The sequence below is a fragment of the Haemorhous mexicanus genome, chromosome 18, assembly GCF_027477595.1.
Source record: "Haemorhous mexicanus isolate bHaeMex1 chromosome 18, bHaeMex1.pri, whole genome shotgun sequence".
Taxonomy (NCBI): Eukaryota; Metazoa; Chordata; class Aves; order Passeriformes; family Fringillidae; genus Haemorhous; species Haemorhous mexicanus.
The window spans coordinates 2,568,726-2,690,621 of record NC_082358.1 but is presented as its reverse complement, the minus strand read 5'-3'; the positions used below and the strand labels follow the sequence as shown (position 1 = coordinate 2,690,621).

Sequence of the window (121,896 nt, the reverse complement as noted above, 5' to 3'; positions counted from 1 at the left end):
AGCTGCTAGCTGCAGCTCGGAGCAGGCCCGAGAGAAGAGAGGAGATGAGAGGGTAATAACGTAAAAAGGCAAGAGTTAAGAGCATAGAAAAGTAAGAGCGCAAGAGTAAAAGCAAGAGAACAAGAGCAAAAGCAAGAGCATAAGAGTAAAAGCAAGAGCATAAGAGCAAAAGCAAGAGCATAAGAGAGCGAAGTTGCCGTTACAATACAATATATCATCTTCTGTGTTGAATATTCTGATTCTCACTAACCAATCTAGTACAGCATACAAATCTTATAGCATTTACATACAGCCTATAAGAATCACTACATTACCATATTGTGCTACATTTTAAACTCTAAAAACTACTCTTCAGACCCCTGCTGCCAAGCTGGCAGGGTCTGCTCTAACCCTTGGACCTGCCTGCTTGCAGAGGGTCTTGTATCATCCAAAAGGGATTACCTTCAGCCGGCCACACCATTGTTTTCCTGTTGTTCAGTAACTAAGAGATGTCAAAGCTTGCTTTCATTTCAATCTCGCTTGTAGTTTCTATATTCTCAAAATCTTTTGCCAAGCAATCATATTTGTAAAGCTTTCTTGTTTCATCTTCCCCAACACACTTCCCTGTTTGTGGCCATCCACTGCCGTGCTCAGCAGGCAGCCAGTTGTGTTTGCACGTGAGCTGCCACAGGAAGACACCCGTAAGTGGACAGTTGAATAGCAGAGGATGGGCCAATTCTTTTTCTTTCCGAGTGCAAGAAAGACAGAAAAGCACAAGGAAACATGGCAGTGTTTTGGTGGAGTCTCTTTGTGCTGTGAAATTCTGTAGCTGTTGGTGTTTCTGTGCTACTGCTAATCCCTTCCTTGAAAAAATCATTCCAGGAAGGAGCAACATCATCTGGCCCATACCAAATGTTGCCACCAGGTGCTCCAGGTGCTCCTACCAAGAGGCCCTGTAGGATGGAGCACAGCCCCCAGTGCACATCAGCTTTGGCTGCCCTCTGGCAGAGAAGCCCTCTGGAGGCACAGGTCTCTGGGGCAGGAGATGGGCACCAGCGCTGCCAGCGCTTGGGGGGACTTTGCTTCGGCGGGGACTCTGCCACACGGGCTGATGTCAGTGCTCCCCGGGCCCCAGGGCTCAGAGCAGCATTGGTGCCCTGGCCCACACGTTCCTTGTCTCTGTCCCACGGCCACGCTTAGCGTGGCCACCATGCGGGATGTGTCCTGAGGAGGCCGTGCCAGCTTCTGTGGAAGGCCCCGTGCCCTTCCCGCTGCGGCTGCGTCAGCAGCCACGGGGGAGCGTGAGCCCGCAGAGCAGGGCAGCGTTTGCTCATGGTTTGAGCCGTTCCTAAAGATCCTGTCGGGCTCTCTGAGACACTTGGGGAAAGGCATTCCTTCCAACCTGGGCCACTTTGGGGGGGGCTGGAAGCAGCCCCAGGGCAGGTGGCAGGGTGTCCAAGGGCCCTTTGTGACACGGTGCCGCATGGTCACCATGGAATGGAATGGGACTACGTGTCCAAGGGCCTTTTGTGACATGCAGGGACCTAGGTGTTGGCAGCGACGTGGCCACACCATTGTGCTCGGTGCAGGCGACGGGACAGGACGGAACAGAGCACAGTGCACTCGTTCCTTACTGACCCGGAGCTTTCCCGAGGCGTTACTCCTACAGGTGACCTCGTGGCAAGACCACAGGACTTGGTGACCTCTGGCCTTCCCAAGGCTTCTCTTCTGCAGGTGCTCTTTAGGGCAGACTGTGGCATTCACTGACCACGCTCCTTGACGAGGAGTCTCCTGTCCTTGTGGCTGGAGCCCTCGAGACCAGAGTGCAGGACTTGCTGTTCTGTAACCTAGCCAGGACTTCACTCTTGCAGGTGCTTTCAAGGCACAACTGCAGCACTTGCTGATTCAGACTTTTCCGAGCCATCTTCTCCTGCAAGCAGCCATGAACCCAGGCAGTGACACAGAGCAGAGACCTGCGAGCGTGCCCAAGCTGGCCTGGGGGAAGGAGGAGAAAGAAGGCCCTGGAACTGCTCCAGCACAGCAGCCTGAAGAGGTGGAGCAGTTCCAGCTAGTGCAGAAGGGTGAGTGGCAGAGCTGGGCCGCAGGGCTGGTGCCCGCAGCTAGCTTGGCCCCAACCCCTCCCATCCCATCCCATCCCATCCCATCCCATCCCATCCCATCCCATCCCATCCCATCCCATCCCATCCCATCCCATCCCATCCCATCCCATCCCATCCCATCCCATCCCATCCCATCCCATCCCATCCCCTGTGGACAAGCCCATGGAGAGGACGGAGCAGGGGTCGGGGCAGACACCCCGCAGCCGTGCTCCAAGCCCTGGGGCATCGCGGGGCTGTCCCTGCCTGGGGAGCACAGGGCTGGCCTTGTGTTCTCCGGCCTCTCCTGCAGCCACTCAGCTCGGGCTGTGCTCGCTCTTTGCCAGGGGCAGCCGTGGAGCGCGCACAAGAGCAGGAAGGCACCCGTGGCCTCTTCCGCAGGACAGCGCAGGTACCTGCAGCCATGCCCAGTCGGGCCTGTTGTCACTGCTGGGCCTGTTGTCACTGCTCAGCCCAGCACCGTGCTCGGAGCACTCCACGCAACATCCCTTGCTTCTTGCCCGTTCTGCTACAGATGGTTGGCAAATTCATGAAGAGGATTCGGGAGGAAGAGGCCAGCGTCATGGGCAGCGTGATCAGAGCGTACCCTCCCATCCTCAAAACCAAGACCAGTGCTGCCCTGCTGGATATGCTTGTGGAGGAGGGTCCTTCCAGTCCAAAACAAGTAAGCAGCCTGTGGCCTGGCTTCCATCCTCCCAGCAATTGCTTGGCCTCCCAGGCCATGCCTGCTGCTCACTGTAAGCCTTGAGGCCATGGCGGTTTGATGGCAAGGGAAGTACTTTTCTGGGGCAGCTGGGCACGTTACTCCCTCTGGCAGCTTTCCAAATCTCCCCTGCCTTCTCCAGGTACCCGCCATGGTGAGGTACATCCACCAGTGGCTCGTGGCCAATGAGTTTCCTCAGTACAACCTGTACAGGCCCCTTCTGGATCTGGCAGAGGCACAGCCCGCTGATGTGGTGATGGCTCTTCTGCGTGTGGCCCCATCATGTGACAGGTACAGGGCCCACGTGCTCACAAGGCTCAGGGCTCAGCAGCCCATCACCCTGTACAGCCTGTCCCACGTGTCTGACAGACAGAGAATTCCAGGGCCCTCTGGCTCCTCCCTTTGCCAGCCCTGGCATGTCAGCCCCCAGCATGCTGCCATGCTCCCTCCCTGCTCCTCAGGGGCCAGTCCCCACTGGGCTGAGCTGCCTGTGTGCTGAGGGGCAGTGGGCAGAGGCAGGGCTGGCAGCTACTTCAGGTCCCTGCTGCGGCCCAGGCCACAGCGCTGTGTCCCAGACCGCCCTGAGACAGAGCTCTGACCCCACAGAGCTGCTACCACCATGTGGAAGGCCATCATGTGCGCGTGCAGGACTGCAGAGCCGGCCATGCTTGCACTCCTTGACGTGCTGGGCAACTGGCCGGAGCACAGCATGTGCACCTCCGATGGGGACCACACGGCTGTCCTTGCCCTGGCTGTAAGTTTCTGCAAGTGGCCTTTGCTCAACCCAAGCTTACCTCTCCATCAGGTCTCCATCCTCCCTCCCCCATGGCATCTCCCTGCCTCAGGCACTGGGCTGAAACCTGGCCTAGGGGCAGCTTCAGAGCCACCAGGCCCGGTGCTCCCCCTGCGTCTCCGCTGGCCTCTCCTTCCCATGCTGGGGCCCTGCCACACGGACACCTCAGCACTGAGCTTGGGCTGCTCTGTCCTTTGCAGGCAACTGTGGTGATGTGGAAGATCCTCCAGATGCCCTGTGTCCCACACGTAGTGAGCGTGCATTTCCCCCGCCTCTTTGTGCATCTGCTCTTCCAAGTGCTCTTCAGCACCTTGGATATGCCAGAGGCGGCCGACACCTTCTGGAAGGGATGCCAGCAGCAACACGGCCTCGCCACCGACCCCAACAGGTGCTCCATGGCAGTCCTCCTGTCCCTTCCACGTGCCCAGGGCAGGTGCCAGTGCCCTCAGCATCACCTGGGCTTTGCTCTGCACACAGCTTTGTGGAGCAGACCCTGAAGGACCTGCTCTGCCGACTGCACTACGAGGACGTGGTGGTGGCAATGGAAGACAAGCGTGGCTGGGACACGCTGCTCTGTGCTGACACCCAGCACTGTGCTGTGGGCGTGCTGGCCAGGTGAGACCCCCTGCTCCCCAGCTGCCCCCGGCATTTGTGCCCTGTGCCCGGGGTGCCCCCCACAGTCCCCGTGGTCGTGGGCCAGAGGGCCTTGTCACCAAGGGATGGCCAAGGAAGACTGCAAAAGGCTGGGAGAGGAGTGTGCCCAAGAGCAGCCACCTCCCAAAGGGCCTGGCTCTCCCTTGCAGGGTGGTGGAGAGAGGCCAGACCTCTGTGAGTCAGTCCTGGGAGATTACCCCTGCTGGCTCAGGGTTTTGCTTCCAATTTCCCCCTGTCAGAGAAATGCACCACGCATCCGAAACCTTGTGTTCTGCGATTGCGTTCTACCTGCTCGGGCTGCTCAGCAAAGACATGCCATCCCGGGATCTGGCTGCCATGGCGTTCCTTGTGGAGGTGAGCCTGAGGGCCAGCGCTGCCTCGCTCAGCTGCCTCCCAGCTCTCTGCCCTCTCGTGGCCGCAGCTGCCCGGGACGGTGCCCGCGCCCTGTGCTGCTGCCTGGGTCCGGCCCTGTGTGGTTCCGGGCTCCTGCCGGCTGGCTCCCCCGTCACCGGCCTTGTGCCTTCCAGATCCTGGGGTGCCTGAACTTGAGTGAATGCCGTGACAGCGTCCTGGAGGTCATGTCCAAGAACCTGCAGAGCGAGTGCAGGGAGATGCGTCGCCTGGCACTCAGAGGACTCCTGGTGCTCGGCACCAGTGTCTCGGTGAGAAGAGGGCAGTGGCTGAAGCCATGCTGCCAGCGTGGGGCTGGGGAAGGCAGTCGCCTGGGCTCGGCTGGCCTCTGGGCGCTGAGGCAGCTGCTCCCAGCTCTCCTGCCTCCCGCTCCAGCTGCCCGAGTGCTCTGGCACTGGCCTTTGGCCTCTGGGCCCTGTGGCAGCAGGGTGGCGTTTCACACACTCGTCTTCCTCGCAGGCCTGCATAAGAATGTGGAGCCTGCACGAAAGGCTGGTGGAGCTCCTGCAGGAAAATGACAGCGACATGCTTAGGATGACCATGGTTCTCCTCAGCGGTTTGTTCCTGTGCAATGGCGCCCCGCTAGCCAGCCCCCTCACCCTGCAGCTGGCTGAGGAGCTCCCGCTGCTCTTTGACAACGTAAGGCTCTGTGCCTCCAGCCACGGCCACCGGCTGCTGCCCGCACACTTTGTGCCCTGCGCATTTTCAGGCCTGGGCCCGGCTGGGCGTGAAGCTCCCCATGCTCAGGTCCTTCTTTCTTCCTTTCATACAGGATGATAGCCAGGTGCAGTTGTGCTCCATGTTCATGTTCCGAGAGCTGCTGTATTTTTTACCGGAAGGGGAAAGAAAGGCCGTGAAGTCGCACGTGCGCAAGAGCCTGCTCCCACTCTTTTTCCACTGCCATGACGAGAACCAGCGTGTGGCAGAGGTGAGGACTCAGCAGCTGCTGCTGGTCCCCTGGCAGGGGGCCGGGCTGCCTCCTGCTCTGGCGCCTGGCAGGCTGCAGCCTCCTCCTGGCCTTGGTACAGGGACCTGTGCGGCTCCTGTGCCCTGGGCTGTGGTGCCATCTCTGGGTCTCTGCTGCTCTCCAGGCCTCCGGGGAAACGCTGCATTCTTCAGCCACATTCCTGCACAGGAAGGATCTCCAAGACATGCTGCAGCTGGATCAGACCTGGAGGTTCGGCGAGAGCCTGGTAAGGACGGCCTGCAAGCCCCAGCCTCAGGCTAGAGAAGCCCCCTGACCGCGCTGCTCAGCGAGTGCGGCTGGCAGCCGCGCCCCTGCCCAGCACTGCGTCCAGGGCCGCCAGCCTGCGCCCCACACGCCGCTGCCTTCCCTGGGCCACGCGGGCTCTGCTCCAGGCTCCCGTGGCCCCGAGATGGGTGCCGATGGAGCCGGGCCCAGCTGGGCTGTGCGGCGGGGCGGCACAGAGGCTCCCCGGGCAGCTGGCCGGCGGACAGGGCTCTGTGGACCGGGGAGGCCAGTGCTGGCCGCACGGAGCGCCCTGCCAAGGGGCTGAGCCTGCACCAAGCGCACCCTCCTGGCGCTCTCTCCAGCTGGCAGAAGGCGGGAGCCGAGCGGCCGAGCACGTGCGCCACGCCCTGCAGTACCTGGAGAGCCCACAGGAGTCCCTGCGACAGGCGGCCTTCAGGTTCATCGGTGAGGCACCATCCTGGGCTGCCCTTCCCAGCCCCGCCCTGCCGCAGCTCGGCCCCTGACCCGGCCCCGGCCCCGGCCCCGGCCCCACCCCGACAGCGCCGTCCATGCCCTGCACCTTGGAGGCCCGCCTGCCCTCGGCGCTGCTGCCACCCTCTCGCAGCCCTGCGCTTGGGCGGCAGCATGCAGCAAGGGCCCGGCCCGAGCCCTGCCGGGGCCAGGAGGGTGTGTGGCCCCAGGGCTGGCAGCGCTGCTGGCAGGGAGCTGTGCCACTGCCACCGTGACAGGCTCTGTGTTCCCAGGGATGGCCGGGCGGCACCTCAGGGCTCACAAGCGAGAGCTCCGGCACATCCGTCAGGGTGAGTGAAGGCAGACGGCTGCCAGCCCCGGCTGGGCTGCCGGGGGCAGCTGCAACCCCTGCCCCACTGCCGAGGGCTCTGCTCCCTGTGCGGAGCAGGGTTGGCGCGGCCGGAGCACACGCACCAATTTCAGACCCACGTTGGGCAATAGTGTCCGGTAGCTTCGGGCTGATCCCCTTGCTCCCTGCTCCCTCCTGGCCATGGCCAGAGCCGGTTGGCATGGCCCTGGCACGGGGGTCTCCTCGGGTCCCCACCGATCCGGGATCTGACCGTGGCTCTGTTCCTCTCCCTCACAGCCCTTGAAGACAAGGCAGAGGACATCAGCCCTTCCTGCAGAAGCCTGGCTCTTGAAACAGCCTTTGTCCTCCAGGCTGTGGAGAGAGCTCCGCGCTCCATCTTGCAGAGGCTGCAAGATCGGTTTCGGAGGGCACGCAAGGAACGGCCTTGTCTCTGGGGCCACGGCTGGCTGTGCTGCTGCAGCTCTGAGGAGAGCTGATTTGAGAAACTCTCTGTCTGCTAAAGGGCACCTAAGCCAGGGGGGATTTTTCTTTTCTTTAAGATTGGTTTTTTTCTTCTTTTTAGTTGTTCTTTAGGAAATAAATATAGAATGTGTTCTAATACCCAGACTCCCAGGAGCTTTCTTTGGTGCCCAGCATCCACAGGGCACCGGAGAAGAGGGGAAAACGGGTCCTCATGCCAAGCAAGCTGCCCAGGCGTGCTGTGGGGAAGGGGAGATGGCCAGAAGCCCCTTGGCCTTTGGTGGTTCTGCTGAAGCCTTTGTGCTGGCGACAGAGCGGCTGGGCAGGGGCCGGAGCTGTGGGGATCCCTGCCGGACTGGTGCCTGGAGATGGCCACAAGCCCTCCTGCCCAGCCAGGAAGGGCCATCTGTGTCCTCCTGTCCGTCTGATGCTGCCTGCATTGCTGAGGGCTCCGAGGTGCCTCTCGATCCGGCTCCTCTGCAGCTCCCTCGGGGCTGCGCCGCTGCCGGGCAGCTTGGCCGGGCTGGGGGAGACCCTGAGGGGACAACGGGGCAGTGGGAGGCCGTTAAGGGATGAGGTGCTGCAGGGGCCCTGACGGGATAAGGCGCTGGGAAGGCACGAGGGCCCTGTGGGAGGAAGTGGGGGGCAGGAGGCGCCAGGGGGACACTAGTGGGTAGGAACACAGGCTGGTGGGAAGCCCTGAGGAATTGGGTGTCAGAGGCCATAAGTAGCTCCCAGGCTGCCACCTTGTTCCTGACAGCCGGCTGCTCTCTGGCACTTCCCCAGAGAGGCTCCCACGCCTGGGGCAGAAGATCTGGAGGCCGGGCCTCAGCAGGAGGGTGGGGATACCCCCGAGGTGCCCAGGCTGGGCTGGCTGGAGACAAGGAGGGCAAGGGGGCCCCGCTGGGGCACGGTCACTGGGTGCCGCCAGGGCAGCGGGCAGAGCAGGGCTGGCGGCCAGCCGGGGCCCCCGCAGCTGCCCAGGCCACGGTGCTGAGGATGAGGCCCTGCTGACGCAGAGCTCTGGGCCCGCAGGGCTGCTGCCTCCATGGCGAGGGCGGCGATGTCTCCTCGAGCAGGGCTGCTGAGTCGCTGCTGCCAAAGTGGCTCTGGACACTACAGAAACAGCACCAGAGCCTGCACAGGAACAGCAGCAGCCCCATCACCGGCACCTTCTCAAGGAGGCGTATGCGCCAGCTGCCATTGCCAGAAGAGGTGATACTGTGGGCATCATTGCATGTGATTTAGCAAAAGGGTTCAGCACACTTGGCCACAATGGCTTTCTCTTGCCTGGCCAGCCTCACAGCAGTGCTTGCCAGCTGCAGCTGCAGCCTGTGCCCCTGACTGACCTCAGTGGCCAAGCTTGAGCACTGGCAGGCACCCCCAGGCTGCAGCACTGGTGCCATTGGGACAGGCAGCACAAGCCCTGGGCTGCAGCTGCCATCCCTCTCCTCCGTGCAGGCACCTTAAAAACACGTGCATGAGCTTCCAGCCTAAATTGTGGACTGGCTTGCAACAAAGAAAGCAGTAGCAGGCCCTGAAAAAAGGCAGGCACGTGTGGCCAGCATTCAGGCTTGGAGGGAAGCACTTTGGTGTCTGCTGAGGACATGGCTCGCTTCACAAGCTCTGCATTTGCTGCTAGAAGATCCTGCTTTGCCCTTGCCTGAGGCCATTTCCTACCCATGCCTGGGCTTCCATTGTTCCTGGATCAAGTCTGGTGAACCTGTGGGCAACAAGTCTGTCCGTGTGCATCTGACAGAAGAAAAGAGCAGGACACGGCTGCTTCCAGCACTTGTCTTGGCCGCTCCTTCAGTGCGCTGGCACCCTCATCAGAGACACAGAACAGCTTCTCCTCCCAGAGTTATCCCTATCCTCTGCACTTCCCCAGGTGTCTGCCTTGATGTTCACCAGGCACTTCTGTAGGCGAGACTGGGGGTAGCACGGTCGGGACAGATGGAGACGAGAGATTTCTGAAGCTAAGTTGTGGAACTTGCGGTTTATTGCAAAGGGCGTGGGTACAGGGCCCTGCTGGGAGCTGCTAGCTGCAGCTCGGAGCAGGCCCGAGAGAAGAGAGGAGATGAGAGGGTAATAACGTAAAAAGGCAAGAGTTAAGAGCATAGAAAAGTAAGAGCGCAAGAGTAAAAGCAAGAGAACAAGAGCAAAAGCAAGAGCATAAGAGTAAAAGCAAGAGCATAAGAGCAAAAGCAAGAGCATAAGAGAGCGAAGTTCCCGTTACAATACAATATATCATCTTCTGTGTTGAATATTCTGATTCTCACTAACCAATCTAGTACAGCATACAAATCTTATAGCATTTACATACAGCCTATAAGAATCACTACATTACCATATTGTGCTACATTTTAAACTCTAAAAACTACTCTTCAGACCCCTGCTGCCAAGCTGGCAGGGTCTGCTCTAACCCTTGGACTTGCCTGCTTGCAGAGGGTCTTGTATCATCCAAAAGGGATTACCTTCAGCCGGCCACACCATTGTTTTCCTGTTGTTCAGTAACTAAGAGATGTCAAAGCTTGCTTTCATTTCAATCTCGCTTATAGTTTCTATATTCTCAAAATCTTTTGCCAAGCAATCATATTTGTAAAGCTTTCTTGTTTCATCTTCCCCAACACACTTCCCTGTTTGTGGCCATCCACTGCCGTGCTCAGCAGGCAGCCAGTTGTGTTTGCACGTGAGCTGCCACAGGAAGACACCCGTAAGTGGACAGTTGAATAGCAGAGGATGGGCCAATTCTTTTTCTTTCCGAGTGCAAGAAAGACAGAAAAGCACAAGGAAACATGGCAGTGTTTTGGTGGAGTCTCTTTGTGCTGTGAAATTCTGTAGCTGTTGGTGTTTCTGTGCTACTGCTAATCCCTTCCTTGAAAAAATCATTCCAGGAAGGAGCAACATCATCTGGCCCATACCAAATGTTGCCACCAGGTGCTCCAGGTGCTCCTACCAAGAGGCCCTGTAGGATGGAGCACAGCCCCCAGTGCACGTCAGCTTTGGCTGCCCTCTGGCAGAGAAGCCCTCTGGAGGCACAGGTCTCTGGGGCAGGAGATGGGCACCAGCGCTGCCAGCGCTTGGGGGGACTTTGCTTCGACAGGGACTCTGCCACACGGGCTGATGTCAGTGCTCCCCGGGCCCCAGGGCTCAGAGCAGCATTGGTGCCCTGGCCCACACGTTCCTTGTCTCTGTCACACGGCCACGCTTAGCGTGGCCACCATGCGGGATGTGTCCTGAGGAGGCCGTGCCAGCTTCTGTGGAAGGCCCCGTGCCCTTCCCGCTGCGGCTGCGTCAGCAGCCACGGGGGAGCGTGAGCCCGCAGAGCAGGGCAGCGTTTGCTCATGGTTTGAGCCGTTCCTAAAGATCCTGTCGGGCTCTCTGAGACACTTGGGGAAAGGCATTCCTTCCAACCTGGGCCACTTTGGGGGGGGCTGGCAGCAGCCCCAGGGCAGGTGGCAGGGTGTCCAAGGGCCCTTTGTGACACGGTGCCGCATGGTCACCATGGAATGGAATGGGACTACGTGTCCAAGGGCCTTTTGTGACATGCAGGGACCTAGGTGTTGGCAGCGACGTGGCCACACCATTGTGCTCGGTGCACGCGACGGGACAGGACGGAACAGAGCACAGTGCACTCGTTCCTTACTGACCCGGAGCTTTCCCGAGGCGTTACTCCTACAGGTGACCTCGTGGCGAGACCACAGGACTTGGTGACCTCTGGCCTTCCCAAGGCTTCTCTTCTGCAGGTGCTCTTTAAGGCAGACTGTGGCATTCACTGACCACGCTCCTTGACGAGGAGTCTCCTGTCCTTGTGGCTGGAGCCCTCGAGACCAGAGTGCAGGATTTGCTGTTCTGTAACCTAGCCAGGACTTCACTCTTGCAGGTGCTTTCAAGGCACAACTGCAGCACTTCCTGATTCAGACTTTTCCGAGCCATCTTCTCCTGCAAGCAGCCATGAACCCAGGCAGTGACACAGAGCAGAGATCTGCGAGCGTGCCCAAGCTGGCCTGGGGGAAGGAGGAGAAAGAAGGCCCTGGAACTGCTCCAGCACAGCAGCCTGAAGAGGTGGAGCAGTTCCAGCTAGTGCAGAAGGGTGAGTGGCAGAGCTGGGCTGCAGGGCTGGTGCCCGCAGCTAGCTTGGCCCCAACCCCTCCCATCCCATCCCATCCCATCCCATCCCATCCCATCCCATCCCATCCCATCCCATCCCATCCCATCCCATCCCATCCCATCCCATCCCATCCCATCCCATCCCATCCCATCCCATCCCATCCCATCCCATCCCATCCCATCCCTTCCCATCCCCTGTGGACAAGCCCATGGAGAGGACGGAGCAGGGGTCGGGGCAGACACCCCGCAGCCGTGCTCCAAGCCCTGGGGCATCGCGGGGCTGTCCCTGCCTGGGGAGCACAGGGCTGGCCTTGTGTTCTCCGGCCTCTCCTGCAGCCACTCAGCTCGGGCTGTCCTCGCTCTTTGCCAGGGGCAGCCGTGGAGCGCGCACAAGAGCAGGAAGGCACCCGTGGCCTCTTCCGCAGGACAGCGCAGGTACCTGCAGCCATGCCCAGTCGGGCCTGTTGTCACTGCTGGGCCTGTTGTCACTGCTCAGCCCAGCACCGTGCTCGGAGCACTCCACGCAACATCCCTTGCTTCTTGCCCGTTCTGCTACAGATGGTTGGCAAATTCATGAAGAGGATTCGGGAGGAAGAGGCCAGTGTCATGGGCAGTGTGATCAGAGCGTACCCTCCCGTCCTCAAAACCAAGACCAGTGCTGCCCTGCTGGATATGCTTGTGGAGGAGGGTCCTTCCAGTCCAAAACAAGTAAGCAGCCTGTGGCCTGGCTTCCATCCTCCCAGCAATTGCTTGGCCTCCCAGGCCATGCCTGCTGCTCACTGTAAGCCTTGAGGCCATGGCGGTTTGATGGCAAGGGAAGTACTTTTCTGGGGCAGCTGGGCACGTTACTCCCTCTGGCAGCTTTCCAAATCTCCCCTGCCTTCTCCAGGTACCCGCCATGGTGAGGTACATCCACCAGTGGCTCGTGGCCAATGAGTTTCCTCAGTACAACCTGTACAGACCCCTTCTGGATCTGGCAGAGGCACAGCCCGCTGATGTGGTGATGGCTCTTCTGCGTGTGGCCCCATCATGTGACAGGTACAGGGCCCACGTGCTCACAAGGCTCAGGGCTCAGCAGCCCATCACCCTGTACAGCCTGTCCCACGTGTCTGACAGACAGAGAATTCCAGGGCCCTCTGCCTCCTCCCTTTGCCAGCCCTGGCATGTCAGCCCCCAGCATGCTGCCATGCTCCCTCCCTGCTCCTCAGGGGCCAGTCCCCACTGGGCTGAGCTGCCTGTGTGCTGAGGGGCAGTGGGCAGAGGCAGGGCTGGCAGCTACTTCAGGTCCCTGCTGCGGCCCAGGCCACAGCGCTGTGTCCCAGACCGCCCTGAGACAGAGCTCTGACCCCACAGAGCTGCTACCACCATGTGGAAGGCCATCATGTGCGCGTGCAGGACTGCAGAGCCGGCCATGCTTGCACTCCTTGACGTGCTGGGCAACTGGCCGGAGCACAGCATGTGCACCTCCGATGGGGACCACACGGCTGTCCTTGCCCTGGCTGTGAGTTTCTGCAAGTGGCCTTTGCTCACCCCAAGCTTACCTCTCCATCAGGTCTCCATCCTCCCTCCCCCATGGCATCTCCCTGCCTCAGGCACTGGGCTGAAACCTGGCCTAGGGGCAGCTTCAGAGCCACCAGGCCCGGTGCTCCCCCTGCGTCTCCGCTGGCCTCTCCTTCCCATGCTGGGGCCCTGCCACACGGACACCTCAGCACTGAGCTTGGGCTGCTCTGTCCTTTGCAGGCAACTGTGGTGATGTGGAAGATCCTCCAGATGCCCTGTGTCCCACACGTAGTGAGCGTGCATTTCCCCCGCCTCTTTGTGCATCTGCTCTTCCAAGTGCTCTTCAGCACCTTGGATATGCCAGAGGCGGCCGACACCTTCTGGAAGGGATGCCAGCAGCAACACGGCCTCGCCACCGACCCCAACAGGTGCTCCATGGCAGTCCTCCTGTCCCTTCCACGTGCCCAGGGCAGGTGCCAGTGCCCTCAGCATCACCTGGGCTTTGCTCTGCACACAGCTTTGTGGAGCAGACCCTGAAGGACCTGCTCTGCCGACTGCACTACGAGGATGTGGTGGTGGCAATGGAAGACAAGCGTGGCTGGGACACGCTGCTCTGTGCTGACACCCAGCACTGTGCTGTGGGCGTGCTGGCCAGGTGAGACCCCCTGCTCCCCAGCTGCCCCCGGCATTTGTGCCCTGTGCCCGGGGTGCCCCCCACAGTCCCCGTGGTCGTGGGCCAGAGGGCCTTGTCACCAAGGGATGGCCAAGGAAGACTGCAAAAGGCTGGGAGAGGAGTGTGCCCAAGAGCAGCCACCTCCCAAAGGGCCTGGCTCTCCCTTGCAGGGTGGTGGAGAGAGGCCAGACCTCTGTGAGTCAGTCCTGGGAGATTACCCCTGCTGGCTCAGGGTTTTGCTTCCAATTTCCCCCTGTCAGAGAAATGCACCACGCATCCGAAACCTTGTGTTCTGCGATTGCGTTCTACCTGCTCGGGCTGCTCAGCAAAGACATGCCATCCCGGGATCTGGCTGCCATGGCGTTCCTTGTGGAGGTGAGCCTGAGGGCCAGCGCTGCCTCGCTCAGCTGCCTCCCAGCTCTCTGCCCTCTCGTGGCCGCAGCTGCCCGGGACGGTGCCCGCGCCCTGTGCTGCTGCCTGGGTCCGGCCCTGTGTGGTTCCGGGCTCCTGCCGGCTGGCTCCCCCGTCACCGGCCTTGTGCCTTCCAGATCCTGGGGTGCCTGAACTTGAGTGAATGCCGTGACAGCGTCCTGGAGGTCATGTCCAAGAACCTGCAGAGCGAGTGCAGGGAGATGCGTCGCCTGGCACTCAGAGGCCTCCTGGTGCTCGGCACCAGTGTCTCGGTGAGAAGAGGGCAGTGGCTGAAGCCATGCTGCCAGCGTGGGGCTGGGGAAGGCAGTCGCCTGGGCTCGGCTGGCCTCTGGGCGCTGAGGCAGCTGCTCCCAGCTCTCCTGCCTCCCGCTCCAGCTGCCCGAGTGCTCTGGCACAGGCCTTTGGCCTCTGGGCCCTGTGGCAGCAGGGTGGCGTTTCACACACTCGTCTTCCTCGCAGGCCTGCATAAGAATGTGGAGCCTGCACGAAAGGCTGGTGGAGCTCCTGCAGGAAAATGACAGCGACATGCTTAGGATGACCATGGTTCTCCTCAGCGGTTTGTTCCTGTGCAATGGCGCCCCGCTAGCCAGCCCCCTCGCCCTGCAGCTGGCTGAGGAGCTCCCGCTGCTCTTTGACAACGTAAGGCTCTGTGCCTCCAGCCACGGCCACCGGCTGCTGCCCGCACACTTTGTGCCCTGCGCATTTTCAGGCCTGGGCCCGGCTGGGCGTGAAGCTCCCCATGCTCAGGTCCTTCTTTCTTCCTTTCATACAGGATGATAGCCAGGTGCAGTTGTGCTCCATGTTCATGTTCCGAGAGCTGCTGTATTTTTTACCGGAAGGGGAAAGAAAGGCCATGAAGTCGCACGTGTGCAAGAGCCTGCTCCCACTCTTTTTCCACTGCCATGACGAGAACCAGCGTGTGGCAGAGGTGAGGACTCAGCAGCTGCTGCTGGTCCCCTGGCAGGGGGCCGGGCTGCCTCCTGCTCTGGCGCCTGGCAGGCTGCAGCCTCCTCCTGGCCTTGGTACAGGGACCTGTGCGGCTCCTGTGCCCTGGGCTGTGGTGCCATCTCTGGGTCTCTGCTGCTCTCCAGGCCTCCGGGGAAACGCTGCATTCTTCAGCCACATTCCTGCACAGGAAGGATCTCCAAGACATGCTGCAGCTGGATCAGACCTGGAGGTTTGGCGAGAGCCTGGTAAGGACGACCTGCAAGCCCCAGCCTCAGGCTGGAGAAGCCCCCTGACCGCGTTGCTCAGCGAGTGCGGCTGGCAGCCGCGCCCCTGCCCAGCACTGCGTCCAGGGCCGCCAGCCTGCGCCCCACACGCCGCTGCCTTCCCTGGGCCGCGCGGGCTCTGCTCCAGGCTCCCGTGGCCCCGAGATGGGTGCCGATGGAGCCGGGCCCAGCTGGGCTGTGCGGCGGGGCGGCACAGAGGCTCCCCGGGCTGCTGGCCGGCGGACAGGGCTCTGTGGACGGGGGAGGCCAGTGCTGGCCGCACGGAGCCCAAGAGGCTGAGCCTGCACCAAGCGCACCCTCCTGGCGCTCTCTCCAGCTGGCAGAAGGCGGGAGCCGAGCGGCCGAGCACGTGCGCCACGCCCTGCAGTACCTGGAGAGCCCACAGGAGTCCCTGCGACAGGCGGCCATCAGGTTCATCGGTGAGGCACCATCCTGGGCTGCCCTTCCCAGGCCCGCCCTGCCGCAGCTCGGCCCCTGCCCCGGCCCCGGCCCCGGCCCCGGCCCCACCCCGACAGCGCCGTCCATGCCCTGCACCTTGGAGCCCCGCCTGCCCTCGGCGCTGCTGCCGCCCTCTCGCAGCCCTGCGCTTGGGCGGCAGCATGCAGCAAGGGCCCGGCCCGAGCCCTGCCGGGGCCAGGAGGGTGTGTGGCCCCAGGGCTGGCAGCGCTGCTGGCAGGGAGCTGTGCCGCTGCCGCCGTGACAGGCTCTGTGTTCCCAGGGATGGCCGGGCGGCACCTCAGGGCTCACAAGCGAGAGCTCCGGCACATCCGTCAGGGTGAGTGAAGGCAGAGGGCTGCCAGCCCCGGCTGGGCTGCCGGGGGCAGCTGCAACTCCTGCCCCACTGCCGAGGGCTCTGCTCCCTGTGCGGAGCAGGGCTGGCGCGGCCGGAGCACACGCACCCATTTCAGACCCACGTTGGGCAATAGTGTCCGGTAGCTTCGGGCTGATCCCCTTGCTCCCTGCTCCCTCCTGGCCATGGCCAGAGCCGGTTGGCATGGCCCTGGCACGGGGGTCTCCTCGGGTCCCCGCCGATCCGGGATCTGACAGTGGCTCTGTTCCTCTCCCTCACAGCCCTTGAAGACAAGGCAGAGGACATCAGCCCTTCCTGCAGAAGCCTGGCTCTCGAAACAGCCTTTGTCCTCCGGGCTGTGGAGAGAGCTCCGCGCTCCATCTTGCAGAGGCTGCAAGATCGGTTTCGGAGGGCACGCAAGGAACGGCCTTGTCTCTGGGGCCACGGCTGGCTGTGCTGCTGGCGCTCTGAGGAGAGCTGATTTGAGAGACTCTGTCTGCTAAAGGGCACCTAAGCCAGGGGGGATTTTTCTTTTCTTTAAAATTGGATTTTTCCTTCTTTTTAGTTGTTCTTTAGGATATAAATATAGAATGTGTTCTAATACACAGACTCCCAGGAGCTTTCTTTGGTGCCCAGCATCCACAGGGCACCGGAGAAGAGGGGAAAACGGGTCCTCATGCCAAGCAAGCTGCCCAGGCGTGCTGTGGGGAAGGGGAGATGGCCCCAAGCCCCTTGGCCTTTGGTGGTTCTGCTGAAGCCTTTGTGCTGGCGACAGAGCGGCTGGGCAGGGGCCGGAGCTGTGGGGATCCCTGCCGGACTGGTGCCTGGAGATGACCACAAGCCCTCCTGCCCAGCCAGGAAGGGCCATCTGTGTCCTCCTGTCCGTCTGTTGCTGCCTGCATTGCTGAGGGCTCCAAGGTGCCTCTCGATCCGGCTCCTCTGCAGCTCCCTCGGGGCTGCGCCGCTGCCGGGCAGCTTGGCCGGGCTGGGGGAGACCCTGAGGGGACAACGGGGCAGTGGGAGGCCGTTAAGGGATGAGGTGCTGCAGGGGCCCTGACGGGATAAGGCGCTGGGAAGGCACGAGGGCCCTGTGGGAGGAAGTGGGGGGCAGGAGGCGCCAGGGGGACACTAGTGGGTAGGAACACAGGCTGGTGGGAAGCCCTGAGGAATTGGGTGTCAGAGGCCATAAGTAGCTCCCAGGCTGCCACCTTGTTCCTGACAGCCGGCTGCTCTCTGGCGCTTCCCCAGAGAGGCTCCCACGCCTGGGGCAGAAGCCCTGGAGGCCGGGCCTCAGCAGGAGGGTGGGGACACCCCTGAGGTGCCCAGGCTGGGCTGGCTGGAGACAAGGAGGGCAAGGGGGCCCCGCTGGGGCACGGTCACTGGGTGCCGCCAGGGCAGCGGGCAGAGCAGGGCTGGCGGCCAGCCGGGGCCCCCGTGGCTGCCCAGGCCACGGTGCTGAGGATGAGGCCCTGCTGACGCAGAGCTCTGGGCCCGCAGGGCTGCTGCCTCCATGGCGAGGGCGGCGATGTCTCCTCGAGCAGGGCTGCTGAGTCGCTGCTGCCAAAGTGGCTCTGGACACTACAGAAACAGCACCAGAGCGTGCACAGGAACAGCAGCAGCCCCATCACCGGCACCTTCTCAAGGAGGCGTATGCGCCAGCTGCCATTGCCAGAAGAGGTGATACTGTGGGCATCATTGCATGTGATTTAGCAAAAGGGTTCAGCACACTTGGCCACAATGGCTTTCTCTTGCCTGGCCAGCCTCACAGCAGTGCTTGCCAGCTGCAGCTGCAGCCTGTGCCCCTGACTGACCTCAGTGGCCGTGCTTGAGGGCAGACTCGCCTTCCACTGGCAGGCACCCCCAGGCAGCAGCACTGGTGCCATTGGGACAGGCAGCACAAGCCCTGGGCTGCAGCTGCCATCCCTCTCCTCCGTGCAGGCACCTTAAAAACACGTGCATGAGCTTCCAGCCTAAATTGTGGACTGGCTTGCAACAAAGAAAGCAGCAGCAGGCCCTGAAGAAAGGCAGGCACGTGTGGCCAGCATTCAGGCTTGGAGGGAAGCACTTTGGTGTCTGCTGAGGACATGGCTCGCTTCACAAGCTCAGCATTTGCTGCTAGAAGATCCTGCTTTGCCCTTGCCTGAGGCCATTTCCTACCCATGCCTGGGCTTCCATTGTTCCGGGATCAAGTCTGGTGAACCTGTGGGCAACAAGTCTGTCCGTGTGCATCTGACAGAAGAAAAGAGCAGGACACAGCTGCTTCCAGCACTTGTCTTGGCCGCTCCTTCAGTGCGCTGGCACCCTCATCAGAGACACAGAACAGCTTCTCCTCCCAGAGTTATCCCTATCCTCTGCACTTCCCCAGGTGTCTGCCTTGATGTTCACCAGGCACTTCCCTGTTTGTGGCCATCCACTGCCACGCTCAGCAGGCAGCCAGTTGTGTTTGCACGTGAGCTGCCACAGGAAGACACCCATAAGTGGACAGTTGAATAGCAGAGGATGGGCCAATTCTTTTTCTTTCCGAGTGCAAGAAAGACAGAAAAGCACAAGGAAACATGGCAGTGTTTTGGTGGAGTCTCTTTGTGCTGTGAAATTCTGTAGCTGTTGGTGTTTCTGTGCTACTGCTAATCCCTTCCTTGAAAAAATCATTCCAGGAAGGAGCAACATCATCTGGCCCATACCAAATGTTGCCACCAGGTGCTCCAGGTGCTCCTACCAAGACGACCTGTAGGATGGAGCACAGCCCCCAGTGCACGTCAGCTTTGGCTGCCCTCTGGCAGAGAAGCCCTCTGGAGGCACAGGTCTCTGGGGCAGGAGATGGGCACCAGCGCTGCCAGCGCTTGGGGGGACTTTGCTTCGGCGGGGACTCTGCCACACGGGCTGATGTCAGTGCTCCCCGGGCCCCAGGGCTCAGAGCAGCATTGGTGCCCTGGCCCACATGTTCCTTGTCTGTGTCACAGGGGCATACTTAGCTCCAGTGTCACTCAGTCCTGCTCAGACTTTTTCTTTGCCTTTCAGAGTCACTTTGAATGGGCATGTGGGACAATGATATGTAATACGTTGTGTCCAAAATTTCTGCAGGACCCCTGTGGAACCAAACCCCCGCCCCTCTGTTCGGCTATCAGGGGAACAGATATGGGTGCTGTCAGGAAAAGTATTATTATAAATACATATTATAATACTGGCTTTTTGCAAATATTTAGATGGATTCTGTATGTATATTAGAGTAGCTTTGCTATAAAAATATAGGCTTTTTTTTTTGTTTTTAACAAAGCCTAGACACAGTATTAAAATAGCTGATATAAAAATAAATAGCTGTGTTAAACTGCCTGCTTGGTTGGGATAATATTCAATGAAAATCTGATGGAGCCCCCTGCTGCTGACATGCCAGTTATCAGCACCCACTGTCTGTAGAAAACATGGACCAAAGCCCAAACAGGAGGTGATAACAAGGACAGACTAAAACAACAGCCACGAAATGCACACGCTCTGAAAAGGTGGACCTGAGGAGCAGCCATGCTAAACAATTCTTGGAACATGTAAACTAGTTTGGGGAAAAGTTTAAAGAGGCATAATTGTTTCTGACTATGCAGTAGGCTGATGCAATAGAAAGGGTATGTAAAGGACATCTCTGAAATGGCAGGTGTGCTCTTGGCTAAATGCCAAGCACACACCACCAAAACTTTGCTTTATTATCTTTGTCTCTTATTGTCCTTTATTCAACTTCTAAATTTTTACAGGAGAGTGAACCTTGTTTTTCACAATGGGGATAAACAGGGGCTTGGGGTGCTCAAATGCCTCAAGAAAGCACCAAAAAAACCCAAGCACCACATTCCCCTCATGCCTGGGCTGGCAGCCCAGCAGCTCAAGTAGAAGAGTCCTCCATGAGCTCAGGGGAGCAGCAGCCCTCGTGCTGAGGCACAGCCTGTGGAGAAAGAGGTGAGTGGCCCTAATGTGTGCTTTGGAAATCACCAAATGGTTCCTAAATCCCGTTGGAAGTCTCTGTACTAGACCTGGTGGTGGCTGAGGGATGTACGTGGGAAGGGTTTGCCAGCCTTGAGCTGGACTTGTTGACCATCTGAGCTCTGTTCTGTCTGGGAGCCTGTTCCTTTCCCCTTGCCCAAGGGCAGAGTGTTGATGAGGGCTGGAGTTGGAGGCTGTGTCTGCCCCGAGAGCCGGAACCGTGGCGCTGCAGGTGCTCCTGCCAGCGTGGGCTTGTCTGAGCTGGGCCTTGTGCCTCTTTCAGGTGTCCCTGCTGCAGTCACAGCTGGCCCAAGACCGACAGCACCGGCAGAACTACACTGAGAGCTGTGCAAGGACCAGGCAGGAGCTGTCAGACCTTCACCAGGAGCTGTCCTGCTCCTTTGCAGCTCTACTCAAGGAGCCCAAAGCTGCTCTTGTGGAAGCAGAGACTTGAAGCTGCATCGCTCTCTGAACCTGAACTTGGCAGTGACATCCTTGGGCCATCTGTCTCTGGAGAGACAGGCCTTAGAGAAGGCAGGTGCAGCTCTTCTCTTCCACGCAGGATTTGTGCCCTGCTCAGAAGCCCATTCGTGTCAACTGGGGCACAAAATCCTCCCTAGGACACAGATGAACACTATCGAAGATGAGGGCAAAAAGTACCTGCCAAAGCTTCTGCAAGCAGACTCATTTGGTTCTTGAAGGTCTGTTCCTAGCAAGGAATCTTTGATGTAAGCAGCAAGACTTTTCTTCTGCCTACAAGACTGAGTGATATAATGCCAAACAGAAAGCAGAGAGAAAAATGCATTTGTGGTTGTGTCTCAGTGTTCTTAATCTATTTGATGAGCCTTAAAACCTGCAGCTCTTGGCATTTCTCTGTAGAAATTTGAAAAGCCCATGAAACACCATTCTTCCTCCACATGTGTCTGTTCTCAATGCAAAGCTTTACTTTCCATGAATATTTGTAAGCACCAAGAAACTTTTTAGGCTTTTTGTTTCATGTGCCCTTTGTCAGGGAAGACAGAAGAATTCCTGTGACTCAGGAACTAAGCACATCCCTAAAGAACCTGCAGTTTGAGAATGCTGAGCCTTAGCACTGACTTATGAGCCAGGTCCCTGCCCAGCTGCCCAGGAGGGCTCTGGGGACCCAGGGGAGGCAGGGCCTGTGCCAGGAGCAGCAGGGAGCTGGGGTGGGGGGAGAGCCAGGGAGGGCCTCTCCAACAGCCCCTGGAGTGCTGGGGTTTGGACCCTGGCAGCCATCACAAAGGCCATGGAATGCTGGGGGTATGACCCTGGCAACTGTCACAAAGGCCATGGAATGCTGGGGATTGGATCCTGGCAACAATCAGCAGCTCCTGGCTATTGGGGTTTGGACCCTGGAGCTGTCAACAGCTCGTGCTCTTTGGGGCTTGGACCTTGCAAAGGCCAACGGCACTCGTGTGCTATTGACCCTGCAAAGGCCAAGAACCTTTGGATATTGAGGTGTAGACCCTGCAAAGGCCAAGGGCCTTTGGATATTGGGGTGTACACCCTGCAAAGGCCAAGGGCCTTTGGATATTGGGGTTTAGACCCTGCAAAGGCCAAGGGCCTTTGGTCACTGGGGTTTAGACCCTGCTAAGGCCAAGGGCTTTTGGTCACTGCTGCTTCCTCACTGCTGGTGCCAAGGGGCGGATGGAGACCCGGAGGGTGAGTGTCAAGGCCGCTGCTCTCCTTGTGCCAAGCCCTGCAGGGGCCTGGGTGGGCCTGGGCTGTGCCTCAGGGAACAGTTCCCTTTGGGATTAGCAAGGGATTAACAGTTGGCTGTTCCAGAGCTGGCAGCAGCTGTGGTGCTTGCCCTGGGGACAGGCCTGGGAGGGAATAGGGGGCTCCTGGATATCCCAGAGCACAGCCACATCTCCTCCTCTGTCCTTGTCCCACTGGAGGCCATGGGCACAAACAAGGCGGCAGCTTTTCATTGCCTTCCCCTCACCCAAATTACAGAACAGCGTCAGCGCTTCCCAGAGTCAAGAATGAGTTTCTCCCAGACATCTCCAAAATGATCCCCAGTGGCTCAGAGGAGGTCACAAGGATCATAGGAAGATGCTCCAAGGGCTGGAGCACCTGTGCCAAGGGAAAAGGATGCAAGAGTTGGGGTTGTCCAGGCTGGAGAAGGTTCCAGGGTGACCTTAGCGCCCCTTCCAATGCATGAAAGGGCTGCAAGAGAACTGGAGAGGGACTTAAGCCAGGGACCTGCAGGGACAGGACAAGCCTTCCCACCAAGACAGGACAGGGATGGATGGGATGTTGGCAGGGAATTCTGCCCTCTGAGGGTGCTGAGGCCCTGGCACCCAGGCTTGAGGTTGCCCAGAGAAGTTGTGGCTGCCCCTGGATCCCTGGGGGTGTTCACGGCCAGGATGGATTGGGCTCTGGGCAGCTCCCCTTCTGGTGTTCTTAGAAGTGATGAGACACCTTCCAGCATGTTTCTTTGTGCTGCTGTCAAACTGCTGGGCTGAAAATATTGCCACGGAGGGGAGGAAGAGCTCAGCTGGAAGTGCTGTGCTCTGGGACAGGCTGGGAAGCACTTAGAGGCAACTGCCTCAGGGGCAGCCATGCAGTCTGAGTGTGCTCTTCCCTGTGCACTTGCAGGGAGCTCGAGGGCTTTCTCACCAGGGACGTTCCTCCAGACCCCCTGAGGTGAGTAAACTGTGCTGAGCTGGCTGGCATTTTGAAACTGGCTCTCCATGAATGGACACTGGTTCTTGTGGGATCAGAAGAGGCATTTCAGTGCTACTTTGGAATAGGAACACAATACCTGACTAACAGCTGGATGTGGGCTTTCAGGTGCTGGCAGACAACGGTGACAGCATGGCCAATTCCATCATTTCCACCCACAATCCTGGGAACATCCTCTCCACTCTGACATCCACTGATGAGCAGCATCCCTTTGAATTGGCTCGGGAAGCTACAGAGAATTGTGGGCGCATGTGGCAACAGTTTGACCAAATAGAGGAGAGAACCCAGAGGATCAGAAGCCAATACCAAATCATAGACTCTCTGCTAGAAGAAATCAGTAGGTGAGCATTTCCTCCTCCTCCTCCTGCATTCCAGAGGCAATCTGCTTCCAGGCCTGGGAGGTCAGAGGTGTCCTGGAGAAGAAATCACCTGCCTACCATGTGTAGGCCTCAGTGTGGCTCTCGAGCATTGTCCTGTCTGGGTTTTTCATGCTCTACTGTGCCTCCCACGGCTGTCTAGGAGATGCAGAGCCATGCTGGAATAGAAGACTCCTTCTCGCTGTGCTGCTTCCCTGAATTCTGTTCTTTGCGTGCCCCTGCCCAGCCACTGCTTCTTACTGAAGGAAGGCATAATCCTGCCTTCCTTTCCCTTTGCCTCTGCAGGATTTCCTTGGGAGGGAAAGACCAAGGTCTTCCTTAGCCCACTGCCCCCAGCTCCATCCTGGAGTGCTGAAAATGGCACTGCTGACTCTTCAGGCCTCTTGTTTCTTCTGACTGAGCCTTGTCTCTGCAGTGACTGTGCAAACCTTGAGAAGTCCAGGGAAATTCTGCTGCAATGCACCGGAATCCCAGAGCCAGGAGCCTTTTGTCTGCATCAGAAGAGCACCAAGCAGCAGAAGGAAGCATCAGCCCAGGCAGAAAAGACAGAGCAGCAGGACATGATGGAGGTTGGTTTTGGAAAGGAGACTGGTTTTCCCTTGAAAACTCATCTTGCCCCTTCTTGTACAGTGGAGGACTTGGCTGCGCTCGAGGGAAAAGAGCCATCATTGCAGAGGCAGCTGGAAGTCAAGAGGCAGACATTGGAGGAATTGCAGCTTCAGAGGGATCTGCTGGAGCAAGAGAGGGATGATGTTAGCACGGCTCTGAACACCTTATTGCTGGGCAGCACCTGTGGGAGTGGCAGTTGTGGCAGCCAGATCAGCCCAGATGCTCTTTCTGGCAGTAGAGGACAGGCACACTGCTGTGCACACCTGGCTCAAGATGGCACACGCATTTCTTAGGCAGGGATATGCATGTTCATCAGCAAAGTGTTGCATGCTTCTGCAAAATGTATGGCTTTGGGCAGCCACAGAGCCTCTAAAACAGGGAACGGAGCTGGGGAAACTTTGAGCCCAGGGCACAGGTGCTCCTTGTCCTCTGGCTGCCTGCGAGGTGGCACTGGCTGGCTTTGCACAGGGCACTTGAGGAAGGGCTCGAGCTGTACCTTGTCCCACTTGCAGGATTCTCTGGAGCAAGAGTCATCCAGCTGGTCTCTGGAGTATCTGAGCCAGGAATCCTCTGACCAAGGGCATGAAGTGGCCCAGGTGTGGCAAGAGGAGGAGCTGCTGGGCCAGAAGGCTGACCTTGAGGGCCGACTGGCAGCCACCGAGTGGCTCCGACAAGACCTTGCCAGGCAGCTGGCAGAGACCAGGTAAAAGCAGGGAGCTCAGCCTTTTCAGATGTTTTTACATGCTGTGGACCGAATATGGAAGTGTCTCAAGAAAAAAACAAAAAAACCACAAAATGAAGGTTATTCTTCTGACACCTAAAGCCAGCAAAGTTCTCGTGAGCCTTGGGCTCCTGTTTGTGCCACCGAGCACGCTCCTGTGGGATGTCAAAAGCAATCCACCCAGCCCTGAACTGAGTAGTAGTTCAACCATGCAGATGAGTGAAACCTCAGGTTTCTCTTGGGTTTGGTTCCTTGTTCTGGGCATTGAACATCCCTCATTCCTTTCCAAGTAGCTTGACATGATCCTGATCTTCAGATCAGGAAGCTTCATCTTCAGCATTCCAGGATCTTACCTTGGCACTTTGGGCGTAGCACACTGCCATTCAGGGTGAAGCCAAAGGCTCCTGCTGAAAATCTTGAGGCATTTCTACTTCCAAGAACACTCTTGAGAAGTGTGGGACAGGACATAGAGCGGGTTAGAGAGCAGCAGGGAAAGCTCTTTGGAATTCTCAACAGCCTCTGGGCACTCTTGATGATTGTTGATGGGCAGCCAGCTGCCAAAGCCTCCAAGGTGCCTTTGGATGGTCCCTCTCACTCTGTAAGGAAGGACAAGTCCCTTGGGCTACTGCCTGCTTAGAGGGCAACACTAAAATAAAGGTGGCAAGTCTACCCCATGACCTTGCAAGAGTTGAAAGTGCAGTCTCTGCATTCAGGTAGTTGTTGTTCAGGCAAAGGCTGTTGTGATTTTTTACAAGTGCTGCCCTGACCATGAGATTTTACTGTATTTGCAAAGTAGTTCTGAAGCCTCTTAAATACAGAGTGTCTGGAGGATGATGTACCTTTATGTCCATTATCAAGAGCATTAAAAAGTCAGGAGTCAGCCAGGACAAGAATCTGTTCTCTCCCCCTGCAGAGCAGCTTGGAAGTGCTGATGAGAGAAAGGCTGTGAGCAAGGCTGGGCTTTTGCTATTTGCTCCACCCTGTTTGGGCACAGCTACCCAGTGTCATAGGTCAGGAACAGCAACTGAAGGTTTGGCTGTTGAGGCCAGCTTGGGCTGGGCAGTCCGTGCTATGCCAGGCCATAAGGAAGGCCTGGGCAGTCCCTCAGAGGGCCCTGCTGTGCTCTTGAAATGGCCCAGATGTGCCTTCTCTGGATGAGTTTCAAGGTGACCCATTTTCCATACTCAGGTGTGGGGATCTTGAGCCACGTTGTCCTGGAATACCGGGCTGTGGGCGTCTGGAGCAAGCAACTCATGTATGTCCACATTTGTAACTTGTAGGTCAGCAAAGGAGAGACTGCAATCCAAGCTGTTTGCTGCTCAGCAGCAGATATCACAGCTGCAGATGACCAGGAAGCAAGTGGAGGCAGAGCTGCAAGATGAGCTGCAGGAGGCTCGCAGTGAAGTCCAGGCAGTGCAGAGGAGGCATGAGGAAGAGCTACAAGGCCTCAAAGAGGAAATGAATCTCCTCCTCGAGCAGAGGGAGGCTCTACAAAAGCAGGTGAGTAAAACTGCAGTGACACTACAGTCATGCAGCCAGGGGTCTGTGGCCTTTTTGCTTTTCCATGGCAGAGCAGCAGCTGCTGGGGTGAGCCCTGGGGCTGTCTCCTGCTCTGGGAGCTCCATGGCAGCTGCTCTGGGGGACACTCAATCCTCTGCTGAATGTCAGCTGCTGCTCAGGACAGCTGGGCCAGTCCTCTGCGCTGTTGGCCACCAACCACCAGCATGGATTCCTGCTGGCCTCTTCTTGCTAGCCTTGGCTTGGCAGGTGCTTTTTCAGGTGCCCTTGGTGGTGGGCCACTGAGAGACTGAAACAAGTTGTCCATGTGCTTTGTGAATCTGGTGCTCTCAGGACAGGGAGAAATGGAAATTGTCCTTTACCTTTGCTCACAGCCTTGCTGTGGCTGAGAGTGAGAAGCTGTGGCTCTAGCCTCTGACTGCTTTGTCCTCTTTGACTGGAGGTGGGAGAGTTGACATCTCAGCTGGAAGCCTCCCGAGAATGCCAGGAAATGACTGTGCAGAGAGCCCAGCAAGATGGGAGGGAGGCCCAGGAAGACTCCAGGCAGAAGCTGTTGGAGATTGAGCACATCCAGAAGCTGCTGGAGGAGGCAGAACATCAGAACAAGCAGCTGCAGGAGCATCTGCAGAACTTGGAGACGGAATGGAGTAAATGGGAAGAAGTGGCTCAGCAGAATTCAGAACTGCAGGCGTCAGTGAATGCCCTAGAGAAGGAAAAAGCCAGGTAAATGAAAGCCTGTAAGACTCTGCATTGTGGTGAATGGATTCCCTCTTTGCCTTCTTTCATCTGGCAGGGACTCTGGCAGCATTTCCTGAATGGCAGATTCTGAACTCTCCATGCAATCACATCTGATTTTCTGGATGTTGTGTTTCATTTTCTTTTCTTTTAAGCCTTCAGACAGAGTTCTTCTGAAGACAAAGATTTTTAGGGGGGCTCTTTCCCTCTAGGGTATATTGTGTGGTTAGGTGGGTGTGTTGTCACTGACAGAGCTGTGCTGTAAGGAGCTGGATACATCCATCAGCTCCACCTTGGGTCCTGTAACTTGAAGCCTTTGGGATCTGGATCAGCCTGGCATCTGATGCTATTTCTGGGCAGAACCATCTTAAGACCCTGATTACTGATCTAGGCCAGATTGCCCTCGGAGGCAGCCCAGAAACAAGAATGTCTCTGTTGCATCCTTCCTCATCAAATGTCCCCAGCTGCCTGCAGGGGGTCAAGCAGGGTCCCTGCCACCTTGCACAGTCACAGGCATTTCTGACTGTGCCAAGAATGCAAGAAACAGCACCAAGGTATGGGGGGCTCCTGCAGCTGATCAAGTCCTGCCAGGCTTCAGTGCCACAGGATTCTTCCTCCAAGAAGACAAAGGAAAGGCAGGGCACTCCTGCTTGCCTGGAGCCTTTTGCATCTTCCATCAGGTTGTGCTCCAAGCCTCGGTTGCCACTTTAGCCATTGTTTCTCTAGGTGAAATTAGGAGGGGTGCTGGTAAATCTTAGGGATCTTGCCAGAGATCCCCTGGCTGTAGGGTGCTGCTCATCCTACCTGGATGTGTAAGGTGGGGGAAGCAAATGTCTCCTCCATGTTGACCAAACCTCCCTGTTTGGAGCCTGGTTAGTCAGAAGGAAATTGTTCCTCTCCCCTAATGTCTTCATGACAAGACTTTGTTATGTTTGAATTCACATTTCCATCTCAAAAAGAAGGTAGGGCATGTAGGCAGGAACTCACTGTTCCTTCAGGGACAAAGCAGAGTAGGCACATGCTGGGCTGGGACTGCATGAGGAACAAACAGCCAAGTTGCTCAGACAAACCTCATCAGACAGAGCAGTTTTCCCCTGAGCTGATGCAAGTCCTAAGAGTTGATAAAATGTGATATCAGTTAGTAATGAGTTGCTTGCTTCCCTTCTAGCCTGATTCTGTCTCTGGAGGAGAAGAATGTGTGCCTCAGATCGCTGGAAGAGCAGAACCTGGCACTGAACAATCAGGTGTCTCAGTGTCAATCTGCCCTTCAGCTGGCCGAACAGCTCTCTTCCAACCGTGCTGGACAACTGCGGGAGCTCAACACGCAGGTAAGCTGTGCAGTGGCATCCTCTTCTCCAGGGACACACAACAGCACCTTTGGCTTGGAGGCTCCAACCTCCTTCCCCTCCCAGCAGCATCCACAGCTGCCGTGTTCTGCCCGGGGCTGCTGCTGCACCCTGAGGCCGAGGCTGGATCTGGTGTCTGCTGCAGAAGTTTTCCCCCATCCTCTCCCGGGTCCCAGCAGGAAGTCTGGGAAGAGAAGCAGCAGCAGACTCCTCTGGGGCTTCTCTGTCCCTCTGTTAGCAGTGCTGTCCCAGACAGAGTGTGGGCCTGTGCCGGGCACTGAGCAATGTGGGGACACAGAGGTGGCTGTGGCAGGCTGGGCAGGGCACTTCCAGCACAGCCAGTTGAGCCGCTGTTCAGAGCTGCCGCCCAAGGATGCCCAGTGCCTCCCTTACTTGTTTTCTCTACATTTCTCTCCATTGGAATCCTTGCTTCTGTGCCTTCTGGTTTTGACATGTTTTTTGCCTGAAATCTTTTCTCCTTTGTTGCTCTCCCTGCGGCCCACTCTGCTCCCTCAGGAGCAGCCCTGTCCCTGAGGCTGTGTGCATCCATCTTCCAGATCCTGGCCCTGCAGGACGCAGTGCTGCAGATGGAGGCTTCCCAGGCAACTCGACAGAAGAAGCTGCTGAAGGAGCTGGAAGGGTCTCGAGCAGGAGAACGCTCTTTGAGGGACTCTGTGCACGTCCTGGAGGCTGAGGTGTCTGACCTGCGTGTGAAGCTCCAGAGCTCTGAGGACAAAGCTCTTGCCTTGGCCACACAATGTAAGGCTGTGGAGCTGGAGCTGAGGAAAACAGAGGCTCAGAGAGACAACCTCAGAGCCTGCAACCTGGAGCTGCAGAAGAAGTTGGAGGAATGTGAGCAAGGTACAGCTTCTCCTCTGCCACTCACTGCCCCATGCTGTCTCACCAGCTGAGGAGCTGTAGCTGGATGCCTCAGCTCCATTCCCCCAAAATCCAGGCCCTGCCAGAGCCTCCAGGCTATTGGTCTCTCTGGAGCAGGCCTGCACAGGCATCCCCTCTCCTTCATCTCTCTTGCCTTGCTCACTCTGCACAAGGCCAAGAGCAAACACACTTTCCTATCCCTCTGAACCTTGCCCCTTTCATTCCTGCCTTTTTCTCTACTGGGAACTTTCCTTCATTTCTGTCAGCTTTGGAACCTTCGTGGGCTTGGAGCCTGGCAAACACAGGCAAGCAGAGAAGACAGTGCTGTTGTCTCTGCAGGATGCACATCAGTTTGGCTTTGCTTTGCTTTTCCCCTTCTACTTCTCCTTCCCCTTCTCTGCTGCAGAGTGGGTGCTGGCAGAAGCCAGGCAAATCTCTCACCAAATTGCCCTGGAGAAAGAGGCCACTGAAAGGCAGGAAGAGTCTGTGACTCTTCGTCAGGAGGTGGAATCTCTGCAGAGGAAATTGGAGGACCTGGAGAAGGAAAGGAAGGATGTGCTGGTGAGATTTGAAGATCGCCACAAAGGGCCATTTCCTAGTTATGTTTGGACCTTGTGTTCACAGTTCTAAGGGGCGCCTTTTTCAAGTTTCTCTTTTCTAATTGTGTGTGTACTCGTATATATTCATGGCCAAGGTGAGTTTGTAGGACTTTTCTTTAGTGGGCATGGGGAGGGTGTAGCAGGAATGCTGACAGGATAAAGATCTTTTTAAAGGCTTGCCTGGAGTATTTCTGAACAGTAACCCAGAGATGTCTTCGGGGCTGTGTTTTAAGTCACTTCCTGGGAAGCTGTGTCTCCCCCAGAGCAGGCAGTGGCCCAGGGCAGCAGCAGCCAAGTGCTCTGAGAGCACGTGAGCCCATCAGTCTTTGCCCCTTGCCACAGGGATGTTGCAGGAGAAGTGTGAAGGCGTCTGCTCTTTCCTTCTGTGCAGGTCCTGCTGGAAGAGCAGGAGGAGAAGAGTGCTTTAGCAGAGGCACTGCTCCAAACTCAGGGAGAGCTCAGCCGAGCCCGCCAGCAGGTCCAGCAGCTCAGGCAGGAGGTGAAAGAGCAGCAAGAGAAGGGGCAGGTGAGTGTGAGTAGGCAGGCTACAGAGGACAGGGCAGTGACCAGGGCACAAAAGGCAGCTCCTGGGACTGAGGAAGCAAGGGCTGCTTCAGGCCCTGGGAGCACAGAGCCTGGTAAGCTCCAGAGCTCAGCCCCAGGAAGGAAGGCTTGCAGTGAAGCAGAGCTGGGGAGAGAAGCCAAAAGAAGCAGCAGAGGGAATGGGATTTTGGGGCAGCACATGGAAAGAGGTGAGCCTGAGGGCAGGTCCCAGGGAGTTGCTCAGCTTTTTGTTGCCATATCATCAAGGCAAATCTGCAAGATGAGCTGCAGGAGGTTCGCAGTGAAGTCCAGGCAGTGCAGAGGAGGCATGAGGAAGAGCTACAAGGCCTCAAAGAGGAAATGAATCTCCTCCTTGAGCAGAGGGAGGCTCTACAAAAGCAGGTGAGTGAAACTGCAGTGACACTGCAGTCATGAAGCCAGGGGTCTGTGGCCTTTTTGCTTTTCCATGGCAGAGCAGCAGCTGCTGGGGTGAGCCCTGGGGCTGTCTCCTGCTCTGGGAGCTCCATGGCAGCTGCTCTGGGGGACACTCAATCCTCTGCTGAATGTCAGCTGCTGCTCAGGACAGCTGGGCTAGTCCTCTGTGCTGTTGGCCAGCAACCACCAGCATGGATTCCTGCTGGCCTCTTCTTGCTAGCCTTGGCTTGGCAGGTGCTTTTTCAGGTGCCCTTGGTGGTGGGCCACTGAGAGACTGAAACAAGTTGTCCATGTGCTTTGTGAATCTGGTGCTCTCAGGACAGGGAGAAATGGAAATTGTCCTTTACCTTTGCTCACAGCCTTGCTGTGGCTGAGAGTGAGAAGCTGTGGCTCTAGCCTCTGACTGCTTTGTCCTCTTTGACTGGAGGTGGGAGAGTTGACATCTCAGCTGGAAGCCTCCCGAGAATGCCAGGAAATGACTGTGCAGAGAGCCCAGCAAGATGTGAAGGAGGCCCAGGAAGACTCCAGGCAGAAGATGTTGGAGATTGAGCACATCCAGAAGCTGCTGGAGGAGGCAGAACATCAGAACAAGCAGCTGCAGGAGCATCTGCAGAACTTAGACAGGGAACAGAGTCACTGGGAAGAAGTGGCTCAGCAGAATTCAGAACTGCAGGCGTCAGTGAATGCCCTAGAGAAGGAAAAAGCCAGGTAAATGAAAGCCTGTGGGACTCTACATTGTGGTGAATGGATTCCCTCTTTGCCTTCTTTCACCTGCCAGGGACTCTGGCAGCATTTCCTGAATGGCAGATTCTGAACTCTCCATGCAATCACATCTGATTTTCTGGATGTTGTGTTTCATTTTCTTTTCTTTTAAGCCTTCAGACAGAGTTCTTCTGAAGACAAAGATTTTTAGGGGGGCTCTTTCCCTCTAGGGTGTATTGTGTGGTTAGGTGGGTGTGTTGACACTGTGGTTAGGTGGGTGTGTTGTCACTGCCCGAGCTGCGCTGTAAGGAGCTGGATACATCCATCAGCTCCACCTTGGGTCCTGTAACTTGAAGCCTTTGGGATCTGGATCAGCCTGGCATCTGATGCTATTTCTGGACAGAACCATCTTAAGACCCTGATTACTGATCTAGGCCAGATTGCCCTCGGAGGCAGCCCAGAAACAAGAATGTCTCTGTTGCATCCTTCCTCATCAAATGTCCCCAGCTGCCTGCAGGGGGTCAAGCAGGGTCCCTGCCACCTTGCACAGTCACAGGCATTTCTGACTGTGCCAAGAATGCAAGAAACAGCACCAAGGTATGGGGGGCTCCTGCAGCTGATCAAGTCCTGCCAGGCTTCAGTGCCACAGGATTCTTCCTCCAAGAAGACAAAGGAAAGGCAGGGCACTCCTGCTTGCCTGGAGCCTTTTGCATCTTCCATCAGGTTGTGCTCCAAGCCTCGGTTGCCACTTTAGCCATTGTTTCTCTAGGTGAAATTAGGAGGGGTGCTGGTAAATCTTAGGGATCTTGCCAGAGATCCCCTGGCTGTAGGGTGCTGCTCATCCTACCTGGATGTGTAAGGTGGGGGAAGCAAATGTCTCTTCCATGTTGACCAAACTTCCCTGTTTGGAGCCTGGTTAGTTAGAAGGAAATTGTTCCTCTTCCCTAATGTCTTCATGGCAAGACTTTGTTATGTTTGAATTCACATTTCCATCTCAAAAAGAAGGTAGGGCATGTAGGCAGGAACTCACTGTTCCTTCAGGGACAAAGCAGAGTAGGCACATGCTGGGCTGGGACTGCAGGGGGAACAAATGGCCAAGTTGTTCAGACAAACCTCATCAGACAGAGCAGTTTTCCCCTGAGCTGATGCAAGTCCTAAGAGTTGATAAAATGTGATATCAGTTAGTAATGAGTTGCTTGCTTCCCTTCTAGCCTGATTCTGTCTCTGGAGGAGAAGAATGTGTGCCTCAGATCGCTGGAAGAGCAGAACCTGGCACTGAACAATCAGGTGTCTCAGTGTCAATCTGCCCTTCAGCTGGCCGAACAGCTCTCTTCCAACCGTGCTGGACAACTGCGGGAGCTCAACACGCAGGTAAGCTGTGCAGTGGCATCCTCTTCTCCAGGGACACACAACAGCACCTTTGGCTTGGAGGCTACAACCTCTTTCCCCTCCCAGCAGCATCCACAGCTGCCGTGTTCTGCCCGGGGCTGCTGCTGCACCCTGAGGCCGAGGCTGGATCTGGTGTCTGCTGCAGAAGTTTTCCCCCATCCTCTCCAGGGTCCCAGTAGGAAGTCTGGGAAGAGAAGCAGCAGCAGACTCCTCTGGGTCTTCTCTGTCCCTCTGTTAGCAGTGCTGTCCCAGACAGAGTGTGGGCCTGTGCCGGGCACTGAGCAATGTGGGGACACAGAGGTGGCTGTGGCAGGCTGGGCAGGGCACTTCCAGCACAGCCAGTTGAGCCGCTGTTCAGAGCTGCCGCCCAAGGATGCCCAGTGCCTCCCTTACTTGTTTTCTCTACATTTCTCTCCATTGGAATCCTTGCTTCTGTGCCTTCTGGTTTTGACATGTTTTTTGCCTGAAACCTTTTCTCCTTTGTTGCTCTCCCTGCGGCCCACTCTGCTCCCTCAGGAGCAGCCCTGTCCCTGAGGCTGTGTGCATCCATCTTCCAGATCCTGGCCCTGCAGGACGCAGTGCTGCAGATGGAGGCTTCCCAGGCAACTCGACAGAAGAAGCTGCTGAAGGAGCTGGAAGAGTCTCGAGCAGGAGAACGCTCTTTGAGGGACTCTGTGCACGTCCTGGAGGCTGAGGTGTCTGACCTGCGTGTGAAGCTCCAGAGCTCTGAGGACAAAGCTCTTGCCTTGGCCACACAGTGTAAGGCTGTGGAGCTGGAGCTGAGGAAAACAGAGGCTCAGAGAGACAACCTCAGAGCCTGCAATCTGGAGCTGCAGAAGGAGTTGGAGGAATGTGAGCAAGGTACAGCTTCTCCTCTGCCACTCACTGCCCCATGCTGTCTCACCAGCTGAGGAGCTGTAGCTGGATGCCTCAGCTCCATTCCCCCAAAATCCAGGCCCTGCCAGAGCCTCCAGGCTATTGGTCTCTCTGGAGCAGGCCTGCACAGGCATCCCCTCTCCTTCATCTCTCTTGCCTTGCTCACTCTGCACAAGGCCAAGAGCAAACACACTTTCCTATCCCTCTGAACCTTGCCCCTTTCATTCCTGCCTTTTTCTCTACTGGGAACTTTCCTTCATTTCTGTCAGCTTTGGAACCTTCGTGGGCTTGGGGCCTGGCAAACACAGGCAAGCAGAGAAGACAGTGCTGTTGTCTCTGCAGGATGCACATCAGTTTGGCTTTGCTTTGCTTTTCCCCTTCTACTTCTCCTTCCCCTTTCCTGCTGCAGACTGGTGGAAGGAAGAAGCCAAGCACATTTCTCGTGTAACTGCCCTGGAGAAAGAGGCCACTGAAAGATGGGAAGAGTCTGTGACTCTTCGTCAGGAGGTGGAATCTCTGAAGAAGAAATTGGGAATCATGGAGAAGGAAAGGAAGGATGTGCTGGTGAGATTGGCAGATGCCACTAAAGGCCATTTCCTAGTTATGTTTGGACCTTGTGTTCACAGTTCTAAGGGGCGCCTTTTTCCAGTATAACTTTTGTAATTCCATTCTTCTGAATAAGTGCTGTAGTCATGGTGAAGCCACTTAATGCTGAGGCTGCTGATTTTCCTCCATGCTGGGCTTCTGTCCCCTAGAACCTTTAGTTCTCAATGTCCTCACTGTCCCTATTGACATTGCATGGTTTGGGGAATTCCTGGTGTCCAAACCCATGTTCAGATTTCTAAATATCTGGATCTGGAAGGAGGGGGGAGAGTCCCAAGTTTGCTGTTAATAGAAAGCTGTTTGGCCTTGGCCATGTGAGAGCAGCCAGTGGGGAGAGAGGAGAGGAAAGCCAAGTGCTGATCCCCACCAGGACGTGTGCCTGCAAAGGGAGAACTCGTCCTGAGTGGCAGCAGAGAATGACAGACTGACCTGGCCATTGCTGCTCCCAGAGAGGGCAGTGAGGCTCTCAGGGATGGAGCCATGGAAACTCTACACAGGAGAGGTGGAAAACCACTCCTGTCAGCCCAGCCCCAGGGAAAGAAAGGCTGGGGGTGTTTGCTCTTCCCTTCCTCCCTGATGGAGAGCACATCCTCGTGGCACTGCCTGAATCCTGCTTAGCGTGCACTTGAAATCCTGGCTGCCGTTCTGGCAGCTCCTCCCCAAAGGAGCACTGGAGTGGAGCTGCAGGAGGTCGGGGAAGGGCAGAAAGGAAGCTGGGAGGGGCTGAGTGAGCTGGGAAAGATGCAGCATCAAGGGGGATCCCAGCTAAGGTCTGCAGCATCCCGAGGGGCAGAGAGAGAGGGGCAGCCTGTGCCTGCCCCTGCTGCAGGAGTCCAGATCTGGTATGAAAAGCAAACCAAGAGAGGGAATGAGTGACCCTTTTTCTCCCTGTTTTGGCAGCATGGACGGTCATTGTACCAGCAGCAGACGAGAGATCTGGAAAGGAAAAATGAAATGCGTGCACTCAACATTCAAAGTCAGCAGGAAAGAATGCAACAATTGGACAGTGAAAAGGAAACCATGCAGGAAGAGTTGAAGCATGGGGCTGCTGCTTTGAAGGAAGAAAGAGGGAACACTCTGAGTGCTGCACTGACCACGTTTAAAATTGCCAAAGGGGCTCTGCAGAAACGCTTGGCCTTCCTGAAGGGAAAGACTCGTATCCAAGCAGACACTGGCATTGACTTGCAGTCTCCTGCAGCGTCCCTGAATTATTCCAGAGATGTTTCCCATGAAGAGGTGGGTCTCTATCCCTGTCAGTGCAGGCCTGCTTGGGTAAAGCAGCCCGGGCTGCAGCAGGCAGCCTTGTCTGTCTGCCTGGCTCCAGCCAGAGACCACTGACTGCCAGATTGTTTCCTGGCACGCCTGGAATGACTGATCCAGCTCTGGAGCTTGCTGTTCAGCTCCAGGCCAAAAGCTGGGCATGGGAGCGTCTCCTCCCGTGCCCTTGCAAGGGGAGGCAGCATGGGCTGGTCATGCTGTGGCATTCCAAGGGACGGAGCAGGTGAGCTAAAGAATGGTCTAAAGGGAGCAGAGTTTTGTTCCGAGGGCTGAACAGCAGCTGCACTGCCGGTGCTTCTAGGATGCTTCCCGAGATGGAGATTTCTGAGGGACAGCTTCTGTGATGTTTGAAATATGGGAATCATCTCTCTGCATACCCAGCAGGCTGTTGGAGCACAAGAGGAGCAGCAGTTACATGGCTCGAGGATCAGCCTGGAATCTAAGAAACTGCTTGCATCAGCAGAGAAGAAGAAGAGAGAGAGGCCTGAATTATCTACTGTGCCCAGGAGAAGTGGCGAGCAGGTAAATTGGGCTTTCACTGCCTCTGCAAAGCCTCAGGCTCCTCTGGAACAGAAGCCTGTGGTGTCAGGAAAGAAGAGTTTGATGAGTTTCAAGGCCTCGGGACTGCTTGAAGGCTCATTCTTCCCCCGGGCTTGGTTGCCCATATTGTGTTCTGCTCCCGTTGTGGAATACTCTGATGTTTGGGAGAGGGAGAATTTGCTCCCTGGCCCTGGGCTGCCTGTGCAGGAGCTCACTGTTCAAACCAGCTCTAGCCCAAAAGCTGGGCATGGGGAGCTGCTTCTCCTGTGCCCACACAAGGGGAGGCAACACATGGGGGTTTGGATTCTGTGTGCAAAGGAATGGAGCAAGTGAGCAGAGTGATGGACTAAACCCAGCTGAGTTTTGTTCTGAGGGCTGAACAGCAGCTGCACTGCTGGTGCTTTGAAGATGCTTCCTGAGATGGAGATTTCTGAGGTGTTTGAAATATGGGCATCATCTCCTCTCTTCATACCCAGCAGGCTGTTGGAGCACAAGAGGAGCAGCTGTTACATGGCTCGAGGACCAGCCTGGAATCTAAGCAGCCAGGTCCATCAGCAGAGAAGAAGAGAGAGAGGCCTGAATTATCCACTGTGCCCAGTAGAAGTGGCGAGCAGGTAAATTGGGCTTTCACTGCCTCTGCAGAGCCTCAGGCTCCTCTGGAACTTGGCACCTCAGCCCAGGCAGTGCTTTGGAGACCTCTGCTTGTTCCCTTGCCTCTCCCTGTCCCTGCTGTGGACACACCCCGTTGTTTGTTCTCTCTCTTGTGGCAGACCCTGGCTTTCACAAGGGCACCTTCACTCCACTGCCCCCTCCCTGGTGCCATGTCCCTGCACACACACACTGGCCTCTATTGCACAGCCCCCCGCGAGAGCTTTGTGCCCCCAGTGTTGTCTGGTGCAGTTCAGGGTCTCAGAGTAGGCATCTCCTTGCCTTGCTGTCCAGAGGTCCTTTTGCTTCATGTTTGCTGACAGCTTTCTGTGACCTTCTCTCCCATCCAATGTGCAGGTGGAACCTGAAAGGAGAAGAACCCGAACTTTTAGGCGAGTGTTCCTCCCAGACTACTTTATCTTGCCTGTCCAGGAGTCTGCCCATCAAAATCAGTCAGCTTTTGAAATAGAAGAGTCCTCCAGTAGCTCAGGGGAGTGGTAGCCCTCCTGCTGATGCACAGCCTGTGGAAGGGGTGAGTGGCCCTAATGTGTGCTTTGGAAAGCAGAGCTGGGTTTTTCAATGCTGTTGGAAGTCTCTCTAATAGACCTGTGGTGGCTGAGGAATGGACGTGGGAAGGGTTTGCCAGCCTTGAGCTGGACTTGTTGGCCATCTGAGCTCTGTTCTGTCTGGGAGCCTGTTCCTTTCCCCTTGCCCAAGGGCAGAGTATTGATGAGGGCTGAGGCTGTGTCTGCCCCGAGAGCCGGAACTGTGGCACTGCAGGTGCTCCTGCCAGCGTGGGCTTGTCTGAGCTGGGCCTTGTGCCTCTTTCAGGTGTCCCTGCTGCAGTCACAGCTGGCCCAAGACCAACAGGACCACCTGGAGAGCTGTGCAGGGAGCAGGCAGGAGATACAAGCTGCAGAAGGGACCTCCTTGCTTCCTGAACGTCTCAGAGAGGAGCCAGGCTGCAGCTGGATGCAGTTTTAGACTAGCCAATAGTTTATGTTTAAAGGATAGTATAGGTGTAGATAGATAGTATAGAACCTTTATACAACTCTGTTCCATAGGAGGAAAGATATATTTATAGAAAAATAAAGAGTTTCTTATGATCACCATTAAACTAATGGATCTATATCAGGGTGATTTACTACCCAGGGCAGAGACCTATAACTTCCAGTACAGTGCATTATATCTGAAGCAACATTGAAGGAATTCCAGTCAAGGCAGCAAAACCAAGTCTTTATTAAAGATTGATGCTACTCACCCAAACCAATGACCATGGGCAAACATTTCTCTCAGCCTCAAGGCATGACCTTGAGGAGCATCCTCACTCCAGGGAGGAATCTGCAGAAGGGAGACACGTGCCATGAACCACTTTGCTGAGGGCAGGAGAAACCTGCCGTGTGTGGAGCTTTTTCATTTGTCCTTAGAGAACTGCAGCCTGTTTTTTCTCAGAGTCACAGAATCTCAGGCTGGGGGAGGCTGGGTCACCTTGCCCAGCTCCTGCTCCCCAGCTGAGCCATCCAGAGCCGGCTGCCCAGGATATGTCCAGGTGGCTTTCAAGTCTCTCCAGGGATGGAGACTCCCCCACCTCCCCAGGCACCTGCACCAGTGCTCAGCCACCCTCCCAGTGCAGAAGTGCCTCCTGAGCTCAGAGGGCCCTTCCTGTGTGTCACTTTGTGCCCGAGGCCCTGGGGCTGTCCCTGGCCCTGTCCCCTCTGCAGCCTCCCCCCAGGTTTTTATCCCCATGGATGAGATGCCCTGAGCCTGCTCTGCTCCAGGCTGGGCAGTCCCAGCTCTCTCAGCCTCTCCTCATGGCAGAGACGCTCCAGTCCCTCCATCACCTTCATGGCCCTGTGCTGGACTCTGTCCAGTCTGTGCCTGTGTCCCGTATTGGGCAGCCCAGCTCTGGGCCCAGCACCCCAGGGCTGGCCTCACTGGTGTGGAGCAGAGGGAAAGGATCCCCTCCCTCGGCCAGCTGTGACACAGCTCCCAGTGCAGCCCAGGACGCTGTTCTGCATTGCTGCAGGAGCACATTGCTGGCCCGTGGGCATCCTAGGGTCCAGCAGAACCCTACCAAACTTCAGTTTTCCAACTGGGTGGCCCCCAGCAGATACCGGTGCCTGTGGTTGTTCCTTCCCAAGGACAGGACTCAGCTCTTGTCATTGAACTGTCACCCTTGTTGAACTGTCCCTCTGGATGGCAGCACTTCTCTCTGGCAGATCAGCCACTCCTCCTGGTTTGTGGGAGGGCACGCCCTGGCCCCATCACCCAATTAACTAACAAAAGTGTCAGAAAGGACTGGACTCAGCATTGTCCTTCCAACGGCCACCGCCAGACTTTGTGCCACTGATCCCCAGGGTTCCAAGAAGGTAGAGTCTGTGCAAGGCATCCTTGCTTGTATGTACTTATTCAGAAAGAATTGGCAGGATTTACAAGAAGGATTTCTGCTCCATATCTTACGCGGGAAAAAATGGAATGAACCACGCTCCCTCTCACTGGTGGTAGGTAAAGTGGTCCTGTTGTTGGTGGCAGTGGATGTCACCTGCACAGGAACTGTGCCACACTGGTGTGACATACTGTGGGAAGGAGCACTCTGAGGGAGATAAAAGCTGGGCTGTAGAGATCATTCAAAGACTATTCTTCAAACCATCGAAGCCCCTGTTTTGTGAAGATCAGGAACAATTCCTAGGCAAGGGCTGAAGCTTCAAGTATCTGTGAGTTCCTTTACCCCCTAAGTCAATTTCTCCATTAATGACAGCAGATTGTCCTGGTTTAAAAGACAGGTGTCTTCCAGGAAAGCTGATAACTTCTTGGAATGGAGAGATAGCCCCCTCTCTCCAAATCATTACAACTCGAAATTACAGGGCTTCCAGGCAAAGATATGGGAAAAGAAATATCAGTTCTTTACTAGAATATATATAAAAATAGGTGAACAAGAGAGAAAAGCCACCAGCACCCCCAAGCAATGCCAGACTCTTCCCAGCCGCTGAGCAGTTCTGCCTTTGCTGTAGTTATGACCACAACCGGCAGAGGGCGCTGTGAGCTGCCGGCGAGGCAGAGCGGCTGCAGTGACTCTGCCCTGGCTCCGGGGGGCGCTGTTGGCCCAGGGGCTCCAGGGACCCCCGGCTGCGAGCCCTGAGCCACCCCAGGGGTAACGGCGGCCTCGGGGACAGAGGGAAGCTGGGGCTCTGCTTTCCCCAGGTTCTCACCTGTCTGTGGCAGTATCCTGGCCATGGCAGCTCTGCTGTGGTTCCAGTCAAGCAGCACCTGGGGCTCCCTCTCTCCAGAGAGAGAGAGAATAGGTGGGGTGGTCCCGTTTCCCCTCAAGCACCCACACAGATGGTGAGGATCTTCCTGGCAATGGTGAGTGTGGAAAAGTCCCCATCAACCAGCAGTTGCTGCAAGCAATGGGCTCACCTATGGCTGGCAAGGAGAATTCTGAAGCAGTGCCGGGTCCAGCACCAGAAACTGCCCAAACTGCCCTGCTCCTAGCATGGCCAGCTGGTTCTTCTCTCAGCAGGCCAGTGCCCAACCCTGCCCTCCCTCCCTGGAAGTTTCCAGTGGAATGGGAGAGTCATTGGCCAGTCCTTCTGCATCTCAATTGTCCCACAGACAATTCATTCCCCACAGGCATCAACTGCCCTCTCCTCTCCACATCTCCCTTCCAGGTAACAAATGAGAGAAAATTCACCAAAAAAACCACCCCAAACACACAACATTTTCCACCCTGAATTTTTCCCATACCAACACGTTACATCAAACTTTGACTTTTAAACTATAAACATCCATATATTATCCTAATTATATACATACACACATAGATGCCGATATGGATACAAGCACAGTGTTTTGGGCAATTCACCCCAAAAACATGGTCCCCTGGAGATATCCATTGTGTTTATCCATCTTTCTGCATCACCCATCAAGTGCAACCTGGTCCCTGAGCAAAGACAACCCCACAGCTGGGTTTGTCTTTGAGCAGAATTAATCCAAACAGTCTTTCCTAGCACACCTCCCATGTGCACCACTAGAACCTTGCCTCCACCTGCTGTGCACAGGGGCTCGGATTGGGCATGGCCACCTTGCTTGGTGGAATCTCTGCTATTAACTAACCATGTAGCCTTTGCTAAATGCAGATCCCACTGCTTGAGGGTCCCATCCCCCCATTGCCTTCAATGTGTTTTTGAAGAGTTCATTGCCCTGCTGAACTTTCCTGGCTGCTGGTTCATGGTAGGGAATGTGATGTACCCACTCAATGCCAGCTTCTCTAGCCCAGGTGTTGATAAGGCTGTCCTTGAGATAAGTCCCTTTGGTGGACTCAATTCTCTCACAGGTACCATGCCTCCAAAGGACCTGCTTTTCAAGGCCCAGCATGGTGTTCTGGGCAGTGCCATGAGGCACAGGCTGGGTGTCCAACCATCCCGGGGTGGCTTCTACCATTGGGAGCATGTAGCACTTGCCTTGGCAGGTTGGAGGCAGCGTGATGTAGTCAATCTGCCAGGCCTCGCCATGCTTCTGTTTGAACCATGACTCCCCATACCACAGGGGCTTCACCTGCTTAGCTTGCTTGATGGCAGCTCACGTCTCACAATCATGGATAACCTGGGAGATGCTGTCCATGGTTGCATCCACCCCTGGGTCTTGTGCCCACCTACAGGTGGCATCTCTGCCCTGATGGCCTGAGGCATCATGGGCCCATTGAGCTGTGAACAGCTGTCCCTTGTGTTGCCAATCCAAACCTATCTGTAACACCTCAATTTTTGCGGATGGGACAGTGGTGCTATGACGAGCCCCTGCAGAGCACACTCGGTTTCTTGCTGAGAAGAAACGAGTTTAACTCACACCCCCAGGAAGGTTTAACCAGACCTCTGTAGTTCTATCATTTTGAAAAAAAAAGATCAGTTCAGCTTTGTAGTGCATTTAGGTCACAGTACGGATTCTGGGAAGGGTCTGACAGCTCCATGTCAGCTGGCATAGACTGTGTTGTTGAGAGCATAGGATTGTCCCTGCAGAGAAATGCAATGAGGTTTACAGAGCAGAATTGCAGGAGCTCAGTGAGAGTGGGAGGAAGGAGTTCTCTGCCCAAAGTCCTGGCAGGGGCAGATGGTCAGAGGGGACAGAGAAATGGAGTGCTGCCTGCCTCCATCCTCATAGCCCCTCTGGTTACACAGTACGCCCCAAATGGAACATGGGTTTGTCATTCTTATTCCAGGACAGGGCGTGAAAAAAAGAAGAAAACTCAGAACTGAAGCAAGAGTGATCTTGCTGGGCTGAAGCAGCAGACGGAAGATCTTCTGGCTGCTGGTACTTTCCAGTGCTTACCTGGCTGAGAAGAGGTCCCAAGGTGCCAAGCTGCTCACGGGTAGAACTGGCTGCCTGCAGCGAGCAATACCCTCCCTGCAAGCAGACCGAATTGCCGGGGAACAGGAAGGAGCTATGATTCGGCCTGGCTGGAGAAAAGGGCCCCTGTAGCCTGTGAGAGATGGGGCTGGTTGTGCAGGTGTCAGGGGGAGTCCTGCTGATCCTGATGTGCTGGAAGTGTCCAGGGAAATGGGGGTGCAATTGGAAGGAGAGAGACTGGTGAAGTTCGTGGCTGAGCTTGATCCGCCGCCGGCTACCTCTAGTACATAGCAGTTCATCTGGGAAGGCCTTCCACAAGCTAGAGCTAGTAAATATCCGCACGGCACAGCCCTCATCCCCTCAGGAATGTCCCTGCTGACTGCCCCTCCAGCCGTCCTGCTGTCGGCTACCCGCAGCTGGTATCACGTTCTCTCCCGGAGATGGTCACAACGAATAACCTTTCTTAAGAAAACTTTGCATATGCCACGCTTTGCCACACGCCGGCCGGTCACGGCGACCCGCGGCGCACTCCCCGCGGGGCAGCCCCGGGCCGACCGGCAGAGGAAGCATCGGATTCCGCTGCCCGCCTTCCCTTTCCCTTTCCTCTTTCGCCGTCCCTCTTCCCCCTTCTCCTTCCGGGCAGCCGCGCAGCCGCAGCCGCGGCGCCGGGGCCGGAGCGCTCCGAGCGCCGCTGGTGCCGACCCGGGCCCGGGCCCCGCCGGGGCCATGGCGCGCTGCCCGCGCCGGGCGCTGGGCGCGGCGGGGCCGCTGCTGCCGCTGCTCTGCGCGCTGCTCCGCGCCGCCGCCGACACCAGCACCGGCCGGGTAGGTCCGCGAGCGGGGCCGGGCGGCGCCGCGGCTGCCACCGGCGTCCCGGGGCCGCGATGTGCGCTGGGTGTCTCGGGGTGGGCCGGAAAGCTGGGCGGGCAGCGGTTCCTCCGCCTCCTCCGCCAGAAGATTTCCATCATCTCCCGCACGGCCGGGCTGAGCTCGGGTGTGCGGGCACAGCTCCTCCGGCCGTGCCTCGGCAAGTTGGGACCCGCCGGAGAAGCAGCCGTGCTCCTCCAGTGTGAACATAAGCTTCGGTCTCCGGGAGCAGCTTCTCGGAGTGTCCGGTGGCCATCGGGGGGTGCCCCGTTCCCGCTGCCGCCTCCGAGTGCGGTCGGCAGGGAAGGGGTGTACGCGGGGGCAGCCCCGCTCCGGGCTGTTTTGGTTACTGTGCTCTCGCTGCTCGAGGGGAGCTAATGTTGGTTATAATGGAGTGTCCCAGCATTGTTGTGCTTGTCAGAGGCCAAGGCAGGGATAGCAGATGGTCTTGGAGCAGTTTTGCAGCTTGGCTTTGTCTGAAGCCATTGGTCATGTCTGTGTTTAGTAGCGTTGTATGTGCCCTCGATGAACTTTGGCGTGCCCGATCCACGCTCTCGTATCGCTTCCCTACCCCGTCGGGAGCACTGCCTCCAGCTCTGGGGCTCCTAACACAACTCCATTAAGGAGCTGCTGGTCCAAGGCCAGAGGGGGCCATGGAGATGTTCTGACAGCTCGAGCTCCGCTGCACTGAGGCAGGCTGGGAGAGCTGAAGGTGTTCACCTGGAGAAGAGAAGGCTCTGAGGAGACAGTACAGCCCCTTCCAGTGCCCAAAGGGGCTCCAGGAGAGCTGGAGAGGGACTTTGGACAAGGGGCTGGAGGGCAGGACACAGGGACTGGCTTCCTACTGCCAGCAGCCAGGGTTAGATGGGATATTGGGAAGGAACATGAGAGTGGGGAGGTCCTAGCACAGGATGCCCAGAGCAGCTGTGGCTGCCCCATCCCTGGAAGTGTCCAAGGCCAGGTTGGACAGGGCTTGGAGCAACCAACGAGACCATAGTGGAAGATGTCCCTGCCTATAGCAGGGGAGTGGAATGAGATGGGCTTCTAGCCCTTCTTTGATACTTTCTCCTGCTTTGGAAGCAGGGCCCTTCCCTCTCCTTAATGGCTTCTGGCATCTTCTTGTTGCCACAAAGAAACAGGGATTGTTCTTCCACTTTTGCTTCTCCTGACTTGAGCCCCTTTCCTGCTGCTGTGTTATGTTAAGGGAGAGCAAGCATCTTCCCTCCCCCTTCCCTGAGTGATCATGTCAGTGGGAGAACAGGTCATGCAGATGATTTATCAGTGCTTATGGGGTGAGGACTGTCCTGTGGGTCAGAGCGATGGGGGAAAAGCTTAGAGGATATATGCTGGTCTCATAATAATCCTGGTCTAAGAATTGAATCAACCAGAAGAATGAAGCGCTAGGGAGTGTGCGTGAAAAGTTATGGGGAAAAGTTCAGGAAAACAAGTTTTCATTCTACTACTGCTATTATTATGATTGTTGTTGTTCTTATTGTTACTGAATATTCTGATTTCTCCTCATATCAAAGTGAGGGAGGGGAAGACAGGAGAGGAAAAAAAATCCTGAATAATTGTATGTTTTTGAAAATGCTGTCCTTAGCATTTTGACAAGTTTGATATGCAGTTTTATATAAGGCTGCATTTTAGGGTGGAGGCAGGGAAAAGGGACAGAACTCCTTGAGGAGAGTTGGCTGTTTTCCTGTTCTGACAGTTGGCTGGTGTTAGCTATTAGCTGAGGAAACACCCACCTAATCAGGTTGTTCAATTTTTTGTGTGTGTTTTAGGTTTTTTGGGGGGGGTTGTTGCTGTTGTTTGTTTGGTTGGTTTTGTCCATTTGGTTTTTTAGAATTAGTCCTGTTCTCATTGCAAGTGCAAAGGTGAACTTGTGTTTCCAGGGATTTCTCAGGACTTTTAAGCTGTTTTCTTGGAATGATGGTCCAGAGACAGCAGTGGGTAGTGGGCTCTTGGGAGCTTGCTGCTGTGGGGACTGAGGACTCTCGTGATGGCAAGAGCACAGGGTGCACAGGAAGTCCCTGGAGCAAGAACAAAGCTTCTTGGGCATTTCTGGTGCTCCAAAGACTTAAGTCTGCCCCAGTTGTTCAGATGATGCTCATCTCTAAGTGGCAGGTCTGCCTTGTCCTGTCAGGACAGGTGATATTAAGCTGGTCTTCAGCCCTTCCTAGGAATCGTCTGATATTACCAAACCTAACCAAAAAAAGAGAGATGGCTGAATATTTTGGGCTAGTTTGTCACTTTTTCTTTTGAGGAAATGTTCTGAACTGTTATGTTGAAAAACTTACTGTGGCATCTTACCATCTGTTTCTTTCTTTTTCAGGGTTGGTTAAAAACTTATGGCTACTTACTTCCATCTGACAGCCAAATGTCTCCCTTGCAGTCAGGAAAAGCTGTGCAGTCTGCAGTTGCCACTATGCAACAGTTTTATGGAATCCCAGTAACAGGAGTTTTGGACCAGACAACTATTGAGTAAGATTAATCTAGGCTGTTTTTGTCTTTCTCTTTCTTAATCCACTGTCATATTTCAGTATGAAATATGTATTTCATAGTGACAGTATTTTTTATGAGTGTGAGGAGAGGCTCTTGTTACTGTTGTTCTTTGGGCACAGATCCCCATTGCTCCTGCACAATCAAAGTGTGAATCCTGTGAGCTTTTGAAAGTGGAAGGCATCAAGGGTTTAATTTACTTCCATCTCTGTCTGAATTCAGGTTAAAATTCTGGCTCCAGAAACGGCTTCTAATCTATTTCCTAATTAATTTGATTTGTGCATCTCCACAGATGTTATTTGTGGAGATCCATAGTTTGAATTGAAGTGAGTTATTGGAGTCTGATTACAGTAGTCAAGGCTACTTAGCTGCCCACAGTTGCCATTTGTTGGACATTGGATGTTCTCTGCTCTGTGTTGGCCATGTGTTGTTATTTGTGATCTGGGTTTTGATAGCTCAGAAGCATTGGTGTAAATTGCCAGGGCTGGAGAGGATTTTTTTTTCATCTTCTCTTCAGTGTGGGCTCCAAAGAGTGGTGTGGCAGTGGCTCCTTGTCTGGCTGCCAGGGTGTCGTGTAGTGGCTGGATCCATCTGCTGCTGGTCTGGGGAGCATCTGCTAACTAAAGCAGAATGCAGAGAAGGTCTTACTAAGGCTTTCTGGGGAAAAAAGCGTCTCATGGTGAGCAAAAAGAGAAAGCCCAGTGGAATTTGCTTGGGCCCTGCCTGTTTGTCCCTTGCCCTTGTTACATTAGGAGACCCTTTCACAGCATGCTCTGCCTGGTTCCTCATCTCTCCTCATAGAGCACACTGCTGGCAAAAGGGACATGGTAGCCCAAAAGAAAGGGCCATAAAGTAACCAAATAATGTAAAGAAGAAAGTTGCTTGGTTTTATGCCTTCCAGACTGCAAGAAGAGGGAGAAACAGAAGAAATTATTGAATTGGACAGGAGGGGATCCTGCTGGACTAGGACTACCTCTCCAGTGAACGTAACATTCCCTCCTTTAGCTCACAGGAAAAGCCCCTTGTTCTCCATTGAGGGACAGAGAAAATCCTGTATGCTTTTCAAATGAGTTGAAAACAAAGTGCTTTCTTTTTAAAGGTGGGGATTTTCCATCTGAGATCTCTTTGCCATTAATAACATGGTTTGTAGGTGAATGCTGAAGCAGAGCCATCGAGCAGTGCTGTGTGTGTGCAGTTGGTGTGTAGAAGCTTAGATTTGGGATGCTGATGATTTGGAAAGGGGTGGGGAAAGAAGGGGCTGTGATATTGGGGTGCTAGTTTGGAAAGTTAAGGAGCTGCTTCTGCTGCCTTGTGGGTGACAGGGGAAGGGCACAAACTGTGAGTGGGAGTCCCTGCTTTAGTAAGTAAAAGTTTTTCTGAAAGAAAGAAATGTGTTGCCCACATTTTATGACTTTGTATTTGTGGGCAGGGCTTGATCTGCCCATGAACACCCAAAGGCTGATGAGTGAAAAACCCAGATGGTTCCCTCTTCTGAAACTCAAGTCTCGAAAGCTTGAGACCTCAGCTCCAGCCAAACACTGGTGTGCTTTGGAGGCATGTTGGGCTGCTCTGCCTCCATCTGTCCTGAGCCAGTGGGTCCATATGTTGTATGGCAGGGGGGAATTTGCCTAGAATTTGCATGAACAGAAAAAGAGGTCCAGATTGCTGTTAGCAGTGAGCCTGTCGTTTGAGCTGGAGGGGCATCTGCCTGGGCTGTGTTGGGCTGTCACTTCCTCAGACCTGGTTGTGGAAGCTGGTTGTGGAGTAGAAGGAAGAGAGCTGACAAGGCAGGCTGCCTCCAAGGGCTTGAGCATTTACTAAGTCATTGTTTCAGTCTGTGTTAGGAGTTTTGAGATTGCAATTAGGAATTTTTCTGTCACTTCCGTCAGTGTCACAAGTTCTGTCTCTTTAAAGTGACTTTAAGAATCAGAGTTATTTACACTTAGTATGGAAGCCTAAAGTTTCTCATCTCCTTTCCCACATGCCCTCAGATCTGGAGCTTGCTTTTTCCTCCAAGATTGGTACCCAAGCATGTGGAAACCACCATGCAGGTACTGCTAGTAGGAGAGGAAAAGAAGCATCACCACAGGTGATGCTTTTCAGTACCCAAAAGGAAGTTTGGGTGGGGATCCATTCAGCAGAGGATATGTAGTTTCCTGTAAAGAGTGCAGGGAGAATACATAAAACAGCCTCCTCAGACCCTGCAACTGATGATGCCTCAGCAAATTTTGTGTCTGCCTCAGCTGGTGGGTTTAGCTGTGGTTTTGTGAGCAGCTGAGCAAGGATATAATCCTGGAGTGTGCTGGAGAGAAGGCACAATTGTGCTGAACAAAAGTGGTGATTTGTCTTTGTCATGGTCAATCCCATGGCTTTGGAAGGAACCAAGACATGATCTTACTTGTGTGAAGAGTCTTGTGCTTTGTCCTGAGCCTGTTGTGCAAGTCTCTCACCTTGGGCTGCACCACAGCTGTTTAAAGATACCACTCCCACCAGCTCAAGAGTAGGGGATTGAGAGTGACAGCTCCCTCTCTTTAGGAGAGTCTTGTGAAAGGCTTGGAGCCTGAGCTGGGGAGAACAGCTGTATCTGGACAAGAACTGGATGTCACTGCTTTTGGAAATGGCTTGTTTCCTGATGCCAAGCAGCTGGAGGAATGCAATAGTCTGTGCCTCAGAGTGCCAAGTATAAATTTTGATGATGCAGTGTTACTGCTGTTCCCATTTAAAAAAAATAAGGATGGGGGAATCAACCCTAAGTATCTGAATCTTGCTGCAAATAATTGTCTTTTGTTGTTTCTGATGTGATGATTTCCCCTAGAACATAGAGTGGGGTATTCAAACTGCTCAGTAGAGAGTGACTATCATAAGGCTCAGCTACAGATGATTAACAGCAGCAAGCTACAGCTTTGTGGATATTTTGCCACAGACCTGCTCTGCTGAGAGGAGGAGAGATGGCTGGATTTGTACCATGTGATTAGAGCAGGGCGCATATGTCTGGGAAGTAAGTTGAAGCAGGGAGCTGATCCAAATAAACATTCTCAGCTTGACATTAACTCAGGCTGACGACAGCTCGGGTGCTGCTGAGCTCCAACCAGGTAGCTGAGCTCTGTTCCTTGGCTTCAGACAGGCAGTATCTGAGCTCTGGAACAAACTGTGGAGAAATATAGGGGTTCAGACAAGCCTAAGTGAAATTGGGTTCTTATATAGTTTAAATACTATATAATGAGGAGTGAGGGGCCATGGGCAGCGTGAGTCTCAGTAGCTCTACCTTGGAAGCTTTGGCTCAAGAAGTGCTTGAAGCCCCAGGAGTTGGGATTGCAGCTTCCTCTGGAACAGCCCCATGCTCTTGCGCCTGTACCTGGAGCTGGCAAACGGGCAGGGAATTTGGCTGTTGGAGGGAATCCACTTTCTGTGGGGTCTCTGTGCAGTTCTGGCTTAGATAATAGTGGGCTGAGCTGTGTGGGGGTGAATTCATGTGGCCAGCTGGGCATGGGCAAGTGCTGGGAACTTGGCAAGGTGTTCTTACAGGAAACAGATGCTGAGGTGTGAGGTTGTGCTGGTGTGTCAGCACTGCCCTGGACAGCCCCAGTGACTTCTCTACACATGCAGGCTGGTTTGGGAGTACTGCTCTGTTAATTCTTTATCTTCTGGATGATACTAGTAAGGATAAAACAGAAGGTCACTTTCTGACTACAGTCAGGGCCTGATGATGGTGATGTTCAGACTACTGGAGTTCCCATGAAGCTCAGGAGGTGAAAACCTGATTCAGACTATGGCTTGTGTAAGGTTATGATGAAAACATTGTGTCATAACATGTGAGTGGGACTGAAAAAACCCCTGAAAACTCAGGAAATATCTGGGAGCATACAGGTGACAGTAAGCTTGAGGTCTCTTTAGGAAAGTGCTAGAAGCAATGCAAAAGAGCACAAATAAAGGACACTTGGAAAAACACAGTGTGTTCAGGTTGAATTGATATTTCGAAAAGCAAATCTTAGATGTACTGCTTTTCTTTGAAGGTGGCAGCAGTTGTGTGGGCAAGACAGATCCAATTTCCACAGGTTGCCTGGATTTCTGAAAGATGTACAGTGCTGATAAATGTGAGGTGATGTAAGTGGGGAAGATCTGTGCTGGCTTTATATACACAGCTTGGGTTCTTGTCAGGTACAGTGCAATGTGTATAACAGCTCTCATTTGCTCTGTTCTTGGTGGGGAGACAATGACAGATGACTGCATTGAAATTTATAAGCAACCAGAATTACAGAGAGGAAGTGGAATCAGGAAAGGGCTGCATGGCTGCCTGAACAGGGAGCAGGTGTGTGTGTTCTGAAAGAATTTTCTGGCGAGGCACAGTGTCTGTGTGTCTGGTTGGTTTTAATTGAAAAGGTGTCCTGACAAAAAGTCTTGTAAGCCATCTTCTGGTGATGGGAGACTCTCCCTTCCTGAAGGTCTGGGGTTAATATTTTTTAGTGAATAAGATGTACATTGTTTAGGCACAAGCGTGGACTACTTGCCATTGGCTGGCTGCAGTTGATGGAGGAATGTCTGCATTTGGAGGCCAAAAGTTGTCCTCTGGGTAGCCAAGGATGTGGGAGAAACCTTGCTGAGGAGGGGGGACAGAATTTGGTGTCCTGTGAGAAATGGGCCAGCAGTGGCTAGAATGCTTTTCAGTGGGATGTCCTGCAAAGTGTTCTTAAGGGCTTTGTGTCCCTTGCCTTTGCCATCAGAGTGAGTGGATCAAATGCATGAAATGCCTGAAGAAGTCCAGTGGCTGAGGCAATGCCAGTCTGCTTAGGGAGAGACTGTGGCCAGAGACTGCTTGTGTCATTTCTGGACTCTGCTCTGCTGGCCTGGGATACACTGCAAAGTCTCAAAGGATGTGACTGGGGGCCTGTGGAGACTAGTACCTGCAGTTCCTCAGTCTCTGCCCTTGTCTCCTTCCCAGCTGCCACATGCACTGATGGGCAGATTTGTTCCTCCATAAGCCACCTCTGGCTTCTCTGGACCACGTCCACATGAGCAAGTGTAATTTGAGGAACAGTCTGTTTCTCCTTGATTCTGTCAGAGAATCATTGAAGGAGCATCTTGAGTTCATCTACTCCAACCCTCTGCTAAAACAGGGACATCTAGAGCAGGCTGCCCAGCACCATTTCCAGTTGGGTTTTGAATATCGTCAAGGATGGAGATTCTGCCACTTCTCTGGGCAACCTCTGTGAGTGTTTGACCACCCCCAAGCTACTTTAAGAAAGGAACAAAAGATCTGTCAAGGCTGGAGGTAAAGCAGGTAGGGAAGGAGGGTGGACTTCTGTGATAATACTGCCTGGATCTCTGTGCAAGGGACAGCATCCTTTGCTCTTCCAGTTCACTTGGCAATAGAGTCTAGAGTTTCCTACATCAGGAGTGACATCAAGAGTCAGGGGTTATAGGGAGAACCTAATGGAATTTGGTGTGTGTGACCCAGAGACTGGGGGGATCTGTTCTGGTCCTTCCAGGTAGAAGCCTTAGTTATTGTCTGGGAGGGTTGTGTTTGCACTTGTTCAGTTTTACCTAGTGAGGTATGAGCTAGGTTTTTTTCAGTGGCACAGGACCACTTTGTCAAATGGAGAGTGGATCCAGTAGGTGATAGGTGAATTTGATCCCAGGGGACACCCAGCTGCGATTTTGATTTGGGTCTCTTGTGGCATTATCATGATTAAGCTCTTGTTGAGCACAGGGACTAGTGAAGTGGTTTTGGTGTGTGGATTGCCAGCAGAGGTGGGTAGCACAGCCCTGTGCAGAGGATAAACCTGACAAAGGAAGGACTGAACCCTTCTTGGTGGCAGCACTGGCCATCTCTCAGAGGTCTTCCAGTCACCCCCTGAATTGTTTGGAATCTCTTTTCCAAACTCTTAGTGTAGCTTGTTGTTTTTTGCCCTTTCCTTGCAGGTGGATGAAGAAGCCTCGCTGTGGAGTTCCGGATCATCCCCACCTGCGCCGCAGCCGGAGGAAAAAGCGGTATGCACTCACGGGCCAGAAGTGGAGACAGAAGCACATAACCTACAGGTACAGCCCCCTCCCTCCCCCTTTCTGATGGGGCAAAAATGGTCTGTACTGGTTTGGCATGCAGAATTTGTAAGTGCTTTTAAATTGAAACTGGATCCTCCCTGTAATGTCCAGTCTGGGCTTTCGTTCTCAGAATGTGGTGGGGGAGAATGCTGTCAGAACCCGGGCGTAACTGAAGAGTCTCTTATCAATTAGAAAATAACTGATCAGTAAAGGCACCTGGATTGCAGCCATCAGTTGTGTAATTTTGGTAGAAAAATCTTAGTAAAAGGCCCTTTTTCTTCTGTTAGAAATCTAAGGCTCTAGCCTTTAGATCATGGGTCACTTTTAACAAACCATTAAAGCAAAAGGAACATCACTGTTTGGGGACGAGATGCTTTCTCCTTCTACTGATTTGCAACATTTATTTTTGCAGAGGTTTTACTTTTGCTCCTGTAGTAGAGCTCTTGCTTTTATCCAGGCTTAGGCCAGCTGGGGTGAGCTACGGGTGTCAAGGGAGGGTTGCAGAGGGGCAGTTGTTTCCCAGAGAGGTGTTCTGAGTCAGTCAGGCTCGGAGCTTTTGGAAGGCAGTTGCTGAAATATGGTCGGTGGAGGTTTCTGGCAATAGGAATGTCACTTCAAATTAAAATTAACTCACCCTCTAGTTGAAATTGCAGCCTTTTAAATTTTTTGGAGGGGGAAAGGAGATTGTAAAGGAGTGAAAATTAGAGATGTAGTCATTAAGGAGGAGATCTGGGTAAGACTAAGTCAGAAGGAATGTGTGGGGTGAAGAGGTAGAAATGTGAGTGACCAGCATGGGAAAAGTACCAAAAATGTGTAGGAAAGAACATGATGGAGTGAAGGAAAAGAGGATCAGAAACTGGGGCCCTCTGTCTCTTCTGCCAAGAATTCTGAGAAGGGAGGAGGATGCTTCAAGTAACAGTGAAGGGCTGCAGAGACTGGGAGGAGGGGCTAGTTCAAAGCTTCCACCAATAGTAATTGTTTTAACTCAAATTGTAAAGGGACACCTTCTGTATGCAAAGGTCTGAGAATCAGATCCTTCTTTAACCTTTTTCTGGACCGTAGGGGAGAGGGGTATGGAGACACATAAATAAAATAGATCTTAAGCATATGCATGGGCAAGAGAAGCAGCTTGGCAGATGACTGCACTGCTGCTCTTGTCAAACCAGTAGTGTTTAGCTTTCCAATTTCTGTATTTATTGTGTGCATTCAAGTGATGGGTGTCTTGATTCACCTCTGAGTGTGTTACAGTGTGTTTATATTAAATCAAGCCAGCTTCATTAAACACTGAAAATTGTTCCCATGGCATAGATACTTTATATTCCCCTAGTCAAGCTTAATAGATCATGAGGCTATTATGTGCACATGCACAAAACATCTCATGAACAGCATTTTTAACATTTTGTTTAGAATTATGGGACATTTATGTGCAGTTAAATGCCCCTTACTCTCCCCAAACTCTGTATCTTTAGCTCTCATGGACTGGGCTGTACAAAACTGGCAGATCCATCACCCTTATGAGCTCTAGAATATTTTAAGTGGTTTGGAGAAGGAAGCAGGTCATATAAGTAAGGTGGTGTAGTTTACTGGAAGTTTGTTTCTCAAAATGAATTTTAGTGGTCCCTTTTTTTTCATGTAGTAGATTCCATCTCAGCATAACTTCAGACAAAATCTGAAGTAATTAACATTTTTAAAAAAATTTACTCAACTGTCTGCACCCAGATTTGAAAGGTTTTTAGGAAGTGATCCAAAATCAACCAAAGAATGATGAAGGTTCTTTTTAAGGAACGTAGAATTCAGAGCAGGGTGGTAGTTCTGTGGGTAACTTTCTTTGTAGCAGCAAAACTTTGCAAGAAACTTCCTACTGGAAGTTGAAACTGTGTGGTTGTGTATTGATAAGTCTCAAATGTATTCTGCAAATTGAAACATCCCTTCTTTCTCATTCCCACAGTGTCCACAACTACACCCCCAAGGTTGGCGAGATTGATACGAGGAGAGCCATTCGTCAGGCCTTTGATGTTTGGCAGAGAGTGACACCACTTACCTTTGAAGAGGTTCCTTACCATGAAATTAAGAATGACAGAAAGGAGGCAGATATTATGATCTTTTTTGCTTCTGGTTTCCACGGAGACAGTTCTCCATTTGATGGAGAAGGTGGATTCCTGGCTCATGCTTACTTTCCTGGACCAGGAATTGGAGGAGACACTCACTTTGACTCAGATGAGCCATGGACCCTGGGAAATTCTAATCATGATGGTAAGAGTGCAGGTCATCTTTCCCAACAAGGATAAGTTGGTTGCAGACACACTGACAGGCTTTCAGCTAGAAAGTATTTGCTTGGTGGAGCTTTCACCTCCCATACAGTGGTTCACATGCTTTCTAAATACATATTCTATCTTAAGTGGGAAAATAATAGTATTAATTTGTTTGTGGCTGTGCATGCTGTGAATTTTAGGAGTGAACAGAACAGTGTGTCTGCTGGCTTCTTACATCTCTCAAGATTTGGGCCTTAATTGCTACAAAACCCACAACTCTGGGAGGAAAAAGATGAATAAAATAGTGTTGAAATTGTATCAAATGGAATACTTTCCAAGGCCAATTAAAGTTAGTTGTAAAGCTGAATAGAAAGTTGAGAGTAAAGACATTTGAATTGCCAATTTGTTTTGATCCATATTTGTTTTCTCACACTCTGGAATTCCTTATCCTGTCAGAGTTTGGGGCTGGCTGATCAGTAAAGGGAGACTGATGATTGGGACAGCTCTTTTTATCTGATGAAGCACGAAGAGTTTCTGCATCTTTCTAGCTTTATCTTACTCTCTAAAGGCAACGAGCCCTTTCTGTTCTGTTTTCAAATCTTTGATTGAGGATAGTGATGCCTTGTAAAAAGTTTAGGCTGATAATCAGAATTTCATGGTGGCCTCACAAAATATCTCTCCAATTTCCACAGTCCTAATGGTTTGGGAAGAGCAAGGTGTCTTTAAGCCTTTAGGGATTCAAAATCATGTTTTAATATTTTGATAAGGACTGGAAGTTTACTTGGATTGTAAATATGTCTTGATTTTTTAAACTATATAAAAGCAGCAGTGTTGTTGTGCCCATGATGCCTAAGGACTATGCAGAGGTGATGTCTTTCATAGGCCAAACAGTGTTGTTTTAAAAGAAGAAAAACTTTCAGGCACACAAGCCGCCTTCAGAGCTGGCTTAAAGGTGACAGCTTGCTTTCAGACTGGATTGCAAATGGGGAAAATCCCTCAGAGTTGTGAGTTGGTATCAGATGATCTCTGACAGGAAATGGAGCTGTCAGGTTCACCAGGGAGTGCTGACTTGTAGGAAAGCAGAGATGAGACAATCCTTGTCTTTGCAGGGAAAGGGGAGCAATGTTTCCTGGCATGTGCAAATGACTAGAGGAGGTGTAGGCTGAGAAAGGGAGGTGGGGTATGGAGAGGGGGAGAGTGTGGAGACTGTGGGAAATGATAATGTGACTGAGAAGCAGTGTTTTGCTGCCTTGAAATGTTAGGAATTTTTATTCCTAGGTTTCTGGCTGGAGGGCTCCCTCCAGGATCAGGAGTGACAGACAGGGACTGAGTGGTTACCATGTGAGAGCTGCAGCAGTGAGGTGTGTTTGTGTGTGTCAGGGCTCTGTGCCACTTCATTCTGGCCTCAGCAGTTATTTGAGCTCAGCTGTGGGAGTGTGGGAGGCCCAGGTGTTGGATATGACTTCCCAGGAAAGCTCATGTATGAGACCTGGGAGTGCTGATGTCTGGGGTAGAAGGTCCTTGCAGGAAGGTGGAAGGGAAGGTTTTGACGAGTTGTACTTGCTTTTTTCTAGCCTCATTTTCTGCACAAATGACTTCCTTCTGAGATAAGCTTTGCAAGGTTGGGAGGCTGCTTAAAGACTGGCAGGGATGGCTCTGCAGAAAATATTCCATCCTTTGGTAGGATGTTCCACCACAGGTGGTCACTTCTTCCAGGATTTTTTTGGATGCATATTTTAGGATGGTGTTTGAGTGCAGTGCATACAATGAGTAGAGTGTCTCTCTTTTTATAAAAGCTTTTTTAATGCTGTTCTTATCCATGTGGCTCTTTCAAAAACATGATGTATTTCTCTGCTGTTCTGAGTGACTGTCATGAGTGGTGTCCTCCAAGTTCATGAATTGGTATTTGAGGGGCTGGTGTGCTCTTTGTGTAAGAATTGATAAAGGATTTGAGATTTGCTTTCCAGAGGATGTCACCTGTGCATTTGCTTTCAGATTACTGTGCTGCATAGACTGGGCTGCACAGGCTCTTTTGAAAAGTCACCACTGAGGATGTTGAGAATGGTGGGGTTGTATTTGACCCTTCCATCTGGGGCAGTGTTGATGGTAGAAAGGGAATTTGATGTTTTGAGGGTGATAGGGGAAAGGCTGTAGTCAAAGCATTATAGACATGTTGTGTGAGGAATTTGGTTTTGCCTGCATCCTTTTCTTTGGTGTGCAGTTGTGAAGGTGTTCTGCTTCCTCACTGGGTGATCCAGGCCTCTTTAGGGAGGGGTTTCCTTCTGTTTCACTATTCCTTGTCACTGGAGCACTCATTTGCTTCAGGTTCTCACCTCTGATGTGTTCTACTTGAAATGCTTTTAGGAGGACTTTGAAGAGTTTCTTCTTGTCACAGGTTTCCTGCTCAGTTCACTGCCAATTTTCATTGAAAATAAGTTATTAGAGGGGACAATATCATCTGTTTAACAGGAAGTGTTTCTTCAAACGTGGTCTTGCTTCTCCTTAAGATATGTATTTTGTGGCAACAGGGTTGATCAGTCTCGAATTGAAGACGCCTCAGTGAAAGAATAAAAAAAGCCCTACCAGAAAATCATTAGCAAAGCTCTCATTTATTCACGTGCAAAAAAGGAACTGGTTTGGCCATTCAGTGTCTGTTCAATTATTATAAGAGTCTTGAAATAAGATTGAAGTAACAATGATATCTTTTCATCAACCCACAAAATACCACAGTGGAAAATATTCCACTCCTGACAGGAATGTGTCTTGGTTGAAGGGGAAAATTCAGCCGTCTACCTTGGAGCTCTCTTAGCCTTGCAGTTGTGAAGGTAAATCTCTTGTCCACAGAGCAGAATGCTGAAACTGGTGCCGCAGATCCTTAGAACATTTTGCTGACCTCTTACCCATGTAGTTTTATGACAGTTACTCCAGTCTGAATCCTTGCTTTTGTGGGTCTGCATCTGTTACACTGTATTGTGGCACCTGCAGAGGTCCAGTCCATCTGTGCTTGGAAGCAGCTGTCACCCCCCAGAAGAGCTGCTCTGCAGTCTTCACTAGCAGTACAAATTATATGGATAAAAGTGAAATTTTTTACAAGAAACTTCATCCAGTCAGGGAAAATAAGAATCATTTGAGCAGATCTTTCTATGCAAACAGCCATGTCCAATTTGTATATGGAGAATGTGGTGTGTCCTGTTGATGAAAGCTTCTGTCTTGCCAAGAGGCCTTGTGGTAATCCACTGGGGTTATTGACAACTTTATCATCCCAGCTAGGATATAGTTAGTTGGGATTTACATACTCATTATCATTTTGCATCGTTATTATTATACTGATTTTGCCCTTTTGGACAGCATGGCCACTGCCATGTCCCTTAAAATTATTGGTGTAATCATAATAGCTGGGATGCTGTTGGTTGTCCCCTTGAGCCCTTGGTAACAGGGGCACATGCACCAAGCCTTCCGTTTTCTTCTGCTGTGAAGAATGACCCCTGCACAGGCTTTCAAAGTGAATGCAAAGTTTCCCTCCCCATGGATATTAGTTACAGTTCCACTCAGGCATTCCGTTTCTTTAGCAGAGGAAAACTGTACTTTCAATTTATGGTTGCTGATTTATCTTCATAATTGTACTGCCTTCGCTGGCATTCTCCTAAGTAAGCTCTGGAAGATTAATTTAGATAATCTTATGATGAAGATGGACAAAACCAGGTAGGAAGCTGAACTCCTGGAGCAGCTCTTATTAACTGGGACCATGGGATAAAGAATTCGTTTGTTTTCCCGTGATAATGTTGATGAGAGCAGCTGGAAGCATGAAGCAGAACATTGGAATTTGGAGGAAACAAGGGAAATCAGAGAAGTGATGCAGCAAACAACATGCAACTGGCAAAGAGGGGGCACATTTAGAGATAAATCATCTACACAACCACACACGAGGAGCAGCTGGCATGGTCACAGTGGTGGGGACTGACCTCGTGGTTCTCCTGGAAGGTGCTCTTCAATAGGAATGAAAGCAGCTCTTGGCTGCCTAGCTGGTCCCAGGCTTGTTAGGCTTTGGTGCCTGGCGCATGGAGGCAGGTGAAAGCTGTGTTTGGAGTCCCTGTCCTTCAGCAGGACCTGGGCTGTGGCTGCTCCCTGGCCAAGGGGCCCCTCTGGGCTGCTCAGACACAGCCTTTGGACACCTGCTCGTGTCAGCACGGGCTCAGTTCCCAAGTGCTGGTTTTGTCAGAAAGAACACCTGACTTTCCTCTCCTTTCTTGAGGTTTTGGGCATTTTTTACTTGAAATGTGCCGTAGCAACAGCCAAGCAGGCTTTGAAGTGCCCACCTCAAGACTCACAACACCGACACGTTGCTCAGGCAGCAAAAACCTGAAAGGGGTGAACAGACTTGGCAGTGCTGGGGTTTCTCTCCCTTGGCTCCTAACTTGGCTCAGGCAGAGAGGAGGTGCATGAAATACATTATTAGCTGGCCAAATTAAGTACTTAGTAGCCTTTATGTGGAAATAATCATTATAGATATATGTAACTCCAAAGACAAGTTGAAAAGGAATCCTGAGTGACTGAAAGTTAGTTCTGTCAGTTTAAATATCCACATGGCACATAACAGCTCTTACACACCTCTGACAACTCAAACATTATTTTAATCCAGATTAATTACAGAAAGTAAATTTTTATCTCCAGTTTAACATTACAAATAGTATTTATAATAATCCCAGGCAAATCTCCCTTCTGGTGTTTTAAAAGCAAAAATACATTGCTGTTATGCATGTCACTAACACCATACCACTAAATCTGTGGTGTCTGTCAACCCCCTGCAGGTCGATTAGAGAATCTTTTTAATACTAAAGTGAGGTAAGACCTGGGGTATCCATACTCTGCCGGGGATCACTAGATTTTATTTCTTTAACCATGCCCAGAGTTGGCCTTCAAGACCCTCCCTATCACCTGTTGTCACGTGGCATTGTAGGTGGGAGTGTGCTCAGGGCAGCCACTGCAGCTCCTTCAGGAAACACCAGCAGCTGATGAATTATTTCTGTACCAACTCCAGTGTGGCTCAGCTTAACATTGTGTGGTCACTGTACAGACCATAGGGTTCATCTTTCAGTGCCTCTCTTCCACACCTGTAGCAAGTTTTCTCTGTTAGTGTTGGATGACCACTGTGGCAGCTTTTTAGATGTTGGCAAAAAACAAATCTTATAATTGTTCCAACTGATCGTGTCCCCCACAGATGCCAGTGGGTTCCTGCGGAGGCTTCTTTGGAAAGCTTCCTGTTCATGGCTTCTGAGAGAAAGCCAACCAAAAATACTGCCAGAGTTTGCAAAAAGCAGTATGGGAGATGAGATTTCACAGGTCACCTTCAGTTAATTCAGTGCTAATTCAGTGCAGGAGCTTCTGCAGAAGCTCTGGAGGAAAAGGGCCTGCACCACCTTTGGAAAGGTCCTGGCAGCCACAGGGCAGAGGAACTGGACAGCTTTTTGCCTGTGATTCTACCACAAGGAGTAGCATTGTTTCAGTGGACATCTATCTGAACAGCAGAGCGAGCACTCCTGGAGTCACCATCTGGCCATGGCATATGCTCAGGAACCTGACCAGGTTTTTCAGGACAGCCAAATATTGTCTAGGCTGACGAATGTGAATATTCAGCAAGGATCTGAAGGAGAAAATTTTGATTAGGGTAGCTAATTTTGGAGCTTACTGACAGCCAGTGATCATGACGTGCCTGTTTGGGGGAATGCAGAGCTTTAAGCCAACATTTCATTTGCTGATCAGTGTGTTCAAAGCACTGTCTTCACTAGAGGTTTACTGTTTTCTGTCCTGGCAGTATTAACATCACAAACCTTCTTGATTCTTTGGACATTTGTATCCCTGTAAATGAGATGAAACCAGGGGAGCTGGGCTTCGTCAGCCCAGTGAGGAGAAGGAGGATGGGGAGGAAGCATCTAATAAAAGTCTTCCACCTGAGGAGGTATTAGAGAGAGGAGGGATCCGCACTCTCTTGGAGGTGGAGGAACAGAAAAAGGAACAAAAGGCAAGGGGCACAAGCTGCAACAAGAAAAACTCCACCTGGGGTGTCAGGTACAAACTTCTTCATCTGCAGAGTGGTAGAACTCAGAGGCTGCACCTGGAGAGGTTGTGGGGACTCCATCCTTTGAGGCTTTTGGAACATGGCTGGATGATGTCCTGAGCAACCTGATGTAGTTTTGAGATTAGCCCTGCTTGAAGCAAAAAGTTCAACTTGGTGGCTTCCAGCCATGCCTTTCAGTCTACATTTTTCCATAATTCTTTAGCACTGCCATAGACAGAATTTGAGTTCCTAGAACTTGAAAGCAAATTGTAGTTACTTCTCATGGCAGCTCTGAGCCATAACAAGGTATTCAGCTCATAAAATTCTCTGTTTCTGTCAGCTAGTGTCCTTCTAAAACCAGGACTGTTTAACATTGAAATCTTTCATGAGGGAGGACTGGTGATGCTCACAGGTGCGTGAAAAGGTAGCTGGCAGTATTTTTTGCCAGTTGCTTGATCCTTTTGAAGAAGCACCTCTGACTGTTCCTTTTTTTCATGCCTGCATGTCCAAGGTTTCTGGAGCATTGACTAGACTAATCCTATGAACGTAGAATGTATGTTAGAATATCCAACAGATTCCCTGGATTAAAGGGGATGTATCAGTAGGTTTGGCTTTTTCTAGGTGAAAACTAGTCATACAATTCTTCATTATCAAAGACTTCCAGGTGTTTCTAGTCACTTTGGAAACATTGATGGCTAAACATTATTTATCCTATTTGTTTTGTTTGATTACACTTGTGATATTTTATTTTATGGGGCGAGGGAACTGAGAGGAATGCAGAGTATCCAGCTGTAGCTTTGTTTTTGTGTTTGAGATTTGCATTGGCATCCATTTTCCTAGGTTGACTCTCTGCTCTCTGCTTGCTCACCACTTACCTGACTTGTGCAAGTGCAGTGCCTGCTTGGAAAAGAAAATGCACCTTAACCCCTGTACCTTCAGCCAGCAAATTGCCAGAGCTTGGTAGTCTTTTCTCCTTGATTAATTCCTGTTTCCTCTGCGTCGTGCCTCGCTTTGTCTCATTTCTTTCTTATTTTACCACTTTTTCTCATGTTCATTTTCTATGGAGGTACTGAGGCTGGCAATCTACAGAGTGTGAATACAGTGAGTAACTCACAAGAGAGAACATGTGTAATTTTTAGTGCTTTTTGGCTGCCAAGTCGATTTTTAATTTTCTTTCTTTGATTTCTCAGATACAGAACATCTCCACATCTAAAGAGTTTTGTTCTAACAAATGGCATTTTGAATCCATCATTATTTTTCAGGCTTTTGACAGTGTTGTTGAAAATGAGCATCAGCGTTTTCCAGAGCAAAAACCAGAGCTGCTTTGAAGTTACTCACGTGTCCCTTAGCACAGAAGACCTGGAAGGCTTTCACGTACACGTTGGAAGTCAAGTGGGGCATAAATTGTATTAAAATTTCAATTTATTCTCTCAGGCCTTTTGATGATACATCACCAGGTCATACTGTTGCTTGGTATTTTGTTCATTGAAGACCGGTTCTGTGTTTAATCTCCAGGACATACCTACTTAACGCTGGTTTCATCCTGTAGCTGCTTGGAGAGAGACTCCATCCCATAAGCCGGAGCTCTCTCACATCCTGTGCTAATGTTGAACAGATTTGAGCAAGGATATAGACACATGATTTCAAGAAAGCCAGCCACAGTAAAAAGAAATCAAATCAGGCAGCTTAAATCAGCAGCAGTTTGAGATTGCACCCCTGTCCTGTCAACCTGAAGGAGAAGAGAGGAAGCCCATCAGCACATGGGGAAGATTTCTGTCTTCAGATTCTCCTCTCCACCCCTGGACAGCCTCTCTGTAAGTAGTGATTTCTTTTGGTGTGTTTGCTGTCATTCTTCAAACGTGGCAGTGGCTTCACAATGCAGGCTGGATTTTAAAGCTTGGCAGTCCTAGTTATTGATTACAGTGGGATTCATTAATAAGGGTCACCTCCAAATTCCAAATTTTCAAAACACTGTACTTGTAAATACACCTGATGGTACTTGTCAATACCTGAAGTTCACAGTCTTCTTTAAAGAAAAATATTATCCCATTGCACTTGTTAGTAGTCATTCAATATACAAAGTAGCAATATAGTTATGTAGGTATTTGGAGTCCTATTGATTTATGTATAATCAAAATAAAGTATTTTACTTCTTTTAACAGAGAGTGAAATACTCTGGGATTCACAGGAAAGAGCCAGTAAGAACCAAAATGGTGTGTCATTCCCTTAAAAAGGAAGGGAAAAAAAAGTGTGAAAAAAAACAGGTCACAAGAATCAAGGTGAGCCAAAAAGTCTCTTTTTATCATTTTCCTTTTATAAAGCAGAAACTGATGATGTGAAATGAGCCAAAACTGAGCCATGTCTTTAATAAAGTTGTGGCATTCCACTTGCTGAAGGGCAGAGGAGAAAAACAACAGGCCATCAGGAAGAAAAAAAAATAAAAATAGAGGAATTCTTGAAAAGAGTTTGCAGGTCATCACGGGCAGAGGTGGATTGTAGCATCAGGCAGGGAAATGGCACCCAATACTTTGGATTTTGACATCACACATGAGCAGCAAACTTGGGAGGTGCTTAAATTTCTTCTTTCTTTTCTCTGCTCTTTCTGAAGGAGAGCTCACAATTTGAAAACAGTTTGACTAATATTGCCTTCTCTACCCAAATCCACCAAGAATATGACTCTGAGGAGGAGATCTTTTCCATCCCAGCTCTCTTGTGTCTCAGTCCTGCTCAGTCTTTACAGCCCCATCAGGAACTTCTGTGTTAGGGGAGGACAAAGACAGAAAGTCTCCTGCTCTAGAGAACACCCTGGCTGTGGCACAGAGCTGCTCTTACAACTTCCACAGCAACACTTGCTCTGTTGCCAGCATCAGGAATTAAATATTATTTCAACCTGATGGGCAAAAAAGTATTCCAAATGTCACAGACTGGATTGTCCACACTGCCTGTGCCACGTCCTGGGGTTTTTTAGTTACCTTACAGTGTTTCCACAGCTGGGTCAGGACTGAATTCTGTCAGTCGACTCTTCTGTGTTTAAATACTTTTAAAATACAACCCATAGCTCATTTTCAAGACTGATTGAATGAAGGTCATACCTACATTTCTTTGTGTTTCTATGATTTTTTTTTTCTTTACTGTTTTACCATCTGTTCTACCAAATTCTCTGCTGGTATAGGCAAATAGGAATTTTCATTTTGGGTTTAGTAATTCTTTGATATTGAATTGTTTATGGAATTACAACCTACATTTGTGAAAGATGGGTTTAATTTTTCAGCAGAACATGCTTGCTCCACTGTCAGGCTGCTGAGCAGCTGAAATGGCACAACTGCCCCTCTCTCTGGCTGCCACTCTCTCAGTTTTGGTCTTACCATTCCAGACCATTAGTTTGTATTTTTCCTCTGAGTTTCTACAGGAGCTTGTCCTCACAGTCCCTTCTGGCATGTCAAATAAAGCCCAGCTTGCACCATTGGTAAGGTGTATAGAACAGCTGCCAGCCCTGATTTGCGCACTGCTTTTTGGGCAATAAAGGCAAATTACCTTTCATGTGGGTAACATGATGTGTTCTTTGTCCTTCTGCAGTCCCTTGGTCTCGTGGGGATCACTTTAACATGGCTGTGGTGCAGTTGCTGTTAAAACTGCAGGTCACTCCTTTCTGCAGGGAAGCTGTTCAGACACTTTTCAGAGTTTTCCGTAATTCCTTAAGAAGCAACACATAACAATAATTGCTTCTGAACAAAGGGACACCTGTATTTCTTTTTAACATGTATTTTCTTCCTCTCTAGATAGAAAAGCTGTTTTCCACAGAATTCCACAGAGCACTATCACCCTTTCTTCAGGGTCTTCAGAAGATTGGAAAGCTTTCCTTGAGCAGAGCGTGTCGTGGAGGTGAATGGAGGAGCACAGACAAATCACATGTTCTTCTGCTGGACAGCTCAGACCTACCTCAGGTCTGAAGATGCAAGAACCAAGGCATAGCTTAGAGTAGCCCTAAAGCTTCTTTAAGTTGTGCTTGGGCAACAGTTGTCTCTACATGGCTGTTGGGGTAGAAGGAACATAAGCATGTTTAGTTCACGCCATCTCCTCTGTAACTACCTGAGGCATGCTATTGTCACACACAGTCAATCATCTGACTTCTTAAGGATCATTTTTACTTTAATAAAATTTCAAAATACAACCCTCATATGTCTTTTTGTGTCTGAGTACGCTGCAATATGTAGATTTGTTGGTAGAGTGATACAGTTCATAAAGGATAAAACTAGCATGACAAAGAGCAGAGATTCAGTCTCTTTTCTGCTCTTAATCAGATATGCAACATTACTTGTGCTTCTGTTGTCTTAGAAGCTGTGTCCTGCATTTACAGTCCCCGGTGCTCTCCAGAGCCTACCCACAGGCACAGCTGTGCTGAGGGATTAACACTGATGGCAGTGACTGATAGCACTGCCCTGATGGAGTCTGTGACCTGCTGCTGTGTGCTGACAGGCATTTCAGCCACCTGCAGGAATTATTCAATGAGGTACGTAGCCAAATAAAGTGTTTTGGTATGGATTTCCATAGTTAAAAGGAATGACACTGTACAGGAAGGCATGTGCTGGCAACTTCACAAAGCAAAGCTGTCTCAAGGTGTCTGTTACCTATTGATTGGTTTTTCCCAAAGAATCGGGAGGGGTGGAGTTTGAGAGTTGCAGGAAGTTCATATGTAAACAGTGTATCTATGACTCCAGTGTTCTCTGTTGCAACAAAACCATGTGTTTCTTTATTCTGCAGGGAAAAGTAGAATGTTAAAACAATTTGAGAGTCCTTTCACCAAAGATCTGGGTTTAATGTGGGATTATATTGCAGTTTATCCAAAGTAAGGCAGCTCATCTGGGAGCACACCAGCTAATGAGGTTTATCCTGAACACACATTGTTTTTAATTAAGAAAATTAAACTTAAACCTATGTTTTAAGTTGTATAGAACCATTGAGCTGGATGTAAGGTAAGTAGTGTATTCACCTGGTGTGTCATCATGATAATGGAGGATGCTTTTATAGTGCTATTGGTGTGTCCTCAGTTGTAATTTTCTGTGGTGATGACATTGTGCTGGTAAGGAAAACACATCAGCAACTTCAAAACTAAATTACCTGTGTTTCTTTGTGTTTAGTATAGCAGCTCAAGCTATTTCACTCAATGAGCTGACTTGCTCCCACCAGTTTCACAGGGTCCTCCTCTTTCTGGTGCTCACTGGTGGACTTTTGGCTGCCTCCTGAGAACTGGGAAAGAGGAAGCTCAGGCAGGTCTCTGACCAGACCCGTTTGTGACGTACAGATGGTGCAAATGAGCAAAAATTGTTGTGTTCCTCTTGGGACTGTTTCCTCCAAGTAGACATCCTTCTTAACCCTACTGTTTTTTACCCAGGTCTTGGGATACTCTGAGTGCCAGTTTTTCTTGTTACTTGGTCTTGGGGGGGTGGGTTGAACAGCAAATTAAAGAGCTCTATCCCACTGCTTGACCTTGTTTCCGTAGCAAAGAAAGCACCAAGCTATGCTGTTAGTTCTCCATCTGAATCTTTCTCCAAGAGGATGGAGAACTGGGAAGTCAGAGACCTTCTTGTATGTTCAAGAACCAACAGAAACCATGTGGGAGGTACAAGCTCCTTTCCAGACTTCTCCAGCTCAGCAGTAGGTGAGAACACAGAGAGCCCTCAGAGCCCCAGGCTGAGTGCTGTGGAAGGAGAGAACCACACTGGTCGTTTTATACCTCAGTATTTTCTTTTTAGAGCACATCCTAGCCTACCCCTTCAAAAGGAACAATGTGTTCTCTTCCATGCTATGGAATTCGCTACCATTAGCAAATTAAAGGGAACTTGTTGCTTAACAATATTATTGATTGAGTGACCCTTCAAGAGAAAACAGGATGATGAATCCAGAGCTGGATTTTTGAGAACTCTGGGCTTCTGAAATGGTCTTAAGACTTCTTCCTCCCATCTCCTCCCATGGAATGCTGTCTCACTTGTTCTCTGAGAATGATGTTGTAGTTTCAGTCCTGAAACCCCTTTAGAGTGTGCAGCAGGATGGAGAAAGGAGATAACAGGGGCATGCTGGAAGGAAAAGATCAACAGATGTGTCTGGGAGGAGGCTAGAATAGAAAGATGAGGGGATTAAACAGTGGTGAGAAAATTTTGGCCAGGGCAGGGAGCAGAAGGAGAGGGAGCTCTGTGTGCTTCTGCCATGACTGCCTTCAGCAAAATTAGATGAGAAGCAACCACAGCACTGAGAATCAGGGTACTTGGGGAGAACTAAGAGGAGCTTCTTGTCCTGCTTTCTGTGGAGGTCAGTTCACTTCCTAGGAATTCTCTTGAGCTCTACTTCATCTGCTCCAGCCATTGCCCCAGGTTTATCCCTGCTTTGGTTTGGGTGGTCTCCTGGCCATGGAGGAGGAGAACTTGTCCACTCCACTGCTGTCCTGCCTGCTGTGGCTGTGCTGGAACTGGGATAGTTCATTTATTTGAGTTTCTTACCTCTAGTTGCAACAGAGCTTCCCAGCCAACATTTTCTGTGCTCTGTGACATCCTCACACACAACTGCCAGCCAGAATGGTGGTTTAAAACTGGACAGCAGCAGCTGTTTTCCAGGGCTGTTTTTCCAGGAACAAGTATTTCCTAAGCACAGCGAGAAAAGGTGTGTATCTGTTCCATAGGGGAAGAGCTGGCTGGCCTGACCACTGTGGTGGTTGAGGTACTTCTTCAGGAATGAGCCTTCATCTTGCTGATCATCACAGGACTCTTACTGGGTATCTCACTGGTGATCAAAGAACAAACAGCCATGATCTGCTGGACCTGACAGCTGAAGAAATCTGGGTAGTGCGAAGATCAGTGGCATCCTTGGCTGCGGTAACCGCGAGATGGAGAAGTTCAAGAGTTGTGTCAGAGGAGTTGCATGAGATCAGTACTGATACCTTCATGAAATGACATCAGTGATGCAGCAGAGTGTCACTGTCATATTTTCTGAAAAATCCCTTCTCCAGGATTTCTTCTCCTGGGAAGCTGAGAAGCCTCGAATAAAAAAGAAAACAATATTATCTCATTTGCTTCTCCTGTCTTTTGCCGCTTTGGAATGTGGTTGGAGATTGTTTCTCCAACAGGTGAATTGTTTTGAGTTAATGACCAATCACAGCCAGCTGTGTTGGGGCTCTGAGGAGTCAGTCACGACTTTTTCATTAGTATCTTGTTAAGCCTTCTGTAAGTATCCTTTCTCTATTCTTTAGTATAGCATAATATAATATAATATAATATAATATAATATAATATAATATAATATAATATAATATAATATAATAATAAATTAGCCTTCTAAGAACATGGAATCAGATTCATAATTTCCTTCCTGCCATGGAGGACTCCAGAAAATACCACAGAATATGACAGGAAATTTGGAGCAGAGCTGGATGACATTTGATAACACTGCCCAGTGATGCTGTTGTTCAGAGACCTCGAGAGGCTGGAGGAACAGGCTGACAGGCACCTAGGGAAGGTGAGCAGTGACAGCAAGAAGATGATCCTTCCTTTCCACCTGGCACATCTGGAGTGCCCTGTGCACAGCTCCCCAGTATGAGAAACTTGACATTTGACATTCAAAACCTGACCAGACAACTGGCTTTACCTGACCTTGCTTGAGCTGAGCATTGGACCAGACAATCTCCAGAGGTGCCTTCCAGCCTCAGCCATCCTGTGAATCCGTGGGATTTGTTTTCCACCTGTCAAGTGGGCTGGCATTTATTTTGGGCAGAAGCAAATGATTGAAAGCTATTTGAAATTAATTTAACTTAAGATAGTGCCTGATCTTATGCTTCTGATAAAGGATTAGCACAGAGAGGCAAGTCACTTCCATAGATTTATATGTAGCGTTACATAGACACAGGTTCTAGATCTGCTGGCAGCACAAATACTGCAGGTACTTTAGCAAGGAGAAAAATGCCACCGAGGGAAGATGAGGGAAGATGTCCCTGAGCACAGACAGTGAGCCTGTGGTGGGCAGAGTCTCATGAGGTCAGCTCTGTCCTGAGTGACCTTTACTGTGGACTTCCACCTGTGAGTAGTTGTGGTAGCAGTGAAAATGATGCTTTCATGAGCAACGTAAGGCTCTGTGCCTCCAGCCACGGCCACCGGCTGCTGCCCGCACACTTTGTGCCCTGCGCATTTTCAGGCCTGGGCCCGGGTGGGCGTGAAGCTCCCCATGCTCAGGTCCTTCTTTCTTCCTTTCATACAGGATGATAGCCAGGTGCAGTTGTGCTCCATGTTCATGTTCCGAGAGCTGCTGTATTTTTTACCGGAAGGGGAAAGAAAGGCCCTGAAGTCGCACGTGCGCAAGAGCCTGCTCCCACTCTTTTTCCACTGCCATGACGAGAACCAGCGTGTGGCAGAGGTGAGGACTCAGCAGCTGCTGCTGGTCCCCTGGCAGGGGGCTGGGCTGCCTCCTGCTCTGGCGCCTGGCAGGCTGCAGCCTCCTCCTGGCCTTGGTACAGGGACCTGTGCGGCTCCTGTGCCCTGGGCTGTGGTGCCATCTCTGGGTCTCTGCTGCTCTCCAGGCCTCCGGGGAAACGCTGCATTCTTCAGCCACATTCCTGCACAGGAAGGATCTCCAAGACATGCTGCAGCTGGATCAGACCTGGAGGTTCGGCGAGAGCCTGGTAAGGACGGCCTGCAAGCCCCAGCCTCAGGCTGGAGAAGCCTCCTGACCGCGCTGCTCAGCGAGTGCGGCTGGCAGCCGCGCCCCTGCCCAGCACTGCATCCAGGGCCGCCAGCCTGCGCCCCACACGCCGCTGCCTTCCCTGGGCCACGCGGGCTCTGCTCCAGGCTCCCGTGGCCCCGAGATGGGTGCCGATGGAGCCGGGCCCAGCTGGGCTCTGCGGCGGGGCGGCACAGAGGCTCCCCGGGCAGCTGGCCGGCGGACAGGGCTCTGTTGACCGGGGAGGCCAGTGCTGGCCGCACGGAGCGCCCTGCCAAGGGGCTGAGCCTGCACCAAGCGCACCCTCCTGGCGCTCTCTCCAGCTGGCAGAAGGCGGGAGCCGAGCGGCCGAGCACGTGCGCCACGCCCTGCAGTACCTGGAGAGCCCACAGGAGTCCCTGCGACAGGCGGCCTTCAGGTTCATCGGTGAGGCACCATCCTGGGCTGCCCTTCCCAGCCCCGCCCTGCCGCAGCTCGGCCCCTGCCCCGGCCCCGGCCCCGGCCCCGGCCCGACAGCGCCGTCCATGCCCTGCACCTTGGAGCCCCGCCTGCCCTCGGCGCTGCTGCCGCCCTCTCGCAGCCCTGCGCTTGAGCGGCAGCATGCAGCAAGGGCCCGGCCCGAGCCCTGCCAGGGCCAGGAGGGTGTGTGGCCCCAGGGCTGGCAGCGCTGCTGGCAGGGAGCTGTGCCACTGCCGCCGTGACAGGCTCTGTGTTCCCAGGGATGGCCGGGCGGCACCTCAGGGCTCACAAGCGAGAGCTCCGGCACATCCGTCAGGGTGAGTGAAGGCAGAGGGCTGCCAGCCCCGGCTGGGCTGCCGGGGGCAGCTGCAACCCCTGCCCCACTGCCGAGGGCTCTGCTCCCTGTGCGGAGCAGGGTTGGCGCGGCCGGAGCACACGCACCGATTTCAGACCCACGTTGGGCAATAGTGTCCGGTAGCTTCGGGCTGATCCCCTTGCTCCCTGCTCCCTCCTGGCCATGGCCAGAGCCGGTTGGCATGGCCCTGGCACGGGGGTCTCCTCGGGTCCCCACCGATCCGGGATCTGACCGTGGCTCTGTTCCTCTCCCTCACAGCCCTTGAAGACAAGGCAGAGGACATCAGCCCTTCCTGCAGAAGCCTGGCTCTCGAAACAGCCTTTGTCCTCCAGGCTGTGGAGAGAGCTCCGCGCTCCATCTTGCAGAGGCTGCAAGATCGGTTTCGGAGGGCACGCAAGGAACGGCCTTGTCTCTGGGGCCACGGCTGGCTGTGCTGCTGCAGCTCTGAGGAGAGCTGATTTGAGAAACTCTCTGTCTGCTAAAGGGCACCTAAGCCAGGGGGGATTTTTCTTTTCTTTAAGATTGGTTTTTTTCTTCTTTTTAGTTGTTCTTTAGGAAATAAATATAGAATGTGTTCTAATACCCAGACTCCCAGGAGCTTTCTTTGGTGCCCAGCATCCACAGGGCACCGGAGAAGAGGGGAAAACGGGTCCTCATGCCAAGCAAGCTGCCCAGGCGTGCTGTGGGGAAGGGGAGATGGCCAGAAGCCCCTTGGCCTTTGGTGGTTCTGCTGAAGCCTTTGTGCTGGCGACAGAGCGGCTGGGCAGGGGCCGGAGCTGTGGGGATCCCTGCCGGACTGGTGCCTGGAGATGGCCACAAGCCCTCCTGCCCAGCCAGGAAGGGCCATCTGTGTCCTCCTGTCCGTCTGTTGCTGCCTGCATTGCTGAGGGCTCCGAGGTGCCTCTCGATCCGGCTCCTCTGCAGCTCCCTCGGGGCTGCGCCGCTGCCGGGCAGCTTGGCCGGGCTGGGGGAGACCCTGAGGGGACAACGGGGCAGTGGGAGGCCGTTAAGGGATGAGGTGCTGCAGGGGCCCTGACGGGATAAGGCGCTGGGAAGGCACGAGGGCCCTGTGGGAGGAAGTGGGGGGCAGGAGGCGCCAGGGGGACACTAGTGGGTAGGAACACAGGCTGGTGGGAAGCCCTGAGGAATTGGGTGTCAGAGGCCATAAGTAGCTCCCAGGCTGCCACCTTGTTCCTGACAGCCGGCTGCTCTCTGGCACTTCCCCAGAGAGGCTCCCACGCCTGGGGCAGAAGATCTGGAGGCCGGGCCTCAGCAGGAGGGTGGGGATACCCCTGAGGTGCCCAGGCTGGGCTGGCTGGAGACAAGGAGGGCAAGGGGGCCCCGCCGGGGCACGGTCACTGGGTGCTGCCAGGGCAGCGGGCAGAGCAGGGCTGGCGGCCAGCCGGGGCCCCCGCAGCTGCCCAGGCCACGGTGCTGAGGATGAGGCCCTGCTCGAGCAGGGCTGCTGAGTCGCTGCTGCCAAAGTGGCTCTGGACACTACAGAAACAGCACCAGAGCCTGCACAGGAACAGCAGCAGCCCCATCACCGGCACCTTCTCAAGGAGGCGTATGCACCAGCTGCCATTGCCAGAAGAGGTGATACTGTGGGCATCATTGCATGTGATTTAGCAAAAGGGTTCAGCACACTTGGCCACAATGGCTTTCTCTTGCCTGGCCAGCCTCACAGCAGTGCTTGCCAGCTGCAGCTGCAGCCTGTGCCCCTGACTGACCTCAGTGGCCGTGCTTGAGGGCAGACTCGCCTTCCACTGGCAGGCACCCCCAGGCAGCAGCACTGGTGCCATTGGGACAGGCAGCACAAGCCCTGGGCTGCAGCTGCCATCCCTCTCCTCCGTGCAGGCACCTTAAAAACACGTGCATGAGCTTCCAGCCTAAATTGTGGACTGGCTTGCAACAAAGAAAGCAGCAGCAGGCCCTGAAAAAAGGCAGGCACGTGTGGCCAGCATTCAGGCTTGGAGGGAAGCACTTTGGTGTCTGCTGAGGACATGGCTCGCTTCACAAGCTCAGCATTTGCTGCTAGAAGATCCTGCTTTGCCCTTGCCTGAGGCCATTTCCTACCCATGCCTGGGCTTCCATTGTTCCTGGATCAAGTCTGGTGAACCTGTGGGCAACAAGTCTGTCCGTGTGCATCTGACAGAAGAAAAGAGCAGGACACGGCTGCTTCCAGCACTTGTCTTGGCCGCTCCTTCAGTGCGCTGGCACCCTCATCAGAGACACAGAACAGCTTCTCCTCCCAGAGTTATCCCTATCCTCTGCACTTCCCCAGGTGTCTGCCTTGATGTTCACCAGGCACTTCCCTGTTTGTGGCCATCCACTGCCACGCTCAGCAGGCAGCCAGTTGTGTTTGCACGTGAGCTGCCACAGGAAGACACCCGTAAGTGGACAGTTGAATAGCAGAGGATGGGCCAATTCTTTTTCTTTCCGAGTGCAAGAAAGACAGAAAAGCACAAGGAAACATGGCAGTGTTTTGGTGGAGTCTCTTTGTGCTGTGAAATTCTGTAGCTGTTGGTGTTTCTGTGCTACTGCTAATCCCTTCCTTGAAAAAATCATTCCAGGAAGGAGCAACATCATCTGGCCCATACCAAATGTTGCCACCAGGTGCTCCAGGTGCTCCTACCAAGAGGACCTGTAGGATGGAGCACAGCCCCCAGTGCACGTCAGCTTTGGCTGCCCTCTGGCAGAGAAGCCCTCTGGAGGCACAGGTCTCTGGGGCAGGAGATGGGCACCAGCGCTGCCAGCGCTTGGGGGGACTTTGCTTCGGCGGGGACTCTGCCACACGGGCTGATGTCAGTGCTCCCCGGGCCCCAGGGCTCAGAGCAGCATTGGTGCCCTGGCCCACATGTTCCTTGTCTGTGTCACAGGGGCATACTTAGCTCCAGTGTCACTCAGTCCTGCTCAGACTTTGTCTTTGCCTTTCAGAGTCACTTTGCATGGGCATGTGGGACAATGATATGTAATACGTTGTGTCCAAAATTTCTGCAGGACCCCTGTGGAACCAAACCCCCGCCCCTCTCTTCGGCTATCAGGGGAACAGATATGGGTGCTGTCAGGAAAAGTATTATTATAAATACATATTATAATACTGGCTTTTTGCAAATATTTAGATGGATTCTGTATGTATATTAGAGTAGCTTTGCTATAAAAATATAGGCTTTTTTTTTTTGTTTTTAACAAAGCCTAGACACAGTATTAAAATAGCTGATATAAAAATAAATAGCTGTGTTAAACTGCCTGCTTGGTTGGGATAACATTCAATGAAAATCTGATGGAGCCCCCTGCTGCTGACATGCCAGTTATCAGCACCCACTGTCTGTAGAAAACATGGACCAAAGCCCAAACAGGAGGTGATAACAAGGACAGACTAAAACAACAGCCACGAAATGCACACGCTCTGAAAAGGTGGACCTGAGGAGCAGCCATGCTAAACAATTCTTGGAACATGTAAACTAGTTTGGGGAAAAGTTTAAAGAGGCATAATTGTTTCTGACTATGCAGTAGGCTGATGCAATAGAAAGGGTATGTAAAGGACATCTCTGAAATGGCAGGTGTGCTCTTGGCTAAATGCCAAGCACACACCACCAAAACTTTGCTTTATTATCTTTGTCTCTTATTGTCCTTTATTCAACTTCTAAATTTTTACAGGAGAGTGAACCTTGTTTTTCACAATGGGGATAAACAGGGGCTTGGGGTGCTCAAATGCCTCAAGAAAGCACCAAAAAAACCCAAGCACCACATTCCCCTCATGCCTGGGCTGGCAGCCCAGCAGCTCAAGTAGAAGAGTCCTCCATGAGCTCAGGGGAGCAGCAGCCCTCGTGCTGAGGCACAGCCTGTGGAGAAAGAGGTGAGTGGCCCTAATGTGTGCTTTGGAAATCACCAAATGGTTCCTAAATCCCGTTGGAAGTCTCTGTACTAGACCTGGTGGTGGCTGAGGGATGTACGTGGGAAGGGTTTGCCAGCCTTGAGCTGGACTTGTTGACCATCTGAGTTCTGTTCTGTCTGGGAGCCTGTTCCTTTCCCCTTGCCCAAGGGCAGAGTGTTGATGAGGGCTGGAGTTGGAGGCTGTGTCTGCCCCGAGAGCCGGAACCGTGGCGCTGCAGGTGCTCCTGCCAGCGTGGGCTTGTCTGAGCTGGGCCTTGTGCCTCTTTCAGGTGTCCCTGCTGCAGTCACAGCTGGCCCAAGACCGACAGCACCGGCAGAACTACACTGAGAGCTGTGCAAGGACCAGGCAGGAGCTGTCAGACCTTCACCAGGAGCTGTCCTGCTCCTTTGCAGCTCTACTCAAGGAGCCCAAAGCTGCTCTTGTGGAAGCAGAGACTTGAAGCTGCATCGCTCTCTGAACCTGAACTTGGCAGTGACATCCTTGGGCCATCTGTCTCTGGAGAGACAGGCCTTAGAGAAGGCAGGTGCAGCTCTTCTCTTCCACGCAGGATTTGTGCCCTGCTCAGAAGCCCATTCGTGTCAACTGGGGCACAAAATCCTCCCTAGGACACAGATGAACACTATCGAAGATGAGGGCAAAAAGTACCTGCCAAAGCTTCTGCAAGCAGACTCATTTGGTTCTTGAAGGTCTGTTCCTAGCAAGGAATCTTTGATGTAAGCAGCAAGACTTTTCTTCTGCCTACAAGACCTAGTGATATAATGCCAAACAGAAAGCAGAGAGAAAAATGCATTTGTGGTTGTGTCTCAGTGTTCTTAATCTATTTGATGAGCCTTAAAACCTGCAGCTCTTGGCATTTCTCTGTAGAAATTTGAAAAGCCCATGAAACACCATTCTTCCTCCACATGTGTCTGTTCTCAATGCAAAGCTTTACTTTCCATGAATATTTGTAAGCACCAAGAAACTTTTTAGGCTTTTTGTTTCATGTGCCCTTTGTCAGGGAAGACAGAAGAATTCCTGTGACTCAGGAACTAAGCACATCCCTAAAGAACCTGCAGTTTGAGAATGCTGAGCCTTAGCACTGACTTATGAGCCAGGTCCCTGCCCAGCTGCCCAGGAGGGCTCTGGGGACCCAGGGGAGGCAGGGCCTGTGCCAGGAGCAGCAGGGAGCTGGGGTGGGGAGAGAGCCAGGGAGGGCCTCTCCAACAGCCCCTGGAATGCTGGGGTTTGGACCCTGGCAGCCATCACAAAGGCCATGGAATGCTGGGGGTATGACCCTGGCAACTGTCACAAAGGCCATGGAATGCTGGGGATTGGATCCTGGCAACAATCAGCAGCTCCTGGCTATTGGGGTTTGGACCCTGGAGCTGTCAACAGCTCGTGCTCTTTGGGGCTTGGACCTTGCAAAGGCCAACGGCACTCGTGTGCTATTGACCCTGCAAAGGCCAAGAACCTTTGGATATTGGGATTCAGACCCTGCAAAGGCCAAGGGCATTTGGATATTGGGGTGTACACCCTGCAAAGGCCAAGGGCCTTTGGATATTGGGGTGTAGACCCTGCAAAGGCCAAGGGCCTTTGGATATTGGGGTGTAGACCCTGCTAAGGCCAAGGGCTTTTGGTCACTGCTGCTTCCTCACTGCTGGTGCCAAGGGGCGGATGGAGACCCGGAGGGTGAGTGTCAAGGCCGCTGCTCTCCTTGTGCCAAGCCCTGCAGGGGCCTGGGTGGGCCTGGGCTGTGCCTCAGGGAACAGTTCCCTTTGGGATTAGCAAGGGATTAACAGTTGGCTGTTCCAGAGCTGGCAGCAGCTGTGGTGCTTGCCCTGGGGACAGGCCTGGGAGGGAATAGGGGGCTCCTGGATATCCCAGAGCACAGCCACATCTCCTCCTCTGTCCTTGTCCCACTGGAGGCCATGGGCACAAACAAGGCAGCAGCTTTTCATTGCCTTCCCCTCACCCAAATTACAGCACAGCGTCAGTGCTTCCCAGAGTCAAGAATGAGTTTCTCCCAGACATCTCCAAAATGATCCCCAGTGGCCCAGAGGAGGTCACAAGGATCATAGGAAGATGCTCCAAGGGCTGGAGCACCTGTGCCAAGGGAAAAGGATGCAAGAGTTGGGGTTGTCCAGGCTGGAGAAGGTTCCAGGGTGACCTTAGCGCCCCTTCCAATGCATGAAAGGGCTGCAAGAGAGCTGGAGAGGGACTTAAGCCAGGGACCTGCAGGGACAGGACAAGCCTTCCCACCAAGACAGGACAGGGATGGATGGGATGTTGGCAGGGAATTCTGCCCTCTGAGGGTGCTGAGGCCCTGGCACCCAGGCTTGAGGTTGCCCAGAGAAGTTGTGGCTGCCCCTGGATCCCTGGGGGTGTTCACGGCCAGGATGGATTGGGCTCTGGGCAGCTCCCCTTCTCGTGTTCTTAGAAGTGATGAGACACCTTCCAGCATGTTTGTTTGTGCTGCTGTCAAACTGCTGGGCTGAAAATATTGCCACGGAGGGGAGGAAGAGCTCAGCTGGAAGTGCTGTGCTCTGGGACAGGCTGGGAAGCACTTAGAGGCAACTGCCTCAGGGGCAGCCATGCAGTCTGAGTGTGCTCTTCCCTGTGCACTTGCAGGGAGCTCGAGGGCTTTCTCACCAGGGACGTTCCTCCAGACCCCCTGAGGTGAGTAAACTGTGCTGAGCTGGCTGGCATTTTGAAACTGGCTCTCCATGAATGGACACTGGTTCTTGTGGGATCAGAAGAGGCATTTCAGTGCTACTTTGGAATAGGAACACAATACCTGACTAACAGCTGGATGTGGGCTTTCAGGTGCTGGCAGACAACGGTGACAGCATGGCCAATTCCATCATTTCCACCCACAATCCTGGGAACATCCTCTCCACTCTGACATCCACTGATGAGCAGCATCCCTTTGAATTGGCTCGGGAAGCTACAGAGAATTGTGGGCGCATGTGGCAACAGTTTGACCAAATAGAGGAGAGAACCCAGAGGATCAGAAGCCAATACCAAATCATAGACTCTCTGCTAGAAGAAATCAGTAGGTGAGCATTTCCTCCTCCTCCTCCTGCATTCCAGAGGCAATCTGCTTCCAGGCCTGGGAGGTCAGAGGTGTCCTGGAGAAGAAATCACCTGCCTACCATGTGTAGGCCTCAGTGTGGCTCTCGAGCATTGTCCTGTCTGGGTTTTTCATGCTCTACTGTGCCTCCCACGGCTGTCTAGGAGATGCAGAGCCATGCTGGAATAGAAGACTCCTTCTCGCTGTGCTGCTTCCCTGAATTCTGTTCTTTGCGTGCCCCTGCCCAGCCACTGCTTCTTACTGAAGGAAGGCATAATCCTGCCTTCCTTTCCCTTTGCCTCTGCAGGATTTCCTTGGGAGGGAAAGACCAAGGTCTTCCTTAGCCCACTGCCCCCAGCTCCATCCTGGAGTGCTGAAAATGGCACTGCTGACTCTTCAGGCCTCTTGTTTCTTCTGACTGAGCCTTGTCTCTGCAGTGACTGTGCAAACCTTGAGAAGTCCAGGGAAATTCTGCTGCAATGCACCGGAATCCCAGAGCCAGGAGCCTTTTGTCTGCATCAGAAGAGCACCAAGCAGCAGAAGGAAGCATCAGCCCAGGCAGAAAAGACAGAGCAGCAGGACATGATGGAGGTTGGTTTTGGAAAGGAGACTGGTTTTCCCTTGAAAACTCATCTTGCCCCTTCTTGTACAGTGGAGGACTTGGCTGCGCTCGAGGGAAAAGAGCCATCATTGCAGAGGCAGCTGGAAGTCAAGAGGCAGACATTGGAGGAATTGCAGCTTCAGAGGGATCTGCTGGAGCAAGAGAGGGATGATGTTAGCACGGCTCTGAACACCTTATTGCTGGGCAGCACCTGTGGGAGTGGCAGTTGTGGCAGCCAGATCAGCCCAGATGCTCTTTCTGGCAGTAGAGGACAGGCACACTGCTGTGCACACCTGGCTCAAGATGGCACACGCATTTCTTAGGCAGGGATATGCACGTTCATCAGCAAAGTGTTGCATGCTTCTGCAAAATGTGTGGCTTTGGGCAGCCACAGAGCCTCTAAAACAGGGAACGGAGCTGGGGAAACTTTGAGCCCAGGGCACAGGTGCTCCTTGTCCTCTGGCTGCCTGCGAGGTGGCACTGGCTGGCTTTGCACAGGGCACTTGAGGAAGGGCTCGAGCTGTACCTTGTCCCACTTGCAGGATTCTCTGGAGCAAGAGTCATCCAGCTGGTCTCTGGAGTATCTGAGCCAGGAATCCTCTGACCAAGGGCATGAAGTGGCCCAGGTGTGGCAAGAGGAGGAGCTGCTGGGCCAGAAGGCTGACCTTGAGGGCCGACTGGCAGCCACCGAGTGGCTCCGACAAGACCTTGCCAGGCAGCTGGCAGAGACCAGGTAAAAGCAGGGAGCTCAGCCTTTTCAGATGTTTTTACATGCTGTGGACCGAATATGGAAGTGTCTCAAGAAAAAAACAAAAAAACCACAAAATGAAGGTTATTCTTCTGACACCTAAAGCCAGCAAAGTTCTCGTGAGCCTTGGGCTCCTGTTTGTGCCACCGAGCACGCTCCTGTGGGATGTCAAAAGCAATCCACCCAGCCCTGAACTGAGTAGTAGTTCAACCATGCAGATGAGTGAAACCTCAGGTTTCTCTTGGGTTTGGTTCCTTGTTCTGGGCATTGAACATCCCTCGTTCCTTTCCAAGTAGCTTGACATGATCCTGATCTTCAGATCAGGAAGCTTCATCTTCAGCATTCCAGGATCTTACCTTGGCACTTTGGGCGTAGCACACTGCCATTCAGGGTGAAGCCAAAGGCTCCTGCTGAAAATCTTGAGGCATTTCTACTTCCAAGAACACTCTTGAGAAGTGTGGGACAGGACATAGAGCGGGTTAGAGAGCAGCAGGGAAAGCTCTTTGGAATTCTCAACAGCCTCTGGGCACTCTTGATGATTGTTGATGGGCAGCCAGCTGCCAAAGCCTCCAAGGTGCCTTTGGATGGTCCCTCTCACTCTGTAAGGAAGGACAAGTCCCTTGGGCTACTGCCTGCTTAGAGGGCAACACTAAAATAAAGGTGGCAAGTCTACCCCATGACCTTGCAAGAGTTGAAAGTGCAGTCTCTGCATTCAGGTAGTTGTTGTTCAGGCAAAGGCTGTTGTGATTTTTTACAAGTGCTGCCCTGACCATGAGATTTTACTGTATTTGCAAAGTAGTTCTGAAGCCTCTTAAATACAGAGTGTCTGGAGGATGATGTACCTTTATGTCCATTATCAAGAGCATTAAAAAGTCAGGAGTCAGCCAGGACAAGAATCTGTTCTCTCCCCCTGCAGAGCAGCTTGGAAGTGCTGATGAGAGAAAGGCTGTGAGCAAGGCTGGGCTTTTGCTCCTTGCTCCACCCTGTTTGGGCACAGCTACCCAGTGTCATAGGTCAGGAACAGAAACTGAAGGTTTGGCTGTTGAGGCCAGCTTGGGCTGGGCAGTCCGTGCTATGCCAGGCCATAAGGAAGGCCTGGGCAGTCCCTCAGAGGGCCCTGCTGTGCTCTTGAAATGGCCCAGATGTGCCTTCTCTGGATGAGTTTCCAGGTGACCCATTTTCCATACTCAGGTGTGGGGATCTTGAGCCACGTTGTCCTGGAATACCGGGCTGTGGGCATCTGGAGCAAGCAACTCATGTGTGTCCACATTTGTAACTTGTAGGTCAGCAAAGGAGAGACTGCAATCCAGGCTGTTTGCTGCTCAGCAGCAGATATCACAGCTGCAGATGACCAGGAAGCAAGTGGAGGCAGAGCTGCAAGATGAGCTGCAGGAGGCTCGCAGTGAAGTCCAGGCAGTGCAGAGGAGGCATGAGGAAGAGCTACAAGGCCTCAAAGAGGAAATGAATCTCCTCCTCGAGCAGAGGGAGGCTCTACAAAAGCAGGTGAGTAAAACTGCAGTGACACTACAGTCATGCAGCCAGGGGTCTGTGGCCTTTTTGCTTTTCCATGGCAGAGCAGCAGCTGCTGGGGTGAGCCCTGGGGCTGTCTCCTGCTCTGGGAGCTCCATGGCAGCTGCTCTGGGGGACACTCAATCCTCTGCTGAATGTCAGCTGCTGCTCAGGACAGCTGGGCCAGTCCTCTGCGCTGTTGGCCACCAACCACCAGCATGGATTCCTGCTGGCCTCTTCTTGCTAGCCTTGGCTTGGCAGGTGCTTTTTCAGGTGCCCTTGGTGGTGGGCCACTGAGAGACTGAAACAAGTTGTCCATGTGCTTTGTGAATCTGGTGCTCTCAGGACAGGGAGAAATGGAAATTGTCCTTTACCTTTGCTCACAGCCTTGCTGTGGCTGAGAGTGAGAAGCTGTGGCTCTAGCCTCTGACTGCTTTGTCCTCTTTGACTGGAGGTGGGAGAGTTGACATCTCAGCTGGAAGCCTCCCGAGAATGCCAGGAAATGACTGTGCAGAGAGCCCAGCAAGATGGGAGGGAGGCCCAGGAAGACTCCAGGCAGAAGCTGTTGGAGATTGAGCACATCCAGAAGCTGCTGGAGGAGGCAGAACATCAGAACAAGCAGCTGCAGGAGCATCTGCAGAACTTGGAGACGGAATGGAGTAAATGGGAAGAAGTGGCTCAGCAGAATTCAGAACTGCAGGCGTCAGTGAATGCCCTAGAGAAGGAAAAAGCCAGGTAAATGAAAGCCTGTAAGACTCTGCATTGTGGTGAATGGATTCCCTCTTTGCCTTCTTTCACCTGCCAGGGACTCTGGCAGCATTTCCTGAATGGCAGATTCTGAACTCTCCATGCAATCACATCTGATTTTCTGGATGTTGTGTTTCATTTTCTTTTCTTTTAAGCCTTCAGACAGAGTTCTTCTGAAGACAGAGATTTTTAGGGGGGCTCTTTCCCTCTAGGGTATATTGTGTGGTTAGGTGGGTGTGTTGTCACTGACAGAGCTGTGCTGTAAGGAGCTGGATACATCCATCAGCTCCACCTTGGGTCCTGTAACTTGAAGCCTTTGGGATCTGGATCAGCCTGGCATCTGATGCTATTTCTGGGCAGAACCATCTTAAGACCCTGATTACTGATCTAGGCCAGATTGCCCTCGGAGGCAGCCCAGAAACAAGAATGTCTCTGTTGCATCCTTCCTCATCAAATGTCCCCAGCTGCCTGCAGGGGGTCAAGCAGGGTCCCTGCCACCTTGCACAGTCACAGGCATTTCTGACTGTGCCAAGAATGCAAGAAACAGCACCAAGGTATGGGGGGCTCCTGCAGCTGATCAAGTCCTGCCAGGCTTCAGTGCCACAGGATTCTTCCTCCAAGAAGACAAAGGAAAGGCAGGGCACTCCTGCTTGCCTGGAGCCTTTTGCATCTTCCATCAGGTTGTGCTCCAAGCCTCGGTTGCCACTTTAGCCATTGTTTCTCTAGGTGAAATTAGGAGGGGTGCTGGTAAATCTTAGGGATCTTGCCAGAGATCCCCTGGCTGTAGGGTGCTGCTCATCCTACCTGGATGTGTAAGGTGGGGGAAGCAAATGTCTCTTCCATGTTGACCAAACCTCCCTGTTTGGAGCCTGGTTAGTCAGAAGGAAATTGTTCCTCTCCCCTAATGTCTTCATGACAAGACTTTGTTATGTTTGAATTCACATTTCCATCTCAAAAAGAAGGTAGGGCATGTAGGCAGGAACTCACTGTTCCTTCAGGGACAAAGCAGAGTAGGCACATGCTGGGCTGGGACTGCAGGAGGAACAAATGGCCAAGTTGTTCAGACAAACCTCATCAGACAGAGCAGTTTTCCCCTGAGCTGATGCAAGTCCTAAGAGTTGATAAAATGTGATATCAGTTAGTAATGAGTTGCTTGCTTCCCTTCTAGCCTGATTCTGTCTCTGGAGGAGAAGAATGTGTGCCTCAGATCGCTGGAAGAGCAGAACCTGGCACTGAACAATCAGGTGTCTCAGTGTCAATCTGCCCTTCAGCTGGCCGAACAGCTCTCTTCCAACCGTGCTGGACAACTGCGGGAGCTCAACACGCAGGTAAGCTGTGCAGTGGCATCCTCTTCTCCAGGGACACACAACAGCACCTTTGGCTTGGAGGCTACAACCTCTTTCCCCTCCCAGCAGCATCCACAGCTGCCGTGTTCTGCCCGGGGCTGCTGCTGCACCCTGAGGCCGAGGCTGGATCTGGTGTCTGCTGCAGAAGTTTTCCCCCATCCTCTCCAGGGTCCCAGCAGGAAGTCTGGGAAGAGAAGCAGCAGCAGACTCCTCTGGGGCTTCTCTGTCCCTCTGTTAGCAGTGCTGTCCCAGACAGAGTGTGGGCCTGTGCCGGGCACTGAGCAATGTGGGGACACAGAGGTGGCTGTGGCAGGCTGGGCAGGGCACTTCCAGCACAGCCAGTTGAGCCGCTGTTCAGAGCTGCCGCCCAAGGATGCCCAGTGCCTCCCTTACTTGTTTTCTCTACATTTCTCTCCATTGGAATCCTTGCTTCTGTGCCTTCTGGTTTTGACATGTTTTTTGCCTGAAACCTTTTCTCCTTTGTTGCTCTCCCTGCGGCCCACTCTGCTCCCTCAGGAGCAGCCCTGTCCCTGAGGCTGTGTGCATCCATCTTCCAGATCCTGGCCCTGCAGGACGCAGTGCTGCAGATGGAGGCTTCCCAGGCAACTCGACAGAAGAAGCTGCTGAAGGAGCTGGAAGGGTCTCGAGCAGGAGAACGCTCTTTGAGGGACTCTGTGCACGTCCTGGAGGCTGAGGTGTCTGAGCTGCGTGTGAAGCTCCAGAGCTCTGAGGACAAAGCTCTTGCCTTGGCCACACAGTGTAAGGCTGTGGAGCTGGAGCTGAGGAAAACAGAGGCTCAGAGAGACAACCTCAGAGCCTGCAACCTGGAGCTGCAGAAGAAGTTGGAGGAATGTGAGCAAGGTACAGCTTCTCCTCTGCCACTCACTGCCCCATGCTGTCTCACCAGCTGAGGAGCTGTAGCTGGATGCCTCAGCTCCATTCCCCCAAAATCCAGGCCCTGCCAGAGCCTCCAGGCTATTGGCCTCTCTGGAGCAGGCCTGCACAGGCATCCCCTCTCCTTCATCTCTCTTGCCTTGCTCACTCTGCACAAGGCCAAGAGCAAACACACTTTCCTATCCCTCTGAACCTTGCCCCTTTCATTCCTGCCTTTTTCTCTACTGGGAACTTTCCTTCATTTCTGTCAGCTTTGGAACCTTCGTGGGCTTGGAGCCTGGCAAACACAGGCAAGCAGAGAAGACAGTGCTGTTGTCTCTGCAGAATGCACATCAGTTTGGCTTTGCTTTGCTTTTCCCCTTCTACTTCTCCTTCCCCTTCTCTGCTGCAGAGTGGGTGCTGGCAGAAGCCAGGCAAATCTCTCGCCAAATTGCCCTGGAGAAAGAGGCCACTGAAAGGCAGGAAGAGTCTGTGACTCTTCGTCAGGAGGTGGAATCTCTGCAGAGGAAATTGGAGGACCTGGAGAAGGAAAGGAAGGATGTGCTGGTGAGAATTGAAGATCGCCACAAAGGGCCATTTCCTAGTTATGTTTGGACCTTGTGTTCACAGTTCTAAGGGGCGCCTTTTTCAAGTTTCTCTTTTCTAATTGTGTGTGTACTCGTATATATTCATGGCCAAGGTGAGTTTGTAGGACTTTTCTTTAGTGGGCATGGGGAGGGTGTAGCAGGAATGCTGACAGGATAAAGATCTTTTTAAAGGCTTGCCTGGAGTATTTCTGAACAGTAACCCAGAGATGTCTTCGGGGCTGTGTTTTAAGTCACTTCCTGGGAAGCTGTGTCTCCCCCAGAGCAGGCAGTGGCCCAGGGCAGCAGCAGCCAAGTGCTCTGAGAGCACGTGAGCCCATCAGTCTTTGCCCCTTGCCACAAGGATGTTGCAGGAGAAGTGTGAAGGCGTCTGCTCTTTCCTTCTGTGCAGGTCCTGCTGGAAGAGCAGGAGGAGAAGAGTGCTTTAGCAGAGGCACTGCTCCAAACTCAGGGAGAGCTCAGCCGAGCCCGCCAGCAGGTCCAGCAGCTCAGGCAGGAGGTGAAAGAGCAGCAAGAGAAGGGGCAGGTAAGTGTGAGTAGGCAGGCTACAGAGGAGAGGGCAGTGACCAGGGCACAAAAGGCAGCTCCTGGGACTGAGGAAGCAAGGGCTGCTTCAGGCCCTGGGAGCACAGAGCCTGGTAAGCTCCAGAGCTCAGCCCCAGGAAGGAAGGCTTGCAGTGAAGCAGAGCTGGGGAGAGAAGCCAAAAGAAGCAGCAGAGGGAATGGGATTTTGGGGCAGCACATGGAAAGAGGTGAGCCTGAGGGCAGGTCCCAGGGAGTTGCTCAGCTTTTTGTTGCCATATCATCAAGGCAAATCTGCAAGATGAGCTGCAGGAGGTTCGCAGTGAAGTCCAGGCAGTGCAGAGGAGGCATGAGGAAGATCTACAAGGCCTCAAAGAGGAAATGAATCTCCTCCTTGAGCAGAGGGAGGCTCTACAAAAGCAGGTGAGTGAAACTGCAGTGACACTGCAGTCATGAAGCCAGGGGTCTCTGGCCTTTTTGCTTTTCCATGGCAGAGCAGCAGCTGCTGGGGTGAGCCCTGGGGCTGTCTCCTACTCTGGGAGCTCCATGGCAGCTGCTCTGGGGGACACTCAATCCTCTGCTGAATGTCAGCTGCTGCTCTGGACAGCTGGGCTAGTCCTCTGTGCTGTTGGCCAGCAACCACCAGCATGGATTCCTGCTGGCCTCTTCTTGCTAGCCTTGGCTTGGCAGGTGCTTTTTCAGGTGCCCTTGGTGGTGGGCCACTGAGAGACTGAAACAAGTTGTCCATGTGCTTTGTGAATCTGGTGCTCTCAGGACAGGGAGAAATGGAAATTGTCCTTTACCTTTGCTCACAGCCTTGCTGTGGCTGAGAGTGAGAAGCTGTGGCTCTAGCCTCTGACTGCTTTGTCCTCTTTGACTGGAGGTGGGAGAGTTGACATCTCAGCTGGAAGCCTCCCGAGAATGCCAGGAAATGACTGTGCAGAGAGCCCAGCAAGATGTGAAGGAGGCCCAGGAAGACTCCAGGCAGAAGCTGTTGGAGATTGAGCACATCCAGAAGCTGCTGGAGGAGGCAGAACATCAGAACAAGCAGCTGCAGGAGCATCTGCAGAACTTAGACAGGGAACAGAGTCACTGGGAAGAAGTGGCTCAGCAGAATTCAGAACTGCAGGCGTCAGTGAATGCCCTAGAGAAGGAAAAAGCCAGGTAAATGAAAGCCTGTAAGACTCTGCATTGTGGTGAATGGATTCCCTCTTTGCCTTCTTTCACCTGCCAGGGACTCTGGCAGCATTTCCTGAATGGCAGATTCTGAACTCTCCATGCAATCACATCTGATTTTCTGGATGTTGTGTTTCATTTTCTTTTCTTTTAAGCCTTCAGACAGAGTTCTTCTGAAGACAAAGATTTTTAGGGGGGCTCTTTCCCTCTAGGGTGTATTGTGTGGTTAGGTGGGTGTGTTGACACTGTGGTTAGGTGGGTGTGTTGTCACTGACTGAGCTGTGCTGTAAGGAGCTGGATACATCCATCAGCTCCACCTTGGGTCCTGTAACTTGAAGCCTTTGGGATCTGGATCAGCCTGGCATCTGATGCTATTTCTGGACAGAACCATCTTAAGACCCTGATTACTGATCTAGGCCAGATTGCCCTCGGAGGCAGCCCAGAAACAAGAATGTCTCTGTTGCATCCTTCCTCATCAAATGTCCCCAGCTGCCTGCAGGGGGTCAAGCAGGGTCCCTGCCACCCTGCACAGTCACAGGCATTTCTGACTGTGCCAAGAATGCAAGAAACAGCACCAAGGTATGGGGGGCTCCTGCAGCTGATCAAGTCCTGCCAGGCTTCAGTGCCACAGGATTCTTCCTCCAAGAAGACAAAGGAAAGGCAGGGCACTCCTGCTTGCCTGGAGCCTTTTGCATCTTCCATCAGGTTGTGCTCCAAGCCTCGGTTGCCACTTTAGCCATTGTTTCTCTAGGTGAAATTAGGAGGGGTGCTGGTAAATCTTAGGGATCTTGCCAGAGATCCCCTGGCTGTAGGGTGCTGCTCATCCTACCTGGATGTGTAAGGTGGGGGAAGCAAATGTCTCTTCCATGTTGACCAAACCTCCCTGTTTGGAGCCTGGTTAGTTAGAAGGAAATTGTTCCTCTTCCCTAATGTCTTCATGGCAAGACTTTGTTATGTTTGAATTCACATTTCCATCTCAAAAAGAAGGTAGGGCATGTAGGCAGGAACTCACTGTTCCTTCAGGGACAAAGCAGAGTAGGCACATGCTGGGCTGGGACTGCAGGGGGAACAAATGGCCAAGTTGTTCAGACAAACCTCATCAGACAGAGCAGTTTTCCCCTGAGCTGATGCAAGTCCTAAGAGTTGATAAAATGTGATATCAGTTAGTAATGAGTTGCTTGCTTCCCTTCTAGCCTGATTCTGTCTCTGGAGGAGAAGAATGTGTGCCTCAGATCGCTGGAAGAGCAGAACCTGGCACTGAACAATCAGGTGTCTCAGTGTCAATCTGCCCTTCAGCTGGCCGAACAGCTCTCTTCCAACCGTGCTGGACAACTGCGGGAGCTCAACACGCAGGTAAGCTGTGCAGTGGCATCCTCTTCTCCAGGGACACACAACAGCACCTTTGGCTTGGAGGCTACAACCTCTTTCCCCTCCCAGCAGCATCCACAGCTGCCGTGTTCTGCCCGGGGCTGCTGCTGCACCCTGAGGCCGAGGCTGGATCTGGTGTCTGCTGCAGAAGTTTTCCCCCATCCTCTCCAGGGTCCCAGCAGGAAGTCTGGGAAGAGAAGCAGCAGCAGACTCCTCTGGGGCTTCTCTGTCCCTCTGTTAGCAGTGCTGTCCCAGACAGAGTGTGGGCCTGTGCCGGGCACTGAGCAATGTGGGGACACAGAGGTGGCTGTGGCAGGCTGGGCAGGGCACTTCCAGCACAGCCAGTTGAGCCGCTGTTCAGAGCTGCCGCCCAAGGATGCCCAGTGCCTCCCTTACTTGTTTTCTCTACATTTCTCTCCATTGGAATCCTTGCTTCTGTGCCTTCTGGTTTTGACATGTTTTTTGCCTGAAACCTTTTCTCCTTTGTTGCTCTCCCTGCGGCCCACTCTGCTCCCTCAGGAGCAGCCCTGTCCCTGAGGCTGTGTGCATCCATCTTCCAGATCCTGGCCCTGCAGGACGCAGTGCTGCAGATGGAGGCTTCCCAGGCAACTCGACAGAAGAAGCTGCTGAAGGAGCTGGAAGGGTCTCGAGCAGGAGAACGCTCTTTGAGGGACTCTGTGCACGTCCTGGAGGCTGAGGTGTTTGACCTGCGTGTGAAGCTCCAGAGCTCTGAGGACAAACCTCTTGCCTTGGCCACACAGTGTAAGGCTGTGGAGCTGGAGCTGAGGAAAACAGAGGCTCAGAGAGACAACCTCAGAGCCTGCAATCTGGAGCTGCAGAAGGAGTTGGAGGAATGTGAGCAAGGTACAGCTTCTCCTCTGCCACTCACTGCCCCATGCTGTCTCACCAGCTGAGGAGCTGTAGCTGGATGCCTCAGCTCCATTCCCCCAAAATCCAGGCCCTGCCAGAGCCTCCAGGCTATTGGCCTCTCTGGAGCAGGCCTGCACAGGCATCCCCTCTCCTTCATCTCTCTTGCCTTGCTCACTCTGCACAAGGCCAAGAGCAAACACACTTTCCTATCCCTCTGAACCTTGCCCCTTTCATTCCTGCCTTTTTCTCTACTGGGAACTTTCCTTCATTTCTGTCAGCTTTGGAACCTTCGTGGGCTTGGGGCCTGGCAAACACAGGCAAGCAGAGAAGACAGTGCTGTTGTCTCTGCAGGATGCACATCAGTTTGGCTTTGCTTTGCTTTTCCCCTTCTACTTCTCCTTCCCCTTTCCTGCTGCAGACTGGTGGAAGGAAGAAGCCAAGCACATTTCTCGTGTAACTGCCCTGGAGAAAGAGGCCACTGAAAGATGGGAAGAGTCTGTGACTCTTCGTCAGGAGGTGGAATCTCTGAAGAAGAAATTGGGAATCATGGAGAAGGAAAGGAAGGATGTGCTGGTGAGATTGGCAGATGCCACTAAAGGCCATTTCCTAGTTATGTTTGGACCTTGTGTTCACAGTTCTAAGGGGCGCCTTTTTCCAGTATAACTTTTGTAATTCCATTCTTCTGAATAAGTGCTGTAGTCATGGTGAAGCCACTTAATGCTGAGGCTGCTGATTTTCCTCCATGCTGGGCTTCTGTGCCCTAGAACCTTTAGTTCTCAATGTCCTCACTGTCCCTATTGACATTGCATGGTTTGGGGAATTCCTGGTGTCCAAACCCATGTTCAGATTTCTAAATATCTGGATCTGGAAGGAGGGGGGAGAGTCCCAAGTTTGCTGTTAATAGAAAGGTGTTTGGCCTTGGCCATGTGAGAGCAGCCAGTGGGGAGAGAGGAGAGGAAAGCCAAGTGCTGATCCCCACCAGGACGTGTGCCTGCAAAGGGAGAACTCGTCCTGAGTGGCAGCAGAGAATGACAGACTGACCTGGCCATTGCTGCTCCCAGAGAGGGCAGTGGGGCTCTCAGGGATGGAGCCATGGAAACTCTACACAGGAGAGGTGGAAAACCACTCCTGTCAGCCCAGCCCCAGGGAAAGAAAGGCTGGGGGTGTTTGCTCTTCCCTTCCTCACTGATGGAGAGCACATCCTCGTGGCACTGCCTGAATCCTGCTTAGCGTGCACTTGAAATCCTGGCTGCAGTTCTGGCAGCTCCTCCCCAAAGGAGCACTGGAGTGGAGCTGCAGGAGGTCGGGGAAGGGCAGAAAGGAAGCTGGGAGGGGCTGAGTGAGCTGGGAAAGATGCAGCATCAAGGGGGATCCCAGCTAAGGTCTGCAGCATCCCGAGGGGCAGAGAGAGAGGGGCAGCCTGTGCCTGCCCCTGCTGCAGGAGTCCAGATCTGGTATGAAAAGCAAACCAAGAGAGGGAATGAGTGACCCTTTTTCTCCCTGTTTTGGCAGCATGGACGGTCATTGTACCAGCAGCAGACGAGAGATCTGGAAAGGAAAAATGAAATGCGTGCATTCAACATTCAAAGTCAGCAGGAAAGAATGCAACAATTGGACAGTGAAAAGGAAACCATGCAGGAAGAGTTGAAGCATGGGGCTGCTGCTTTGAAGGAAGAAAGAGGGAACACTCTGAGTGCTGCACTGACCACGTTTAAAATTGCCAAAGGGGCTCTGCAGAAACGCTTGGCCTTCCTGAAGGGAAAGACTCGTATCCAAGCAGACACTGGCATTGACTTGCAGTCTCCTGCAGCGTCCCTGAATTATTCCAGAGATGTTTCCCATGAAGAGGTGGGTCTCTATCCTTGTCAGTGCAGGCCTGCTTGGGTAAAGCAGCCCGGGCTGCAGCAGGCAGCCTTGTCTGTCTGCCTGGCTCCAGCCAGAGACCACTGACTGCCAGATTGTTTCCTGGCACGCCTGGAATGACTGATCCAGCTCTGGAGCTTGCTGTTCAGCTCCAGGCCAAAAGCTGGGCATGGGAGCGTCTCTTCCCGTGCCCTTGCAAGGGGAGGCAGCATGGGCTGGTCATGCTGTGGCATTCCAAGGGATTCAGCAGGTGAGCTAAAGAATGGTCTAAAGGGAGCAGAGTTTTGTTCCGAGGGCTGAACAGCAGCTGCACTGCCGGTGCTTCTAGGATGCTTCCCGAGATGGAGATTTCTGAGGGACAGCTTCTGTGATGTTTGAAATATGGGAATCATCTCTCTGCATACCCAGCAGGCTGTTGGAGCACAAGAGGAGCAGCAGTTACATGGCTCGAGGATCAGCCTGGAATCTAAGAAACTGCTTGCATCAGCAGAGAAGAAGAAGAGAGAGAGGCCTGAATTATCTACTGTGCCCAGGAGAAGTGGCGAGCAGGTAAATTGGGCTTTCACTGCCTCTGCAAAGCCTCAGGCTCCTCTGGAACAGAAGCCTGTGGTGTCAGGAAAGAAGAGTTTGATGAGTTTCAAGGCCTCGGGACTGCTTGAAGGCTCATTCTTCCCCCGGGCTTGGTTGCCCATATTGTGTTCTGCTCCCGTTGTGGAATACTCTGATGTTTGGGAGAGGGAGAATTTGCTCCCTGGCCCTGGGCTGCCTGTGCAGGAGCTCACTGTTCAAACCAGCTCTAGCCCAAAAGCTGGGCATGGGGAGCTGCTTCTCCTGTGCCCACACAAGGGGAGGCAACACATGGGGGTTTGGATTCTGTGTGCAAAGGAATGGAGCAGGTGGGCAGAGTGATGGACTAAACCCAGCTGAGTTTTGTCCCGAGGGCTGAACAGCAGCTGCACTGCTGGTGCTTTGAAGATGCTTCCTGAGATGGAGATTTCTGAGGTGTTTGAAATATGGGCATCATCTCCTCTCTTCATACCCAGCAGGCTGTTGGAGCACAAGAGGAGCAGCTGTTACATGGCTCGAGGACCAGCCTGGAATCTAAGCAGCCAGGTCCATCAGCAGAGAAGAAGAGAGAGAGGCCTGAATTATCCACTGTGCCCAGTAGAAGTGGCGAGCAGGTAAATTGGGCTTTCACTGCCTCTGCAGAGCCTCAGGCTCCTCTGGAACTTGGCACCTCAGCCCAGGCAGTGCTTTGGAGACCTCTGCTTGTTCCCTTGCCTCTCCCTGTCCCTGCTGTGGACACACCCCGTTGTTTGTTCTCTCTCTTGTGGCAGACCCTGGCTTTCACAAGGGCACCTTCACTCCACTGCCCCCTCCCTGGTGCCATGTCCCTGCACACACACACTGGCCTCTATTGCACAGCCCCCCGCGAGAGCTTTGTGCCCCCAGTGTTGTCTGGTGCAGTTCAGGGTCTCAGAGTAGGCATCTCCTTGCCTTGCTGTCCAGAGGTCCTTTTGCTTCATGTTTGCTGACAGCTTTCTGTGACCTTCTCTCCCATCCAATGTGCAGGTGGAACCTGAAAGGAGAAGAACCCGAACTTTTAGGCGAGTGTTCCTCCCAGACTACTTTATCTTGCCTGTCCAGGAGTCTGCCCATCAAAATCAGTCAGCTTTTGAAATAGAAGAGTCCTCCAGTAGCTCAGGGGAGTGGTAGCCCTCCTGCTGATGCACAGCCTGTGGAAGGGGTGAGTGGCCCTAATGTGTGCTTTGGAAAGCAGAGCTGGGTTTTTCAATGCTGTTGGAAGTCTCTCTAATAGACCTGTGGTGGCTGAGGAATGGACGTGGGAAGGGTTTGCCAGCCTTGAGCTGGACTTGTTGGCCATCTGAGCTCTGTTCTGTCTGGGAGCCTGTTCCTTTCCCCTTGCCCAAGGGCAGAGTATTGATGAGGGCTGAGGCTGTGTCTGCCCCGAGAGCCGGAACTGTGGCACTGCAGGTGCTCCTGCCAGCGTGGGCTTGTCTGAGCTGGGCCTTGTGCCTCTTTCAGGTGTCCCTGCTGCAGTCACAGCTGGCCCAAGACCAACAGGACCACCTGGAGAGCTGTGCAGGGAGCAGGCAGGAGATACAAGCTGCAGAAGGGACCTCCTTGCTTCCTGAACGTCTCAGAGAGGAGCCAGGCTGCAGCTGGATGCAGTTTTAGACTAGCCAATAGTTTATGTTTAAAGGATAGTATAGGTGTAGATAGATAGTATAGAACCTTTATACAACTCTGTTCCATAGGAGGAAAGATATATTTATAGAAAAATAAAGAGTTTCTTATGATCACCATTAAACTAATGGATCTATATCAGGGTGATTTACTACCCAGGGCAGAGACCTATAACTTCCAGTACAGTGCATTATATCTGAAGCAACATTGAAGGAATTCCAGTCAAGGCAGCAAAACCAAGTCTTTATTAAAGATTGATGCTACTCACCCAAACCAATGACCATGGGCAAACATTTCTCTCAGCCTCAAGGCATGACCTTGAGGAGCATCCTCACTCCAGGGAGGAATCTGCAGAAGGGAGACACGTGCCATGAACCACTTTGCTGAGGGCAGGAGAAACCTGCCGTGTGTGGAGCTTTTTCATTTGTCCTTAGAGAACTGCAGCCTGTTTTTTCTCAGAGTCACAGAATCTCAGGCTGGGGGAGGCTGGGTCACCTTGCCCAGCTCCTGCTCCCCAGCTGAGCCATCCAGAGCCGGCTGCCCAGGATATGTCCAGGTGGCTTTCAAGTCTCTCCAGGGATGGAGACTCCCCCACCTCCCCAGGCACCTGCACCAGTGCTCAGCCACCCTCCCAGTGCAGAAGTGCCTCCTGAGCTCAGAGGGCCCTTCCTGTGTGTCACTTTGTGCCCGAGGCCCTGGGGCTGTCCCTGGCCCTGTCCCCTCTGCAGCCTCCCCCCAGGTTTTTATCCCCATGGATGAGATGCCCTGAGCCTGCTCTGCTCCAGGCTGGGCAGTCCCAGCTCTCTCAGCCTCTCCTCATGGCAGAGACGCTCCAGTCCCTCCATCACCTTCATGGCCCTGTGCTGGACTCTGTCCAGTCTGTGCCTGTGTCCCGTATTGGGCAGCCCAGCTCTGGGCCCAGCACCCCAGGGCTGGCCTCACTGGTGTGGAGCAGAGGGAAAGGATCCCCTCCCTCGGCCAGCTGTGACACAGCTCCCAGTGCAGCCCAGGACGCTGTTCTGCATTGCTGCAGGAGCACATTGCTGGCCCGTGGGCATCCTGGGGTCCAGCAGAACCCTACCAAACTTCAGTTTTCCAACTGGGTGGCCCCCAGCAGATACCGGTGCCTGTGGTTGTTCCTTCCCAAGGACAGGACTCAGCTCTTGTCATTGAACTGTCACCCTTGTTGAACTGTCCCTCTGGATGGCAGCACTTCTCTCTGGCAGATCAGCCACTCCTCCTGGTTTGTGGGAGGGCACGCCCTGGCCCCATCACCCAATTAACTAACAAAAGTGTCAGAAAGGACTGGACTCAGCATTGTCCTTCCAACGGCCACCGCCAGACTTTGTGCCACTGATCCCCAGGGTTCCAAGAAGGTAGAGTCTGTGCAAGGCATCCTTGCTTGTATGTACTTATTCAGAAAGAATTGGCAGGATTTACAAGAAGGATTTCTGCTCCATATCTTACGCGGGAAAAAATGGAATGAACCACGCTCCCTCTCACTGGTGGTAGGTAAAGTGGTCCTGTTGTTGGTGGCAGTGGATGTCACCTGCACAGGAACTGTGCCACACTGGTGTGACATACTGTGGGAAGGAGCACTCTGAGGGAGGTAAAAGCTGGGCTGTAGAGATCATTCAAAGACTATTCTTCAAACCATCGAAGCCCCTGTTTTGTGAAGATCAGGAACAATTCCTAGGCAAGGGCTGAAGCTTCAAGTATCTGTGAGTTCCTTTACCCCCTAAGTCAATTTCTCCATTAATGACAGCAGATTGTCCTGGTTTAAAAGACAGGTGTCTTCCAGGAAAGCTGGGAAACTTCCTGGAATGGAGAGATAGCCCCCTCTCTCCAAATCATTACAACTCGAAATTACAGGGCTTTCAGGCAAAGATATGGGAAAAGAAATATCAGTTCTTTACTAGAATATATATAAAAATAGGTGAACAAGAGAGAAAAGCCACCAGCACCCCCAAGCAATGCCAGACTCTTCCCAGCCGCTGAGCAGTTCTGCCTTTGCTGTAGTTATGACCACAACCGGCAGAGGGCGCTGTGAGCTGCCGGCGAGGCAGAGCGGCTGCAGTGACTCTGCCCTGGCTCCGGGGGGCGCTGTTGGCCCAGGGGCTCCAGGGGCCCCCGGCTGCGAGCCCTGAGCCACCCCAGGGGTAACGGCGGCCTCGGGGACAGAGGGAAGCTGGGGCTCTGCTTTCCCCAGGTTCTCACCTGTCTGTGGCAGTATCCTGGCCATGGCAGCTCTGCTGTGGTTCCAGTCAAGCAGCACCTGGGGCTCCCTCTCTCCAGAGAGAGAATAGGTGGGGTGGTCCCGTTTCCCCTCAAGCACCCACACAGATGGTGAGGATCTTCCTGGCAATGGTGAGTGTGGAAAAGTCCCCATCAACCAGCAGTTGCTGCAAGCAATGGGCTCACCTATGGCTGGCAAGGAGAATTCTGAAGCAGTGCCGGGTCCAGCACCAGAAACTGCCCAAACTGCCCTGCTCCTAGCATGGCCAGCTGGTTCTTCTCTCAGCAGGCCAGTGCCCAACCCTGCCCTCCCTCCCTGGAAGTTTCCAGTGGAATGGGAGAGTCATTGGCCAGTCCTTTTGCATCTCAATTGTCCCACAGACAATTCATTCCCCACAGGCATCAACTGCCCTCTCCTCTCCACATCTCCCTTCCAGGTAACAAATGAGAGAAAATTCACCAAAAAAACCACCCCAAACACACAACATTTTCCACCTGAATTTTTCCCATACCAACACGTTACATCAAACTTTGACTTTTAAACTATAAACATCCATATATTATCCTAATTATATACATACACACATAGATGCCGATATGGATACAAGCACAGTGTTTTGGGCAATTCACCCCAAAAACATGGTCCCCTGGAGATATCCATTGTGTTTATCCATCTTTCTGCATCACCCATCAAGTGCAACCTGGTCCCTGAGCAAAGACAACCCCACAGCTGGGTTTGTCTTTGAGCAGAATTAATCCAAACAGTCTTTCCTAGCACACCTCCCATGTGCACCACTAGAACCTTGCCTCCACCTGCTGTGCACAGGGGCTCGGATTGGGCATGGCCACCTTGCTTGGTGGAATCTCTGCTATTAACTAACCATGTAGCCTTTGCTAAATGCAGCTCCCACTGCTTGAGGGTCCCATCCCCCCATTGCCTTCAATGTGTTTTTGAAGAGTTCATTGCCCTGCTGAACTTTCCTGGCTGCTGGTTCATGGTAGGGAATGTGATGTACCCACTCAATGCCAGCTTCTCTAGCCCAGGTGTTGATAAGGCTGTCCTTGAGATAAGTCCCTTTGGTGGACTCAATTCTCTCACAGGTACCATGCCTCCAAAGGACCTGCTTTTCAAGGCCCAGCATGGTGTTCTGGGCAGTGCCATGAGGCACAGGCTGGGTGTCCAACCATCCCGGGGTGACTTCTACCATTGGGAGCATGTAGCACTTGCCTTGGCAGGTTGGAGGCAGTGTGATGTAGTCAATCTGCCAGGCCTCGCCATGCTTCTGTTTGAACCATGACTCCCCATACCACAGGGGCTTCACCTGCTTAGCTTGCTTGATGGCAGCTCACGTCTCACAATCATGGATAACCTGGGAGATGCTGTCCATGGTTGCATCCACCCCTGGGTCTTGTGCCCACCTACAGGTGGCATCTCTGCCCTGATGGCCTGAGGCATCATGGGCCCATTGAGCTGTGAACAGCTGTCCCTTGTGTTGCCAATCCAAACCTATCTGTAACACCTCGATTTTTGCAGATGGGACAGAGTGGTGCTATGACGAGCCCCTGCAGAGCACACTCGGTTTCTTGCTGAGAAGAAACGAGTTTAACTCACACCCCCAGGAAGGTTTAACCAGACCTCTGTAGTTCTATCATTTTGAAAAAAAAAGATCAGTTCAGCTTTGTAGTGCATTTAGGTCACAGTACGGATTCTGGGAAGGGTCTGACAGCTCCATGTCAGCTGGCATAGACTGTGTTGTTGAGAGCATAGGGTTGTCCCTGCAGAGAAATGCAATGAGGTTTACAGAGCAGAATTGCAGGAGCTCAGTGAGAGTGGGAGGAAGGAGTTCTCTGCCCAAAGTCCTGGCAGGGGCAGATGGTCAGAGGGGACAGAGAAATGGAGTGCTGCCTGCCTCCATCCTCATAGCCCCTCTGGTTACACAGTACGCCCCAAATGGAACATGGGTTTGTCATTCTTATTCCAGGACAGGGCGTGAAAAAAAGAAGAAAACTCAGAACTGAAGCAAGAGTGATCTTGCTGGGCTGAAGCAGCAGAGGGAAGATCTTCTGGCTGCTGGTACTTTCCAGTGCTTACCTGGCTGAGAAGAGGTCCCAAGGTGCCAAGCTGCTCACGGGTAGAACTGGCTGCCTGCAGCGAGCAATACCCTCCCTGCAAGCAGACCGAATTGCCGGGGAACAGGAAGGAGCTATGATTCGGCCTGGCTGGAGAAAAGGGCCCCTGTAGCCTGTGAGAGATGGGGCTGATTGTGCAGGTGTCAGGGGGAGTCCTGCTGATCCTGATGTGCTGGAAGTGTCCAGGGAAATGGGGGTGCAATTGGAAGGAGAGAGACTGGTGAAGTTCGTGGCTGAGCTTGATCCGCCGCCGGCTACCTCTAGTACATAGCAGTTCATCTGGGAAGGCCTTCCACAAGCTAGAGCTAGTAAATATCCGCACGGCACAGCCCTCATCCCCTCAGGAATGTCCCTGCTGACTGCCCCTCCAGCCGTCCTGCTGTCGGCTACCCGCAGCTGGTATCACGTTCTCTCCCGGAGATGGTCACAACGAATAACCTTTCTTAAGAAAACTTTGCATATGCCACGCTTTGCCACACGCCGGCCGGTCACGGCGACCCGCGGCGCACTCCCCGCGGGGCAGCCCCGGGCCGACCGGCAGAGGAAGCATCGGATTCCGCTGCCCGCCTTCCCTTTCCCTTTCCTCTTTCGCCGTCCCTCTTCCCCCTTCTCCTTCCGGGCAGCCGCGCAGCCGCAGCCGCGGCGCCGGGGCCGGAGCGCTCCGAGCGCCGCTGGTGCCGACCCGGGCCCGGGCCCCGCCGGGGCCATGGCGCGCTGCCCGCGCCGGGCGCTGGGCGCGGCGGGGCCGCTGCTGCCGCTGCTCTGCGCGCTGCTCCGCGCCGCCGCCGACACCAGCACCGGCCGGGTAGGTCCGCGAGCGGGGCCGGGCGGCGCCGCGGCTGCCACCGGCGTCCCGGGGCCGCGATGTGCGCTGGGTGTCTCGGGGTGGGCCGGAAAGCTGGGCGGGCAGCGGTTCCTCCGCCTCCTCCGCCAGAAGATTTCCATCATCTCCCGCACGGCCGGGCTGAGCTCGGGTGTGCGGGCACAGCTCCTCCGGCCGTGCCTCGGCAAGTTGGGACCCGCCGGAGAAGCAGCCGTGCTCCTCCAGTGTGAACATAAGCTTCGGTCTCCGGGAGCAGCTTCTCGGAGTGTCCGGTGGCCATCGGGGGGTGCCCCGTTCCCGCTGCCGCCTCCGAGTGCGGTCGGCAGGGAAGGGGTGTACGCGGGGGCAGCCCCGCTCCGGACTGTTTTGGTTACTGTGCTCTCGCTGCTCGAGGGGAGCTAATGTTGGTTATAATGGAGTGTCCCAGCATTGTTGTGCTTGTCAGAGGCCAAGGCAGGGATAGCAGATGGTCTTGGAGCAGTTTTGCAGCTTGGCTTTGTCTGAAGCCATTGGTCATGTCTGTGTTTAGTAGCGTTGTATGTGCCCTCGATGAACTTTGGCGTGCCCGATCCACGCTCTCGTATCGCTTCCCTACCCCGTCGGGAGCACTGCCTCCAGCTCTGGGGCTCCTAACACAACTCCATTAAGGAGCTGCTGGTCCAAGGCCAGAGGGGGCCATGGAGATGTTCTGACAGCTCGAGCTCCGCTGCACTGAGGCAGGCTGGGAGAGCTGAAGGTGTTCACCTGGAGAAGAGAAGGCTCTGAGGAGACAGTACAGCCCCTTCCAGTGCCCAAAGGGGCTCCAGGAGAGCTGGAGAGGGACTTTGGACAAGGGGCTGGAGGGCAGGACACAGGGACTGGCTTCCTACTGCCAGCAGGCAGGGTTAGATGGGATATTGGGAAGGAACATGAGAGTGGGGAGGTCCTAGCACAGGATGCCCAGAGCAGCTGTGGCTGCCCCATCCCTGGAAGTGTCCAAGGCCAGGTTGGACAGGGCTTGGAGCAACCAACGAGACCATAGTGGAAGATGTCCCTGCCTATAGCAGGGGAGTGGAATGAGATGGGCTTCTAGCCCTTCTTTGATACTTTCTCCTGCTTTGGAAGCAGGGCCCTTCCCTCTCCCTAATGGCTTCTGGCATCTTCTTGTTGCCACAAAGAAACAGGGATTGTTCTTCCACTTTTGCTTCTCCTGACTTGAGCCCCTTTCCTGCTGCTGTGTTATGTTAAGGGAGAGCAAGCATCTTCCCTCCCCCTTCCCTGAGTGATCATGTCAGTGGGAGAACAGGTCATGCAGATGATTTATCAGTGCTTATGGGGTGAGGACTGTCCTGTGGGTCAGAGCGATGGGGGAAAAGCTTAGAGGATATATGCTGGTCTCATAATAATCCTGGTCTAAGAATTGAATCAACCAGAAGAATGAAGCGCTAGGGAGTGTGCGTGAAAAGTTATGGGGAAAAGTTCAGGAAAACAAGTTTTCATTCTACTACTGCTATTATTATGTTTGTTGTTGTTCTTATTGTTACTGAATATTCTGATTTCTCCTCATATCAAAGTGAGGGAGGGGAAGACAGGAGAGGAAAAAAAATCCTGAATAATTGTATGTTTTTGAAAATGCTGTCCTTAGCATTTTGACAAGTTTGATATGCAGTTTTATATAAGGCTGCATTTTAGGGTGGAGGCAGGGAAAAGGGACAGAACTCCTTGAGGAGAGTTGGCTGTTTTCCTGTTCTGACAGTTGGCTGGTGTTAGCTATTAGCTGAGGAAACACCCACCTAATCAGGTTGTTCAATTTTTTGTGTGTGTTTTAGGTTTTTTGGGGGGTTTGTTGCTGTTGTTTGTTTGGTTGGTTTTGTCCATTTGGTTTTTTAGAATTAGTCCTGTTCTCATTGCAAGTGCAAAGGTGAACTTGTGTTTCCAGGGATTTCTCAGGACTTTTAAGCTGTTTTCTTGGAATGATGGTCCAGAGACAGCAGTGGGTAGTGGGCTCTTGGGAGCTTGCTGCTGTGGGGACTGAGGACTCTCGTGATGGCAAGAGCACAGGGTGCACAGGAAGTCCCTGGAGCAAGAACAAAGCTTCTTGGGCATTTCTGGTGCTCCAAAGACTTAAGTCTGCCCCAGTTGTTCAGATGATGCTCATCTCTAAGTGGCAGGTCTGCCTTGTCCTGTCAGGACAGGTGATATTAAGCTGGTCTTCAGCCCTTCCTAGGAATCGTCTGATATTACCAAACCTAACCAAAAAAAGAGAGATGGCTGAATATTTTGGGCTAGTTTGTCACTTTTTCTTTTGAGGAAATGTTCTGAACTGTTATGTTGAAAAACTTACTGTGGCATCTTACCATCTGTTTCTTTCTTTTTCAGGGTTGGTTAAAAACTTATGGCTACTTACTTCCATCTGACAGCCAAATGTCTCCCTTGCAGTCAGGAAAAGCTGTGCAGTCTGCAGTTGCCACTATGCAACAGTTTTATGGAATCCCAGTAACAGGAGTTTTGGACCAGACAACTATTGAGTAAGATTAATCTAGGCTGTTTTTGTCTTTCTCTTTCTTAATGCACTGTCATATTTCAGTATGAAATATGTATTTCATAGTGACAGTATTTTTTATGAGTGTGAGGAGAGGCTCTTGTTACTGTTGTTCTTTGGGCACAGATCCCCATTGCTCCTGCACAATCAAAGCGTGAATCCTGTGAGCTTTTGAAAGTGGAAGGCATCAAGGGTTTAATTTACTTCCATCTCTGTCTGAATTCAGGTTAAAATTCTGGCTCCAGAAACGGCTTCTAATCTATTTCCTAATTAATTTGATTTGTGCATCTCCACAGATGTTATTTGTGGAGATCCATAGTTTGAATTGAAGTGAGTTATTGGAGTCTGATTACAATAGTCAAGGCTGCTTAGCTGCCCACAGTTGCCATTTGTTGGACATTGGATGTTCTCTGCTCTGTGTTGGCCATGTGTTGTTATTTGTGATCTGGGTTTTGATAGCTCAGAAGCATTGGTGTAAATTGCCAGGGCTGGAGAGGATTTTTTTTTCATCTTCTCTTCAGTGTGGGCTCCAAAGAGTGGTGTGGCAGTGGCTCCTTGTCTGGCTGCCAGGGTGTCGTGTAGTGGCTGGATCCATCTGCTGCTGGTCTGGGGAGCATCTGCTAACTAAAGCAGAATGCAGAGAAGGTCTTACTAAGGCTTTCTGGGGAAAAAAGCGTCTCATGGTGAGCAAAAAGAGAAAGCCCAGTGGAATTTGCTTGGGCCCTGCCTGTTTGTCCCTTGCCCTTGTTACATTAGGAGACCCTTTCACAGCATGCTCTGCCTGGTTCCTCATCTCTCCTCATAGAGCACACTGCTGGCAAAAGGGACATGGTAGCCCAAAAGAAAGGGCCATAAAGTAACCAAATAATGTAAAGAAGAAAGTTGCTTGGTTTTATGCCTTCCAGACTGCAAGAAGAGGGAGAAACAGAAGAAATTATTGAATTGGACAGGAGGGGATCCTGCTGGACTAGGACTACCTCTCCAGTGAACGTAACATTCCCTCCTTTAGCTCACAGGAAAAGCCCCTTGTTCTCCATTGAGGGACAGAGAAAATCCTGTATGCTTTTCAAATGAGTTGAAAACAAAGTGCTTTCTTTTTAAAGGTGGGGATTTTCCATCTGAGATCTCTTTGCCATTAATAACATGGTTTGTAGGTGAATGCTGAAGCAGAGCCATCGAGCAGTGCTGTGTGTGTGCAGTTGGTGTGTAGAAGCTTAGATTTGGGATGCTGATGATTTGGAAAAGGGGTGGGGAAAGAAGGGGCTGTGATATTGGGGTGCTAGTTTGGAAAGTTAAGGAGCTGCTTCTGCTGCCTTGTGGGTGACAGGGGAAGGGCACAAACTGTGAGTGGGGGTCCCTGCTTTAGTAAGTAAAAGTTTTTCTGAAAGAAAGAAATGTGTTGCCCACATTTTATGACTTTGTATTTGTGGGCAGGGCTTGATCTGCCCATGAACACCCAAAGGCTGATGAGTGAAAAACCCAGATGGTTCCCTCTTCTGAAACTCAAGTCTCGAAAGCTTGAGACCTCAGCTCCAGCCAAACACTGGTGTGCTTTGGAGGCATGTTGGGCTGCTCTGCCTCCATCTGTCCTGAGCCAGTGGGTCCATATGTTGTATGGCAGGGGGGAATTTGCCTAGAATTTGCATGAACAGAAAAAGAGGTCCAGATTGCTGTTAGCAGTGAGCCTGTCGTTTGAGCTGGAGGGGCATCTGCCTGGGCTGTGTTGGGCTGTCACTTCCTCAGACCTGGTTGTGGAAGCTGGTTGTGGAGTAGAAGGAAGAGAGCTGACAAGGCAGGCTGCCTCCAAGGGCTTGAGCATTTACTAAGTCATTGTTTCAGTCTGTGTTAGGAGTTTTGAGATTGCAATTAGGAATTTTTCTGTCACTTGCGTCAGTGTCACAAGTTCTGTCTCTTTAAAGTGACTTTAAGAATCAGAGTTATTTACACTTAGTATGGAAGCCTAAAGTTTCTCATCTCCTTTCCCACATGCCCTCAGATCTGGAGCTTGCTTTTTCCTCCAAGATTGGTACCCAAGCATGTGGAAACCACCATGCAGGTACTGCTAGTGGGAGAGGAAAAGAAGCATCACCACAGGTGATGCTTTTCAGTACCCAAAAGGAAGTTTGGGTGGGGATCCATTCAGCAGAGGATATGTAGTTTCCTGTAAAGAGTGCAGGGAGAATACATAAAACAGCCTCCTCAGACCCTGCAACTGATGATGCCTCAGCAAATTTTGTGTCTGCCTCAGCTGGTGGGTTTAGCTGTGGTTTTGTGAGCAGCTGAGCAAGGATATAATCCTGGAGTGTGCTGGAGAGAAGGCACAATTGTGCTGAACAAAAGTGGTGATTTGTCTTTGTCATGGTCAATCCCATGGCTTTGGAAGGAACCAAGACATGATCTTACTTGTGTGAAGAGTCTTGTGCTTTGTCCTGAGCCTGTTGTGCAAGTCTCTCACCTTGGGCTGCACCACAGCTGTTTAAAGATACCACTCCCACCAGCTCAAGAGTAGGGGATTGAGAGTGACAGCTCCCTCTCTTTAGGAGAGTCTTGTGAAAGGCTTGGAGCCTGAGCTGGGGAGAACAGCTGTATCTGGACAAGAACTGGATGTCACTGCTTTTGGAAATGGCTTGTTTCCTGATGCCAAGCAGCTGGAGGAATGCAATAGTCTGTGCCTCAGAGTGCCAAGTATAAATTTTGATGATGCAGTGTTACTGCTGTTCCCATTTTAAAAAAATAAGGATGGGGGAATCAACCCTAAGTATCTGAATCTTGCTGCAAATAATTGTCTTTTGTTGTTTCTGATGTGATGATTTCCCCTAGAACATAGAGTGGGGTATTCAAACTGCTCAGTAGAGAGTGACTATCATAAGGCTCAGCTACAGATGATTAACAGCAGCAAGCTACAGCTTTGTGGATATTTTGCCACAGACCTGCTCTGCTGAGAGGAGGAGAGATGGCTGGATTTGTACCATGTGATTAGAGCAGGGCGCATATGTCTGGGAAGTAAGTTGAAGCAGGGAGCTGATCCAAATAAACATTCTCAGCTTGACATTAGCTCAGGCTGACGACAGCTCGGGTGCTGCTGAGCTCCAACCAGGTAGCTGAGCTCTGTTCCTTGGCTTCAGACAGGCAGTATCTGAGCTCTGGAACAAACTGTGGAGAAATATAGGGGTTCAGACAAGCCTAAGTGAAATTGGGTTCTTATATAGTTTAAATACTATATAATGAGGAGTGAGGGGCCATGGGCAGCGTGAGTCTCAGTAGCTCTACCTTGGAAGCTTTGGCTCAAGAAGTGCTTGAAGCCCCAGGAGTTGGGATTGCAGCTTCCTCTGGAACAGCCCCATGCTCTTGCGCCTGTACCTGGAGCTGGCAAACGGGCAGGGAATTTGGCTGTTGGAGGGAATCCACTTTCTGTGGGGTCTCTGTGCAGTTCTGGCTTAGATAATAGTGGGCTGAGCTGTGTGGGGGTGAATTCATGTGGCCAGCTGGGCATGGGCAAGTGTTGGGAACTTGGCAAGGTGTTCTTACAGGAAACAGATGCTGAGGTGTGAGGTTGTGCTGGTGTGTCAGCACTGCCCTGGACAGCCCCAGTGACTTCTCTACACATGCAGGCTGGTTTGGTAGTACTGCTCTGTTAATTCTTTATCTTCTGGATGATACTAGTAAGGATAAAACAGAAGGTCACTTTCTGACTACAGTCAGGGCCTGATGATGGTGATGTTCAGACTACTGGAGTTCCCATGAAGCTCAGGAGGTGAAAACCTGATTCAGACTATGGCTTGTGTAAGGTTATGATGAAAACATTGTGTCATAACATGTGAGTGGGACTGAAAAAACCCCTGAAAACTCAGGAAATATCTGGGAGCATACAGGTGACAGTAAGCTTGAGGTCTCTTTAGGAAAGTGCTAGAAGCAATGCAAAAGAGCACAAATAAAGGACACTTGGAAAAACACAGTGTGTTCAGGTTGAATTGATATTTTGAAAAGCAAATCTTAGATGTACTGCTTTTCTTTGAAGGTGGCAGCAGTTGTGTGGGCAAGACAGATCCAATTTCCACAGGTTGCCTGGATTTCTGAAAGATGTACAGTGCTGATAAATGTGAGGTGATGTAAGTGGGGAAGATCTGTGCTGGCTTTATATACACAGCTTGGGTTCTTGTCAGGTACAGTGCAATGTGTATAACAGCTCTCATTTGCTCTGTTCTTGGTGGGGAGACAATGACAGATGACTGCATTGAAATTTATAAGCAACCAGAATTACAGAGAGGAAGTGGAATCAGGAAAGGGCTGCATGGCTGCCTGAACAGGGAGCAGGTGTGTGGGTTCTGAAAGAATTTTCTGGCGAGGCACAGTGTCTGTGTGTCTGGTTGGTTTTAATTGAAAAGGTGTCCTGACAAAAAGTCTTGTAAGCCATCTTCTGGTGATGGGAGACTCTCCCTTCCTGAAGGTCTGGGGTTAATATTTTTTAGTGAATAAGATGTACATTGTTTAGGCACAAGCGTGGACTACTTGCCATTGGCTGGCTGCAGTTGATGGAGGAATGTCTGCATTTGGAGGCCAAAAGCTGTCCCCTGGGTAGCCAAGGATGTGGGAGAAACCTTGCTGAGGAGGGGAGACAGAATTTGGTGTCCTGTGAGAAATGGGCCAGCAGTGGCTAGAATGCTTTTCAGTGGGATGTCCTGCAAAGTGTTCTTAAGGGCTTTGTGTCCCTTGCCTTTGCCATCAGAGTGAGTGGATCAAATGCATGAAATGCCTGAAGAAGTCCAGTGGCTGAGGCAATGCCAGTCTGCTTAGGGAGAGACTGTGGCCAGAGACTGCTTGTGTCATTTCTGGACTCTGCTCTGCTGGCCTGGGATACACTGCAAAGTCTCAAAGGATGTGACTGGGGGCCTGTGGAGACTAGTACCTGCAGTTCCTCAGTCTCTGCCCTTGTCTCCTTCCCAGCTGCCACATGCACTGATGGGCAGATTTGTTCCTCCATAAGCCACCTCTGGCTTCTCTGGACCACGTCCACATGAGCAAGTGTAATTTGAGGAACAGTCTGTTTCTCCTTGATTCTGTCAGAGAATCATTGAAGGAGCATCTTGAGTTCATCTACTCCAACCCTCTGCTAAAACAGGGACATCTAGAGCAGGCTGCCCAGCACCATTTCCAGTTGGGTTTTGAATATCGTCAAGGATGGAGATTCTGCCACTTCTCTGGGCAACCTCTGTGAGTGTTTGACCACCCCCAAGCTACTTTAAGAAAGGAACAAAAGATCTGTCAAGGCTGGAGGTAAAGCAGGTAGGGAAGGAGGGTGGACTTCTGTGATAATACTGCCTGGATCTCTGTGCAAGGGACAGCATCCTTTGCTCTTCCAGTTCACTTGGCAATAGAGTCTAGAGTTTCCTACATCAGGAGTGACATCAAGAGTCAGGGGTTATAGGGAGAACCTAATGGAATTTGGTGTGTGTGACCCAGAGACTGGGGGGATCTGTTCTGGTCCTTCCAGGTAGAAGCCTTAGTTATTGTCTGGGAGGGTTGTGTTTGCACTTGTTCAGTTTTACCTAGTGAGGTATGAGCTAGGTTTTTTTCAGTGGCACAGGACCACTTTGTCAAATGGAGAGTGGATCCAGTAGGTGATAGGTGAATTTGATCCCAGGGGACACCCAGCTGCGATTTTGATTTGGGTCTCTTGTGGCATTATCATGATTAAGCTCTTGTTGAGCACAGGGACTAGTGAAGTGGTTTTGGTGTGTGGATTGCCAGCAAAGGTGGGTAGCACAGCCCTGTGCAGAGGATAAACCTGACAAAGGAAGGACTGAACCCTTCTTGGTGGCAGCACTGGCCATCTCTCAGAGGTCTTCCAGTCACCCCCTGAATTGTTTGGAATCTCTTTTCCAAACTCTTAGTGTAGCTTGTTGTTTTTTGCCCTTTCCTTGCAGGTGGATGAAGAAGCCTCGCTGTGGAGTTCCGGATCATCCCCACCTGCGCCGCAGCCGGAGGAAAAAGCGGTATGCACTCACGGGCCAGAAGTGGAGACAGAAGCACATAACCTACAGGTACAGCCCCCTCCCTCCCCCTTTCTGATGGGGCAAAAATGGTCTGTACTGGTTTGGCATGCAGAATTTGTAAGTGCTTTTAAATTGAAACTGGATCCTCCCTGTAATGTCCAGTCTGGGCTTTCGTTCTCAGAATGTGGTGGGGGAGAATGCTGTCAGAACCCGGGCGTAACTGAAGAGTCTCTTATCAATTAGAAAATAACTGATCAGTAAAGGCACCTGGATTGCAGCCATCAGTTGTGTAATTTTGGTAGAAAAATCTTAGTAAAAGGCCCTTTTTCTTCTGTTAGAAATCTAAGGCTCTAGCCTTTAGATCATGGGTCACTTTTAACAAACCATTAAAGCAAAAGGAACATCACTGTTTGGGGACGAGATGCTTTCTCCTTCTACTGATTTGCAACATTTATTTTTGCAGAGGTTTTACTTTTGCTCCTGTAGTAGAGCTCTTGCTTTTATCCAGGCTTAGGCCAGCTGGGGTGAGCTACGGGTGTCAAGGGAGGGTTGCAGAGGGGCAGTTGTTTCCCAGAGAGGTGTTCTGAGTCAGTCAGGCTCGGAGCTTTTGGAAGGCAGTTGCTGAAATATGGTCGGTGGAGGTTTCTGGCAATAGGAATGTCACTTCAAATTAAAATTAACTCACCCTCTAGTTGAAATTGCAGCCTTTTAAATTTTTTGGAGGGGGAAAGGAGATTGTAAAGGAGTGAAAATTAGAGATGTAGTCATTAAGGAGGAGATCTGGGTAAGACTAAGTCAGAAGGAATGTGTGGGGTGAAGAGGTAGAAATGTGAGTGACCAGCATGGGAAAAGTACCAAAAATGTGTAGGAAAGAACATGATGGAGTGAAGGAAAAGAGGATCAGAAACTGGGGCCCTCTGTCTCTTCTGCCAAGAATTCTGAGAAGGGAGGAGGATGCTTCAAGTAACAGTGAAGGGCTGCAGAGACTGGGAGGAGGGGCTAGTTCAAAGCTTCCACCAATAGTAATTGTTTTAACTCAAATTGTAAAGGGACACCTTCTGTATGCAAAGGTCTGAGAATCAGATCCTTCTTTAACCTTTTTCTGGACCGTAGGGGAGAGGGGTATGGAGACACATAAATAAAATAGATCTTAAGCATATGCATGGGCAAGAGAAGCAGCTTGGCAGATGACTGCACTGCTGCTCTTGTCAAACCAGTAGTGTTTAGCTTTCCAATTTCTGTATTTATTGTGTGCATTCAAGTGATGGGTGTCTTGATTCACCTCTGAGTGTGTTACAGTGTGTTTATATTAAATCAAGCCAGCTTCATTAAACACTGAAAATTGTTCCCATGACATAGATACTTTATATTCCCCTAGTCAAGCTTAATAGATCATGAGGCTATTATGTGCACATGCACAAAACATCTCATGAACAGCATTTTTAACATTTTGTTTAGAATTATGGGACATTTATGTGCAGTTAAATGCCCCTTACTCTCCCCAAACTCTGTATCTTTAGCTCTCATGGACTGGGCTGTACAAAACTGGCAGATCCATCACCCTTATGAGCTCTAGAATATTTTAAGTGGTTTGGAGAAGGAAGCAGGTCATATAAGTAAGGTGGTGTAGTTTACTGGAAGTTTGTTTCTCAAAATGAATTTTAGTGGTCCCTTTTTTTTCATGTAGTAGATTCCATCTCAGCATAACTTCAGACAAAATCTGAAGTAATTAACATTTTTAAAAAAATTTACTCAACTGTCTGCACCCAGATTTGAAAGGTTTTTAGGAAGTGATCCAAAATCAACCAAAGAATGATGAAGGTTCTTTTTAAGGAACGTAGAATTCAGAGCAGGGTGGTAGTTCTGTGGGTAACTTTCTTTGTAGCAGCAAAACTTTGCAAGAAACTTCCTACTGGAAGTTGAAACTGTGTGGTTGTGTATTGATAAGTCTCAAATGTATTCTGCAAATTGAAACATCCCTTCTTTCTCATTCCCACAGTGTCCACAACTACACCCCCAAGGTTGGCGAGATTGATACGAGGAGAGCCATTCGTCAGGCCTTTGATGTTTGGCAGAGAGTGACACCACTTACCTTTGAAGAGGTTCCTTACCATGAAATTAAGAATGACAGAAAGGAGGCAGATATTATGATCTTTTTTGCTTCTGGTTTCCACGGAGACAGTTCTCCATTTGATGGAGAAGGTGGATTCCTGGCTCATGCTTACTTTCCTGGACCAGGAATTGGAGGAGACACTCACTTTGACTCAGATGAGCCATGGACCCTGGGAAATTCTAATCATGATGGTAAGAGTGCAGGTCATCTTTCCCAACAAGGATAAGTTGGTTGCAGACACACTGACAGGCTTTCAGCTAGAAAGTATTTGCTTGGTGGAGCTTTCACCTCCCATACAGTGGTTCACATGCTTTCTAAATACATATTCTATCTTAAGTGGGAAAATAATAGTATTAATTTGTTTGTGGCTGTGCATGCTGTGAATTTTAGGAGTGAACAGAACAGTGTGTCTGCTGGCTTCTTACATCTCTCAAGATTTGGGCCTTAATTGCTACAAAACCCACAACTCTGGGAGGAAAAAGATGAATAAAATAGTGTTGAAATTGTATCAAATGGAATACTTTCCAAGGCCAATTAAAGTTAGTTGTAAAGCTGAATAGAAAGTTGAGAGTAAAGACATTTGAATTGCCAATTTGTTTTGATCCATATTTGTTTTCTCACACTCTGGAATTCCTTATCCTGTCAGAGTTTGGGGCTGGCTGATCAGTAAAGGGAGACTGATGATTGGGACAGCTCTTTTTATCTGATGAAGCACGAAGAGTTTCTGCATCTTTCTAGCTTTATCTTACTCTCTAAAGGCAACGAGCCCTTTCTGTTCTGTTTTCAAAGCTTTGATTGAGGATAGTGATGCCTTGTAAAAAGTTTAGGCTGATAATCAGAATTTCATGGTGGCCTCACAAAATATCTCTCCAATTTCCACAGTCCTAATGGTTTGGGAAGAGCAAGGTGTCTTTAAGCCTTTAGGGATTCAAAATCATGTTTTAATATTTTGATAAGGACTGAAAGTTTACTTGGATTGTAAATATGTCTTGATTTTTGAACTATATAAAAGCAGCAGTGTTGTTGTGCCCATGATGCCTAAGGACTATGCAGAGGTGATGTCTTTCATAGGCCAAACAGTGTTGTTTTAAAAGAAGAAAAACTTTCAGGCACACAAGCCGCCTTCAGAGCTGGCTTAAAGGTGACAGCTTGCTTTCAGACTGGATTGCAAATGGGGAAAATCCCTCAGAGTTGTGAGTTGGTATCAGATGATCTCTGACAGGAAATGGAGCTGTCAGGTTCACCAGGGAGTGCTGACTTGTAGGAAAGCAGAGATGAGACGATCCTTGTCTTTGCAGGGAAAGGGGAGCAATGTTTCCTGGCATGTGCAAATGACTAGAGGAGGTGTAGGCTGAGAAAGGGAGGTGGGGTATGGAGAGGGGGAGAGTGTGGAGACTGTGGGAAATGATAATGTGACTGAGAAGCAGTGTTTTGCTGCCTTGAAATGTTAGGAATTTTTATTCCTAGGTTTCTGGCTGGAGGGCTCCCTCCAGGATCAGGAGTGACAGACAGGGACTGAGTGGTTACCATGTGAGAGCTGCAGCAGTGAGGTGTGTTTGTGTGTGTCAGGGCTCTGTGCCACTTCATTCTGGCCTCAGCAGTTATTTGAGCTCAGCTGTGGGAGTGTGGGAGGCCCAGGTGTTGGATATGACTTCCCAGGAAAGCTCATGTATGAGACCTGGGAGTGCTGATGTCTGGGGTAGAAGGTCCTTGCAGGAAGGTGGAAGGGAAGGTTTTGACGAGTTGTACTTGCTTTTTTCTAGCCTCATTTTCTGCACAAATGACTTCCTTCTGAGATAAGCTTTGCAAGGTTGGGAGGCTGCTTAAAGACTGGCAGGGATGGCTCTGCAGAAAATATTCCATCCTTTGGTAGGATGTTCCACCACAGGTGGTCACTTCTTCCAGGATTTTTTTGGATGCATATTTTAGGATGGTGTTTGAGTGCAGTGCATACAATGAGTAGAGTGTCTCTCTTTTTATAAAAGCTTTTTTAATGCTGTTCTTATCCATGTGGCCCTTTCAAAAACATGATGTATTTCTCTGCTGTTCTGAGTGACTGTCATGAGTGGTGTCCTCCAAGTTCATGAATTGGTATTTGAGGGGCTGGTGTGCTCTTTGTGTAAGAATTGATAAAGGATTTGAGATTTGCTTTCCAGAGGATGTCACCTGTGCATTTGCTTTCAGATTACTGCGCTGCATAGACTGGGCTGCACAGGCTCTTTTGAAAAGTCACCACTGAGGATGTTGAGAATGGTGGGGTTGTATTTGACCCTTCCATCTGGGGCAGTGTTGATGGTAGAAAGGGAATTTGATGTTTTGAGGGTGATAGGGGAAAGGCTGTAGTCAAAGCATTATAGACATGTTGTGTGAGGAATTTGGTTTTGCCTGCATCCTTTTCTTTGGTGTGCAGTTGTGAAGGTGTTCTGCTTCCTCACTGGGTGATCCAGGCCTCTTTAGGGAGGGGTTTCCTTCTGTTTCACTATTCCTTGTCACTGGAGCACTCATTTGCTTCAGGTTCTCACCTCTGATGTGTTCTACTTGAAATGCTTTTAGGAGGGCTTTGAAGAGTTTCTTCTTGTCACAGGTTTCCTGCTCAGTTCACTGCCAATTTTCATTGAAAATAAGTTATTAGAGGGGACAATATCATCTGTTTAACAGGAAGTGTTTCTTCAAACGTGGTCTTGCTTGTCCTTAAGATATGTATTTTGTGGCAACAGGGTTGATCAGTCTCGAATTGAAGACGCCTCAGTGAAAGAATAAAAAAAGCCCTACCAGAAAATCATTAGCAAAGCTCTCATTTATTCACGTGCAAAAAAGGAACTGGTTTGGCCATTCAGTGTCTGTTCAATTATTATAAGAGTCTTGAAATAAGATTGAAGTAACAATGATATCTTTTCATCAACCCACAAAATACCACAGTGGAAAATATTCCACTCCTGACAGGAATGTGTCTTGGTTGAAGGGGAAAATTCAGCCGTCTACCTTGGAGCTCTCTTAGCCTTGCAGTTGTGAAGGTAAATCTCTTGTCCACAGAGCAGAATGCTGAAACTGGTGCCGCAGATCCTTAGAACATTTTGCTGACCTCTTACCCATGTAGTTTTATGACAGTTACTCCAGTCTGAATCCTTGCTTTTGTGGGTCTGCATCTGTTACACTGTATTGTGGCACCTGCAGAGGTCCAGTCCATCTGTGCTTGGAAGCAGCTGTTACCCCCCCAGAAGAGCTGCTCTGCAGTCTTCACTAGCAGTACAAATTATATGGATAAAAGTGAAATTTTTTACAAGAAACTTCATCCAGTCAGGGAAAATAAGAATCATTTGAGCAGATCTTTCTATGCAAACAGCCATGTCCAATTTGTATATGGAGAATGTGGTGTGTCCTGTTGATGAAAGCTTCTGTCTTGCCAAGAGGCCTTGTGGTAATCCACTGGGGTTATTGACAACTTTATCATCCCAGCTAGGATATAGTTAGTTGGGATTTACATACTCATTATCATTTTGCATTGTTATTATTATACTGATTTTGCCCTTTTGGACAGCATGGCCACTGCCATGTCCCTTAAAATTATTGGTGTAATCATAATAGCTGGGATGCTGTTGGTTGTCCCCTTGAGCCCTTGGTAACAGGGGCACATGCACCAAGCCTTCCGTGTTCTTCTGCTGTGAAGAATGACCCCTGCACAGGCTTTCAAAGTGAATGCAAAGTTTCCCTCCCCATGGATATTAGTTACAGTTCCACTCAGGCATTCCGTTTCTTTAGCAGAGGAAAACTGTACTTTCAATTTATGGTTGCTGATTTATCTTCATAATTGTACTGCCTTCGCTGGCATTCTCCTAAGTAAGCTCTGGAAGATTAATTTAGATAATCTTATGATGAAGATGGACAAAACCAGGTAGGAAGCTGAACTCCTGGAGCAGCTCTTATTAACTTGGGACCATGGGATAAAGAATTTGTTTGTTTTCCCGTGATAATGTTGATGAGAGCAGCTGGAAGCATGAAGCAGAACATTGGAATTTGGAGGAAACAAGGGAAATCAGAGAAGTGATGCAGCAAAAAACATGCAACTGGCAAAGAGGGGGCACATTTAGAGATAAATCATCTACACAAGCACACACGAGGAGCAGCTGGCATGGTCACAGTGGTGGGGACTGACCTCGTGGTTCTCCTGGAAGGTGCTCTTCAATAGGAATGAAAGCAGCTCTTGGCTGCCTAGCTGGTCCCAGGCTTGTTAGGCTTTGGTGCCTGGCGCATGGAGGCAGGTGAAAGCTGTGTTTGGAGTCCCTGTCCTTCAGCAGGACCTGGGCTGTGGCTGCTCCCTGGCCAAGGGGCCCCTCTGGGCTGCTCAGACACAGCCTTTGGACACCTGCGCGTGTCAGCACGGGCTCAGTTCCCAAGTGCTGGTTTTGTCAGAAAGAACACCTGACTTTCCTCTCCTTTCTTGAGGTTTTGGGCATTTTTTACTTGAAATGTGCCGTAGCAACAGCCAAGCAGGCTTTGAAGTGCCCACCTCAAGACTCACAACACCGACACGTTGCTCAGGCAGCAAAAACCTGAAAGGGGTGAACAGACTTGGCAGTGCTGGGGTTTCTCTCCCTTGGCTCCTAACTTGGCTCAGGCAGAGAGGAGGTGCATGAAATACATTATTAGCTGGCCAAATTAAGTACTTAGTAGCCTTTATGTGGAAATAATCATTATAGATATATGTAACTCCAAAGACAAGTTGAAAAGGAATCCTGAGTGACTGAAAGTTAGTTCTGTCAGTTTAAATATCCACATGGCACATAACAGCTCTTACACACCTCTGACAACTCAAACATTATTTTAATCCAGATTAATTACAGAAAGTAAATTTTTATCTCCAGTTTAACATTACAAATAGTATTTATAATAATCCCAGGCAAATCTCCCTTCTGGTGTTTTAAAAGCAAAAATACATTGCTGTTATGCATGTCACTAACACCATACCACTAAATCTGTGGTGTCTGTCAACCCCCTGCAGGTCGATTAGAGAATCTTTTTAATACTAAAGTGAGGTAAGACCTGGGGTATCCATACTCTGCCGGGGATCACTAGATTTTATTTCTTTAACCATGCCCAGAGTTGGCCTTCAAGACCCTCCCTATCACCTGTTGTCACGTGGCATTGTTGGTGGGAGTGTGCTCAGGGCAGCCACTGCAGCTCCTTCAGGAAACACCAGCAGCTGATGAATTATTTCTGTACCAACTCCAGTGTGGCTCAGCTTAACATTGTGTGGTCACTGTACAGACCATAGGGTTCATCTTTCAGTGCCTCTCTTCCACACCTGTAGCAAGTTTTCTCTGTTAGTGTTGGATGACCACTGTGGCAGCTTTTTAGATGTTGGCAAGAAACGCTGAGCTTTGCTAATATCAAGTAAACAAATCTTATAATTGTTCCAACTGATCGTGTCCCCCACAGATGCCAGTGGGTTCCTGCGGAGGCTTCTTTGGAAAGCTTCCTGTTCATGGCTTCTGAGAGAAAGCCAACCAAAAATACTGCCAGAGTTTGCAAAAAGCAGTATGGGAGATGAGATTTCACAGGTCACCTTCAGTTAATTCAGTGCTAATTCAGTGCAGGAGCTTCTGCAGAAGCTCTGGAGGAAAAGGGCCTGCACCACCTTTGGAAAGGTCCTGGCAGCCACAGGGCAGAGGAACTGGACAGCTTTTTGCCTGTGATTCTACCACAAGGAGTAGCATTGTTTCAGTGGACATCTATCTGAACAGCAGAGCGAGCACTCCTGGAGTCACCATCTGGCCATGGCATATGCTCAGGAACCTGACCAGGTTTTTCAGGACAGCCAAATATTGTCTAGGCTGACGAATGTGAATATTCAGCAAGGATCTGAAGGAGAAAATTTTGATTAGGGTAGCTAATTTTGGAGCTTACTGACAGCCAGTGATCATGACGTGCCTGTTTGGGGGAATGCAGAGCTTTAAGCCAACATTTCATTTGCTGATCAGTGTGTTCAAAGCACTGTCTTCACTAGAGGTTTACTGTTTTCTGTCCTGGCAGTATTAACATCACAAACCTTCTTGATTCTTTGGACATTTGTATCCCTGTAAATGAGATGAAACCAGGGGAGCTGGGCTTCGTCAGCCCAGTGAGGAGAAGGAGGATGGGGAGGAAGCATCTAATAAAAGTCTTCCACCTGAGGAGGTATTAGAGAGAGGAGGGATCCGCACTCTCTTGGAGGTGGAGGAACAGAAAAAGGAACAAAAGGCAAGGGGCACAAGCTGCAACAAGAAAAACTCCACCTGGGGTGTCAGGTACAAACTTCTTCATCTGCAGAGTGGTAGAACTCAGAGGCTGCACCTGGAGAGGTTGTGGGGACTCCATCCTTTGAGGCTTTTGGAACATGGCTGGATGATGTCCTGAGCAACCTGATGTAGTTTTGAGATTAGCCCTGCTTGAAGCAAAAAGTTCAACTTGGTGGCTTCCAGCCATGCCTTTCAGTCTACATTTTTCCATAATTCTTTAGCACTGCCATAGACAGAATTTGAGTTCCTAGAACTTGAAAGCAAATTGTAGTTACTTCTCATGGCAGCTCTGAGCCATAACAAGGTATTCAGCTCATAAAATTCTCTGTTTCTGTCAGCTAGTGTCCTTCTAAAACCAGGACTGTTTAACATTGAAATCTTTCATGAGGGAGGACTGGTGATGCTCACAGGGGCGTGAAAAGGTAGCTGGCAGTATTTTTTGCCAGTTGCTTGATCCTTTTGAAGAAGCACCTCTGACTGTTCCTTTTTTTCATGCCTGCATGTCCAAGGTTTCTGGAGCATTGACTAGACTAATCCTATAAACGTAGAATGTAAGTTAGAACATCCAACAGATTCCCTGGATTAAAGGGGATGTATCAGTAGGTTTGGCTTTTTCTAGGTGAAAACTAGTCATACAATTCTTCATTATCAAAGACTTCCAGGTGTTTCTAGTCACTTTGGAAACATTGATGGCTAAACATTATTTATCCTATTTGTTTTGTTTGATTACACTTGTGATATTTTATTTTATGGGGCGAGGGAACTGAGAGGAATGCAGAGTATCCAGCTGTAGCTTTGTTTTTGTGTTTGAGATTTGCATTGGCATCCATTTTCCTAGGTTGACTCTCTGCTCTCTGCTTGCTCACCACTTACCTGACTTGTGCAAGTGCAGTGCCTGCTTGGAAAAGAAAATGCACCTTAACCCCTGTACCTTCAGCCAGCAAATTGCCAGAGCTTGGTAGTCTTTTCTCCTTGATTAATTCCTGTTTCCTCTGCGTCTTGCCTCGCTTTGTCTCATTTCTTTCTTATTTTACCACTTTTTCTCATGTTCATTTTCTATGGAGGTACTGAGGCTGGCAATCTACAGAGTGTGAATACAGTGAGTAACTCACAAGAAAGAACATGTGTAATTTTTAGTGCTATTTGGCTGCTAAGTCGATTTTTAATTTTCTTTCTTTGATTTCTCAGATACAGAACATCTCCACATCTAAAGAGTTTTGTTCTAACAAATGGCATTTTGAATCCATCATTATTTTTCAGGCTTTTGACAGTGTTGTTGAAAATGAGCATCAGCGTTTTCCAGAGCAAAAACCAGAGCTGCTTTGAAGTTACTCACGTGTCCCTTAGCACAGAAGACCTGGAAGGCTTTCACGTACACGTTGGAAGTCAAGTGGGGCATAAATTGTATTAAAATTTCAATTTATTCTCTCAGGCCTTTTGATGATACATCACCAGGTCATACTGTTGCTTGGTATTTTGTTCATTGAAGACCGGTTCTGTGTTTAATCTCCAGGACATACCTACTTAACGCTGGTTTCATCCTGTAGCTGCTTGGAGAGAGACTCCATCCCATAAGCCAGAGCTCTCTCACATCCTGTGCTAATGTTGAACAGATTTGAGCAAGGATATAGACACATGATTTCAAGAAAGCCAGCCACAGTAAAAAGAAATCAAATCAGGCAGCTTAAATCAGCAGCAGTTTGAGATTGCACTCCTGTCCTGTCAACCTGAAAGAGGAGAGAGGAAGCCCATCAGCACATGAGGAAGATTTCTGTCTTCACATTCTCCTCTCCACCCCTGGACAGCCTCTCTGTAAGTAGTGATTTCTTTTGGTGTGTTTGCTGTTATTCTTCAAACGTGGCAGTGGCTTCACAATGCAGGCTGGATTTTAAAGCTTGGCAGTCCTAGTTATTGATTACAGTGGGATTCATTAATAAGGGTCACCTCCAAATTCCAAATTTTCAAAACACTGTACTTGTAAATACACCTGATGGTACTTGTCAATACCTGAAGTTCACAGTCTTCTTTAAAGAAAAATATTATCCCATTGCATTTGTTAGTAGTCATTCAATATACAAAGTAGAAATATAGTTATGTAGGTATTTGGAGTCCTTTTGATTTATGTATAATCAAAATAAAGTATTTTACTTCTTTTAACAGAGAGTGAAATACTCTGGGATTCACAGGAAAGAGCCAGTAAGAACCAAAATGGTGTGTCATTCCCTTAAAAAGGAAGGGAAAAAAAAGTGTGAAAAAAAACAGGTCACAAGAATCAAGGTGAGCCAAAAAGTCTCTTTTTATCATTTTCCTTTTATAAAGCAGAAACTGATGATGTGAAATGAGCCAAAACTGAGCCATGTCTTTAATAAAGTTGTGGCATTCCACTTGCTGAAGGGCAGAGGAGAAAAACAACAGGCCATCAGGAAGAAAAAAAAATAAAAATAGAGGAATTCTTGAAAAGAGTTTGCAGGTCATCACGGGCAGAGGTGGATTGTAGCATCAGGCAGGGAAATGGCACCCAATACTTTGGATTTTGACATCACACATGAGCAGCAAACTTGGGAGGTGCTTAAATTTCTTCTTTCTTTTCTCTGCTCTTTCTGAAGGAGAGCTCACAATTTGAAAACAGTTTGACTAATATTGCCTTCTCTACCCAAATCCACCAAGAATATGACTCTGAGGAGGAGATCTTTTCCATCCCAGCTCTCTTGTGTCTCAGTCCTGCTCAGTCTTTACAGCCCCATCAGGAACTTCTGTGTTAGGGGAGGACAAAGACAGAAAGTCTCCTGCTCTAGAGAACACCCTGGCTGTGGCACAGAGCTGCTCTTACAACTTCCACAGCAACACTTGCTCTGTTGCCAGCATCAGGAATTAAATATTATTTCAACCTGATGGGCAAAAAAGTATTCCAAATGTCACAGACTGGATTGTCCACACTGCCTGCGCCACGTCCTGGGGTTTTTTAGTTACCTTACAGTGTTTCCACAGCTGGGTCAGGACTGAATTCTGTCAGTCGACTCTTCTGTGTTTAAATACTTTTAAAATACAACCCATAGCTCATTTTCAAGACTGATTGAATGAAGGTCATACCTACATTTCTTTGTGTTTCTATGATTTTTTTTTTCTTTACTGTTTTACCATCTGTTCTACCAAATTCTCTGCTGGTATAGGCAAATAGGAATTCTCATTTTGGGTTTAGTAATTCTTTGATATTGAATTGTTTATGGAATTACAACCTACATTTGTGAAAGATGGGTTTAATTTTTCAGCAGAACATGCTTGCTCCACTGACTGTCAGGCTGCTGAGCAGCTGAAATGGCACAACTGCCCCTCTCTCTGGCTGCCACTCTCTCAGTTTTGGTCTTACCATTCCAGACCATTAGTCTGTATTTTTCTTCTGAGTTTCTACAGGAGCTTGTCCTCACAGTCCCTTCTGGCATGTCAAATAAAGCCCAGCTTGCACCATTGGTAAGGTGTATAGAACAGCTGCCAGCCCTGATTTGCGCACTGCTTTTTGGGCAATAAATGCAAATTACCTTTCATGTGGGTAACATGATGTGTTCTTTGTCCTTCTGCAGTCCCTTGGTCTCGTGGGGATCACTTTAACATGGCTGTGGTGCAGTTGCTGTTAAAACTGCAGGTCACTCCTTTCTGCAGGGAAGCTGTTCAGACACTTTTCAGAGTTTTCCGTAATTCCTTAAGAAGCAACACATAACAATAATTGCTTCTGAACAAAGGGACACCTGTATTTCTTTTTAACATGTATTTTCTTCCTCTCTAGATAGAAAAGCTGTTTTCCACAGAATTCCACAGAGCACTATCACCCTTTCTTCAGGGTCTTCAGAAGATTGGAAAGCTTTCCTTGAGCAGAGCGTGTCGTGGAGGTGAATGGAGGAGCACAGACAAATCACATGTTCTTCTGCTGGACAGCTCAGACCTACCTCAGGTCTGAAGATGCAAGAACCAAGGCATAGCTTAGAGTAGCCCTAAAGCTTCTTTAAGTTGTGCTTGGGCAACAGTTGTCTCTACATGGCTGTTGGGGTAGAAGGAACATAAGCATGTTTAGTTCACGCCATCTCCTCTGTAACTACCTGAGGCATGCTATTGTCACACACAGTCAATCATCTGACTTCTTAAGGATCATTTTTACTTTAATAAAATTTCAAAATACAACCCTCATATGTCTTTTTGTGTCTGAGTACGCTGCAATATGTAGATTTGTTGGTAGAGTGATACAGTTCATAAAGGATAAAACTAGCATGACAAAGAGCAGAGATTCAGTCTCTTTTCTGCTCTTAATCAGATATGCAACATTACTTGTGCTTCTGTTGTCTTAGAAGCTGTGTCCTGCATTTACAGTCCCCGGTGCTCTCCAGAGCCTACCCACAGGCACAGCTGTGCTGAGGGATTAACACTGATGGCAGTGACTGATAGCACTGCCCTGATGGAGTCTGTGACCTGCTGCTGTGTGCTGACAGGCATTTCAGCCACCTGCAGGAATTATTCAATGAGGTACGTAGCCAAATAAAGTGTTTTGGTATGGATTTCCATAGTTAAAAGGAATGACACTGTACAGGAAGGCATGTGCTGGCAACTTCACAAAGCAAAGCTGTCTCAAGGTGTCTGTTACCTATTGATTGGTTTTTCCAGAGGAAGATTAAAATCAAAGAATCAGGAGGGGTGGAGTTTGAGAGTTGCAGGAAGTTCATATGTAAACAGTGTATCTATGACTCCAGTGTTCTCTGTTGCAACAAAACCATGTGTTTCTTTATTCTGCAGGGAAAAGTAGAATGTTAAAACAATTTGAGAGTCCTTTCACCAAAGATCTGGGTTTAATGTGGGATTATATTGCAGTTTATCCAAAGTAAGGCAGCTCATCTGGGAGCACACCAGCTAATGAGGTTTATCCTGAACACACATTGTTTTTAATTAAGAAAATTAAACTTAAACCTATGTTTCAAGTTGTATAGAACCATTGAGCTGGATGTAAGGTAAGTAGTGTATTCACCTGGTGTGTCATCATGATAATGGAGGATGCTTTTATAGTGCTATTGGTGTGTCCTCAGTTGTAATTTTCTGTGGTGATGAAACTGTTCTGGTAAGGAAAACACATCAGCAACTTCAAAACTAAATTACCTGTGTTTCTTTGTGTTTAGTATAGCAGCTCAAGCTATTTCACTCAATGAGCTGACTTGCTCCCACCAGTTTCACAGGGTCCTCCTCTTTCTGGTGCTCACTGGTGGACTTTTGGCTGCCTCCTGAGAACTGGGAAAGAGGAAGCTCAGGCAGGTCTCTGACCAGACCCGTTTGTGACGTACAGATGGTGCAAATGAGCAAAAATTGTTGTGTTCCTCCCTGAACTGTTTCCTCCAAGTAGACATCCTTCTTAACCCTACTGTTTTTTACCCAGGTCTTGGGATACTCTGAGTGCCAGTTTTTCTTGTTACTTGGTCTTGGGGGGGTGGGTTGAACAGCAAATTAAAGAGCTCTATCACACTGCTTGACCTTGTTTCCATAGCAAAGAAAGCACCAAGCTATGCTGTTAGTTCTCCATCTGAATCTTTCTCCAAGAGGATGGAGAACTGGGAAGTCAGAGACCTTCTTGTATGTTCAAGAACCAACAGAAACCATGTGGGAGGTACAAGCTCCTTTCCAGACTTCTCCAGCTCAGCAGTAGGTGAGAACACAGAGAGCCCTCAGAGCCCCAGGCTGAGTGCTGTGGAAGGAGAGAACCACACTGGTCGTTTTATACCTCAGTATTTTCTTTTTAGAGCACATCCTAGCCTACCCCTTCAAAAGGAACAATGTGTTCTCTTCCATGCTATGGAATTCGCTACCATTAGCAAATTAAAGGCAACTTGTTGCTTAACAATATTATTGATTGAGTGACCCTTCAAGAGGAAACAGGATGATGAATCCAGAGCTGGATTTTTGAGAACTCTGGGCTTCTGAAATGGTCTTAAGACTTCTTCCTCCTATCTCCTCCCATGGAATGCTGTCTCACTTGTTCTCTGAGAATGATGTTGTTGTTTCAGTCCTGAAACCCCTTTAGAGTGTGCAGCAGGATGGAGAAAGGAGATAACAGGGGCATGCTGGAAGGAAAAGATCAACAGATGTGTCTGGGAGGAGGCTAGAATAGAAAGATGAGGGGATTAAACAGTGGTGAGAAAATTTTGGCCAGGGCAGGGAGCAGAAGGAGAGGGAGCTCTGTGTGCTTCTGCCATGACTGCCTTCAGCAAAATTAGATGAGAAGCAACCACAGCACTGAGAATCAGGGTACTTGGGGAGAACTAAGAGGAGCTTCTTGTCCTGCTTTCTGTGGAGGTCAGTTCACTTCCTAGGAATTCTCTTGAGCTCTACTTCATCTGCTCCAGCCATTGCCCCAGGTTTATCCCTGCTTTGGTTCGGGTGGTCTCCTGGCCATGGAGGAGGAGAACTTGTCCACTCCACTGCTGTCCTGCCTGCTGTGGCTGTGCTGGAACTGGGATAGTTCATTTATTTGAGTTTCTTACCTCTAGTTGCAACAGAGCTTCCCAGCCAACATTTTCTGTGCTCTGTGACATCCTCACACACAACTGCCAGCCAGAATGGTGGTTTAAAACTGGACAGCAGCAGCTGTTTTCCAGGGCTGTTTTTCCAGGAACAAGTATTTCCTAAGCACAGCAGGAAAAGGTGTGTATCTGTTCCATAGGGGAAGAGCTGGCTGGCCTGACCACTGTGGTGGTTGAGGTACTTCTTCAGGAATGAGCCTTCATCTTGCTGATCATCACAGGACTCTTACTGGTTATCTCACTGGTGATCAAAGAACAAACAGCCATGATCTGCTGGACCTGACAGCTGAAGAAATCTGGGTAGTGCGAAGATCAGTGGCATCCTTGGCTGCGGTAACCGCGAGATGGAGAAGTTCAAGAGTTGTGTCAGAGGAGTTGCATGAGATCAGTACTGATACCTTCATGAAATGACATCAGTGATGCAGCAGAGTGTCACTGTCATATTTTCTGAAAAATCCCTTCTCCAGGATTTCTTCTCCTGGGAAGCTGAGAAGCCTCGAATAAAAAAGAAAACAATATTATCTCATTTGCTTCTCCTGTCTTTTGCTGCTTTGGAATGTGGTTGGAGATTGTTTCTCCAACAGGTGAATTGTTTTGAGTTAATGACCAATCACAGCCAGCTGTGTTGGGGCTCTGAGGAGTCAGTCACAAGTTTTTCATTAGTATCTTGTTAAGCCTTCTGTAAGTATCCTTTCTCTATTCTTTAGTATAGCATAATATAATATAATATAATATAATATAATATAATATAATATAATATAATATAATATAATATAATATAATATAATATAATATAATATAATATAATATAATATAATATAATATAATATAATATAATATAATATAATATAATATAATATAATGTAATGTAATATAATAATAAATTAGCCTTCTAAGAACATGGAATCAGATTCATAATTTCCTTCCTGCCATGGAGGACTCCAGAAAATACCACAGAATATGACAGGAAATTTGGAGCAGAGCTGGATGACATTTGATAACACTGCCCAGTGATGCTGTTGTTCAGAGACCTCGAGAGGCTGGAGGAACAGGCTGACAGGCACCTAGGGAAGGTGAGCAGTGACAGCAAGAAGATGATCCTTCCTTTCCACCTGGCACATCTGGAGTGCCCTGTGCACAGCTCCCCAGTATGAGAAACTTGACATTTGACATTCAAAACCTGACCAGACAACTGGCTTTACCTGACCTTGCTTGAGCTGAGCATTGGACCAGACAATCTCCAGAGGTGCCTTCCAGCCTCAGCCATCCTGTGAATCCGTGGGATTTGTTTTCCACCTGTCAAGTGGGCTGGCATTTATTTTGGGCAGAAGCAAATGATTGAAAGCTATTTGAAATTAATTTAACTTAAGATAGTGCCTGATCTTATGCTTCTGATAAAGGATTAGCACAGAGAGGCAAGTCACTTCCATAGATTTATATGTAGCGTTACATAGACACAGGTTCTAGATCTGCTGGCAGCACAAATACTGCAGGTACTTTAGCAAGGAGAAAAATGCCACCGAGGGAAGATGAGGGAAGATGTCCCTGAGCACAGACAGTGAGCCTGTGGTGGGCAGAGTCTCATGAGGTCAGCTCTGTCCTGAGTGACCTTTACTGTGGACTTCCACCTGTGAGTAGTTGTGGTAGCAGTGAAAATGATGCTTTCATGAGCAACGTAAGGCTCTGTGCCTCCAGCCACGGCCACCGGCTGCTGCCCGCACACTTTGTGCCCTGCGCATTTTCAGGCCTGGGCCCGGGTGGGCGTGAAGCTCCCCATGCTCAGGTCCTTCTTTCTTCCTTTCATACAGGATGATAGCCAGGTGCAGTTGTGCTCCATGTTCATGTTCCGAGAGCTGCTGTATTTTTTACCGGAAGGGGAAAGAAAGGCCATGAAGTCGCACGTGCGCAAGAGCCTGCTCCCACTCTTTTTCCACTGCCATGACGAGAACCAGCGTGTGGCAGAGGTGAGGACTCAGCAGCTGCTGCTGGTCCCCTGGCAGGGGGCTGGGCTGCCTCCTGCTCTGGCGCCTGGCAGGCTGCAGCCTCCTCCTGGCCTTGGTACAGGGACCTGTGCGGCTCCTGTGCCCTGGGCTGTGGTGCCATCTCTGGGTCTCTGCTGCTCTCCAGGCCTCCGGGGAAACGCTGCATTCTTCAGCCACATTCCTGCACAGGAAGGATCTCCAAGACATGCTGCAGCTGGATCAGACCTGGAGGTTCGGCGAGAGCCTGGTAAGGACGGCCTGCAAGCCCCAGCCTCAGGCTGGAGAAGCCCCCTGACCGCGCTGCTCAGCGAGTGCGGCTGGCAGCCGCGCCCCTGCCCAGCACCGCATCCAGGGCCGCCAGCCTGCGCCCCACACGCCACTGCCTTCCCTGGGCCACGCGGGCTCTGCTCCAGGCTCCCGTGGCCCCGAGATGGGTGCCGATGGAGCCGGGCCCAGCTGGGCTGTGCGGCGGGGCGGCACAGAGGCTCCCCGGGCAGCTGGCCGGCGGACAGGGCTCTGTGGACGGGAGAGGCTAGTGCTGGCCGCACGGAGCGCCCTGCCAAGGGGCTGAGCCTGCACCAAGCGCACCCTCCTGGCGCTCTCTCCAGCTGGCAGAAGGCGAGAGCCGAGCGGCCGAGCACGTGCGCCACGCCCTGCAGTACCTGGAGAGCCCACAGGAGTCCCTGCGACAGGTGGCCATCAGGTTCATCGGTGAGGCACCATCCTGGGCTGCCCTTCCCAGCCCCGCCCTGCCGCAGCTCGGCCCCTGCCCCGGCCCCGGCCCCGGCCCCGGCCACGGCCCCGCCCCGACAGCGCCGTCCATGCCCTGCACCTTGGAGCCCCGCCTGCCCTCGGCGCTGCTGCCGCCCTCTCGCAGCCCTGCGCTTGGGCGGCAGCATGCAGCAAGGGCCCGGCCCGAGCCCTGCCGGGGCCAGGAGGGTGTGTGGCCCCAGGGCTGGCAGCGC

The 121,896-nt window shown here is 51.4% G+C and overlaps 2 protein-coding genes and 1 long non-coding RNA gene across 9 annotated transcripts; 2 read left to right on the top strand and 1 right to left on the bottom strand.

Moving 5' to 3' along the window:
- Positions 1–19,516: 19,516 nt before the first annotated feature.
- On the bottom strand, positions 19,517–41,819 carry LOC132335612 (uncharacterized). Of its 5 annotated transcripts, none has more exons than XR_009488707.1 (4): positions 41,679–41,819; positions 39,566–39,710; positions 37,618–37,697; positions 19,517–36,720 (listed from the first exon to the last, which is right to left on the bottom strand). It is a non-coding gene; the product is annotated as an uncharacterized LOC132335612 (long non-coding RNA). The 5 variants fall into 5 exon arrangements; XR_009488708.1 differs by lacking the exon at positions 39,566–39,710 and having other exon boundaries at positions 19,517–29,736; positions 34,985–36,720; positions 41,679–41,818; XR_009488710.1 differs by lacking the exon at positions 39,566–39,710 and having other exon boundaries at positions 19,517–29,277; positions 34,985–36,720; positions 41,679–41,818.
- Positions 41,781–63,582, top strand: LOC132335611 (matrix metalloproteinase-24-like). 2 transcript variants are annotated; one of them, XM_059862347.1, is made up of 7 exons: positions 41,781–42,521; positions 44,899–45,047; positions 50,985–51,101; positions 53,053–53,357; positions 60,927–61,225; positions 61,574–61,690; positions 63,191–63,582. In XM_059862347.1, the coding sequence occupies exons 1-5, from the start codon at positions 42,063–42,065 to the stop codon at positions 60,986–60,988; spliced, it is 1,092 nt and encodes a 363-aa protein (XP_059718330.1). In that variant the 5' UTR covers positions 41,781–42,062; the 3' UTR covers positions 60,989–61,225; positions 61,574–61,690; positions 63,191–63,582. The 2 variants fall into 2 exon arrangements, with proteins under 2 accessions (XP_059718330.1, XP_059718331.1); XM_059862348.1 differs by having other exon boundaries at positions 60,674–61,225.
- A 31,289-nt stretch (positions 63,583–94,871) lies between these two features.
- Positions 94,872–116,571, top strand: LOC132335622 (matrix metalloproteinase-24-like). Of its 2 annotated transcripts, none has more exons than XM_059862372.1 (7): positions 94,872–95,478; positions 97,855–98,003; positions 103,942–104,058; positions 106,010–106,314; positions 113,912–114,210; positions 114,559–114,675; positions 116,180–116,571. In XM_059862372.1, exons 1-5 carry the CDS (start codon positions 95,020–95,022, stop codon positions 113,971–113,973), a joined length of 1,092 nt encoding a protein of 363 aa, XP_059718355.1. In that variant the 5' UTR covers positions 94,872–95,019; the 3' UTR covers positions 113,974–114,210; positions 114,559–114,675; positions 116,180–116,571. The 2 variants fall into 2 exon arrangements, with proteins under 2 accessions (XP_059718355.1, XP_059718356.1); XM_059862373.1 differs by having other exon boundaries at positions 113,659–114,210.
- The last annotated feature ends 5,325 nt before the right edge of the window (positions 116,572–121,896 follow it).

Excerpts from the sequence above, each read along its gene's own strand:
- LOC132335622 (XM_059862372.1), top strand. The coding sequence starts at position 95,020 with ATGTCCCTGCTGACTGCCCCTCCAGCCGTCCTGCTGTCGGCTACCCGC. Across the intron at positions 95,479-97,854 it reads CCGACACCAGCACCGGCCGG|GGTTGGTTAAAAACTTATGG; the intron begins GTAGGTCCGCGA and ends TTTCTTTTTCAG. Across the intron at positions 104,059-106,009 it reads CAGAAGCACATAACCTACAG|TGTCCACAACTACACCCCCA; the intron begins GTACAGCCCCCT and ends TCATTCCCACAG.
- LOC132335611 (XM_059862347.1), top strand. The coding sequence starts at position 42,063 with ATGTCCCTGCTGACTGCCCCTCCAGCCGTCCTGCTGTCGGCTACCCGC. Across the intron at positions 42,522-44,898 it reads CCGACACCAGCACCGGCCGG|GGTTGGTTAAAAACTTATGG; the intron begins GTAGGTCCGCGA and ends TTTCTTTTTCAG. Across the intron at positions 45,048-50,984 it reads TTGGACCAGACAACTATTGA|GTGGATGAAGAAGCCTCGCT; the intron begins GTAAGATTAATC and ends CTTTCCTTGCAG.